General features: G+C 51.8%; 4 protein-coding genes and 1 non-coding gene across 18 annotated transcripts in view; 2 read left to right on the top strand and 3 right to left on the bottom strand.

The window, feature by feature from the left end:
• The first annotated feature begins 7,594 nt into the window (after positions 1 to 7,594).
• On the top strand, positions 7,595 to 7,698 carry LOC131406696 (U6 spliceosomal RNA). Its single transcript, XR_009220322.1, has one exon. It is a non-coding gene; the product is annotated as a U6 spliceosomal RNA (small nuclear RNA).
• Positions 7,699 to 10,932: 3,234 nt separating this feature from the next.
• On the bottom strand, positions 10,933 to 56,063 carry PML (PML nuclear body scaffold). Of its 6 annotated transcripts, none has more exons than XM_058542048.1 (9): positions 55,821 to 56,063; positions 53,584 to 54,050; positions 35,039 to 35,619; positions 33,462 to 33,532; positions 26,462 to 26,611; positions 25,838 to 26,093; positions 24,804 to 24,856; positions 15,163 to 15,313; positions 10,934 to 14,082 (listed from the first exon to the last, which is right to left on the bottom strand). In XM_058542048.1, the coding sequence occupies exons 1-9, from the start codon at positions 55,953 to 55,955 to the stop codon at positions 13,295 to 13,297; spliced, it is 2,652 nt and encodes an 883-aa protein (XP_058398031.1). In that variant the 5' UTR covers positions 55,956 to 56,063; the 3' UTR covers positions 10,934 to 13,294. The 6 variants fall into 6 exon arrangements, with proteins under 6 accessions (XP_058398032.1, XP_058398031.1, XP_058398034.1 ...); XM_058542051.1 differs by having other exon boundaries at positions 13,985 to 14,077; positions 55,821 to 56,062; XM_058542049.1 differs by lacking the exon at positions 26,462 to 26,611 and having other exon boundaries at positions 10,933 to 14,082.
• A 2,112-nt stretch (positions 56,064 to 58,175) lies between these two features.
• On the top strand, positions 58,176 to 67,124 carry STOML1 (stomatin like 1). 8 transcript variants are annotated; one of them, XM_058542039.1, is made up of 7 exons: positions 58,176 to 58,385; positions 59,927 to 60,033; positions 61,117 to 61,266; positions 61,580 to 61,783; positions 64,814 to 65,009; positions 65,489 to 65,698; positions 66,213 to 67,124. In XM_058542039.1, the coding sequence occupies exons 1-7, from the start codon at positions 58,268 to 58,270 to the stop codon at positions 66,404 to 66,406; spliced, it is 1,179 nt and encodes a 392-aa protein (XP_058398022.1). In that variant the 5' UTR covers positions 58,176 to 58,267; the 3' UTR covers positions 66,407 to 67,124. The 8 variants fall into 8 exon arrangements, with proteins under 8 accessions (XP_058398022.1, XP_058398021.1, XP_058398024.1 ...); XM_058542038.1 differs by having other exon boundaries at positions 65,486 to 65,698; XM_058542047.1 differs by lacking the exon at positions 58,176 to 58,385 and adding an exon at positions 60,193 to 60,238 and having other exon boundaries at positions 59,947 to 60,033; positions 65,486 to 65,698.
• A 15,441-nt stretch (positions 67,125 to 82,565) lies between these two features.
• LOXL1 (lysyl oxidase like 1) lies at positions 82,566 to 106,946 on the bottom strand. Its single transcript, XM_058542037.1, has 7 exons — positions 105,503 to 106,946; positions 91,576 to 91,684; positions 88,444 to 88,581; positions 87,783 to 87,939; positions 87,017 to 87,112; positions 85,267 to 85,382; positions 82,566 to 82,903 (listed from the first exon to the last, which is right to left on the bottom strand). The coding sequence occupies exons 1-7, from the start codon at positions 106,644 to 106,646 to the stop codon at positions 82,897 to 82,899; spliced, it is 1,767 nt and encodes a 588-aa protein (XP_058398020.1). The 5' UTR covers positions 106,647 to 106,946; the 3' UTR covers positions 82,566 to 82,896.
• Positions 106,947 to 138,835: 31,889 nt separating this feature from the next.
• Positions 138,836 to 140,169, bottom strand: part of TBC1D21 (TBC1 domain family member 21) — a 12,679-nt gene continuing 11,345 nt past the window's right edge. For both annotated transcript variants that reach the window (XM_058540471.1, XM_058540472.1), the window contains 3 exons: positions 139,934 to 140,050; positions 139,236 to 139,319; positions 138,836 to 138,868 (listed from right to left, as the gene is read on the bottom strand). In XM_058540471.1, the coding sequence (XP_058396454.1) occupies positions 138,836 to 138,868; positions 139,236 to 139,319; positions 139,934 to 140,050 (234 nt within the window). The remainder of the gene's footprint in view (positions 138,869 to 139,235; positions 139,320 to 139,933; positions 140,051 to 140,169) is intronic.

Raw genomic sequence — 140,169 nt, 5'->3', positions numbered from 1 at the left:
AACAGGCACTTTATCAGGTGCGTGGAAGTAGGTGTGGGGAGAAGAAAGATCTAAGGTTCCAAGCAGTCAGTGCGGAGATTCCAGATTTAGAATCTGTAGAATCCAGGCAAAGGCTTTTTGACCCGGCTGGGGTCCCGACCCTAGGCAGACCCAAGGGCCGATAGCTGGAGCTCCGGGCAGCGTTTTGTGGATCGACCACTAACTCCGATCTCGCGGACCCAGGCGGTCGCAAGGTTGGAGCGGGTTGAAACCCAGTAGATGCCCGCACTAGCTCCCGCGGCTGTGTCCGCGCAAGGTCTCCGGCCCAGGCCTGGTCCGCGCGCGCCCCCTGCTGGAACCCTCCTGCCTGGCGCAGAGACCCGGAGCAGTGGCTGCGAGGAACTCCGCGAGGAGGGCGTCGGCTGGAGCCCGCACCAAGGCGGGCGCTGCTCTGGGCAGTGCAGTCCCACGGGGCAGTGTTACGAAGCGGGGGATGCTTAACCGAAGCACCGAAGCTTTCCTTCCCATGCCCACCCAGCCTGCGTCCCAGGAATCTGCACCCTCCTCTCCCCTGCCAACACAGGCACAGCCATCGCTTTGCACCGCATTGTGTTTCCAGCCCCCCGGGGTGCTAGAGGCACCTCTGAATACTCGTTGAACGAATAGTCCCTGGCAGGAACCACTGAGCTCAGTTTTCCCGGGACGAACCTTCCTGTACACCTCCCCACTGTCTCTTCATGTGCTGTATGGGGGCCCTAGAAGGCAGTCCTTTAGTCTCATGATTTTGTCAGGGACCTATAAAATGTCCAAGATCTGAAAAAGAAAATCTTTGGCTCTAAGAGGGGAAAAGAAAACTGCAAAGTTGAAAGTACTGGATGTTTCGTTAAATGTTTGGGACGTGTCACATTGTGCAAATGGTTCAGTTGACTGCACTCAGAGTTATACATGCCCTTGAATTTAATGTGGCACATGGGAAATTTAACGGATGTGGGAGGGCCTCTGAAAGTAAGAAAGTCAGGGTCGGGAAGGGCACCAAATATCCCCAGCATAGCAGCCTGCTCGGGAGACCCTCCACACAGCTGCCCTCCAGCCAGAATCTCCTGAACACTCCCTGCTTCCCGCCTTTCAGCTTCTGCAGTCCTGTTCCCCCACCCCCCACATTCACACGGTGTTCCCACACTCTCCCCAAGAAGCTGCTTTCCTTTTCTGATTTCCAGCAGAAAGCTCACTCCACTGGGGAGCCAGTCCCTGTCTCTACTCCCCCTCCCACCTTCCATCTCTCCTTCTCCTTATATACACTGTACATAGCGGTTAGGAGGAAAGGTTCTAGCATCATTCTCCACCATGTACTAGCTGTGTGACCTTGGCCAAGTTACTTAACCTCTCTGTGCCTCAGGAAAAAAAAGAGTATAAATATGAATACCTATTTTATTGGGTTACTCTGAGGATTAAATGAGTCAATATATGCAAAGCACTGAGTACCTGGCGCTTAGACAGTGCTCAGAAATGACCTATTATGCTTTTCAACAATAGCTGGAATTAGCCATCGTTGTTGCCTTGCAGAGTTGAGTACAGGTGTGCCGAGACGTTCTGCTGCACGTGCCCCTACAAGCTTGTGTCCCACCTCCCTTGCAAGAGGAAGGACCTTGGCCCTGCCCTCAAATGTCTCTCATCACCCCCTCCCCCCACACCATGGCATAGGCAGCAATCAGAATTACTACTATTATTTGTAAAGATTTCTAGTCTCAGATACTTAAACCTAGATTCTGATGTTTGTGGCTGTTACCAGTGCGCCTGTTGGGGAAGAAAAACCTGCAGCTACAGCCTTAGTGGAAGGTTTTTAATTAAAATCACAATCTGTTTAAGTATTCATTGGGCTCTGTGACTTTAATTATTTTCTAGGGAAAAACACAAAACCTACATTTGCATATGGAAAGACTATTGATTTCAGAGGAAAGTAGCAACTTGTGGCAGTTTGCTGGAGGCAACTGGGAGGAATTTCCTGAATGGTTCTATCGAAGCTCGAAGCTTGACATTATTAATAATCTGGGATCCAGTCCACGACCTTCCTCCCAGTGCTTTCATGAAATTAGCTTAACTTGCTGGCAAGGCCTTTTATTGCCATCAAAATTAAGGACAGCTCTTCCAGGTCATCTCATGTAATTATCCCGGTCTGTGCCTGTCTCACTGAAGATGGGGAACTCCTGCCTGGAAGAAGCAACACTGCTGTCTGGGAGGAACAACATGCTTAGCTGTTCTACCCAGCCCAGGCAAGACCAGTTCTCCCCAGAGGGGGGTCCTGGGCAGTCAGCCCCTCCATGGCAGGGTGAAGCAGGGGAATGGAGGGCAGGACTCACTTACGACTCATCTGCAGATAACAAAATTCCCATCTCAAGGTGATTTAAACTATTAAGTGTATCATGTCACAATCAGGAAGCAGGGCTGGTTGATTCAGAAGCTCAGTAACATCCGCAGGCCCAGGTGCTTTCTGTCCCTCTCCTCTGCCACCCTTAAAGGGCTTCAGCCTGAGACGCATGTCCCTTGGTGCCATTGGAGGGCTTCAGCAGCAGCTAAGGTAACATGCTCATCAGTAAGAGACTAGTGGATAGAGAGACTGAATACTCTTTCCACACACCGCAGCCTCTCCTTAGGTCTTACTGACACGTATTGGCTTAAGACTCCCCATCTCTGAGCCAATCACTGGCAAAGGAGATGGAATTGATTGGCTTAGAGCAATCATCTAGCCCTGAAATGGATGTTGGGGAGTCAATCCCAAGACTCACTACAAGCAAGAAATGCTCTTTAAATAGAATTGTCAGGGAACTGCATGATCAGAGCAATCTAATGTCCTGTCGAAATGAACTGAGAGTGACATAATTATAATGAACCTGAGTAGATACCCTTTTATCTGGAGATTAGACCAGTCTATGCCCATAGTCTGCGAGCTGGGTCAGGACTCAGGGTGAGCAGGGACAGGTCTCAGTGTGTGAGCAGGATCAGGGCTCAGTGTGGGACCAGGGTCAGGGCTCAGTGTGTGAGCAGGATGAGGGAGCTCTCTTGGGCAGGCATACAAACTAGAGGATTCTCTGCTTTCATAGAATTCTTGAAAGGATAAAAATCTGTTCTTGGAAATGCCTATGCTGGGATCCAAAGCTATTTTAAGAGTAGTGGAATCTTCAGCCGTTAGTTGGCTATTTAAGAACAGGAGACGTCTATGAACTCAAAGATGTTCCTACATGACTTCACATCCTGAACATGTCACCCCGTCCCATGGCAGAGAAGAGAGGCACCTTACTGTCGAGGTGGCAAACGGAAGGAAGAATTCTACCCTGGTCTTATGAAGAATGCGGAGGCAGCACAAAGCTGCCAGCTTCACACACTCGCTGTGCGATCTTAACCAACCCTTTGCCCTCTCCCCTTCTAAGATGCCACCCCTGCGGAGGCAGGAGGACGGGCTAGATGTGCTCCCTCAGTGCTGCTCTTCTCTGGGACCCTGCTCCTCCGGTGCTTCGGCTTGAGAAGCCAGTTTGCAGGTTGAGTTGGGGCCTGTAGGGGGCATCTGCCGGGTTTCCCGGGATGACGTCTTCGGAAAGTCTGGGGACCATTGGTGCCCCCCTCCTCATGGCCCTGGGCAGTTTCTTTGTTTTCCTCCTACCACACTGCAACCTGCCTCATCTCTGGAGGTCATCAGCACACCTGGGCCCAGGAGGTAACCCTCTTCCCAAATTTGCTGCGCACTGCTGTGCGGGCGGGCGTGTCTCTTCCTCAAGACTCTTCCTCAAGGCCCTTCACATGGTAGGACTGGGGGGGGGGGGGTGATGTCATTAGAGATGAAATGCGATCATGGACTATTTCAGGAGCCTGGTATGTAGGCCCAGGAAGGAAGGCCAAGGCTGCAAGGGCTCCCTGGCTGGTGGGGTCATGCAGGAGGGAGACATGGCTCTTCTACCCCTGTCTGCTCGGGGATCCTCGGTTCTCCATGGCCTGGTGCCATCAGTGGACATGGAGAGAGGCCACAAGGAGCACGTAGTCAGAGACTTCCTCCCCCTCGTGTGGCCCCCAGCAGAGCCCACAAGGGCAGAGTCCGGGGTCTCCTCCTCCTCCTCCATCACCCAAACTCAAAGCTCCTGGGGGGCCCCCCCGGGGCCTTCGCGTCCACAGTCTCCATCAAAGCCCAGAACAGCACATGCTAGGGCACACGGCAGCGTGGAATAAACTGAATTTCCTCTCGGGTATTTTCAGTTTTTCGCTGTCAACAGGCCCTTCATTTGTTTTTGGAAGTGGTTTCCCAGAGGCAGAGCTGAGATGAGATTTCACAAGCGAGGGATGGGTTAAGGAAATGCCTCAGCAGAAACCAGTGGGGGAGAAGGGAAGCAGGAGAGGAGGGGAAGAAGCCAAGCCAAGGTGGGGTTTCGGCAGCCTCAGTCCCATCCCAGGGAGCTCTAGGCACAGCTGCACCTCAGAGCTTGTCCTGGTTTAGGCGGGGAGCGCAGCTTCCATAGGCGCAAGGCAGTCGGACAGCAGACATGGGCTAGGAGCTGCCTCCAGATGGAAACTGCCAGGTACTTCCCTTTCTCTGTGCCTGTGGGCAATCAGCCCCAGTAGCCCAAGGGCAGGCCTCAGAAGAAAGTGGCAGGTGTGAGCTGTCAGAAGTAAAGCACAAAGAAGGGGAGGGACGTGCACACAGGAACGGCTCTGCTGCGTCATTCATTCTACAAATAGTTAACTGAGTGTCCCCGTGTCGCCAGGTGCCGTGCTTGGCATGGGCGCAGCTGTGAACCAGGCAGACGCCGTCTCTGCCCTAAGAGAGCTTACAGGCTCCTGCACCTCCTTGCATGGTCGGGTCTCCTGTGTGGGAACCTTGGGGCTTCTGGAAGGCTCGCGTCCCTAGCACAGGCTGCATCTGCTCCAGCCGGTCGCCTGCAGCCCAGGCTGGCAAGACTCTGTGAAGCCTGCACCAGCCCTAGAGAAAGGACGGACAGGGAGCTGTCCAGAGGCAGGGAGCATCAGAGCTCGGCCCGGAGGTCCTGTATCCCTATCCCTTCACTTTACTGGAGGGAAGACAGGCCAAGAGGGGAGTCACAGAGTAGGTGGGGCTGAGAAGTGCCCCCAGCGTGCAGCTTCTCTGATATGCCCTCCCAGAGCAGTCTGGTCAAGAACAGGCCGAGCTTGGTGGCCATTGCTGACCTGGGTGGTTAGGAGGCCCCTGAGACTCGGGCAGATGTGGCTTCTCCGATGGCAGAGGGCAGCTGTTTCTGGAGTGGCGCAAGTGTCCCCGCTTCAGGTCTCCTGTGTTAGCCCCGGTACCCCTGCTCCAGTGCTCATGGGCACCAGAAGCAGAGCCCTGCCTGTGTCCGGGAGGGACTGAGGCTGTGCCCTCAACTGGAGCAGCTCTACTAACAGCATGCTGACCTCCGCCGGGTCCCACAGGGAGAGCACCTCCAGACAGGCAGCTGGCCAGGCAGAGATCAGGAGGAAGGAGAGCCCTCCTTCGGGAGGGTCTTGGCATGATGTAAAGGTGCCTCCAATCTGCACCCAGGCCAGGCCAGTTCTAATGGCCCTGTCTCAGTGACAACGGGTACCACTCAGTGTAAGGGGGTCCAGAGCAGGAGTTCAGGGATTAGGGGGCTGTACCTGCTTTTCCACAGACTTCTGTGAGACTTTGGAAAAGTCTCTCTCTCTTCTTGGCCTCAGTTTCCCCTCCTGTGCCATGGGGCTAATAGTCCCTCCCCATCCACCGGCATCAGCTGGGACAGTAACTTGGATCTGTCACACTCTTGCTCGTTAGGCCTGTCCCTAACATCCAAAATGAGGAAGATCCCTCCACACAGCACCCTCCCAGGAGGGACAGCCACCGTGCACAGTTCTCTGCAATGTCCTCTTTGAAGTGCCACAAATAGGCTTTCCCAGCGAAGCCAGCATGGATGGGCTGGGAAGGGTGAACGGATGCAGTGCCTGTGAATTCCTCAGCCTCGTCTGCCTGAGCCCTTATCTCCAGACCCAGCTGGAAACTTGATGTATTTATTTGCTTCTCCGAGGACCTCCTCTGTCCAACCCACATCCCTGCTGGTGCTGCAAGAAAGTGACCTTCCTGTAGACACTATGTCTGGTAGCCAGGGGGCTGAGGGGGGGGGGACTGCTGTAAATCCTTCCAGCCTGCAGGGTGACCCTGTCGGGGTAGAGGAGACACTCGAGGAGGCTTGGAGAGATGGGGACAAATGTACCACGAGAAGCAGTTGGGGACAGAGTCACCCAAATCCTAAATGGAGTGGAATCAGGAGAGAGAGGAGAGGGAGAGAGGGAGGGAAGGGAAGAGGAAGGAAGGGGAGGGGAGAGGAGGGGAGGGAAGAAGCCCACAGGCCTTCTGGGAGTCAGCCTTCCCAGGGTTGACTTCTCCTCTAGGGTGTTGGATATATAGTTATTTTTTTTTTTTTATGTGTTTCTATTTTTTTTTTTTTTTGTGAGGGAGATCAGCCCTGAGCTAACATCCATGCTAATCCTCCTCTTTTTGCTGCGGAAGACCGGCTCTCAGCTAACATCTATTGCCAATCCTCCTCCTTTTTTTCTTCCCCAAAGCCCCAGTAGATACTTGTATGTCATAGTTGCACATCCTTCTAGCTGCTGTATGTGGGACGTGGTCTCAGCATGGCCGGAGAAGCGGTGCGTGGGTGCGCGCCCGGGATCTGAACCCAGGCCGCCAGTAGCGGAGTGCAAGCACTTAACCACTAAGCCACCGGGCCGGCCCTAGAGTTATTTTTTATTGAGCATTGCCAATTCACAATGTTTAGTGCTTTATGGATCTTATTTAATCCTCACCATTTTTGCAGTAGCATTACCACCCCCAATTTGTATGTGAGACCACAGAGGCTAAATAGTTTGTCCAAAACCCAAACAGAGCTGGGATTTGAACCAGGTCCCTCCAAAGCCCATGTCCTAACCATCACCCAGCACCCTTGCCCACTCCCAAGCAGACTCAACAAGGGCACCACTGTGGGCCCAGCCTTGCCCACCCTCTGCCTCCTCCTTTGTTGGTCTGATTCACTGTAGAATCAGTCTACCCTGGGGTCAGCCAGGGCTTTATGGCTGTAGAACTCCAGAAGAGAGTCAGCCCACAGCTAATTCTACCCCCAGACCCTCTGCATTCATTCCGTGCAACAAACACAGTTTTCGACAATCAGACAAGCGACACTGGATTTCGCAATATCTCCTATCACACTTGTTTAGCTGGCTAGCTTCGTGGAAAATTTATGTGGTTAGCTAGCCAGGTCTTGTAATCTGCTAGGAGATCAAGTTTGGGGTATTTACAATATTTATAAACTGACTTTCGCATAGTCCAGGCAGCTGGTCTTTGAAGAACTCCTCTGGGCTGAGTTGGAGGAAGTTCCTTGAGCCAATAATGAAGGAATTTTCCTCTCATTTGTCAGCAAATGCATTTTGTAAGGCTGGGTAGAGACTTCCAAACTTTCTGTTTTGTTTTGCCTTTTTGTTTTGAAAGGGAGAGTCAGTTGAAATTCTAGTCCCTTCTCTCAGTAGAGTCCCCACAGGCATCTGCTTTATTCAGGTGCGAAAGGTCTGGAGCTGACCCCTGGATTCAGAGATAAAAATACATGATGGTGCGCTCACTTTGGCAGCACATATACTAAAACTAGAACAATACGGAGATTAGCATGGCCCCTGCGCAAGGATGATACGCAAATTCGTGAAGGGTTCCATATTTTAAAAAATAAATAAACTAAAAATAAATGATGGTGCTGCCCCCGTCCCTCCCCCGCCCCAGGCTCAGCCTGAGTCAGGGACCAAGGCCGCTCCAGGGGACGTGTCCTCAGAGATCTCTGCCCACATTCCCCTCTATCTCCTTGCAGCCTGTTCCCACTGCGCCCCCACCTGTGGACTGAGCCACATGGAGGGGTTAATAGCCCCCACTACACTTCTTACTTGCATTGTAACTGGAGATGGGGCCTTACCCTAATTCATGCATTCTCAACAGGGGCAATATTGCCCCACAGAGGATGAAAACTGGTTTGAGGAAGGGCACTAACAATCTTAGCTATTCCAAGAGTTTCTGACCGTCCAAAGGACCACAGCACCTAAGCAGATAGACAGTCCATCTGTGTAAGGAAGAAGTGAAATGATCTCTATTTGCAGATGGCATGATCTTGTACGCAGAAAATCCTAAGGAATCTACAGTGTAGCTATGGTTTTAAATTTCACTGGGGGGAGTCATGACTAGGAAAAAAATTGCCTAAAAAACCTCCTTCGGGGGGGCAATAATGGGAAAAAAAATAGTTGGAGAAGCACTGCCTTGAAAAAATTAGAATTAGGGTAATTTCAAGTGCTGGGACCAAAAGGATGGGCTGTGAGCCTCCTGGGGCCTGCATTTCGCATCATGTGAGATGGGCAGACTAGGAGGGCCCGGGAAGGAGAGAGCAGCAAACCTGAACCCCGACACATGGCGGGGCACCGGGCAGGGAGGGCCGCAGATGGCACCAGTCTAGATGCGGACTCCCTGCGGGGCAGATCCCAACTCTGCCTCGTACAAGTTTAATGACCTTGAGTGAGGTACTCAACCTTCCTGCCCCACCCCACCCCATGTTCATCTGTAGAAGGAGGATGATGTAACCCCGCGGGTTATTGGGAAGGCTGAACCAGGTTACCTGTGCTGAACGAGAAAACAGCGTCTAGCACATAGTGATCTTTCAGTCGGGTTAGCTGGGAGCATTACTCACCTGGTTGTCCCGGAGGCTGACTCCTGGATTGGGTCATTGTGCCCCCCCCCCCCCCCGCCGGGTTCAGCCAGCTCAGGCGGAACCCCTGCTGGGTGCTTCTACAAGGGGATGCTGGGGAGGGAGCTAGACTGCACTTGGCAGCGCAGGACCTAATAAAGGGGTCCTCCTCAGAAGCTCCTGCCCAATTGTCTGCAGTTTCAAAGACTTTTCTGTTGCTAAAGTGACAAATCCCTGTAGCCTAAAGAGTGATTCTAACTCGGTTCCTAATTAAATTCCTAACTCCATCCCTGACCTAAATCACCAAATGTGACCCTAAATTCGATATAACCCCAAATCCTAACCTCAGGCCTCACCAGCCCGACTCCTAACCCCACTCCATCCTTACCCCAGTTCTAACCTGGGCCCTAACCTTAGCTCTAACCTTCACCCATAACCCTCACTCTAATTCCACTGGTAACCCAGTATTTCCCAAAATTACGTCACTCACTTCCACGGTCACATGTTTCGCTATACCTGTGTTCCTTCTGAGCATGTGGTTACTTAATATTTGTCTTTAAATTAGAGCTTTAAAGAATCCCACTTTAGCGTCATTCTGAGCAACTATATTCCAGAAATCACGGTTCTGATATGCTGGTTGTATTTTTTCTAGTTGATGTTAAAATGAATACAAAACAGTTAACCTTAAAAAAAAATGTTTCTCCGTGCAACATCTACCTAAAGATATCTCCCATACCACCGGAAGTATGCGTGGCACTTTGGAAAAGGCTGAAGCCACCGCGAGCCTAAACCCCACACACCATGGTTCCCCACCCACTTGGAGCAGTAGCCTCAACGCGCGACCCGGTGGGGCTGCGGCGCCCTCTGCTGGTGAATCTGGGAGCCGCTCCCCTTCGCTCTGGGCGGGTCGGCAATGTGCGACTGTTCCTCTGATATGACGTTTGGTGTCACTAGCTGTGGAGTTCTCTTGATTGTGAAGAGTGAAGAAAGATTAGGAACAGCCCCCTTACTCTAGGCGTAGGGGGCCTGGGGGTGAGGTCAGAGGAGGAGACAGGAGCAGGCTGGGGCTGGGCCTGCTGGGAGGTGTGGGGTGAATTGTCAGGGTTGGGACTAGGGGGTCAGAGTGGGTCCAGGGTAGGAATAAGGATGGAAGTGGGGCAGGCCAGGGCTGGATGAGGGGAAGCTGCAGGGCGAGAGAACAGCAGGGCCAGACACCGGGTAGCAGCTGGTGTTGCGCAGGTAGAAGGAAGAGCTAGCATGGGGTTGAAGCAGATTTTTAAGTGAGCTTGCTGGGAGTGTGAGTGAGCCCTTGGGCCTCAGAAGGAGGCACTGGAGCAGGGCAGGGCTGGGGGGGCTGCCACAAGAAGGCTGTTCACTCTTACCACACAGGTCTGTGTGGCTGAATTCTCCCACCGGGGTGTATTGGGGACAGAGAGCCACCTACTGTTCAACCCCTCCACTGTGGACGCCCTTGACCTCCTTCCTCGCTCCCTCAGACCCCAGGACCCTACAGTTGTCTGCTCTGTCCCAGATCTTGTTCTTTATTCCCCAGAAGACAAGCCCATGTACTTTTTTGCTAAGATCCAACTAATATCCATTTATTTTCCTATAACTTATAACGCAATAACACTGCCATCTTGGTTGTCTGTGAAGTAAGATCTCACATTTGTGTGGTTCTTCATATATTAAAAGACTATTTTCAGGGGCTGGCCCAGTGGCTTAGCGGTTAAGTTTACGCACTCCACTGCGGCTGCCCAGGGTTCGCAGGTTCAGAACCCCGGGTGAAGACCTACTCACCGCTTATCAAGCCATGCTGTGACGGCGCCCCACATAAAGTAGAGGAAGGTGTGCATGGATGTTAGCCCAGAGCCAATTTTCCTCAGCAAAAAGAGGAGGATTGGCAATGGATGTTAGCTGGGGGCTAATCTTCCTCACCGCTCTCCCCCACCCCCCAAAAAAAGACTGTTTTCACAAATATGTTCTCATTGGTTCACACAAGATCCTGTGAGGTAAAAATGATCAGAATTATCCCGTTTTACAGAGTTAGAGCCTGAGCATCAGCAAGTTGGACGCTCCAGACCAGAATTACAGGCTACTGGGGATTGAAACTCAGTGTCTTGACCTGTAGCCCAGCAAGCTCGTGGTTAGTTGACATGGATGAACCTAAGACAGAATTCAGAGATGAAGCACAGGTGACCTAGGTGGACTTGCTCTGAGAGACTAAGACTCCAGGACTGGAATTTGGGCACCTGGGACAGGTAGGTGGGGTTAAGGGTGGTGGCACTGATCAAATCACAATACCTGTGCCAGGGGAGCCCTGCAGTACTAACGTGAATTCCATCTGTGATGGCCAAGACAGTGACACATTAACGACACACCACCTCCTTGTTAAGGGTTTTACCACCTGTGGCTCTGGGGACACAGACAGGGGTACAAGATTACCCAGCAAGGGACAGAGTACAGTTCCTGCACACCCTGATCTCTGGCTCCTGACTCCCTCTAGTGGGTAATTCTTGAAGCTGGCGCTTCTTTCCCTCCATGTGGCTCTCCTTTTTGGAAAGGACCCCAGGCAGGCCCACCCTGGGTCTCCCCACTTGGAATGGGGGGGTTCACATCCGTGAGGCCCTCAGCACCGAGCAACGAGGCTCTCTCAGCTCTGCTAAGTCCCAGAAGGTCCCCACAAAGAGCAGCTCTCCCATGCCCAGGAGTGCCCCCTCTTCACCAGGCGGGAAGCTGCTCAGTGTCCCTGGGTGGGCAGAGTAGAGACTGTGATTGGCGCATCAGGCTGTGAAGATTCATGTCTTTATTAAAGGCTGTGGAAGTAGAGGGAGGGCAGAATAGCCCTTTCTTACAAAACCTGTGATCAACTACATCTGAAGACAGCAAACATTGGGGGGCTGGGCTTGGAGCTGGAAATCAGTGGATACTGCTAAGTTCACAGCGAGGCTGGGGTGAAAATGATATGGGGAGTGGCCCAGGGGCTGCCTTGCAGCTGCCAGGATGGTCATCGGTCATCGCAGCCAGGCTGGGGCCCCATCTTTTCTCCTTCCCTCTCCCCATTTGCCTGTTCCCACAGGCGCTTCAGAGCCGGCACCTGCTTTGAATCAGGGTCCTAGGTTAAACGCACTGGAGTTCACTGTTAGAGCCAGCACCCCCACCATGGCAGCAAGTTCCTTTGGGCACCCACTGGATGGGGGCTGAGGTGTGGGCACACACAGTTCAGCCCTGTGGGAGCTGAGGCCTAGAGGCTGGAGGCCTGGGCTGCGTCCCAGTGGCCGGGAGCCACAGAAGAGGGATGGGAGAGGGGGACAGGGGAGGGACAGTGGTTCTGCTAGTCTGACGGGATGGCCCTGTGTTCTGCTGCTGGCCTCTGGTGTGACCACAAGGTTGGGGATCTTAGCTTAGGGCTGGGAGCTTGGGCTCAAGAATGAAAACCTTCTTGTCCACTGCCTCAGAGGCCTGCTGTCCATTCCTAAAACCCCAGAATGGCAGACCTGGATGGGAGCTCTGAGCCTGTCTGGGCCAACCAGCCCATTTTACAGGTGGGGAGGTGGGGCTCAGGAAGGGGCCTCTTCCAGGTCACACTCAGTGCACGCAGTCAGGGCCAGGACTTTCTCTGCAGCTCCACACTGCTTCCCCTTGGAGGAGTAGTCTATCAGACCAACGGTTCTGAAATTTAGTGGGCATCAGAATCATCTGGAGAACCTGCTAAAGCAGCTTGTTGGGCCACGCCCCAGAGATTCTGATTTAGAGGTCTGGAGTGGAGGCTCTCAGGGGATGCCAATGCTGCGGGTCCCTGGACTACACGGAGAGCAGCACTGGGTTAGAGGACACTCCTCAGGAGGGTTGGGGGCGCAGTGCAGAGAGCGAAGGGCCATGCTGAGAGGAGCTGGTGGCTTGGGGAGGTGTTTGGGTGGCCAGGAGGGAGAAGCAAGCATGGAAGGGTCAGAATTTGGAAGCAGGGACAGGCATGGGGCAGCAGCCTCTGTCTCTGCTGATATGAGGCCCTTTGAGGATGAAAATGTTCCAGAGGGGAAGTGGACAGAGTGGCCTCCAGGCAGGCAGGGGCTGGGAGAACCCAAACTCGTGAGGGGCAGTTTGCTTGGAAAGGCACTTTGGGTACCCGTGGGGCCGCTGGTGTTGCCGACAGTGTCTGTGGGAGCTGCCATTAGTCCCCTGGGGCAGTGGCTGGGGGTCAGGGAGGAGCTGCAAGGACACCATGGATGTGGCAGGTCAGGTGGCGGGGGCAACATGGGGCCACTTAGAGAGCCCAGAGGCCATGCTCTCTTCACCCGGGACCTCCTGGTTTCGGCTCCTGGAGGGGAGGGGCCTGCAGTCTGGTGAGCTAGCCCACTGGTGCTCCCAGGGGCCCCACGGGGATCTGGTGGCCCCTAGAGGTGGCTTGGCCCTGAAACCTTCTTTGTGGGATTTTTAGAGAAAGGGAATTTGGTCCCAGAGGAGAACTGATTCTGGACCAAATGACAACTGAGTACTGGGGACCAGGGCCTGGAAATGCTGTGATGGATGGGGCCTGGCTCAGGGACCCCCGCCTTCTCTGCCTCCAGAGACTCCCAGCCAGTCATCCCCTCCTCTCAGCTCTGCTGGGAGGCCCTTTCTGCCACGCTGTGGCCAGTGAGAGGGGCAGAGACGCCTTCTGCCCGTGTCAAGGCCGGCCCATCCGACAGGCCTTCAAAGTAGGTGCTCAGAGCCTGCAGGTTGAGAGGAGGCTGGGCTGGGGGCAGCGAGGTGGTCTGCGGGCTCAGGTAGCGGCTGTACTTCTTCAAGCCCCCCTGCGGGTCACGCTGGTGTGCAGTCAGCAGCTCCATGAAGCTCACGTTGTGGAGGGCCAGGAGGCGGGCCTCGGCCTGGGGCAGGACGGCCGCCCGCACCAGGGGCTGCAGGGACGCGAAGCACTGCAGGTTGCTGAAGGGGTAGATGTGCTGGGCCAGCTCGGGGCCTGGGGAGATCTCGAGGAGGCGGCACAGGTCGCGCATGGTCAGCACGGTGGCCAGGGAGCTGCGTTCGCTCATGTTTCTCACCAGGTAGGTCTTGGCCAGACTCTTGAGTTTGAAGCTGCTGGCCCCGGGCACAAGTTCCCGGATAAGGGGCAGGGTGGCCAGGAAGCCCGAGATGGCCTCCTGGAACTCCCACAGCCTGTTCATGCCCTCCAGGGCCTGGAAGAAGTTGGGGAGGCCAGGCCCCCACAGCTTATAGCAAGCCAGCACGGGGCGGTGCATGGAGCTCAGGAAGCCGAGGAAGCGCTGCAGCCCCACCTCCAGGGAGACGGCCTTGGAGTAGACGCTGAAGAGGGCCTCCGGCTGGATGAGCACGCGGAACTTGCTTTGCTGGTTCACAGCCGCCAGCTGGCTAATCTTCTGGGCTGAGCAGGAGAGAAGGGCAGGGTGAGGCCCCAGGGGCACGGGAGGCATTGGGCAGGAGCAGGGGGTCCTCTAGGGCTGCCGACCCACCATCCAGAGACCCCACCTTGGAGCCTGCTGGCAGGAACCAAGCATTAGCCTCCAAATGCAGCTCTGACCCTGGCTCTGATGGGGACAGGGGTCAGAAGGGGTCAGGCTGCCCTCCAGACACCCCATGCTCATCTGCTGGGAGTCGGGCTCCCACTATCTTGCTCCCTGCCCCAGAGTTCACCAGACCCTTTAGATCCAGGTCTCTCCTGTCTGTCTTCTGTCAGCCTCCACCCACCTACACTCGAGACCCCTCCTTGTTTCTACCTGGCCCTCCACTCCCTGCCTCCGGGCCTCCAAACCCATCAGTCACTTAGCTAAGGCTCCCAGCCCAGGCAGAGCCCTGGGTCAGACAGCACACCTGCCGTCCACTCCATTCAGAGCGTGGTCCAGAGCCTCCCTGTCAGGTCTGCAGACGACTTCCCTGTCCTATGGAAACACCTGCTGCTTCTGTTTGGCCAGCCCCATGTTGAGTCCATGCCACAGGGCAGGGCCCGGGCCTTCCGGCTCAGGGAAGGGCACTGCAGGGCCAGAGCAAGCACCGTGGGGAGTTGAGGGCCTTCCGGGAGAAGGGGTGCTCTCTCTGTGACCTGGGCTCTGTTGGCCTCCCCGTGCAGCCCCTATAGAATGGGCCCTGTACTCAGAAATGTGCGGTCACAGCCTGCGGCCTTGCTTGGACTGCTGGTCTCATGGCAGTGACTTCCCGCCCTGTGTTTCTGTTTAGAAGTGTGTTCACAGGCTTTCTAGGAGAAGCACGGGTCAGAGGTGAACTCATGGAAGCACTTGCCTCCCGCTTTCAGGCACCGGTCAAGGCAGAGGTCCTCATTCAGACACCCGGGCATCCCAGGGGAGACGCAGGGCTCTGCCCACTCTCTGGCTGCAGCATTGGCCAGAGCTCAGGGCTCTCTTGGGCCTTGCAGATGGCCCTGCCTGCACTTATTTTGGGGACTCAGAGACTAAACTAGAAAGGGGCGGGGGTGCACTGGAGAACCCACTTTCATTGTCAATCATGAGGTCAAAGAAAACCAGGGGCCTGTCTTCTGCTCGGGGGTCGGCGAGGCTGTCGTTCAGGACCCTGAGGGAGCTGGGGCCCTCCAGCTGGAGGTCACTGGACTCGCTGCTGCTGTCATCCAGCTCTGGGGAGGACTGCAACACAGAGAAACCAACAGGTCAGGGGTCCGGAGGGCGAGAGGGGGCATATTGGTAATGCATGGTTGTGCCGGTGAGCAGGTGTGTGTGGTTGTGTGTGCAAGAATGTGAGTGTGTGTGGGAACACAAGCATGTTTGTATGGCTGGGGGCATCTGCATGCACATGAGGGAGGGTGTGTTATTGGGAAAGGGAAGGTGTGTCCACAAGAGGATGTGTATGTGTGCGTGAATGGATGTGAATGTGCATGTGCACGTGAGAGGGTCGTGTGTGTAAACCAGTGCACTTGCATTAGTGAATATATGTAGCAGTGAGAGGATGAGATCCCGTGGGCAAGTGTGAGTGTGTGTGAAAGCACGAGTGTGGGAATGAATGCAGATGTCCACTGTGTGTGTGTGTGTATGCATCTGAGGGGTGTGAATTTGTGAACCTGTGTTGACACAAGTGTGTGAACATGTGAGAGTATGTGAGTGGGCGTGTGCATGGGCGAGTAGTGCTGGGTGTGGAGGCTAGGGGTGGAGTCAGTGCTATGGTGGGCAGGGAGGGGTCTGCTCCTCACTCATCTCTCTGAGCAGACTCAGAAGAAACATCACAAACTTGGGACAGGAGGAAGGAGCCTCATCTCCAACCCCAGATGTTTCTCTGGAAGGGCCCAGGAGCCTAGCTTTTCTTGTCCCCAAAGCCAGCTGAGGTTCCAGTGTCCTACACAGAGGGGAGGGGGAGGATTGCTTGGCCTCTAGAATGCCACGTCCAGCTGGACAGAGCCTGGCAGTGAGGGCAGTGGAGGGAGAAGGCTCAGAGCCTGGAGCACCCCCTCTCCTCCCCTGGGCTTAGGAAGCCTGAGGCCCAGGGGTCCTCTAGGCTGGGCACCTGAGGCTCTGTTCTCTCCAGCACCAAAGCAAAAACAGTTTGAAAGGCCTCGGGTGGAGGAAGGGCTCTGGCTCTGAAAGTCTCCCAGGAGGCTGGGGCTTCAGAGGGAGGAGAAGCCTCTCAAAATATACAGTTAATTGCCCATCATCTGCACAGCTGCCAAATCCAGACGTTCAGTCTTTGGTGACCTGCTCAGAACCTCCTGTGAAAGCCACCTGTGGACATTAGCCAGAGACCAGGAGGAAGGGACATGGCCAATGTCACAGGGCCAGCTGGGGGCACTGCTGGGACAGAGTCCAGAGCAGGCCTCCAGTCTTTCCTCCTTATGGACTGGCTGATGGAGCTGGCCTCACCTGGGGCTGACTGAGGCCTCCAGGAACTCTGGCCTCTGGCTGATATCCCTGGCCCGGAACATCACTAACACGTTCTCCTAGGCCCTTCCACGCTCCTGGTGAAACATTTGTATTAACAGAACTTCAGCTAAGAGCAAAGTCATTACTAAAGACAGGTAAAATGTGCTGGATTTTCCTAGGAGTGGCTGATTTTTACCTTATTTGCATTTCATAGCCCTACCTCAGGCTCACTAACTTCCTTCCAGTCGCTGCTAGAAACGGACATTCACTATAAATCTCTCTAGAGCAGGTTTTCCTTAGAGAAGCCTGTGAGTTCTGGGACTTCGTACAGAAGGCCCTAATAAAAGACTTTGTCAAATGCCTTGCATATCCGTATCCGTGATTCGGCCACGCTTCAAAGGCTGATTTTGCATGTCTTGCTCTGAGTCTGTCTCTGTCCTGGCTCCCTTTCCTCCCTGTAAGGAGTCTTCTACCGGTGTCTTCCTCGAAGTCACTAGCTGGTGGACCAGAGACAACATCTTCCTCCATTGTGGGAAAATCCAGGTGTTTCTCCCTCCAGGCTTCTGGTGCCTGCTCCCGCACTTGGGCGGGTGGAAAGTGCTGGGCTCCCCTTGGTATGTTCTCCCCTGGGTCCCAGCCCCCTCTGGCCAACAGCTGAAGAACTGTCCCCTTGGCCGAGTCCTGCCACCCACTGACATGGCACACTGGGCTTTCTTGCTCTTCTTCCTTTCGCTCCGACCAGCACTGCAGAAGCCCTTGCAGTGCCCTGAGCACTCCACCTGTTCCCTTCCTTCTGGCAGTGTCTTCAGGCCAGAGAGCCGCTCTTCGCTTCGGATCTTCTCTGCCAAGAGTGGAGCTCCCTGGAGAGCAGCACAGCTGTATCTTTGGGCTATCTCCCTCATCTTTATACCAGGTCATTCATGATGGCCATCAGAATCTCACTTTTAGAGCCTCCCATTGTCCTGGGGTCCTTCTCTCTTTTATAGTCACGGACACGTCCTTTGTCTTGAACTCACTGGAGACGCTGCTGGCTCCTTTAATAAAAGGACACCCCTTTTGGCTAAGCTTGTTGACGGAGGGAAGGCTGGGTCTTCCAGCCCAACTCCTCTTCCTCTCAGATTCCCCTCGTCCTTGGGGACTTCCATCAAGAATGGCTACTCCATGGGGCTGGTCTCACTGGAGCACTTCCAGTGACCTCTGGCCAGCTGTAAACTCAAGTCCCCCTCCCTGCCTGAAATCCCAGAAACACAGCTGGGAAGTACTGGCACATTTAAAAAAGACTTTTCTAAAGACCCAAGTTTAACATAGGGCAATCTGCCGCCAGCAGAGGCTCTGGCGCAGGATGTCTTTCCAGCCCTGCTCACTAAGGGAAACCCTCGTGATCCACCCCCACACCCCTACTCCTCGCCTTATTACAATCAGGATAATTGAGTGGGTGGGGAGGGAGCATAGAGAGGGACAGTGGTAGAGCCCAGAACCCAAGCCAGGAGAGGGCCTTTCATTGGAAAAGGCTGGGATTTGCTTGGAAGGGAAAAGGAATGCAGCGGAGGGGAACGGAGTGGGGAAGAGATGAGAGCTCACGTGTGAGGACTGGAAAGTGAAAAGTGGGGAGACGCTTTGAGGAACTAGGAAGTGGGAGATGATGAGAGCTACAGTAAAGAGGAAGAGGAATTTAGGAAGTGCTGTTAGGAGTTGGATCCCCTTTAATATTCTTTGAAAGATGCAATACTGGAATTTATTTATTACACTTGGTTAATGGACTGTGTTTCTTTGATTGTAAAACTGTGCTCAGACCAAGCCACATGAGATCAAGGATTTTTCCAGGGCACACATGCAATCTGGTTCACGAGCTGTATTGCACTTATCTTCATCACAGGTCAACTTAGCAGGTCAAGTATTCCAACTCAGCATAGCAGGTCTAACGGCCATACCAAGAGTGACCATGGGAAGCAGCTGGGTTGACATTTCAATCACCTTGCAAAAGTCTAGGAGGTTTATATGGGAAGATCCAGCAGCTCCTCTCCCTGCTAGATCACATCCCAGTATGTACATGTCACCTCCATTCAAAGCTGATACATACACAAATGAGCAGCATTTCTCTGTCACAGATGTGCAATTGAATCCCCTCAATTCAGTGGTACTTTGGCTGTGCATTAACAGCTTTAAAAATCTTGATGTCCAGGCTGAACCCCAGCCCAATTCAATTAAAATCTCTGGGGCTGGGACCCAGGAATCTGTCCTTGGTAAAAGCCCCCAAGTGATTCCAGTGTGCAGCCAGGGCTGAGAACAACTGTCCTAATTACTGATTCATTCCATGTTTGGTCATCAGCAAATCAGACAAGAGCCAAGCTCTTTGATATTGAGCATCCAGTCCCCTGAAGATATCTATCTAGTATCTGACATTAATTCTTATCAAGAGTCCCCAAGCTCCTGAGGAACTTTCTCAGCACCCAAGCTTAAGTAATAGCGGGGATCAGTTTGGCAAGACACACACATTGCTGTTTTTTGCAGACACAAAACCCCAGCTCTTGCGAAGTCTGGAAGACCCCAGAGATACCTCATGTGTGTCTGTGAACTGGACCACCCCGTTAGCTAGCCTGTGGCCCCTACTACCTTCTGCCCACTGCTTCAGCCCCTCTGCAGGCTGCTGCTGCCTCTCAGGGGACACGGCTCCCATCTTCCCAGCTGAGCTCCTGTTCTTTTTCTAATACACTCACCAGCATCATAGCCTCTCCCCTGTATCAGCTGCTCCCCACAGGCCTCCCTTCCACTGCCAGTCACCACTGCCACTTCTGCCAGGGGCTGCCCTCTCGGCTAGGCCCCCTCCTGCTTCCACTTGGTCCTGCTGCTGCTGGGCACGGGGGCCAGTCATCTGTAGCAAGAGTGGGTGAGAACACCCATCTTTTTCTGCCATGGATCCTAACACAAGGCCCACGGCAGAGGCACTGCTGACCCACCCTCGTTTTTAAGCATAGTCCTCACTCCAGGTCTCCACCGTCAGACCTCGGTATTGCCCCTCCACCCAACTATGGCCCCACTGCCTCCTCCAGCAGGGGTGAGGTCTCTTACAGATCACTCTTCCTGCTCAAGCAGTCTCTCCCCGAGCCCTGCCCACCATGCCAGACCTGTGCCAGAGCCCCCAGACATGTCTAGTTAACGGTCTAGCAACTGACACAGCTGCAGCCTGAGTGGGGAAGTGGGGGCCAGGGGGTGCCTGCATGCGATGGTACACTTGGAAAATGTGGTATCTTAGCAAGCCAGTATTCTACAACTTTCACACTGAAAGGTCGGATCAAGTCCACGAAGAGAGCATGGGTATGTGTGAGCCTGGAGGACCCTGTGAATGTCACCCTGCCCCCTCCCTCTAAGTTGCCGCGGGTCCTCGAAGAGAACCAAGGGTTTTGGAAGGGGGCACAGAAGGTGGGTGAGAAATGCACAAGGGGGACCTAATTTGTTTTCTTTTTAATTTTTTTCAAAAAAAAGCTTGGGAATCCTGTAATGGTTAAATTAAAAAATGTGTGTCTGATGAATACCTACATAAAAGTGGTGGTCCTCTGGCTCTCACCTCCAGACCTGGTCTCCAGAGGTGAGCAGCTGCTTCTAATCATTTAATTCTTCATAACCTGAAATGTGCTTCTCCTTCCTCCCTTGATTAACCTCAGACCTCACCTAGTGACTCCTTGCTGGCGGCTGAGGATGACTGACACCCACCCCCTAAGTATTGCTGGTTCCAGTTCCTCCACTTGACTCTCAGGAAGGCTGGCAGGACTACTGGCAATCCAATCCCTTTCTCTATCTTCCCTTCCCAGGCTTCTACCTCCACCCAGTGTCAGTTTTAATTTTATCAAGATTATGGGATGGAAAGAAGTGCTCAGATTTCAGAGGAATTTAGAACATGTAAAGATAAGACTCAAAAATTGACTGACTGTGAGGAATAATAAAAAGGGGGGTTGTCCAGGGCAGCCCTGGGGTCTTGGCTTGTGTAACTGGGCAGACTAGTGCAACTTACTGAGTGGAGGACGAGAGATGAGTTTGAGGTATCCATGGGGCGTCCGAGTGGAGACGTCAGAAGGCCATTGGCTATACTGGTCTGGCAGGCAGGAGTGAGCGCTGGGCACCAGCAGCCCCTGGACAGTAACTGAAGCTATGGGTGTGGCTAGATCACCAGGGAGAGGATATAGACGAAAAAGAGAAGAGCGCCCAGAAGCAAAGTGGGAAGAACAACATTTAAAAGAACAAAGACCTAAAGCAATCTACAGATTCAATGCAATCCCAGTCAGAATCCCAATGACATTTGTCACAAAAATAGAAAAAAGAATACTAAAATTCATATGGGGCAACAAAAGACCCCGAATAGCTAAAGCAATCTTAAGAAAAAAGAACAAAGCTGGAGGCATCACAATACCTGACTTCAAAACATACTACAAAGCAATAGTAATCAAAACAGCATGGTACTGGTACAAAAACAGACACACAGATCAATGGAACAGAATTGAAAGCCCAGAAATAAAACCACACATATACAGACAGCTAATTTTTGACAAAGGAGCTAAGAACATACAATGGAGAAAGGAAAGTCTCTTCAATAAATGGTGTTGGAAAAACTGGACAGCCACACGCAAAAGAATGAAAGTGGACCATCACAAAAATTAACTCAAAATGGATCAAAGACCTGAAGGTGAGACCTGAAACTATAAAACTCATAGAAGAAAATATAGGCAACACAGTATTTGACATTGGTCATAAAGGAATCTTTTTGGATGACATGCCTACCCAGACTAGGGAAACTAAAGAAAAAATAAGCAAGTGGGACTTTATCAGATTAAAGAGCTTCTACAAGACAAACGAAACCAGAATCAAGATGAACAAACAACCCACCAGCTGGGAGAAAATATTTGCAAAACATATATCTGACAAGGGGTTAATCTCCATAAAAGAACTCATACAACTGAACGACAAAAAAACAAACAACCCGATCAAAAAATGGGCAGAGGAAATGAACAGACACTTCTCCAAAGAAGATATACAGATGGCCAATAGGCACATGAAAAGATGTTCAACATCACTAATCATCAGGGAAACGCAAATCAAAACAACACTAAGATATCACCTCACGTCCGTTAGAATGGCTAGAATCACCAAGACAAAAAACAACAAATGTTGGAGAGGATGTGGAGAAACAGGAACCCTCATACACAGCTGGTGGGAACGCAAACTGGTGCAGCCTCTATGCAAAATGGTATGGAGATTCCTCAAAGAATTAAAAACAGAAATACCCTATGATCCAGCTATCCCACTACTGGGAATCTATCCAACGAACCTGAAATCAACAATCCAAAGAGGCTTATGCACCCCTATGTTCATTGCAGCATTATTCACTATAGCCAAGAAGTGGAAGCAACCCAAGTGTCCTTCGACTGATGACTGGATCAAGAAGATATGGTATATATATATACAATGGAATACTACTCAGCCATAAAAAAGGACAAAATCGTCCCATTTGCAACAACATGGATGGGCCTGGAGGGTATTATGTTAAGCGAAATAAGCCAGAAAGAGAAAGACAAACACTGTATGATCTCACTCATATGTGGAAGATAAACCAACACATGGACAGAGAAAACTGTATTGTGGTTACCAGGGGCAATGGGGGTAGGGGGTGGGCACAAGGGATGAACGGAGACATATATATGGTGATGGACAAACAAAAATATACAACCCAAAATTTCACAATGTGATAAACTATTAAGACATCAAAAAAAACAAAAAAACAAAAAAACAAAAAACAGAGACCTGAAAGGAGAGTGAAGAGGAGCAGCCAGAACTACAAGAGAAGCTGGGAAGGAGAAAGCAGAGGACCTGAAAGTAACAGACTGAGAACTCAAGGGACAGGAGGCTGTGGTCAGAGTCTCAGTGGGCCAATTCCCGGTGATGGTGAGGTCCAGGGTGCAGACACGTAGTTGGCAGCTGCAGTGGAATGGGGTGAAGACCCCCAAGAGGTCAAAGAGTGGAGAGGCAAGGGTGGTGGATGCTGAAGTCACCCAGGAAGAAGGCTGGACCTGCGTGGGGACAGGAAACCTAGGAGGCAGGTCCCGGGCTCTTCCCTATGTGGGGTGAGGCAGGAGGATGTCTGAGAGGGGCTGGAGAAAGTGGGGCTCACCTGGAGACCTGGAACCTCAAAGGCAGAGGGATCTTACCAGACGGTGGGACTGAAACAGTCCAGGAGGCACCGAGGGCCTTGACCCCACCTCCCACTTCTGATGCTCATAGGGTGTGAGAGAAAGAGGAGACAGTTTCCCCACAGGAGAACCGAGTTTCAGCGCACGGAGGAAACAAAGCCACCTGCAGGGAAGAGCTAAGTCCAGCAGGTAAGTTGATGGTCATGGAAGAAGGGTTTGCAAGGGTATCTTTCAACAAATATTTATTGAGCAGCCACATCTGCCAGGTCCTGGGATGGACACAGTCCCCGCCCTCATGGGCTCAGATCCTGGCAGAGGCCTAGTGGAAAGGCTTGGGGTGGGGGTATGGGGCAGTGGGAGGTGCAAAGGGTGAGAGAAGCTTCTTTTTCTTGGGCAAAGAGGCCCAAGGATGTGTGAAATGATGGCCTGAATCCCAGTCATGTCCTCTTGGCTGAAGAGGACTTAAGTCTTCCTGCCCAGAGTCCATGTAGCCATTCATTCCTTGGTTTACTCCTTGACCAAGATGTATTGAATGCCTATTGTGTGCAGGACCTTTAGTGTGTGGGCTGGGCCAGGCAGTGGGATGGAGGCTCAGGGAGCAGGTCATGGGTGTTCGGCCACAGGTTACAAGAGGGTGGTGGCCAGCAGCTGTAGAAAAGGGAGGCACTAGGGACTCTCAGAGGCTTGTCTGAGGGGGGCCAGGCTGGTGGGGGACCTTTCTGGAGGGTGGGGTGGTAGGAATGCAATTGGAGGGACTTCCACTGGGACCTGGACTTGGGGATTCTCCATGGGGGCTCTGTCACAATCCCTGGGGGAGACTCCTGCCCCAAGAGTCTGGGGTGCTCTTCCTCCCCCAACACCCCCCCTGAGAGAGGCATCAAGCTGGGGAGCCACAGAGGACAGAGGAAGGGCAAAGAAGTTGTTAAGCCACTGTACATGGGGGAAGCCGCGGAGGCAGCGGCCTCGGGATAGTACTGCGCCTCTCGCCCAGCGGGGTTGCCCGCTTGCCCTTTGGAGGCGAGTGGGACACTCTTGGGGATTGGCACGATGGTTGGGAGGCCCCATGGTGGCAGGGGTAGTGACTTGGACCGTGAGGGGAAGGAAAGTCCTCTTGGGGGTACAATAGACTTCGAGAGGCAAGCCTAACGAGCGGCGAAGGTGGGTACTTCTTGGTGTTCTGCGTGACAGGGAGCTGATCCCACGGTGGACAGCAGCATGCTCCTGGTGACCGGCAGTCTGGTTGGGACATTCAGCATCAGGGACAGCAGCTTGCTCGATGGGAGGGTGGAGAGGCCAAGCCAGGGGGCGGCATGTGCCATGTAGCAGACGGGTGAAACGCCGGCAGGGGTGGGACGCTCCTTGCGCTCTCCGCAGTGGCTGGGCTGGCGAGGAGTGTGGCGCATCGCTCTCCATGGGCTCCACGCGCTTTCCAATACAGAACCTCAGACTAAGGGCTGGAAGGGACCTCGGGGGTCACCCAGTCCAACCTTTCACTCTGTTCAGATCCCCTTTCCCCTGGACAGGTGACAGCTTAGCCTCCATTAGCAAACCTCCGGAGACAGAAGGGTTACAACCCACAAGGCCACTTGTTCCATTGTAGGATGGCTTTAAAGAAGTTCTTTCTTACATGGAGTGAAAACTTGCCTGTTTGGGCCCTGCACGGTGCTGCCCACGCCCACACACCCCTGCACCGGCCCTCACTGGCTGTGATTAACTGGGGAATGGGTTCTCGTCCACCCTCCTCACTGAGGCCTTAAGAGGACAGAAAATGCATAAGGAAGCTCCAGACAAAGGCATGGGCTAGTCCAGAAAAGAGACAGGGCTCTGGAAGGAAGCACTCTATCAGCATTTCAGAGGAGTATACGTGGTTACTGAAGGCTCCTGCCCCAGTATGGAGGGAGGGCTGGGGTGGTCCAGGCCCGCAGCTGGCATTTGGAGACTGTCCTCAGGACAGCTCAGGACTCATTGCCTCGCTGGAAATTCCCCAGGCGCAAGGCGAGTCTGAGAGTCACCTGCTGTGGCTGTGCCCCCTGGGACCTGGCATGGGGAGAGGCAGGAGTCCTGGGCCGAACTTCTGGGCCACTCACCGAGTTTTCGGCATCTGAGTCTTCTGAGCTGCTGATCACCACGATGCGTTCCTCTGAAACAGGGCAGGGGAGACAGCGTTAGGCCCTGCCAGGGATGCCCGGGCAGGGGGGTTCTGGGGTATTCTCCCGTGGGAGTCCTTGCAGGCCAGTGGACTGGGTGGGTGACAGCTGCCCTGCAAGGGGGGATGTGAACATTCACCATGTGTGCCAGCGTGAATCTGTTTCCTCAAAGTGGCTTTCCATCACTGCCTGCCCTGCCCTCCCTGTGAATACTTAATTCAGCTGTTGGCCCTAAATTCAGCATTTGCTCCCTGTAGACATTTGACCCCTTTTGCAATCTTAAAGAAGCACCTTGGTTTCTTCCAATTCTCAGCCCCTTTTGATTACCAATAGTGTTTGTGAGCAAGGAATATCAGTCGGGGCTCAGTATGTGAGCAGCGTCAGGGCTCAGTGTAGGATGTAGAATGAAAACAAAGCTGGACTCTGGATGAAGCAGATCCAGGAAGAATTGTCTTAAACGTTCCAGAATTTTATGGGTTGACCTACACTCATGTCCAAGGACTCCTTGTGTGGCAGTGTCCATAAAAGATATCCAGGACAAATGAGGCACCTTCGGTGGGTGGCCTTTGCAGAAAAATTTGGGAACTGATGGGAGTGGTCTCGATCCAAGTCCTCTCTGAGAGTGTGCCAGGCACCCACCCACAAACATTTCTTGGGGAGACCCACCCTGTGCAGAGGCAGGGTTCCAGGCACTGTAGGGTGTGTTGGGGGAAGGAGCTATGGACTGTGGGCCTCAGCCCTTCATGCTCCCCACAGTGAATCCCGGCAAAGCACATGGTAAGTGGATCCACCTCACCCCCAGGCAAACCGTGTGCTTTCCCTGCCCCATCAGGTGGTAGCTGAGAGCAGGACACACAGGGAAGACTGGTGGCTTTGGGCTCCCTGGGTGGCGTAAGGATGCAGAAGGGGGGCCCTCCCAGTCCCTGGAGGACAGCATGCAGGCCTCAGCCTCTGCTGCCCACCCACCTGCCTACCTGCCTCCGCAGGGTCGCTGGTTGTGTGGTTGCTGTTGGGCAGGAAGACCTCATTTCCTACGATGGGGCTCTTGGGGCTGGGAGGCTTGTCCAGGTGGGGTGGCGAGACTGCCCTGGAGGTGCTGGGCCTGGGCTGCTCGGGGGAGCTCCGGGCCAACCTTGCCTCTCTCTCCTCAGACTCCATCTTGATGACCTTCCTGGGGCACTCGGTCTGGCAGGACTTCCTCTTCTGTGGTGTGGCTGCGCTGGAGACCTCCTGTGCAGTGGGAAGTCACAGGGCTGGGTCAGAAGCCTCCAGAGGCACTGGGGTGGGGGGCAGGGGCCTGTGCCCCCCACCTTTCCTCTGCTCTCTGCCATGCAGATCATGCCTCTCTCCGTACAGGAAGCCCTCCCAGGCTGCCATGCACACAGGCCCTGCCTGCTGACCACTGACCTCTGCTGGCCTCTGATTGCCCTGGGAGTGGCTCATGCTTAGAGGGGAGCTTCCTAACAGGGCAGCCAAGAACGAGGGAGAACATAGAGTAGGTGCTAATTAAGGCCTGGAATCTCACCCCAGCTCCACCTCTTACTGTCTGGTGGGATCTGGGCCCTCGGGAGGGGACGTGGGTCTGGGGAGAGCCTCACCTCTCTGTCGGAGGGGTCTTTGATGGAGTAGGCGTACACTGGCACAGGGTGTGCTCCAGGCACCGCCTGTACCACAGCCACAGGTTGGGTCTCAGCCAGGGCCTCGGCCAGCCCCGGGGCCGGCGCCTGAGCCCTCTGTACCTCCTCTGGCTGCAAGGTCAGGAAACGAGAGTCAGGAATGACCAGGCAGCAGGCCCAGGGCTGGGACCCGAGGCCTGGGGTCAGCCCAACCCAGGGCCTCACCCAGCCACAGGTGCAGGCTGCCTGGTCCAAAGGGACCAGGAGGCCTCCCCACACCCTCCATGACTTCACCTCCTTCTGACCCTGAGGTGCTGGCTTCAATTCCTATGCTTCCTAACAGGGCCAGCAGACGACCTCAGGGTCACACTGCCCGGCAACTCCTCAAGGCTCACTCGACACCAGCCCCAGCTACACACCTCCAGGGACACAGTGCTCACTACTGACGGAAGCAGCTCTTCAAACTGCAAAGTTGTAATGGTGAGGACATCCTTCCACTGGGCTGAAATTGGCCTCCCTGTGACCTTCATTCTGCCCCCAGGGCCTTAACCCCACCTGGATCAGAACAGCGACTACACACTTTGGGCAAATCACTTAACACTTCTTGGGCCTCAGTCCCCTTCTGTAACAGAGGAATAATAATAATATCGCCCTCACAGGGTAATGTGGATGACATGCGTCACTACAAGTAAAATGCTTAGAAGAGCACCTGGCACTTAGTGAGCACCGATGATGATGATGATGATGAAGAATACTGTTTAAGGCTCAGTGCTGAGTGCTTCATGTACCCATCCCAAAATGTAGGGGCAGTTCCTCAAAAAGGGCAGTTCCTCAAAAAGTTAAACAGAATTTCCATATGATCCAACAATTCTACTCCTAGGTATATACTCCAAAGAACTAAATACAGATATTCAAACAGAAACTGGCACGTGAATGTTCACAGGAGCATTATTTACAATAGCCAAAAGGTGGAAACAGCCCAAACGTCTATCAACTGATGAATGGATAAATACAATGTGGTACACCCATAAGGCAGAATATTATTCAGCCATGAAAAGGAATGAAGTTCTGATATATGCAACATGGATGAAACTTGAACACATTATGCTAAGTGAAAAGAAGCCAGCCACAAAAGAATACATATTGTATGATTCCATTTATATGAAATATCCAGAATACTTAAATACATAGAGACAGAAAGCAGACTCGTAGTTGCCAAGGGATGGGGGAGGGGGAAATAGGGAGTGACTGTTTCACAGGTATGAGGTTTCCTTTTGGGGTAATGAAAATATTCTGGAACCAGACAGATGTGATGGTTGTAGAAGATTGTGAGTGTACTAAATGTCACTGAATTGCACACTTTAAAATGGTTAAAATGGTGAATTTTCTTATGTGAATTTTACCACGATAAAAAAAATTATAGTTAAAAAAAAATAGGTACTACACTATGATTATTGCCAATCTACAAAGAGGGAAACTGAGGCACAAAGAGGTGATGTGATTTCCTAAGGTCAAATACCCAGGAAAGGCCTGGACCAGGGTTTGAATCTAGCGTTCTGGAAATGGAAATTCCCTTCCTGCCCCTGCGTGTGATCCCTTTTTAGTCACTGTCTCCTTTACATCCCTCCCCACCAGCTTCCTCTATTGTGAGAAACTGAAGCATTCGCTGGACCGTTTGCTGAAAATGAGTGACGGGTGACCCAGACTCCAGGGCTCAGCTCCAGGGGCCCTGGCCTGCCACTCCTGTCTCCAATCCTGACCCCTGGGCACCTCACTCTGTGTGCCCCCAATGGATGAGCATCAATCAGGAGCCTGTAGTCCATCCATGCAGTGAAGGAAAGGGATTCCCACCTGGCTGGAGGGGGCGCTCCATCTAGGAAAGCTGCATGGGAAGGGCCAGGCACTGGACGGGGAGATGATGAGGTCAGGATATGCTTTCCTCACATGGACAAGCTCTGTCCCTCCTGTGTGGTGGAGGACACGGTCAGGCCCACCCTCACAAGGGAAACACCAGGGATTACCTGGCCAAGCCCGGGCTGGGGTAGGCAGGGAAAGACCGGCATGATGGCCCCTGTGCTGGGTACTGGAACCCCGAGGTTGATGCTCCTTAGCATCAAGTGCTTTGATGTAGGATGTGGGCTCTACACCATTTGCTATAATGGATGACTTCCTTCTCTCCTCCCTCTTCCCTTCCTTCCTGGGTTTTTCTTTCTCAACATCTTTACATCAAGGGAGGAGAGCTGTCTCTCTGGATCAGAGAACGGAGCCTGTCTGGGAGAACGGGTGAGAGTGAATGCTCTCCCAGGCCTCTAGGAAAGCCACACGATCTCCACTCTGCTCTCTACGCCAGTGTTTTTCAAACTACAGTCTGGGACCCACTAGTGGAACACAAAAGCAATCTAGTGGGTCATGACCAGCATTTTTTATATTACATAGTATACAAAATATGAAAGTACTTCCCATGTAATAAGCATAATTTGTTTTGCAAAATTTCTGTTTTAGCTACAGGTACTTGTGGGCATGTGTATACACTATAGGTTAGATGTAAAATATATTTTTACAGTGGATGGTGGTCAAAAAAGTTTAAACCACCTCATACCCATTAGGATGGCTACTATAAAAAAAAAAAGTGTGGGGCCCCGCCCGGTGGCGTAGCGGTTAAGTGTGCACACTCCGCGGCAGCGCGGTGGCCAGGGTTTCGGATCTTAGGCGCACACCGACGCACCACTTGTCAAGCCATGCTGTGGCAGGATCCCATATAAAGTGGAGGAAGACGGGCACAGACGTTAGCCCAGGGCCAGTCTTCCCTCAGCGAAAAGAGGAGGATTGGCGACAGATAGCTCAGGGCTAATCTTCCTCACAAAAAAACAAGTGTGGGTGAGAATGGGGAGAAATTGGAACCCCTGTGCATTGTTGGTGGGAAGGTAGAATGGTGTGGAAAATTGCACTATGGAAAACTATATGGCAGTTACTCAAAAAATTAATAGAATTACCATACATCCAGCAATTCCACTTCTAGGTAAATTTTATGTGTATTTTATCACCATTACAATACAAAAAAAGTTGAAAAGGCCCTGCTCTATCTATCCTCCCATGTCTGGCTGTACAAACTGCTGGGATGTAAAAGACCCTCTTTCACGTGGACCGTGACCTCCCTGAAGGCAGGGCTGGGCTCCTCTGCCTCTGTCCCACCCTCCCTGACAGTCATTCCCTCCCACTCCCCCAGCCAGTGTTAATGAAGCAGGGACACATGAGGGCTCAGTAAACAAAATAAAATCATGATGATTGATTTATAATTGTTGTAAAGCTTTAAAATTTTTTATTTTTTCCATTAAAGTATTGCAACGTCATTACAAAAAGAGCCTATGAGAAAGAGGAGGGAAAATGCCTGAGCCGCCGCTGCGCGGCCCCCGACCCGCGGCCCCCCCCCCCCCGCGCTCCCTGGCTTAAGCCTGTTGGCGAGTTTGCTCATCTCCTCCTAGGCACACGGTTGCAATGAAAGTAAACCCGCATTTTAAGAGGGATGAGTGCTGGCACCAGAGGCCCAGCTCCTGCCTCCTAAGGCAGGGCCCCGGGGCCAAGGGTTGCCTTTCTCCTGGCACACAGATGGAACTGACTTTCTCCTGGGACAGCCAGCCTCACTCGAGCTGCCACACCTGCCCTTTGCACTCACAGTGTGTTACCAGTTCCTTCACCCAGCTCCACCCACCCCCAGCCTATTACCAAAGTGAAAGCAAAGGGCTTTGGACAAAGAGCATTCTTCTGATGTTCCAAGTTCAAACTGTTTAGAAGCTGATAGTGAGAAGCTGTTACCCTGGCCCCTGGCCCCATAAGACATTAACCACAATCCCGCTCAGAATAAGCCTGACGTGTTGTCTTTAGCTTGCAGGAAACCACAAAGTAAGGAAGGAGAAGATGGCTGAACAAAACCAGTCAACACCGGTTGAAGGCAACACTGCAGTCTGACTTGATCTGACACAGACCCCACAGCTCTGTCACAATACATTACCATATTATAGAACACACCCACTGACGCCACGACAGTTTACCACTGCCATGAAAATGGCAGGCTATAACCAAATAAGGAAAGAAAGGAGGTGGCACCCTTGCTCCCCAGAAAAGCCTGCCCATTTCCCAGAATAACTAGGAATATTCCTCCCCTTCCTTACCTAGACCCCTTATAACAGCTGCTTAATCACACCAGGAGCTGAGAAGTTGATTTGTGAACTTTGTTCCCACTTCTCTATTCTTTGGCCACTGAATAAAGCTTGTGCTATTGAACACTCAACGTCGGTCTCCTTTCAAAGTTGTGACCCGGAGCAGAGGAAGAACCCTGAGAGGAAAGGCAAGAGATCCTCCTCCAGTCTCTCCCTGGCTGGGGAGCGAGTTCAATCGGTACCAAAGTCACATCAAGACAAAGATCTGGCAAAATGCCTCAACCACAGGCAAGACAGCAGGGGCCCTCTTGCTATTCATTAACCAGCGACTGGCACCTGGAAGACGGCCGAGATCTGTGACCCACAGCACTTTCCACTCTTACTCATGTGATTTATTTGGGGATATTATTCATTCTAGCATTGCTTGTAGTACCAAAACAACCTAAATATGCACCAACAGGGAACTGGCTAAATAAAGTATGCTCCATCCATTCATTGGACCACTATGCAGATGCAAAAAGGCATCAGGAAGCTTCCTGCCTACTGATAGGGTAAGAATTCTGGAATACATCATTGGTGAAAAAGCCCCAGCACAAAACTATGTATATATGGTATTATGCTACCTTTGTGCAAAAAAAAAAAAAAAAAAAAAGAATAGAAAACTAATGTCTATAATCATATTTGCTTGTAATTACATGAAGAAATTCTGGAAGGATATGTGAGAAATTAATAGAGAACTGGACAGATGGGGGACATTGTAGGAGTGAGACATTTATCACTTTCTGTTTTTATTTCTGACCATGTGATTGTATGACATCCAAAAAATAAAATAAAATGGCCTTTTTTTTTAACTTTTGAAGTTGTGTATATGGGAATGCAGCACCTAAGGCAGTTAGGAGCTGGCTTCTAGTCCTATCCCTAGCTTGCTGTGTGGCCTCGGGTTAAGTCACACCCTCTCTCTGGGCCTTAGCTTCATTCTCTGTAAAAGAGGGGGTTAGACTCCATGCTCTCTCCCAGCTCTGAAACTCTCAGATCCTAAGTCCTGCCTCCTCCAGGAAGCCTCTTCTGCTTGTCTCAGCCTGCAGCAATCTCTCCCTCCCACTGGCCATGCCATGGCAAAGCTAGAAAGGCTTATTGCCCTGACCACCCCCACCAGAAGACCTTCTTTCCATGGAGGACTAGTCAGTTCTGGGCCCAGATCCTTGACAGGCAAGCACACGCAAACCTGGATGACCAGGATGGGGAGGAGACCAGACACCTGGTGCAGGAGGGAACCGAGGAAGCTTATCCTGGTGGAGAGGAGCCATGCACGCAAGAGCCCAAGAGGGCAAGTCAAAGGGATGCCACTGCATTTCCACCTAGGGAAGCACTGTAAGTCAGAGCAGCTCAGAGACGGCAGTGAGTGCCTCAAGAATGAGTGAGCTGCCTGTCCCTGGAGGTGTGTGCATTGAGGGAGATCAGAATTTGCTACCCTAAAATGTGTCTCTTTGGCTTGATTATTTTTAAGAACAAGACTCAGAAAGAGGGGCCGGCCCGGTGGCATAGCAGTTAAGTGAGCGCATTCTGCTTTGGCAGCCTGGGGTTCGCAGGTTTGGATCCCAGGCGCACACTGACACACGCTTGTCAAGCCACGCTGTGAGGGCGTCCCATATAAAGTAGAGGAAGATGGGCACAGATGGTAGCCCAGGGCCAGTCTTCCTCGGCAAAAAGAGGAGGACTGGCACCGGATGTTAGCTCAGGGCTGATCTTCCTCACAATTCAGAAAGAAACTTTGACCTTCCCCCTAACTGCCTAAAGAATTTAAGATAGAAGGCCTGTCCCAAGAAGGAGCTATCACCATAGGTAACTCTAGTATAATATGAACTAGGTGTGGTAGACAGGGTTGAACCTACCAAGGCCCGTTTTATCAGTTCTCTCATTGTTTACAGATGGCCCAGCAAACATTTATTTACCAAACATTTTCTTTTCCATCTCCATGTGAACTGCCTTCCTTCCCTTTGAAGTTCCAAACTACTACCCCCAACATCCTCCTCTGTCTTTAGCTGAAGATGGTATTTAAGGTGGTGGCTTCAGCCATTTTGGCGAGTTACTCAGTTTTCCTGGGTTTCTCCCATCTATACATGTTATTAAATTTGTTTGATTTTCTCCTGTGATTCTGTCTCATATCAATTGAATTCCTAGACCAGCCAGGACTCAGAGGGTACAGGAGTATTTCTTCCGCCCTTACAGCATGAAAGCTGGATAGCCACAGGTCAGGGGTGCTGCAGAGGGAATGCCAACATTAGAAGGGGTATGAGCACCTTCCAACCCTGAACAACTATGGTTCTTGGATATATGCTGACACTGAAATCACACTGATGGAACCCAGGCTGCTGGGATCGAGGCCTGACTCCTGGCCCCATTCTCCACTCCTCTCCAAGAACCATGAGTGGGGGGAGAAGAGGGTAAGGTCCACATGTTGACCCCAGGAAAGGCTCACATCTAGGGTGGGGTGGGGGGGACAGTCATTTGCCACATCTATCAGTGCCACCTACCAGTGACCACCTCCTTCACTTCCTGTCCACCCCGGGGTCTAAAGCCCTGAACCCATCAAAAGCTACTTCGGCATTTAGGAGCTCAGAGCCAGCCAGCCAATCCTTCCCTTACTCCCTCCCACTGAAAGCTCCAGTCCAGCCACTGGCTGTCCCTCTCAGGCGCTCTCCCTCCTCTACTGCCTGGAGACACAGAGACAGCAAGACTCAGTTTCCTTCCTGACACAGGCAACTTTCAACCTGCTGACCCGCTGGACTGTACCGCCTCCCCTTCAGACCTCAAACCCATCTCACCAGGTCAACGTCAGAAGGGTCGCTGCGAGTGCTGGCAGCCTCTGGGCTGGTTCTCTTGGGTACAGCTGCATCTGGAGAACACAGAGAAGGTCACAGGCAGGTCAGGCCCAACCCTGGTGAGAGGCACCCTGGCTTGGGACAGTGACAGAGGGAACATCCCTGTTGCTTTTCTGGGAGACTCATTCTCCAGGGCCTCTCACAGCACTGGGACAGGTTCCTTGAGGGGCTGGCAGTTGGATGGAAAGCTCCTAGACTGCAATGGGCATGAACCCAGCCAGAGGGAGAGAGGGGTGGAATCAGAGAGCACTTGCCTTTGGCTTCAAACCCCAAATGCCCCTCTCTCCATCTCTGGGCCACCACCAAGGCAAGCGTGGACAATCCTAAAGGCATCATTGCTCACTGACTGCTCTGCATCCAGTGAGAGCTCTATGATACTCTTCCTGTTTTTATTAAATCTAAATCTCTCATGCTTCAGAATAAAATAACTCCCTTCTCTGCCATTGCCAAGTTACAACACCCAAGGCAAGCTGTTTAGACTCTGTGGGGTCATTTCCTGTATACCGGGTAACATTCAATATGTAGGTGGCTAAGGCACAACTCCACGGCCATTCTAGAACTATGTATACTTCTATGAGCTCACGTCCATCAGCCCAAGAGCAGGAGTGAGTGAGCCCTCCATCACTGTCACCTGCCCGGGGAACCTTCACATTCTGTAGCCTCTCTCCCCTTTCCCAGTAAAGGCATCCTCATACCAGCTGTTCAGAGCTCAGATTCCAGCCTAGAGATTTCATCCAAGAGCCATTAAAGCCTCCTAGCCCTGCAGGCCCTCTTGTGCACACCCCTCCCCATATCTCTTGAAAGCCCCCTGATGTCTCCAGCTCATACATACAGAGCTGCTACAACTCCTGGATTTGGACTGCAGAGCCAAGCGCTGTTTCATTCTCCAGCTAGTGATGTGCCCCATCTTGTCTCCAGCTGGATTGGACAACTCGAGGTCAGGAACTGGTCTGCTGTCTCCCCACTTCCCAATACCAGGCAGGACCCACAAAGGTTGGCAGCTGGTCCAGATGGCAGGCCATCCTGGAGCCAAATGATCTCCTCCCCTGAGCCACAGCCTGGTTTTAGGTAAGCACTTAACCACTCCAGGGGGTTTTCTCAGCCCCCTTCCGCCCTAACCTCATGTTCCAGCTGACTTCTCTGTTGCTGGACCAGGTGGCTTAAGAGAACTTCCTGAAGTGGCTGGTCCCTCCGGGGCTAAAACGATACCGGCTCTCAGCTTTGTAGTTTCTTAACTCCCCCAGGGTCACAAAATCACAGCTAACCCATAGCGTCTTCTAAATTAATAAAACGTGACCCCTGTGGGGGGCTGCAGCTCCATGTCGGGGCATCCTCTCTGCTTTATCTTGTGCCCTGAAACCTCCGATGTGATCAAATTCAAGAAACTTAAAAACCCCACAGTTTCTTTTCTGTCACATGGAGATGATCTTTTCTGTCCCGCCTACCCCAGGGAGCAGCAAGCAAGTCACAAGCCTTTAAATGGTAAACAAGCCAGCCATGAGGGTGTCTTGGGTGCTTACCTGTCCCCTGGGTGATGCAAGAGATGAGGTCCTGCAGGCGCACCTTGAATTCGTCGAAGCTGTCGGTGCGCACGGCGGCCTGCAGGCTCTGGGGCTCCTCCTGGCGCAGACGGCCGAGCGCCTCGCTCAGGAAGCCGTGCATGTCCAGCACCTCCTGGTCCGAGGCATAGCGCTTCATCCTCTGCACGAGCGCGCCGCCCATGCGGATGCGCTGCAGCACTGCATCCAGGCGGCTCAGCTGGCCCGCTATCTCTTCGTAGTCGCGCCGGTACCGCTCGTTCACCGCCTCCAACAGCTCGCGCTCCTGCTCCCGCACGTGCGCTACTACCTGGCGCACGCGCGTGCGGATCAGCTCCTCGGTTTCGGCGCGCACGCGGCCCAGCTGGCTGACGGCCGAGCTCATCTGCGCCTGCGCCGCATCAAAAGCGCGGTCCTGCTCCTGCAGCGCTTGGGTCATGGCGTCCAGCTCGTCCTGGCGCTGCTTGATCTCCGTGCTGATGTCGCACTTGAGCTTGCTGTGGCCGCTATCCAGCAGCGCGCACGAGCAGCACAGCGGCTTGGAGCAGCCTCGGCAGTAGATGCTGTGGACACACAAGGCCGGCCTGATTTAGGGCTCTCTTGCTTTTTTTCCCTTGAAATTTTTGTTATTAAATTCCTCTTCAAAAATGACAAAACTTTGAATCATGGTATGTTTCTAGTTTCGTGCTTTTCCCCATTCAGTGTTTGTGGTTATGGTAATAGTATCCAAACTACCAATAAAACATTAGAATACATAAAAGTTATTAAAGTAACAAGAGCTAGCCTCTGTGAAACAATGCAAAGATACCTAAAAAGAAAGTTAATCATCTCTTCCCACCAGTTCTGAATTTCCTCTGCCCAACTCCAGCCAAGGTATCCAGGTGAGCATCCTGGGTGCATCCTTCCACACCTCTCTCCACTCAAACCACCTTAACACAAATAGTATCCAGACTGCAGCTGCTTGCAGGATTCTAACAACTTGATACATTTCATCTCATTTAATCCCTGCTAGAGCCTGTTAGGGGAGAATTATTGTTATCCTCATTTGACAGATAAAGAAACAGACATTCAGAAGTTAAATAACTGCCTCAAACATCTACAACAATTTTGGGGAGTTGATTGTTCTTAAAAAAGATGAGATCATGCCATACCGTTACTTTGTAACTTCCTCCTCTAACTTTCTCTAGGTCTGTGAGTATAGATCTAATGTATTCTCTTTAATAGCTCCATTATATTCCAGATGGACCACAAGGGATTCAGTCATTCTCCTGTTAATGGACATTCCAGTGATTCTTGTTTTTCTTTTTGCCAATATGGACAAAGCTTTATTTAGCCTAATGCATGGATGCTTTTGTCTCTATGAAATAGATTACAAATAATAGGATTGCTAGATCAAAGAGTGTGTATATTTTTATTTTAATATTTTTATTTATTCAATATGTTTTAGCTAGCAGACACTTCCATAGCAGTTACTATGTGTCAGACACTATTATAAGCATTTGACAAATATGAACTCATTTAATCCCACTAATAATCCTACGGAGTACGTATTGTTATTATCTCCATTTTAAGGATGGGGAAACTGAACAAGAGGTACAATAACTTGTCCAAGGTCACACAATTAGTACGTGGTAGAGTCCAGATGCAAACTGTAGTAGGCAGAATAATGGCCCCCAGCCATGTACTAATTCCCAGAACCTGCGAATATGGTACCTTACATGGCAAAAGGACTTGGCAGGTATGATTAAACCAAGGATCTTGAGATGGGGAGATTATCCTGGATTATCTGGGTGGACCCAATGAAATCACAACTGTCCTTATAAAAAAAACAGGAAGAGAGTGGGAGAAGGGAGACGTGATGATGGAAGCAGAGGTCAGAGTGATGCTATCCTGTGGGCTTTGAAGATGGAAGCGGGTCATGAACCAAGGACTGATGGAGGCCTCTAGAAGCTGGAAAAGGCAAGAAAAGGGATTCTCCCCAAGAGCCTCCAGAAGGAACACAGCCCTGCTGACACCTTGGTTTTATCTCAGTGAGACCCATTTCAGACTTCTGACCTCCAGAGCTACACAATAATATATGTGTATCGTTTTAAGCCCCTAAATTTGTGGTAATTTGTTGGAGTAGCAATAGGAAACCAATATAAAAACCCAGTTTGGCTCAGACTCCATGCTCTAACCACTGCAATGCTGCCTCTTCAAATATTACAAGGAAAAACATTTAGTTCCTTCCCCAGAAGTATTGCTGTAATTTACTCTCATCAGCAATGATAATAATAAGTCAGCCCACCTGAGGCCAGGAGAAAGGATCTTAGCTGGGGCCACTTTGGCTCAATTATTGAGATCAACTTGTCCTGAAAACTGTCAACAGAGAGGTTATGGCCAACCTGATTCCAAAATCACGGCACCAGGTACTGGTCCTCAGCTTTGCTGGCTCTCAACCTTCCTAAGTCACCCAAGGTGGTAAGGTCCCAGGGCTTGATCCTCCTGATCAAACACAGGAGACTTATTCCAGGCTAGCAGAGGTTTCCTGGAGAGCCCAGCGTGTGGGAAAGGGGAATGGGGGTTGCCACCAGTCAGAGCATTCAGCAACTCCAGCCACGGGAAATCTGATCTAAGAAACAGAGACCCATTACCCAGAGGTAGGGCCAGTGACTGAGGTACGGGGCAGCTGAAGCAGAGAAAAGAGGTGGGCAGATGTGGATCTGACCTCAGCTCTGTGCCCTTGGCAGGTCACTGAACCTCTTGACACCTCAGTTTTCTTATCTGGAAAACAGGGATAATTCCCACCTCATATGGGAGTGCTGTAGGGGATCAAATGAGAGAATTCCTATATAAAAACATTCTTAACAAAGACTATGATAATTATAATTGACTGAAATATTAGTGCTCACCCATGACGCTATTAATGAGAAATGCTAAGCAATTATGAAAAGAACTAATAACTCTACAGAGGGCAATTTGGCAATATCCATCAAAATTACAAATGTATTTACCCTTCGACCCAGCAATCCCCCTTCTAGGTAACTATTCTGCAGCTCTAGCTCCACACTTACAAAATAACATCCATACAATGCAACACAGTCCAAAATAGCAAAGAACAGAAACAACCTAAGTGTTCATCACTAGGCAATGAATTACATAAATGATGATGCACCCATACAATGGAGTACTATGCAGCTGCAAAAAAACTGAGGAAGCTCTTCATATGGCAAAATCTCCACAGCCAAATGGGGACAATAATAGGAGTATTAGAAGGATTTAATAAGTTTAAATATATAAAGTTTAGAACAGTGACTAGCATATAACTAGTGTTTAATATTTGTATTATATTAATGTATTGTATAATAAGTGTTTAATATTTGTATTATAATGATGTATATTTTAAGTAAAAAAAAAATCAAGGTGCGGATGTATAGGATGCTACCTTTTGTGTAAAATGGAGAAAAATAAGAATATATTCATATTTGATTGTGTTTGAATAAAGAACTCTTAGAAGGATGCAGAAATTAATGAAAGTAGTTATGGGATGGGGCGAGACAGAGGTGGAGCGAGACATTTCACTGTATGCCTTTTAGGATGCTTTCATGTTTGAACCTGGTGAATGTATTACCTATTTCTTAAATTAAAGAACAGAATACTAATAAATGTGGGCAACTATACAGGGTGTAGAAATAAAGGGGGGAGAACTAGAACCAGGTGTTGTTTTCCCTGCTTTGGACCCCCGGGAGAGGGGCTGAGTCTGAAACTGGCTTCCCGTCCTCAGAGAGAGTACTCCATGCCTGGGAGGGACACACCGAGGGCAGCCTGGCTAGAGGGAGAGCTAGACTTCTGGGCTGACCAGTCTCTGCTGGGTCCTATTCCTAAACCCCCTCTGCCCCAAATGGGGTCTCCCTAGGGAAACCGGTCACCACCCCCACTCTGGACGGAAGTGGACAAGTGGCAGCAGCTCTCTGTGAGTTTGTTGGACTGAATCAGACCCCCTGGGTCTGAAAGCCGTCAGCCTTCTGATAAGACTGAGGGGCACTCTGAATCAGAGTGACCCATCGAGAGGCTGCCACTCAGGACCAGGAATGACCTCCTTGGCCTAGGATCCCTTCACTCTCACTCAAAGGACACTTATTGAGCACGTACTGTGTTCTTGGCACTTTTGGGGATGCAGAGGTGAGGTGGGAACCTGCCCACAAGGAGCTCCATGACAAGAAGCCAGACTTAACACAGACATAGAGAGTTGTAGCTCCAGAAAGCAAAATCACAGTTATTTGTTCCTAGAATATTCAAAAGAATGAACTAAAATACCACAGAATTAACAAGAAATTGCTCAGCAAAGTGGCTGGATTACACTAGAATTAACCGAAGAAAATAGCTTAATTCTATCTCAGCAAAGCAAATGAAAAGAAAATATGGAAAAATAATTCCATGCTCTTATTCACAACAGCAATTTAAAAAATGCTAAAAAGAAACCAAACAGAAAACAAAACAAAACAAACCTAGACATGATCCTAACGAAAAATATGTAGGACTTACATGGAGAAAACGACAAAAACCCACTGAGAGATAGAGAAAAATCTAAAAAACAGAAAAAGTGTATCAAGGTCCCAATGAGAGAGACTAAATACTATAATATTCTCTTCGAGTTAATGTAAAGGTTTAAAGCAATTTTAATCAAATTACGAATGAGATTTTGAAACTTAACTGATTCTAAATTTCACATGATGAAATAAACAGATCAAATAGCTAAGAAATTTTTGAAAAATCAGTGTAAGGAAGGAGATTTTCTCTGCCAGACAACACATTATAGAACTACCATTACTAAAAGTGTGGTCCGAATCTGAGTCAAGAGAAAGATCAGCAAACAGACCAGATAGTCTTGAAACAGGCTCTGGCATCTCTAAGAATGTAATATTTTATATAATGAGGAATGCATGCCAAACTAATGGACATTAAAGGGGTTTTCAACAATTGGAATCAGGAAAACTGGCTACCGGGGGGGAAAAAATCAAGTCAGAGCTTTGCTTCATACAACACACCAAGATACATTTCCAATGGATCACAGTTAAACGTGGAAAATGGCTCCATGAAGATGCTATAGTTGACTATTTACTCTCATGATAGTAAAGACCTATAACCACTGAAAAAATGGAAGAAAATACAATCAAAAGATGCGACTGCCTAAAAACTCAAAACAATACATTTTTTGGAAAGACATTCACAACCTCCTGTTATAAGAAAAGCTCGCTACAGAACATTGTGTTGTTCATTTCACTTTGGATGGTTAAAGAGAGCAGGAAGGAAAGGAAAAGTCTATATTGCTGGTAGTTACCTCTTTGTCTTTCTCCTTCCCCCCTTTCACCTATTTAGATTTTCCAAAAGTTTCCATAATCAATTCTAAGAAAAGGAGTTTGGACTTTAAACAGGAAGCAATGGGGAACCCTCAAAACACATCCCAGGGCCGGCCCCGTGGCTTAGCGGTTAAGTGGGCGCACTCCGCTACTGGCAGCCCAGGTTCGGATCCCAGGCACGCACGGATGCACCGCTTCTCCGGCCATGCTGAGGCCGTGTCCCACATACAGCAACTAGAAGGATGTGCAGCTATGACATACAACTATCTGCTGGGGCTTTGGGGAAGAAAAGAAAAGGAGGAGGATTAGCAATAGATGTTAGCTCAGATCCGGTCTTCCTCAGCAAAAAGAGGAGGATTAGCATGGATGTCAGCTCAGGACTGATCTTCCTCACAAAAAAAAAAAAAAAAATCCCATCTAGGAATTACAACAAAGTTCTTTCTCTTCTTTCCTGAGGTGTATTGTTTCACTTATCGCTTTATGACTGCTCAGTGAATTGACTACCTTGTTAATATTTTAATAGAAGCCCCAACATGTTTCCTGGGTTCTCAATCTCCCCATCCTAAAGCTGCCTATGTCTAAACTAGGTGAACAGACTTAGGCCTGAATCTGAGCTCTTCCAATTCCCAGCTATGAGGCTTTGAGTAAGTTACTTTCTTTGAGTCTTAATCGCCCATCTATAAAATGGAGATAGGATGCTTCTCTCACAGACTGTTGCAAGGATGAAGATGGGCTGGTGTATGTGAAGTGACCCACACAGTGCCAGGTACACACTGGACATTCTGGAGCTGTGAAAGAAGAGGGGACATTAACTACACATGTACACATGGCAGCTGATAGCCCGGCTGCTGGAGGGGGGAACCTCTCAGCCTCAGGCTGTAAGGAAACATCACCACTGAGCGTGGTCTCTGGATGTCCCCTTCCCAGTATGGACAGGCCACCCCAGTCCAGCCACACCTCCCGCTAGGACCAGAACAGCATGCCACTTATGCTGTTCTAGGAAACAGGGTAGCTCAGAAAGTAGGAAGCAAAAATCCTGTATCAATAGGACCCATGGAGAGCTGGCCTCAGAGCAGGACTCCAGTGCAGGGCCTGGCTCGCCTGACGGCAACTGAAAAACTGCCCTCCATCATCCCCACCCCCACAAGGGCAACTGGGAGCTTTCACTTTGGTAGAGTAACAAGAGGAGCAACCTCCTTTGAAAATTCAAATAATTAGCTAGAGAGCAATTAAAGAGACCCGTCAGTCATTTACACAGTAGTGTGAAAACATTTAATCAGACTGGTTTCTTGCTATCTTCTGGGTGACACAGATGAGAAAACAAGATTTTGGAAGCCAGGAGAAGAGATGGAGAATTGTAGAGCCTGGGATACTTAAAGAGAGTGACAGCATTACTCCTATTGACCTTCCATCCTCCAACTATTCATTGGTTGAGACGGTGGTGGCAGAGATGGGAGAATCTGAGGTCTCACAGAGGAAGATAGTAGAAGTTAAGAGAAGCAGCAAGGAAAGGGGAGAAGAGGATGCCTTGTCTGTTTCATACTATTGTCTTCTGCTGGCCCCACACCCAAGAATGAGGAAGAGAAAGTCTGTGCTTTTCCTGTCCCACTCTTTTCTATGCAGGTCTCTGCTCCCAAGACACAGGGCTGGCACATCCCTGGTGCCCAGTGTTCTGTTGGGCCACACCCCTCACTCAGTGAGTAACAGGTGCGCTGCTGCGTGGAGCCCCTGCCCCTCCTGCCCTCTTTACGGCGGTGAACAGCACCACCATTCAATGACCACTCAAGCCAGAGCCCACGGGGAATTCCAAGTTCCTCCTCCTCCTCTACTGCTTCAACAGTCACCCATCATTAAGTTTTGTTGACTCTACCTTCATTTACTTTAAAAAAAATTACTGAGTAACCAAGTGTCTGCACAGACTAGGATGTGAGGGTGATTAAGGTAGCATCCTAGTTCCCAAACCTCTCACCTCAGTTCCCATCGCTGCTGCCTTTGTTCTTGCCCCAGTTACGGCTTTTTATACCTCCTTTGGCACTACCCCCTAACAGGCCTCCCTGCCTCTGGTCTCTCCTGTTAACCCTTTCCAGTGCCACCAACATGGCATTTCTAAACTGTGATTATCATCATATGCCGAGGTGATTGCAATGATGCCCCGCAGTCGGAATAGCATCAAGTGCAAGACATTTCTAAAGCATCACCTAAGTTATACATTAATGAAGGAGATTCAATTTTTGGAACAAAGTGGATCACTTGGGGAAATCCATTGAGTTTTATAATAATGCACTACAATTATATCACACTGAATATTAGTGAACATTAACACAATATGAATCTACACGCCAGTAAATGTTGCAAGCCAGTAAGACAGTTTATCACATAGATAAGTGCAGTGATTATCAAGCTATTTAAGTCCGATCTAATTTCAGTAAATGAAATGGCAGAAGAGATGGAAACGGCTAAAACAATCAATCAGTTAAAGCCATGAATAAGAAAAACAATATTTGATGATTAAGGTAACAATAAACACTATCTTAGTTAAATAACATATGGAATAAACAGGCAGCTCTTCTATTTAGTCACACCAATCTCCAAATACCTCACCAACTCTAACAGCTTTGTCAGAACAAATCCAAATTGCAAAATATGCCAAAGCAGGAATTTGTTACAAAATTCAACGACTAAAGTTAATCATTCAATGTTAATAGAATCTGGTGACATAGAAAACAGGCAGTAATCCTTATGTGACATAACAATTTTGATATTCTCAAGCACTTTTATAAAAATGTGTATAAAATGATTTTATGTAGCTTTGAACGTACACTGTGGTTCTGATTGTCAAATCTCATTCAATAGTCATTAAATAAACAAGTTCCCCTCAAATTATAGTAATACTGTTAAGATCACTAATCTGAAAAAACCTAAAAATAATAAATTAAAAATTGGTAATACTAATGGTAATAGAGTAAGAAGAGGAAAATAAAAAGGAAGACCAAGAAAGAGGAGGAGTCATGTAAGAAAATTTCATAGAAGTAATCAGAATTTTTAGATTGAAGGAGTATGCCAGGTTCCAGAATAATTTGATACAAAATGCTCAACACCAAGACAGCTTAGTCAAATTAATAAACTTCAAGAATGAAAAATATCTTTAGGCATCAAGACAAAAAAGGCAAATAAATTTGGCCTCACAGTTCTCCCCGTGAACATTCGATGCTGGAAGACAACGCAGCAGGGCCCACAAAATTCTGAGAAAAGCCTGTGACCCAGGTTGATTATAGTCAGCCAAGATAAGAGCAACCAACAGACACTCTCAACATCAAGAGACTCTAGGAATTCAGAACACAGAAGTCCTTCTTGAAAAATACTGCTTATTGACAACATCCATCCAATTAAGAGCCAAATCAAAATAAAGAATTGGTGAGAAGTGGGGCCGTCCCGGTGGTGCAAGCAGTTAAGTGCGAGCTCCGCTGCAGCGGCCCAGGGTTCGCTGGTTCGGATCCCGGGTGCACCGACGCACCACTTGGCAAGCCATGCTGTGGCGGCGTCCCATGTAAAATAGAGGAAGATGGGCATGGATGTTAGCCCAGGGCCAGTCTTCCTCAGCAAAAGGAGGAGGATTGGCAGATGTTAGCTCAGGGTCGATCTTCCTCACCAAAAAAAAAAAAAATAGAATTGGTGAAAAGTGATGTTAAAGGACCTTGCTGTGCATTAGAGCCACTGCGACACAGAACCAAGACCAGAGAGACGGGAGTGGACCATCCTGATCTTTCTTAGCAGAGACTCAGTTACTACTGTCTAAAATGGACAGCATTTCCTTAAAAACAAACTATAAGGACTCCAACCCCTTAATGTCTTAGCAATTTTTTTGCTTTATCTTAGAGAGATCTTTTAGGAAATATTTTAGGATGAAGAAATATGTCTTTGAAGTTTAGCAAGTCCAATTTTACTTGAGTACTTTTTCTTCTGTTAAAGTCAAGGAAAATTAAGTTTAACATTGTGTAAATTGCATGCTTTCTTTTAATAATCTAATTCTAAGGGAAAACACACTCCAGTTCTAAACAAGCAACTTGCAGAATCCTTTTTTGCAACTCAGCCGGTTGTTAGTTGAGGACTGTCTGAAGGTAGAGGCCAGCAGTACCAGGAAAGGTGTGCAGGCTGCAGTCAGGAAACCCTGCATCCTGTTCTGGCCCTGGCTCAGACAAGATCTCCTATTTGGGGGTTAGCTCCCATTAACGCTCTGGCCTCTCGTCTCATTTATACAATGGGAACAGTTCTTTCTTCCTCAATAATCTTACAGACGGGTGTGGGAATTAAGATAAGAGCACAGGAAAAACATCTCAAAAGACAGAAAAGTTCTCTATTGTGTTAACAAGAGGTAGAATCCACCCAGAACAGCCCATTCTCTGACCATATTAGAGGAGAGAAAGCTTCCTACTGGAAAGGGCCTGCCCAGGTCCCAAGGGGATGGGAGCTTCACTTGAGGCTGGCTTCAGACCTGTCCCAGGCACTTTGGTTTCTGCTCCACTGCAGTCCACACACCTGGACTCTGCTTTGCTTTCACTTGCAGTGGCTGCCGGACATTTTTCTAAGATGTATTAAGGACACACTCCTCTTTCTTTTTGTACCACACGGAATTGGATTTTCCCTTTAGGGAGACACACACTCCCTGTTCTCAGCCCATGAGCTTTGGGGGAGCCCGTGTCTGAGGCCTAAATCAATCTGAGTAATCCCCAGCAGCCTCAGCGACCCTCTCACGGAGAGGAGCCTGATCCAATCAGAGACAGGCTCCTGACCCAATCAGATACACGCTCAGGCTTGGCTTAGAATTCCGGGAAGAGATTCTTGCTCTCTCCTGCTGGATCTGAGGATGAGGGTGTGTAATGGAGCTGTTGCAATCATCTGGCAACCGAGAGGGAGAAATCCTTCTGTAACGGAGCTGACTTGGAGGAAAGCCAGGTCACAAGAAATACAGAGAAAGCAGGTTCTGGTCACACAATTTGAATATATAATCGGGTCAGGTCAGAAGCCTACCACACTTATTCACTTATACAAGCCATTCATCCATTTTTGGCTTAAGCCATTAACTAAAAATTTGTTACTAATTTATACGTTTGTTTTAGTTGCAACTCATACAGACAAACCTCTTCGAGGTACAGCTCAAATGTCGACTCTTTCATCAAGGTTTCCCTGATCCTCCCAATTAAACACAACTTTTCCCTCCTTAAAACGGTCACAGCACTTTATCTGAACATGTCTTCTGATACCTATGAGTCCCTGCCGTGGAACACAGGGCTGTGCACACTCACAACTTATCCATAGACAGAAACCCTCCATAGATTCAGACTTCAGAGTCAGGAATCCTTATTCGCCTGGCAACAGCGATCAATGCCGGTATGAAATAAATGCTCAATCAATGGTTGTTCAATGGCTGGATGTACAGACGGTCAGATGTGGTTCCAGGAGTTTAATTCTATGAGTTAGTAATCAAGACAAAAGGGTATTAATTTCAAGTCTTATTGTTAAAACTTCTTCTAAAATGTCTGCAGCCTCTACCCCTGAGCAGCAAAGCCCACTCCTTAAGCTGGAAAACTCAGAGATGGGGATTCAGGAGAATTGAGACAGGGACACCAACCCTAACCCTGATCTTGGCTTGGGTCACTCCAATTCCTTGCTTCTTTCTCCAAAACACAGGACACCAGGGGCAGGGGAAATCCCTTTTACCCACATATTATTCAACCAAATCTACCTTCGAGGTCCCCCCAGGAAAGGAAAAGCAGTTGCTCCTGGCTCTGAAACCAAGTTCCCTGGGTGAGTTCATAGAAAAACTTGAAAACGGGTCATTTGTGCCCTAACTCCCGGCAGCAGCGTTTCTTCTGCCCATGTGGCGCTCCTCACAGCCAGCATTCAATCCCAGTAATATCTCAATCCCCGATAAGACGCAATTTACTGATAACTTTACAGAGGTCACCAGGCAGGGCAGCCAGACACCTAGGCTGCAAACTCTCAGGAGGGCTCACTCGGTTCATGAGGGTAAGGGGGCTCCTTAGAGTCTGCACCCTTGGCATCTGGCTTTCCTCCTGCCAGCCCAGCCGTAAGCGGGCCGATCAGGACCTGTCTTTTCCATTTCCATTTAGCCAGCAGCCCTTCCCTTCCTTGCCACCAGTTCTGCCACTGCATGATGTCTGCCTCTGCCACGACCCCTCCCCTGGGCTGTCCAGAGTGCCTCTCCCTCACCTGTTTCCAATCATTCCAACTTTTGGTCTTGGGAACTCTTTTCTCAGTTCATGATCTCATCACACCTCTCAAACTTGATTAATAGGTCTTTTGTTTTCTCCACTCAACTATAATTCAAGCTCTTTCTGGCTATAAGCTTTGATGGCCGTGGATTAATCCCCTCACCCCATCCAGCCAGGCTTTGAGATCTGACACCCAGACCATGGGTCTCAGCTTCACCTGCAGTCCTAGACCCATATTCCTCCCGGTTGGAAGGCACTCCCCAGCGCTCCCGAGCACACATGATGGGAAGGCAGGCCTCCAGGTCAGGCAGGCCCCGGCAATGTGAGACCCCGGCCTTCTCCCTACCCCTCCATCTCTGCCTTCTTGCAGGCCTCACCCCCACCTGCACCATAGCCTCAGTCTCCCAACGGAGTTCCCTTTTCCCTGGTTCAGATTCTTTGCTTCAGTTTCTGTTGGGTGCATATACCCAACAGTATGGTGGTAAATCTCCTCAAACCCTTTACGGAATGGGGTGAAATATAAATAAGCATGAAGCCAAAGAAACAAATGCTAGTCTCCCTGCTCCCAAACTTGCCGCTTCAAAGCACCACGTTGATGGATGATCTGATCATCCCACTCTCTGCCTTAACACTCATCAGTGGGTTTCCAACAGTGCCCCTCACAGGGTCCATTTACACTGAGTTCTACAGGATATTCACTGGTAAAATAAAAGTAAACTGCATGAAAAAGGAGAAAGCTGAGAACCTTCTATGTCCTGGAAATTGTAGGACAGAGTTCTAACTCCTCCAGGCCCCCCATGTCTGACCCCGGCTCACCCTTCCAGCCCCTGCCCTCATGCACACCTTTTACTTGCAGTTTCTGAAATGCAGCAGACCTGCTAGTGCCTCTGCCTTTGCACCTGCCCTCCCCCCAGGCCACTTCTCCTTCCCTACATGCCAGGCTAAGTGTGACACCCTCTTGGAAGCTGCTTTCCCCAGTCAATGCAGGCTGGGCAAGTGGTCTTTCTGGAGATCACTCGCCTTTGTGACTGCCTTCCTTATTCCTTCTTCTCTTAAACAATCAACTGAGCACACACGGGATTGTCAGCCCTGTGCCAGACGGGGATACTGGCAGGGAAAATGTAACATAGGGGACAGTGTGATGCCACTTCAGCACGGAGTGACGCGGGTGAGCAGGCTGCCGGTGAGCTGGCTTCCTCGAAGCACTTTGCAGCCTTGAGTGTTAATTCCGCATCTGTTGTTGTGGCCACCAGACTGTGACCTCAAGGAAGGGCAGGGCTATGTCTGTTCATATTTATACCCTAGCACCCAGCAGAGGGCCTGCCACACAGTAGGAAGGTGGGCTGAAAGAATGGACTCCACAGGCCTGGTGATCAAATGCCAGTGGCCCCAGGGCAGACACTCCCAGGCTGAGTTCTAAGTTCAAAGCCACCTCTGGTGCTGCTCCCCAGGGTGAGCTCTAAATTAGCTCTATGTCAAAGAATGGAGTGGTTTATTACTGACTTGCGACCTGAAGAAAGTTGTGGGTTATTTACGACACCGAGGTTTTGCACAGAAAAAAGGAGTTTTTCGAGTAAACTGTGAAACAATGTGAACTGAATGTGTATGTATGATTTTTTAGCAACATGGCCAGGTTTCTGAAGCCATCCACCATGCTTAAGGGACCAGAATCCTAGCCTCTTGCTGGCTGGACCAGCCTTGCCCTTTGTACCCGGGGAGAAACCCACCCCTGACCCCCATATTAGAAGTGGGACTACTTGTAAGCTATCACCACCTGGGGATCTGGGGGAAAGGCCCTGTCCTCACTGCGGGCGTGGGAGGTGTAAACTGTGGTTTACACAATTGCTGCCGGCTGATAACAGCTACCAGAATGCTACACTCCGGATGTCAACATTTACACGTCAGCAGACAACACAGAACCAAAGGACCTATAAAGAGAACCAGCAGCCAAAATGGGGACCGAACAAATTCTCGGCCCACACTGAAAAAAGGGTAGTTAGGAAACACAAACCTAAAAATTCTAACTTTGTTTTTCAGAGAGCTTTAAGAACAAACTACATCGAAAAACAACATCAGGCTGACAAGAAAAAGCATCCTGAGAACATTAACCTTTCTTGGAAATTAAAAAAACATGATTGGGGCCAGCCCAGTGGCATAGCGGTTAAGTGCCCGCGCTCCGCTGCGGCGGCCCGGGGTTCTTGGGTTTGGATCCCCGGCGGGCACCGACACACCGCTTGTCAAGCCATGCTGTGGCAGTGTCCCATATAAAGTAGAGGAAGATGGGCATGGATGTTAGCCCAGGGCAAATCTTCCTCAGTGAAAAGAGGAAGATTGGCAACAGATGTTAGCTCAGGGCTGGTCTTCCTTACCAAAAAAAAAAAAAAAAAAAAATGATTGCTAGGAAAAAAAAAACCCACAAAACTCAACATAGGCAGTAAGTAGTAGAAAGGAGTCTCCTAAAGAAAAAGAAAAGTTGGTCAATTAGAAAATCAATTCAAGAAACTCTGAGAATCTGGAAGAAAAAAGGCAAAGTAACAGAATTAATGAAAAAAGATAGATGGATTTGGAATTCTAATCTCCATATAACAATAGTTGTAAAAAGAAAAAATAAGCAAATAAAGGGAAATCAATTCATAAAAAAGCAGAAGACAATTTCTTTGAGTTGAAGAAAGACTTGAATTTTCAGATCAACAACATCATGGAAGATTACCAAAAAAAGAAAAAAGACCTATACTTAGATATAGCTTCATCAATTCTCTCCAAGAATAAAGAAAAACTTACATAAAAATCCTTAGCAAACAAAAACAGATTACCCACAAAGGAAAAATAATTAGACAATAATTGAATTTCTCATCTGCAACACTGGAGGCCAGAAATTTATGAAGCAATGTTTGTATATCCCAAGATGAAAGAATTGTGATTGTGACCTCAGACTCTCACACCTAGCTAAGCTTTCCTTTATGTGTGACAGCAAACCAAAGACATGCAAGTTAAGACATTTAAGGTCTTCAGAAAGTAAACTCTTTCTGAAAAGCAACAACAAGTATTCCAGCCAAGTGGGAAATTAATCACATTAAATAACTCAAGAAAGGAGAAGATATGCTATAGAAAAAATTACGTGAGCAATGAAACCAATTAAAATCCAAGATTATAGATAACAAGTGGGTTATAATGTGATTTTGACACTTAATAGCTGTTAAGAAAGGATGCTTGGAATAGAAAAGGCATAAAAAATTTGGTAATAATCTAGAACCAAAATTTCATGTTATTTCAACTAAATTAGAGTGTGGGTAGGGAAAAAGGAGAGAAGAAAAAGTATGCTAAAGGTTTAATCTTATCTGGAAGACTAGTTATAATCTACTCTTGATGGTGAGATACACACACATACACACATATGTTCTAATATGTTTGTTAAAAATCTAAACAAGAGTAGAAAGAGGAAATATATTGAGATATATGTGTGTGTGTGTGTGTGTGTCTACTCTACAAAGAATACACATTTTTTAAAATCCTAGTAATATGCTGTCCAAGGATTATGGTAGACCCCAAAGAAAACCTCAATATTGTCTCAGATATAGAACTCTTACATATCAACTGATCATAATGTAGAAATTAACATCAAATATAGAAACCAAACATCACAAACCACTTGAAAATTTTAGAAAACACTCCTTCCAAAACTCTTCCGTCAAAGACAAAATTTTCCAAAAGAGAAAAGACTGAAATTATAGATATTTGAGAAATGACTGAGTATGAGAACACTACTTAAAGTTATGGGATGCACCCAAAGTCATATTCAGAGGAGCTTATTAAAAGGATAGCAAATAAATGAATTAAATGTTCAATTCCAGAAGTTAGATGATGAATAATGACAAAAATGTAGAAGATAGAAAATGATGATAAAAACAAAAAGATTAATTAGAAAAAAGGAAAATATTAATATCTGTAAGCAATATAAGGAAAGACCAAAAGCTAGTGCTTTGAAAAGATCACTAAAATAACCACAAAGATACAACATGAGAAATAAGAAAGGCAATAAAATTACCGGTATAGAGATTTTTAAATTATGAAAGATAACTCAGAATGAACTGGAAAATTTTCCAGAAAATCTGACTAATGATCAAAAACAGACCAATACCATGGAAAAAATCTACTATCCAAAAATGGCACCAGTCCCAGATAGTTTTTCAAGAAACTTCTATAAGTCTGAATTGCTTATGTTCTTTAAACTGTTCTAGAGCAGAGAAATTATAATAGTAAGATTTTAACATTTACTAAGTACTTACTATGTTCTAGGCACTATGCTAAGCAATTTATATATATTATCATGTTCAAAAAAGGAAAGCTTACAAATTCATTGAAAGAGATTAGTATAAAATGGATAAGAAAACTTAACAAAGAAATCACATATATTCATAAAAATTGATCACATGTATAAATATAGATAATAGCTTAAATAAAATAGTACTAAATGGAATCTAACTATGAATTAAAATAGTAGTATATCATGACCAAATAGAATTTTTCTTCCCAGGAATTAAAAAATAAAGAAACATATTGATATATCTCATCATACTAAAAGGTGAAAGGACCCCTTCATAGAGTCCAAAACAACACCCATTCCTGAGCTAAAAATAAAACAACATAACAGCAACAACAAAACTCTCAGTAAACTAGAAATGGGAGGCAACTTTCCTAATGTGATTTTAAGTTACCTTAGGAAGTCAATAATAAGCATCATACTAAACAAGAAAAGATAAGAAACTTCCTCATGAAAGAAAGGAACAAGATAGAGTTGCCTTTTCTAACCACTTCTTCACATTATTCAATATTGTTCTGGCCAATGAAACAAAGCTACAAAGAGGTAATGTGTAAAAGCTGGAAAGAAAAAAGGTTCTATTATTTGCAGATATGACTGTTCACCTAGAAAACCCAAAAGAATCAACTGAAAAACTTATAAGAATAAAAGAGCTCAATAAGATGGCTAGATATATTAATATACATAAATTAAGAGCATTAGTGAATGTTAATGATAACCAGTTAGAAATTACAATGGAAAAATATTCCATTCACATTATTAAATATTATAAGTTTAACTCTAATTTAAAAGTTCAAGACATCTGAATAAACCTATAAAACCCAAAAGATATAACCAGAGATATAAATATAACCCAGATTTAATGCGATTTCAATCAAAATCCCAATGAATATGTAAATTGTGAAACTGCATAAATTATAAGAGCAAAAGAAAAGCAAAATTATTTTTGAAGAAGAATGGGAACTTGCCCTATCAAATATAAACCTACAGACTTCCTTACCACAGTAAAGATTAGCGTAGGAATAGTCAGATCATTGGCGGCACAGAACAGAGATTTATAAACACACCCATGACTACATGTGCATTTAGTACATGATAAAAAGGGCATTTCAGATCAAGGCAAGAGTGGATTATTCAATAAAAGTTGTTGAGAGAACTGGTTTTCCATTTGGAGAGAAAAGCAAAGTGAGGATTCCTCCTTATACCATGCATAAAAATAAATTCCACAAGAATTAAAGACAATTATAAAAACAAAACCATGAAATTATTAAACTAGAATATGTGTAAGAAAATATTTTTTACATTGGAATGGGAACAATCTTTCCTAGGATGATCAAAGCCAGATACCATAAAGGAAGAGATTGATGGATTTGACTATATAAAACTAAAAACTTAAACACAATACCTCATATTAAACAAAATGACAAAGGTCAACATGGGAAAAACAGGCTATTATAATTAAAGAGACTAATTCCTCAAAAGGAAAAAAAAAAACAAATAGGCAAAGGACTTAAATAGGCAATTCACAAATGAAGAAACATAATGGCCAATAAACACATGAAAAACCACTGAACCTCAACCTTAACAACATGCAAAGAAAACCAGATTCAAATGATAATATATGCTGTTGAGGAATCTGGGTAAAGTGCATTCTGGTGGTGCAGGTGGTAAATTTCCAAGCAGGAAGCAAGCCACACTCAGGCAGTGATGTAGCTCGAAGTGTGTCCCCAACCACAAGAATACTTGCACTTTGCAAGCAGATCCCCCGGAATGAGTACACACAGAATCTTATACAAGCAATCTATTGGGGTCAGGGGAGATCAAAAGTTCACATAGATATGCTACCTTTTGGCTAAAAGGGGGAAAAATAAGACCTCATAAGACTATATACGCCCATCTGTGTATTTATTCACAAAGAAACTCTGGAAACATTCAAAACTAGTAACAATGGTTAAGTGGATGGGGGGAGGAAGAAGTGGTGGGAATTAGGCAGAAGGGGACAGAGAACTGGAGACTCTGACTTCTCTCTTTATAAATTTTGTTTGCATCTTTTTGAATCATATAAATGTATTATCTATCAAAAAATTGAATTAAAATCTTGTGTTTAATAAAAATAACCAGAGTTGATTTTTTTTTCATACCAACAATCCCAGATAGCACAGTGATAATGGTTTTGACTTTTCAGACAGCAAGTAACTGCCTGCATCTCATCCTAGAATCCAGCTACACGGAGACCCCAAGGCAGCACTTATGAAAAATTCCACCCTAAGACTTTCTAAAGGGCAGTTTGGTAACATGTATCAAAATGTAAAATTTCCATACCCCTTCACCCAGCAACGGCATTTCTAAAAGTTTATCCTAAAGAAATTACTAGATAAGGATGCAAAGATGATTTTGCAGCATTCTTTATTACAGAGGGAAATTGGAAACTTTTACTATCCACTCGCGTGGGATGGCTTAAATTGTGGTCATCACCACAGATGCTGCTGGTCTGAGGAGCACACTTTTGAGTTGCAAGACCCTGAAGCTCCTTGTCCCACGCTCCCAGCTGTGTGACTCTTCGGATCTCTGCTCCCCTCACCCTCTACCTGGCTCTTGCAAGGATGCGCCACCCGACCCCGGGGCCTGCCCTCTCACCTAGTCAGCGTAGGGGTGCGGTGGTTGGGGTTGGAGCAGAAGATGTTGTTGGACTTGCGCGTGCCGTCCAGGAACTCGCGCACCGACTGGCTGCGGAGCTCTGCCAGGCGTCGGGCCTCGTGCTTGAGGAACCACTGGTGCGCCTCGAAGCACTTGGCGCAGAGGAGCTGCTCACACTCGAAGCACCAGAAGTCGGCCGGCTCTTTGCAGCGGGTGCAAACGGCCTGCGCGTCCACGATCTGCCGGTACACCGACAGGCGCCGCTGCAGACTCTCGAAGAAGACGTTATCCAGGGCTCGCGCGTCAGCGCCTGGGGGCTGGGTCGCCTGGCAGATGGGGCACTGCATGCCCGGCGCCTCCAGGCATCCTGAGCACAGCGTGTGCAGACAAGGCAGCAGCTTAGGGCACTTGGCTTCGGCCTTGCAGCCCTGGCAGCGCAGGAACTGGAACTCCTCCTCCGTGGCTTGCTGGGGGAGCAGAGAGGGAGGGGAGGACTTAAGTCCCAGGAGTCCCAGCCAGGAGACACCCGCCGCTATGGCTGGAGGCTGGAGGCTGGAATGGGACTTCATATTCCATTCCAGGCAGTTACTGGATGATGCAAAACCCAGGCTTCTCAGTAACCCAATCCCCCATTTACTCACTCCACAATTTATTGAGCATCTATTTCCCATCATAGTACCAAGCCCTGAGATACAAGGACATATGGGATACATCCCTGCCCTCAAGGAACTCAGTTTAGAAAGGATATACATTAAGTATCAACTTTATACTCATAAGCACTCATATAAAGTGCTTAATACAGTTCGGTGGTACCTTAAAAAGTTAAACAGGACTACCACATGACCCAGCAATTCCACTCCTAGATACATACCCAAAAGAACTAAAAACACGAACCCAAACAGGTGCTTGTACACCCATATTCATAGAAGCATTATTCATAACAGACAGAGGTGGCAACAACCCAAGTGTTCATCAACAAATGAATGGATAAACAAAATGTGGTCTACACATACAACAGAATATTATCTAGTCTTAAAGAGGAAGGAAATTCTGCTACACCATGGATGAACCTTGAAGACATCATGCCAAGTCTTAGACAGTATGGTTAAGTCAATAAGGCAGACACAAAATGACACATCTTGCATGATCCCACTGATATGAAATACCTAGACTAGGCAAATTCACAGAAACAGAAAGTAGATTAGGGGTTACCAGGGGCTGGAGGGAGGGAAGAATATAAGAAGGTATTCCATAAACGGTACAGAGTTTCTGGGGTGATGAAAAAATTCTGGAAATAGACGGCGGTGATGGTTTCAGAACATTGTGAATATACTTAATGCCACTGAATTGTACACAGAGAAATGGTTAAAATGGTAAATTTTATGTTATGGATATTTTACCACAGTAAAAAAATGTAAAAAAAAAAAAAGTGCTTAACACAGGACCGGCACATGAGAGGTGCTCATAAACGCTAACTAGTATTGATAAGTAATATTATTCCTAGTTGTAATTATGCAAATAATACAAATTACTGCACTTACTGTGCTTTCATGAAGGGGAGCAAAAGGGCCTGGCAGAGCATAGAACAAGTGATCTGCGAGTTCCTTTGGGAGCGGGAGGCTGGGGGGTTCTGTCCAGAAGACTAAGGCAAAGCTTCCAGGAGGAGGCCCTAATAAACTCCCTTGGGGATGGGGGTTGGATGGGCAGGGTTTTCCAAGAGAAGAATCCGGAAGACTTCCCAGAGGAGAAACCACAGGAGCTGCGAGGGCTTAGCTGATACACCTCTCTCCTCTGGGCCACAGTTTCACTTTCTGATCTGGGAACTTGGATTTAACTTTGTCCACACCTGGGACATGCCACTGGCTTCAGGCGGGGGCAAGCCGGCTCCTAGCTCCATTCTCCCTCACCTGTGGTCCTTCATCTGAGGCGAGCGCTACCAGGCAAGTCATCAGGGTGCGTGGGGGAGTCCAGTTCTGAGGGCCACTGACCCTCAGCATCTTGCCCCCCTGCTCCTGGAGAATCGCAGCCCAGAAAGGCTCCCCTAACTCATCCCGATCCTCTCTTCTACTCCCCGCTACCCGTACGCCAGCCAAGAGGGTCAGGACCCCTAGAGTCTGGTCTTTCCTCTGTGTCACTCTTTAAGGTACTTGGCCAAGTTCCCCTCTCCCTTCCCACCTCTCCCCCCAACATAGCAAATCAACAAAGCCTAAACCCCACCTCCCAAAACCCAGTAGTACCTCTGTGGGGCAGTGGCTGGGGCTGGGCTGGTGGTCTTCCGAGAGGGACTCCGGGGGAGGCATGGTGGGCGTGTGGGGCAGCGCGGGATCCTGCTGGGACCCCGGAGATCTGGCGGGTGCAGGCTCCTGCTGCATGGACTCCAGCTCAGTTTCGATTCTCGATTTTGATCTTGGAGGGCGGGAAGAGAAGCTGAACGAGACGTGTGCGCCAGAAGGCTGTCTCTCGAGGGTTCGGAAAGAGGAGGTGCCCGCTCAGGGCCCGCCCCCCGAGAGGAAGTGAGACAGAAGCTGGGGGCGGTTCTAGGCGCAAAGAGGCAGGCTGTGGATTCTGAAGACACGCTCAGAGCGGGGAGGAGGAAAAAGGAGGAGCGGAGTAGACGCACAGCAGGCCTGGCGGTCAAAGGATAGTGGCGGGGCTGACCAGGAGGGAGGCAGCCCCCACCCTTGGCTGTGAGCCGTACCTTCAGCTCACACTGGCAAAGCTTTGTGCCAGCCCCCAGATGGGAGCTGGGGGCATGGAGACGAGTCACATGTGGCCCTTGCTTTAGAAGCCCTGATCTTGTGGAAGTAGCAGGCCCCCAAACTGAGATTTTCACACAGTTATTGGGACTGGCTGGAATGGAGATACTTTAGCTGGGACTTGAAGGAATGGTGGGAATTCACAGGGGATTCAGGGATAGGGGGAACACTTAGAGAGAACAGCAAGTGCAAAGGCATGGAGGCTTGAAACAGGAGAGCCTGTTTAGAAACTAGTTTTGGTTATTTTCAGATTTAAGAGGAGACTTACGAGCAATGTCGGCCCAGGAGTGGGCTGGGGCAAGATCATAGCTAAGGAGATGGACCAGTTCTGTGGGTGATAGTCGGTTTGGAACCGAGGAACAACATGATCCATTGTGCATGTTGGGACAGTCACTCTGACAATGTGAGACAGGTGGCCTGGCTTAGGAGAGTGGCTGTGGGATGCAGAGGAGAGGCCTGAGTTAGAGACACTGGGAGGCAGCGCTGAGTGGAGATACGAGGAACAGGATGATGACTTGGGCGAGAGCTGGAAAGGCTGATGAATCTGAGGCAGTGAGGCATGGGGAGGGAAGAGGGAGAACTAGTGAGTGAGTATGAAGAGGGTGAGGAGAAAGCAAGTTAGCTCTTGGCCAGTGGAGAGGCATGCCAGGCCCGCCAGCTGGTGAGGGGAGAAAGAGCAATTCCAGGTGGCCTCATTGGGCCAATGCCCCTGGCTTCAAACTTCAAAGCATCCCAACCACTGTGCTGACCCTTGTGTACCCATTCTGCGCTCAGTTCTAGCTTGGAACAGACTAGAAGGGATGGTGACAGGGCCTTGCTCTTGTAAAGCTTATAGTCTGGGGTGTGTGTGGAGGGGGCATGGGGGGAAATCCAACTTCCCAGGGACTGTGTGAGGACTCATGAACCTGCCCTACCCTCCAGCCTGATCAGTACCCGTAAAGCTTTAGAATCAGGCCATCAAAGTAGGAAAAGCCAAAGATGGTGAGCAGTCATCTGCAGAAGGACCTAGAAGTGGCCTACGGCTGGGGGCCTGAGGGGCTGAGGAGGCAGGACGGGCATGTGGCTGAGACAAGGAAAACTTTATTAATTTCTTGGCTCACTTTGGAAGATAGCCTACCCTAACACCCTGTTGGAAGTTAGTGCTTCTCAGAGTAAATTCACTGTTTGTATTCGGGTTTTCTCAAGCCACAGAGAGGCAAGTTACCTGGATCTGGGTACCTGGATCAAGGGGCGTGCTCTTTCTGGACCCCACCTGCCCTGGGATACCTCTGTGCCACCCTCTCATTCCTTACTCTGACATGCTCCCTGAGGTCTGCACAGAAATTTCTTTCTTTTTGTGCCAAAGTTAGGCCCTCCCACCCCCCTTAACCACAGTGACCTGGTCGACAAATAAGTACTGAGATCCACTTTGTGCCAGGCCTTGTTTGCTGGGCTGTGGGGACACGAAGAGTAATAATTTGCTGACCATGGCCTGGAGAAACCATAATTCTAAACAAGGGCACCCTGCACAAACACCCCGACCCCAGTGTTTGATTGAGAGGCAGTGCTGAGAAGCTGGTAGCATTTGCTTGACTCTGGAGAAGATTCAGTTCCTGAAAAACCCGTTACAAGATCCAACTTCCCCTCCTGCTCTTCTTCTAAGGCCGAGGGGGAGCATGGAGGAAGAGGCGAGAACTCCTTCAGCCTCCCAGGAACGCAGACCATCCTTCCTCCGCGCCCCGCGGCCACAGTTCGGTCCTCCCAGCGCAGGGGGCGCTGTGCGACGGCGGGAGCCGGGCCCGGCCTGCCTGCTCCTCCTGCGCCTGGGCCCCGCCGCTGGCGGCGCAGGGAAAACCGGAAGCGGAGGCCGGCAGGAGTCGGGTAGCGTAGGGCCGGCTGGTCCAGCCGGGCGCCGTGCGAGGGCGGGGGCGTGCCCCCTGTCAAGAGCCATGCTTGGCAGGTCTGGGTACCGGGCGCTGCCGTTGGGGGACTTTGACCGTTTTCAGCAGTCGAGCTTCGGCTTCCTGGGCTCGCAGAAGGGCTGCTTGTCCCCGGAGCCGGGGGCCGGTGAGTGGCCGCCCAGCACGGCGGACCTGGGGGGTACCGGCTGGCATCCCCAGGCCCGAACTCTTTGCCTCTCGAGAGTCAGCTGGTCTGGCGCCCTTGCACTCTAAGAGGAGGGGCCGAGAGGGGGCACGATGTGATGAGGAGCCTGGACTGGGCGCTGGGATGCTGGCGCTGATCCGCCCTTCTTAGGGCTTCCGGCTGCAGCCGCAGAGCTTTCTCATCTTCCAAGAAGCCTCGCCCCATCACATTTCTCCTCGGCCCTTATCAGCCCTTTACGCCTGGGCAGAGGTTTCAAGTTGCCATTTTGCCTAGAAAGAAACCAAGGTCTAGGCATAGGAGGTCACCAGCACACTAAGGGCACTTGGCTGCAGAGAAATGGCAGAATCTTCGCCCCTGGGGGCACCTGTAGACGCCCTGAGCTCCAGTATCTCCCTGTTTCCTGGTGGAGATGCGCAGGGCAAAAAGGCAGGCCCTCAGCTGCCTGTTGTGTCTGCTCTGGCCCTTCTTGCTCCAAAGCCTTGAGTTGTTCCCTTGGCCCACAGGCCAGATCCCACATTCCTCAGCCTGACAACCAAACTCTGGAGGATTTGGTCTCTCCGTGACCCTCTTGTACTGATAGCTGCCCCTATCCAAGAGTTCCTTTCCTGCAGTGGCCACATGGGTCAGAGCCAGGCAGGAAAGGAGACTTAGAGGATTTGGGGTTTCTGGGAGGATGGAGCAGAGGCTCCTGTCTGCTTCCTGTCCAAGGTTGGGAGGGGAAGGATAGCAGAGAATAACCTCATCCCAGATTCTGGGGCTGTCTCAGCTCCACTCCCATCCTGGGCTCTTGGTTCTCAGGGGCCAAGACCTCTGGCTCAGATGAGCCTCATCTTCCTGGTTCCCCCTCCCCTACCTCCTACCTGAAGCTGCTTCAAGTGAAGCTTGCATTTGATGGTCCTTAGGGCACTGAAGTGGGGTGAAGAATTGTGAGCTAGGAAAGAACATCTTAGCCCTCATTTATGGCTCCTATTGATGAGCCATTAATGCTTTATTCCTTTAGGCTAAGGCATTATCTGCAAAAGGACTCCTTGAAAGCACCCTTCTGGAGCTGATGGTAGAGGAGGAATGGGTTACGCCAGCAGCTTTCAGTTCAACCCAGCAAGTGTTTACAGACGCCCAGGTGCTCCTGGCTCTGTGCCACATATGCGAAGGCGATGTAAATCATACAAGAGGATTGACTCCTGCTCAGCCCAGTGAGAGAGCATCACATGGATTGGCTTCTCAGATCTGATGGCTGTTGCCTAACAGAGAACAGGCCTTGTGAGGGTGGGACTTGGGACAGATTAGTTTTGATGTGTTGGAGGAGGGAAGAGTCCTTAACTAGCACTTGCCCAAAGATATGGGAGTATGAGGCAAGGAGGCAGATTGAGAGCCTTGAGAAGAAAGGAGCCACTGAAAGGGGAGGGAGGCAAAAGGTACACTTGACCAAGTTCACTCTGCCTGCAGCTGTGCTGCCAGACCCAGTTGGTGTTCCTTGACTGCCTCTGTTCTCTTGTCCCCAGATGTGCCTCAGAGCTGGCCCTCCTGCCTCTGCCACGGCCTCATCAGTTTCCTGGGGTTCTTGCTGCTACTGATCACCTTCCCCATTTCCGGCTGGTTTGCCCTGAAGGTAAGGCTGACTGGGTCAGCTCCCAGGGTGGTTGGGCCACACTGAGAGCTTTGGCATTGATGGATGAATTCTCTGTCCTCTGCTCCCTTCCCCTAAATATTATATGATAACACTTCTGTGAAATGGGCTGAGCAAGGATTGTTCATTTTCATCTTTCAGATCAGGAAACTGGGCTCAGACTTGTCCAAAGTCATCCTGGGAGCCAGTAAGTGATAGAAACAAGCCTTCCCAAACTCCCAGTCCTGGCGTCAGGACACTGGCTTAGGGTGGCACAGATATCTCTGCCAAATCTTCCTCCTGTTGGGTTAGGCTAAATTAGAAATGAAAAACACTCAACTTGGCCCAGCAGTCAATGAGTAGTAATAGGAATTCAGGCCTCGTTTTCAACGAGGGTTGGTATAGATGGGAAGAGGATGCACTAGAGTTGAGGCTCACACCTGAAAGCTGCAGTGAAGGTGGAAGCCCAGGCAGGCCGTGTCCTTCGTGTGGCCCTAGGCCACAGCCAACTTCTCTAGAAAGCCTTTGGGTTTGGTGTGGTCTGAAAGGGAGTCCTTAGAAGATCCTAAAATCCTAGTCCTAAAACTGCCTCTGAAACAAATACTGTGTGACCTTGGGCAAGTCACTTTGCCTCTCTGGTCCTTCATTTCTCAATTTGGACATATTTTCTTCTTTGAGGACTCCAGGGACCTGAAGTTGGCAAAGCCCTTTGCTTGGAGGTGCTGTTAGAGCAGCCCCACCCTTTCTCCTAACTAATTCAAGGGCAGACAGTTTCCTGGTTTGACTCATGTCTAGCTGCAGACCACGGAAGTGAAAAGTGTCTGTGAGGATCAAGTCAATACAGTGTGGTAGTTGAGAGCATGGCCCCTGGAGTCGTTCAGAACTGCATGCAAGTCTTGCCAGTTTCACTTAGGGGCTGTGTGGTTTTTGAGCAAGTCACCGAACCTCTCAGAGCCTTGGTTGTCTCATCTGAAAACAGAGCTAAGGATACCTGACACTGACCCAGGTGAGGCGGAGAGAGGGAGGAGGGACCAGCCCAGGCTCCCCACTTTCAACCCTTTCCCTTGCCGTTGTCATTGTGGACAGATCGTGCCCACCTATGAGCGGATGATTGTGTTTCGCCTGGGCCGGATCCGCACCCCTCAAGGGCCTGGCATGGTTCTGCTCCTGCCCTTCATTGACTCCTTTCAGAGGGTGGATCTGAGGACGCGAGCCTTCAGTGTCCCTCCCTGCAAGGTGAGGGGCTTCTTGGCTCCCCTGGACAGAGGGAGTGGGGGCTTGTGCAGAGTGTACTGTGGGTGCCAGTACTTGGCCTGTAAGTAGCCATCAGGGGCGGGGGGAAGGGGTGGGGAAGAGACCAGAAAATTGAGGATGGAGGCTGGCAGGACATCCTTGTCCATATATCTAACCCCATGTACCTGGGGACACCATTTTGCCCTTGAAGAGCTAGCTGCCAGGTGGGTGGGTCAAGCTGGGTGGTCTCAGTGAGCTGGACCTCCCTGCAGCCCCAGCCCATTGAGTGTCTCCTCTTTCACGGCTTCCCCCACAGCTGGCCTCTAAGGATGGGGCTGTGTTGTCCGTGGGGGCCGACGTCCAGTTCCGCATCTGGGACCCAGTGCTGTCGGTGATGACTGTGAAGGACCTGAACACGGCCACGCGCATGACAGCCCAGAATGCCATGACCAAGGCCCTGCTCAAGAGGCCTCTGCGGGAGATCCAGATGGAGAGGCTCAAGATCAGCGACCAGCTGCTGGTAGGCAGCTCCTCTCACGGTAGAGCTTGGTGGCTGGCACTTGGGGCTGGCTCCGTCTGCCAGGGCACTTTGCAGAAAGCACCAGATCACTCTGGGCCTCAGTTTACCATATGTCCCAAGAGTGTAACAACCTTTGTAGAGCTAGTGGTCTGGGTGGGACTCTGAGTTGAGGAACAGAAGATGGTCCGGGACCATAGGGATCTTGGGCAAACTTGTCCCTGAGACGTGAAGGGGCTCCGACAGGGGAGTGGCCTGCTTCTGACTGCTGAGATCTTACCCTTCACTGTTCTGTGGGTGTTGCCATGACTACACTGCGCCTCAGGGGCCCTCAGCAGACTCACAGGCAGGCAGGTGGGTGAAAAAAACAGGGGCCCTACTGGCCCAGTCACCTTCTGGAGAACTCTCTGCTCCACGGTGCAGCATGTGCATTTTTGTGGTTTTGTGTTTCCTTGTTCTGAACAAAGCAAAGGAACACAAGGACACTTGAACCTTTTTATGGACTCTTCTTCATGTATGAGCAATTATCTACACTGGAATTCACCTCAGATCCCTTCTGTGACAAGATGGGGTAGAAATGACTACACGGTGGTGGTGTGTCCCCTGTACCCCACGCTCCCCTTGTGCTTTCTCCCATGTCCTGATGGGAGCGTGGGTGAAGTTTTCCCTCATTCCCCTCGGCTCTGCCTTCCCCAGGGGCACTGGGGTTAGGAGGGGAGTGGGGTAATGCCAGTCCTGGAGGTCCCAGTCTTTTCAGGAAGTAAATCAACCAGCTGGGTGACATTCTATTTGGGATAGTGACAATAGCTCTCCTGTGCATAGCAGCTTATAGTTTACAAAGTCCTTTTGTCTGCCCCAGTGTATCTCAGCTGTATATTTTGCTGCAGGAGGGCCAGTATTATTGTTTTGTTTGGAGGGAGGAAACTAAGGCTCAGATGTTATTTGACTTGCCTCTCAAAGCCATGGTCAAGGGCAGAGCTGGCCCAGAGCCAGATCACCTGCCCCCAGCCCCAATCCAGTGCTCAGTCTTGTACAGCTCAGATAACAAGTTGACAATTTTTATCCATGAAACCACAGTCCATTTAATTTACCTTTAGGAAAAGAAAATTATCTCGGCCTTGTTGCATACATTGATTTAGTGCAGCAAAGCTGAAAGAGGTGGTTTGGGGGAGTCGGTCTCGCACGGGGAGGTGGAGTCATATAGGGCCCATTGCCCGACTGAGTTGGCACCAGGTGCAGTGGGGTCGGTGCCTGTGGTTAAAATGAAATCTCAGGAAACTCAGCACACCTCCCGTAAGCCCTGGTTCAGGCAGCGTTTCTCATTCTCACTGCCCTTTTTGTGTCCTTATCATCTGGAGGGTTTGCACACTCCCCACCTCTCACCTGCTGGGCCCTCCTCGTGCTCCAGGCCAGCTGCTTTACCCCTCACTGCCCTGGGCCAGCCTCCCACAGCCCCCACCCATCACACTCTGCAGCAGGCCTTGCCTCTTAGTCCTCTAGGAGAAAAACTCGAGGACAAGAACTCTTTCAGCTTCCTCCAGCATCACCCCTTCAAACTCATCTATATCTGTGCTATTTCTCTTGCCTCATTGGAAGTTCTGTCTGCTTCCTCTGTGTGAGGCTCATCCCTGACCCGGGCAGTGCTCTGGGCCCAGGACTCGGCTCCCTCCCTCCATTCATCTTCTCTTCTCCCCTTTCTGCATAGACACATGCTCTCCCTTTGTCCCTGTCCCCCTCTAGCTCTCACTCCCCTTCCCTTCTCTGCTTCCCCTCCTGTCCGTAGGCTCCTAAGTCAGCTCTGGCCGAGATCACGGTGACCTCCCTCTTGCTAGTGCAGGGGACACTTCTCAGTCCTTCCCTTCCTCACCTGGGGGCAGCCTTTGACTCTGGAGCCCTCCTTCTCTGCTCTCGGATCCCCTGCTTCCCTTGGCTTCCTTATCCCACACGCCTGCTTCTTCCCCTTCCTGGGCACTCCTGCACGTTCTCCTGCCTTTCAGTTCGCGGGTTTTCTGTCAATGGCCTCTTCTTGTCTGTTACCTCCTGGGGAGAGCTCGTCCATCCAGGGCTTTTTGCTGTCTCTGGACACTAATTATTCATAACACTCTGCTCCAGCCCCGACTCTCTCCTGCGCCCTGGACTCATTTATCCGTCTGCCTATTGGACAGTTGGTTGGCTGTCCCCTAGACCCCTCAAGTTTAATGTATCAGAAGAAAGTTATCATCTGTCCCCGACCCACCCCCAAGTCTGTGCCTCCCTCTGTGTGTCCCCTCTGGGTGAATGCCCACACGCATGGTCCGTGCAGGAACCCACACCAGAAACCTGACTCTTCCTCATGAGTCGACAGCGGGCAGGCAGCAATCCTAGTGCTTCTGTCTGTCTAGTGTCTTGCTGTAGCTTAATATAGTTGACAGCATTGTGCCCCTCTCGGTGTATCTCGGCTTTACAGCCACCTCTCTGCCTGACACCAGATTCAGGTCATTTCTGCCTGCAGTTGGTCTCCATGCTTCCACCCTCAGCCCCCTCCAATCCAGTGTCCGCATAGCAGCCAGGAGGATCTTTCCAGTGAGCAAGTCTGCTCTGTCAGCTCCCTGCTAAACTCCTCTCTGGGGCTCCTTGTGCCTCAGAATAAATCCAAGTGAGCAGGTGCAGCCCGCCTCTGACCCCTCAGCTGTCTCCACTCTCCCAACACACACTTGAGGGTCCAGCTAACAGCTACACTTACTTGCAGTTCCCTGAACATTCCAGGTCCTCCTGTCTGAGCTTTTGCGTGGAAGGGTCCTCCTTCCCCTTTGCCCCTTCACCTGGATAACTCCTCCTTCCCCCATCCCTCCCCCTCCCTGGGCCTGCAGGTGGGTCAGGCTCCCTCCTGGTTGTAATGGCCCTCTGCCTGCGTTCCCAGGCCGGAACTTCTCAAGGCGGGGTGTGGTGCCTCAGGCACCGCTGTGTCCATGTGTGACCATTCCAGCCTCCCAAAGAAGGTACTCCGGAAAGGTCTGTTGAACGAATTCCATTTCTTCCCACACTGTCCTCCAGCTGGAGATCAACGATGTGACCAGGGCCTGGGGGCTGGAGGTGGACCGTGTGGAGCTGGCGGTGGAGGCCGTGCTCCAGCCACCCCAGGACAGCCCGGCTGGGCCCAGCCTGGACAGCACCCTCCAGCAGCTGGCCCTCCACTTCCTGGGAGGAGGCATGTCCTCGGTGGCAGGAGGTGCCCTGCCCCCGGGGCCAGGTGAGGAGCCTTGGGGAAGAGGGTGGAGGTGCTCACCAGGGCACTCAGCTTGGGGTCCAGCACAGGCTGAGCTTTGCTACTTGCTCCCTTAACCAAGCCCCTTTGGCAGTGCACACTCTGCCCAGCTGTTCCAGCCGCCCTGATTCTAGAGCTCACCGGAGCTAAGGCAGTGAGAAGAGCCCAGGTGTCTGTGAGTGTCTGTGTGTGTGTGGAGGCCTTTGGGAGCCTCCGGGGGAGGGAGTGACAGCACCCAGAAAAGAGTTTTACGTTCAAGGGTGGAGTAGCTTAGAAGTGGAGTTTTGGGGTTAAAGCTGAAACTCAAGGGTGGTTTCTCAGCAGAAGAGGAAGTTGAACACAGGCCTGAAGGGGCTCTAAGGGGAAACTGCCGCGAAGGTGCGGAGGCCACGGTGATCCTCACCTTGGCAGCACGTTGACTCTTCTCTGTCTCCCTCCCCAACCCCGTTGGCTGCCCCCAGCAGACACCTTGGAGATGGTGAGCGAAGTTGAGCCGCCTGCCCCTCACGTTGGTGCTGGGCCCACCCCGAAGCAGCCTGTGGCTGAGGGGCTGCTGGCAGCCCTGCAGCCCTTCCTGTCTGAGGCCCTGGTCAACCAAGTCAGGGCCTGCTACCAGTTCAATGTCACCCTGCCTGGTGGCACCCAGAGCACCTACTTCCTGGACCTTGCTACAGGTACAACTGCCCTCCCCGCCTTCTCACCCACGTTGCTTGGAGCCCCCGCCCAGGAAGGCCTTTATTAGACTGCCCCCTGCTCTGCCAGCAGTGTAGGGTGAACCCATGGCAGTCAGGGGCACACACGCTGTCTGCAGACTGATTCCCCAGGCCTTTGTCTCCCTGCCCTGTCCTTGTCAGCAGGACAACTGCGGCAGCCGAGCTTCCTACCCCAGGAGCCCTGCCCATGTTGTAGGCCTGCTGGTGCCAGGCTCTGTGCTGAGCCCTTTTGTGCCTTTTCCCGCCTGCTTCTCACCAGGAGCCTGTGATTTAGGGACTGCTGTCATCCCCGTTTCACCAGTTTGGAAACTGAGGCTCTGAGCACTCACACAGCCAACTGGACGTGAACCCAGGGTGTTAGGACCTGAACTCTTAACCACTACTTTCCACTCCTCCCAGTGGGACATGCTAACCCCTTCTTCCCCTGCCACACAGCTGTCCTCCTACTAATGCTCAGTTTTCTTTCCCCCCACAGGGCAAGGGAGGGTGGGACACGGGGTGCCTGACGGCATTCCTGATGTGGTGGTGGAGATGGCCGAGGTGGACCTGCGGGCCTTGTTGTGCAGAGAGCTGCGACCCCTGGGGGCTTACATGAGCGGGCGGCTGAAGGTGAAGGGTGACCTGGCCGTGGCCATGAAGCTGGAGGCTGTCCTCAGGGCCTTGAAGTAGCAGCCTTGGCTGACCATCCATAGCCCAGCCCCGAGCCTGACACCAAGTCAGGAGGATGTCTTGGAAGAGGAGTCATTGGCACTGCACCTCAGAGTATTGAGGCCCTGAGAAGTTTCAGGCCCAGCCAGGAGCCAATAAATGGAGGCTGAGAGACACCGGAGCTGGGAGAGGCTGCGTCAGGCTGCCCTGTCCTCACCCACAGTGTTCCCTGGATAAGCCTTTGCCCATCCCGGGCCCCGGCCGAGCGCCCAGCCCTGAGCTGGGTACACGGCGCGATGACAGGAGCCAGGCCTGTTCCGCTCTGCTGGCTACCTGACTACAGAGGCAGGGCCCACAGAAACAGCCTGATGGCAGCTGGTTTGGTCCCAGTGTGAGGGGGCAAAGCATGTGGCTCAGGCTCCAAGCTCCAGAGGGGGCGTCAGAGAGGCTGGGAGAGGGAGAGGGAAGGCGGCCACCAAGAAGAGCGGGTTCTGGAGATCAGGCTGGGCCTGCCTTCCTGATCGCAGCTGAGGTCCGGCTAGTGGGGGGTGGGAGTGGGAAAGTATGGGGCCTGCTCCTCCCCCGGCCCTGCTCCTGAAGGCGTCTTGACTCATCTGCCAGCTCTGTCTTGCATGCCTGGCGGGCTGGGGCCCAGGGCAGCATGAAGGAGGGCCCTGCTGTTCCTATGCTTCTTACCAGAGGTTTGAAAACCTCAAATAAATGTGGTGTTTACAATGTACTGGAGAGAAGTGGGGGCATAGGGGTGGGTAGGACGGTCCCCGAGGTGATGCCCCTATTGGACCAGGGCCCTGGGGGCTGACACAGGTTCTCACGATGCTCTTGAATCACCCACAGTTCCTTTTCCTGCTGAGGGTCTCAAAGCCCCCGGGACAGGCGTGGGACACCGTTCCTCTTTATAGTCAGGAGAGGTTTGCCAGGAAAGGCGGGGTAGGATGTGTCAGAGCTTGTCCCACAAACATTAACCCAATGAGGGGTGGGGGTGGGGGGGCCTCGTATCACATTCAACAGAGGAGTTGGGACTGCTCTTAGCTTTCCTTCCTGTTACCCGCGGGTCGCTGGTCCTCTAGCAGCAGAAATGAGGAAACAGGCCATGGAGGTCTGGCCTGGGCCCAGCCCCGGGAGCCCAGCTGGCCTTCTGCTCCAGTGCTCCAGCCCAAACCCCAGGCCCCCCAGAGAAGGGGGCCTTGGACTTCTCCAGTCCTGCGAAAGGAATCTCACTTCCTGAAGAGGCTTGTGAAAAAACTCCACAGAAATCTGATCCTCCCCTTTGAGGAACAGCCTCTGGCTTGTCCTCTGGCACCAGGCCTCCCCCGCAGGGCCCTCTCCAACTTCCTTGGCACCAGGCTTTGTCCAGTTTGCCCTTTTGTTCCTGCCAGGGCCTTGTCCCTCCTCTTGTTGGTCCTTCCAGTGCAGACCGCACCACCATCGGGTTCAGGTTTCAGCTCCAGGGCCCCTTCCTGGTGGGCCAGAGCCCCAGCCTGCTGCCCCTGCTCTGCCCCTCTCTCCACTCACCTGGAGGCCACCCAGCCTTCCTCCCGGTCCCCGCCAGCCGCACTCCCCCCGTCCTTGAGGCCTGGTGGGGCACGGTCCTCTGCTCTCGCCTGGGCTCCCTTGGGGCTGTCATCATGCTCATTCCCCACTGTCTGTGTCACTGTTCTTGCACAAGTGCCTGCCTGCCCTGCTGGACCACGAGCTTCATGTCTGAGCGATCCATGTTTGTTCCCTCTGGTGCCACTGCACACAGCGCACCAAGTGTTGATGGGGAAGCCCCAGGTATTTTCCTCGTGAAAGCTTAGGGGAAACTGAAACTCCTCAGGTTTTTCTTTTTGTGGATGTGGGAGGATCAGCATAACATTCCTGGGTGTCTGAGTGGGTGGCGAGCAAGGCTTGCCACCAGCCATTACCACCCCGGTCCTGTCAAGGGGAACTCATGCCTTGGCGGGCCAGCACTCCAGGAGAGGGAGCCCACAGGTTCAGGAGCCCCTAGGCTTCAGAGGGCTGAGCAGACCTGCTGTCCCCAGGGGATGAGAGGGGCACCTAACGGGGTCAGGGTGTGGGGAGGGAGGGAAAGGGTGTCTGATAACCAGAGAAGGCTTCCTGAGGACGTGATGCCCAAGACTTGCAGCTCCGTGGGCGATGAGAGAAGAGATGGGGAAAGACATGGGGCAGAGGAGAAGCCCCTGTGAGGACACGGACAGAAGAGGCAGCCAGGCACCTCGGATTTGGGGAACTGGAACCTAAAGTATAAGGGGGGATAAAAATAGTAACTCACTGGGTGCCAAATGTGTTCCCATACCGGATGAGACACTTCCTATAATAATATTTATTTCCTGACGATAACCTGGGGAGTAATGACAATTAAAATGGTTATATTATGCTATGTTCATATATTAATATATAATGTACTTGATATTATTTTTAAAATAAGTATTTAAATTTTGAACAGCTAATACATTCACCTGGTTCCAAAATTTTTAAAGATTAAAAAGGCATATTATGAAAATCGTCCCTCATCTTCCTGACTCCATCCACATAGTCCCACACCTTCCTCCAAACAGGTATTCCTGATAACTAGTCTCTTGGTTATTCTTCCAGAAGTCTTTTATTTATTTTTTTAATGCATATACAAGAAAATCTAAATATATATCTTCTGGATTTTTTTTTTATACAAACGGTGACATAGCATACACTACATTACACCTTGAGGATCTTTCCATATTAGCACACACAACTTTCCCCACTTGGTTTTGTGGTGACCGAGGATTTCATTGTATGGATGTATCATAATTGATTTAACCTGTCTTGCATTGATGGCCTTTTTTGTTTTGCTCTTTCAAACAATGTTGCAGTAATAACTTTTAACATATGCTATTTCACCTGTGGTTGAGTTTATCTGTGGGATAAAATCCTAGAAGGGAAATTGCTAGGTCAAAGCATTTGTAATTTAATAAATATTGCCAAATGCTCTCTTTGGGGGTTATTCCAATTTATACTCCCATCATTAGTGATTGAGAGTTTTTCCTCATAGCCATGCCAACACAGTGTGTTGTTAAACTTTTGGATTTTTTGACAGTCTAGTAAGTGAAAAATTGCATCTCAGTGTAGTTTTGTTGTTGTTATTGTTCATTTGATTATTGCCTTTTAAGACTTGGATTTCTAGAATATTTTATGGCTTTCTCCACTATATAAGGGCACAGTCCCCCATCCTTACTGCCCCAGATTCTCTGCCTCTCAGCCAGGAGAGAGGCAGAAGAGAGAGAGGAAGGGAGAGAAGAGGGGAGAAGAGGGGAAAGGGATGGGGGGGCGGTGTGGAGGAGGCTGAGGATAAAAGGGACTTGCCCCCCATGGTCCTCCTCTGCTGGGAGCTGCTTTCCCTGGACTGGGACTCCAACTTCCTTTCATTGAATTTCCAGAGCCCGGCACAGTGCCTGCCATATAACAGGCACCAGAAACTGGTTTTTAAAATTAACTCGATGAATAAGATGAAGGAGTATTAGATTTGTTGAGGATGATGGAGGTAGAGAGAGACAGAGGTGGGGGTGGGGGGAGATGGGGATAGGGAGAGAGGAGAGACAGAGAGAGAGAGAGAGACAAAGGGAGAAGGAAAGGGAAAAACAGGGAGAAACAGAGACAGAGAGAGACAGACAGGGAGAGGGAGAGATAGAGACAGAAGATGAGGGAGACTTGAGTGGGAGACTGGAAGTTCAGAACAAGGAGAGACAGAACCACAGGGAGACAGGGACAGAGGGAGGGAGTGGGAGCCAAACCGCGGTGCCTGCCTCAGTGGTGAAAACAAAGCCGTGCGGGTCGTCCTGGAGGGACCAGAGTCACCCCTGAGGAGGAGAAGCCCAGGGAGGCCACCCAGGGGCCTCTGAGGGCGCCTTGGCTCCCTGGTCTGGGTCTCCTGCCTCCGTGAAGGGAGCTTACAGAAGCTCAGTCATGAGCTTGTGGCACCATCTTGTGGCGGTTTGGGGGATAGCTGGTTGTCTCATTCCAGACGTAGCTTTCAAGGGCTGGGGAGGGTCCTAGGGGGCTGGGGAGGATCCTAGGGGGCAGTGGAGCTCCTTTAGTGGAGAGAAAGTGAAGAGTAGAACCAGGAGGCCTGATGCCCAGGCCTGGGAAAGGTTCACCTTGTCTGACCATTCCCATGTACGTTCAAACACACACACACACCCGTGTGTTTCCAGGCCCAGGGTGGGCTTGGCAGTGATGGGGGTAGAGAGGGAAGTGGGGGATAGGAATTGGCCAGGAGAAATTGGGGGGGTTGACTAGTGTGACCAGGAAACTGCAGATTATGGGGTTAAATCTGTAAAATGGGGCTAATTATATCAAAGGTGTTTTTAAGATCTGCCCAGGATGAGGTGCTATTACTTTTGGAGGTTCCTCCTCAAATCAATTACTAAAATGTACAGAATTCCTACATTAAATATAAAACATTATTATAAAATAATATGAAGTGATTTTTGTAAGTTTGCCTTGGAAATTATTTGACTAAGAGTAATTCATTTATGGTGTAATTATCTGTGAGTTCTCAGCACTCCTGGGGCATTTATTTGCATTCTTGAAGTGCTCACAGAATTTAAAAAAATCTAATCTACAAATTATTTCCAAATGTAATGAATTTTTTATGAACACCACATTTAATAATTATAGATGTTGACAGAATTAATGACATAAATTAACAATTGATGACACTTTGTAGACATCTGATTAAACATTTATTAATTTGGGTTATTCTGTAGTTTGCATTTTTGAGCAGGACTTTTCTCAGGTTTCCAACATTTATGTAGGTCCCTGAGAAGCCTGAGGATGCTGGGCAGTGTCCCTTGGGACTACCTTACCTGGAAAATAAGTGGCCCTGATAACAATTACCCAATAGGAGAGCTATAACGAATAAAAACAGGAGAGTATGTGGAAGCACTTAGCACAGTGCCCAGCAAACTCCAAGCATCCAGTGAAAAGTCGTAGATGTTATTAAATACACACACTCATATATTCATTCACTCACTCATTCAGAAAAATTGTGCTGGGCATGCAAGGTCCCAGGCGCTGGGACAGCAGTGAGCAAGCCATCCGAGGCCCCATCCTTGGGGAACTTACATGCGCGTTGGGAGAGCTAGACGTGAACAATAAGCACTGAAAATAAGGCAGTCATACAGTACGTGAGAAGGCCATTAGCGCCTCGGGAGAGGGCCTGGCATGTTCTACAACAGCAAGGAGGCCAGTGTGGCTGGAGTGCAGAGCGGAGGAGGGTGGGAGGAGATGAGACGAGAGGCGAAAATGGGGCCAGTTCCTGTGGGGCCTTGGAGGCCACGTGAGGACTCAGTGCAATGGGGAGCCGCTGGGGAGTTCCAGCAGAGGAGCGTGCGAGACTGAGTACACAAAGGGATATGGCCAGATCACATATAGAAACAGGGCTCTGACCTGCGCCCTGCAGCCACCTGCCTGGAAACCAACCCCTGTGTCCAACAACAGGCCCAGGAGGCCAGCCTGCTATCTCTAGCGACAATCCAGGAAGCTGAGCAATAGCTTCTGGAACAATTGGCCCCAAATGGTCAAGACTCGATTAATTATTGACAGGGTCCCTAATTTTTGTTCCTGCTTCCGACTTAGGACCAACCACAGAAAGCCCAATATGTGCCCTAACCAATCACACAGGACAGCCCGCTTCTGGTCAGCCCACCTCCAGCTTCCCCAGGCCACCAGCCTCCAGTCAGGGCACACCCGCAGCCCTCCCTCCTCCCTCCATAAAGCTTTCCCAGGCCTCTGCCTGCATTTGAGTCTCTGCCAAAATACAAGCGGGGTGGCTGACTCCCTTGCTCTAGCAGGCTCTGAATAAATAGCCTTTGCTTTTCTCATTTGGTTGGTCTTCACTTACTTCCACAAATGACAGAAACTGCCTTACATTTTAAAAGCTGCTCTGTTGAGAACAGGCTGCCTGTAAAAGCAGGGAGACCCATTAAGAGGCCATTGCAATAATCCAGGCAAGAGATGACAATGTCTTGGACCAGGCTGGTCACAGGGCAAGTGATTAGAAGGGGTTGGATTCTGGTTATAAGTATTTTAAATTTTTTATTTTGAAATAACTAGAGATTCACAGGAGGTTGCAAAGAAATGCACAGAGAGGTCCCAGGTACCCCTCCCCCAGCCACTCCCCCCAACATCTCTTATAACCGCAGCACAATATCAAAACCAAGAAATCTACATTGGCACAATCCACCGAGTTTACTCAGATTTCACCGGTTATACGTGTACCCATTTGTGTGTGTGTGTGTGTGTGTGTGTGTGTAGCTCTATGCAATTTTGTCACACATGTAGCCTGGAGTAACTACCACAACAATCAAGATGCTCGACTATACCATCACCATGAGATCCCTCGTGTCACGGCTTTGTAGCCACACCCCGGCCCTCTCATTCCTAACCCCTGACAGCAACTGATCTGTACTCTATTTCTATAATTATGTCATTCACAGTTGTTCTAGAAACGGAACCATGCAGTATGTATCCTTTTGGGGCTGGCTTTTTCACTCAGCGTAACTCCCTGGAAAGTCATTCAAGTTGTCACTCGTATCAACAGTTCATTCCTTTTTATTGCGAGTGGTATTCTCTGGGATGGATGGACCACAGTTTGTTTAACCAGTCACCTTTTGAAGGACATCTGACTAGTTTCCAGGTTTGGGCTGTTACAAATCAAACTGCTATGAATGTTTGTGTACAAGTTCCTCCACGAAAATAAGCCTTCATTCCTCTGGGATAAGTGCAATCGCCAGGCCCCTGGTAAAGCCATTTTCAGTTTTGAAGGGAACCGGTTATATTTTGAAGACAGAGCCCAAGGATCACCTGACAGACTGGACGTGGGTGTGAGAGGAAAGAGAGAAGTCAGGGATGGTTCCAAACGAGCGAATACACTTAGAACAGTGCTGGGCAGAATAGGGCTCAGGAGATGTCAGCTACAGCGACAGCAAACTCAACGCAAACTACAGGGAAAGGATAAAACCCCTGAGACGCCATAAGCCACGGACATGGCGTGAAAGGTGTTAGGGGCCACTCACAGGGCACTGAGTGCCCAGAAACCTCTTTGATTATTCACACGTATTAAAAGTGAAAGAGAAGAGTTCTCCTTCGTCTTAGGATGTAGAAAGCCACAGAAGGTCACGCCCATTCTAACAACAAGAAAAAGCCAGATAATCCACAAAACTATAATTTTTAAAACCCATCGTAGAGCTGAGGTCGTAGTAGGCAACCAAGAGAACTGAACTCCAAAGAGCAACAGGCGCCTGCGAGGAAAGACAGGACAAACGGTTTTGCCTTGGGAGAGCAAGTGGGGGGCGGGGAGGGAGTGTGCCCACCCCCCTCGCCCCCCAGCTCTTTCCCAGGAGGAAGAATGGAGGCAGAGTGGGAGGAGCAGGAGAGGGGAGAGACTCCCCCAGTTCGCGGCACGAACGTGCAAGATGTGATTAGCTGCTGCTGCAGGGCAGGCACACAACCTCACCTGCTTCTGGAGGAGGTTCTCTCAAACACAGCCCTGGGCCGGGGGCAGCAGACTCGGGTCCCGGGGCTGCTGGAGGGGAGGCAGAAACCAAGATCTACTGCATCTGGGGAAAAGATAAAAGTAAACGCCGCTGCTTGCCCCTGTGGGAGGGGCAGGAAAAGCTCTCCTAAGACCCAGCAGAGATACAAGGCGAGGATCGGGATCACTGCCACACTGCCAAGTCCCACCCTCTGAGTCCCAGGTGCACAGGCTCTGTGAGGCTGGGCCAGGAGAACGGAGAAACAGTCACAGCAGTCTACCACTAGGAGGAGAGCAAGAGCCAGCAGAGGAACCCCTCTGTGGTGGAGGCAGGCAGGACCTCTGAGGGCTGAGAGTGGAACAGCGGGAAAAACCCTCCGGAACCCCAGGCTGTCTACAAGAAACCCACTTTAAATATAAAGACCTAGGTATGTTAAAACTAAAAGAATGAAAAAAAGACATGCCATGCAAACACTAATCCAAAGAGAGCTCAAGTGTCTATATTAACATGAGACAAAATAGACTTTGGGACAGAGACTATTTCCAGGAATAAAGAGGAACAATACATAATGATAAAGAGGTCAAGTCCATCAAGAGGAAAAACCACCTCAATGTGTATGCACTGGAGAACAGACCCTCAGGATACACACAATTATAACTGATAGAACTGAAAGGAGAAATAGACAAATCCACTTCTCTCTCGATGCTTCATAGAATGAGCGAGTAGATGGAAAATCAGTCTGGATCTGGATAACGTGAATAACACTGTTAACCAGCTTAACCCAACCAATGTTTATAGGACACTCCACCCAACAACAGCAGAGCACACATTCGTTTCGAGGCACATGCAGCTGCACCAAGATAGACCGTAGTCTGAGCAGTAAAACAAATCTCAACAAATGAAAAATAATTAAAATCATACAAGTATGTTCTCTTATCATAATAAACTATAAATCAATAACCAAAAGATATCTGGAAAATCCCCAGATATTTGTAGATTAAACAACACACTTTTAAATAACAAGAGGCAAAGAAGAAACAATGAGACTAATTAGAAATATTTTAATTAAATGAAAATAAAAACACAACTTATCAAAATTTGTGGGACACAATTTAAAGCAGTGCATAGAGGGAAATTATAGCATTACATGTTTATATTAGAAAATATAGGAGAATATCTTTGTGACCTTGTTGAGGTAGAGATTTCTTAGATAGGACAAACAGTACCATCCAGAAAGGAAAAAACATGATTATACTGGCGTTCACCAAAATTAAAAACTTCTGCTTTTCCAAAGGTACTAGTAAGAAAATGAAAATGCAAACCATGGATTGGGAGAAAATATTTGCAAAACACAAAACTGATAAAAGACTTGTATTCAGAATAGATAAAGAGCTCTTCCAACTCAATAATAAGACAGACAAACCAATTAAAAATGGGCAAAGGATTTGAACAGAAACTTCATCAAAGATGAGATATGAAGGAAAATATGTACATAACAGATGCTTAACATTATTAGTCATTAGGGAGCCGAAAATTAAAACTACAATGAAATACCACTACATACCTACTAGAATGGCTTTAAAAAAAAAAATAGAATACAAAGTGCTGGCAATAGCCACTTTGTGGAGCAATAGCCACTTTGGAAAACAGTTTGGCAGCTTCTTGCACAGGTAAACATGTGCTTATCATATGACTCAGTAATCTCATCCCTAGGTATTTACCCAAGAAAAATGAAAATGTATGTCCACTCAAAGACCTGTCTGTGAATGTTTACAGCAGTTCTCTTCATAATGGCCCCAACCTGGAAACAACCCAAATATTCATCTTCTGGTAAACAGAAAAACAAATTGTGGTCCACACAATGGAATACTACTCAGCAATAAAAAGGAACAAACTATTGATACACACAACAACATGGATGAATTTCAAAAACATTATGTTAAGTGAAAGAAGACAGATACAAAGGGCCACATATTTTATGATTCCATATATATAAGATTCTGGAAAAGGCAAAACCGCAGGGATAGAAAGAGGATTAGTGGTCGTCGGGGGTCGGGGTGTGGGTAGAAAATTGACTACAAAGAGGCCTGAGAGAAATTTAAGGGTGATGGAAATATTTTACATCTCGATTGTGGGGGTTTTCTATGTCCGCACATACTTGTCAAAACTCATCAAACTGCATGCCTAAAACGGGTGAATTTCACATACGCAAATTATTCCTTAATATACCTGAATTATATTTAAAAAGTGAAAGAGACAAACGCTGTGAATTAGAAATGAGGAGGCCTTTGATGTCACATACTCTGGGAATAGAGTCCTGCACCCTCCGGTGGCCTCCAGGGGCAGTGACAATCCGTTTCCTGGCTGAGAAGCTCCCAGACTGCTGGGACCCCAGATGCCAAGCCCCCCCATCTCTCCTCTGGCATGGGTGCACCACCAGCTGGATCAAGTCCCCTGGTCCCAGGATTCGGTTGCTCAGGTCACCACAGACACCGTCCCCCAGTGTTTTGGGGGTATGCATACTGATACAGCAAAGAGGGAATTCCATCAGGACCTGATTATTTAACTAGATGCTACCAAATCCAGCAGGGAGAAAGCAGAGAATGTAACCTATTTAAAAACAAACACACACTTAAAAACTTCTCAGAAAGGAAAAGAAATGACCAATTATCAACCTCACAAGGTATTCCAGCTGACTGCAGTTTCCAGCAAGCAGCCACAATTCAAGATGTAGCCTGTTGTATTTTTGCAAGCTTTGCGCACCTGCCCCGTTTCAGTCTCTCTGCTTCCTGAGATGAGCACTTAGGATCATACACAGTGAATGTTGGGTCCATATTGCCTGGATCCCGATACGGGCTCCAGTTTTGCCCTGGCACAGATCAGGGATGCGGGAAAGCACACCAAACACTGGGTGTGGGATGACTGTGGGTGATGCTGACTGTGTCAGACAACACTGTAACACAGGCTTCCATTTGCTGGCCTCCTATCCAGGCCTTTGCATCCATTGCCAAGAGTAAAATTGGTCTGTGCTTATCATCACGAAGTGGGTGGGGTAGGATGGCTCTCTTTGTCAGATTTGGTGTCAGGATTATGTCAGCTTCATAAAACCAATCCATCATGTCCCCCATACGCTCCGGAAGAGTTTAAATAACGTAGAAATGAGCTGTTCTTCCAGTTTGAAAGAATTCACATTAAAACACTCTCCGTCTGGTGTCTTTTTTAGAGATGTCAACATTTCTTCTGTGGTTATTGGTCTTTCACTCTTTGAGTCAATTTTGGCAATTTATAAATAGATTCCTAAATATTATTATTTAATGTTGAAACACTCCAATTCATAAGCACGGAGTTGTATGTACTATTCTCTTAAATTTCAAGTCATCTCTATGGCTGTGTTAATATTCCCTTTCTAATCTCACGTTTTGTATTATTATTTTTCTTGACTAGACAAGATGATGGTTTGTCTATTTTAATTTGCCACTGCCTTCCCCTGCCCATAAAGAACAATCTGAGTATGAATTACACTACTTCTAGGAGGAATCATGCTTCTCTCCCTCAGCCACTTTTTGAGCTGCTGTTTCCAGGAGTCGTGATTCTGGAGAGCTGCGGAGGAAGGAGATGAAGGTTTGAACAGCGCTCTGGCTACGCTTCAAAGCACAGGCAAATGGCTTTTTGTCTGGTCCCAGATGCCTTTGAGGATCTGGTGGAAGCCACGCCCCGTCTCCAGAAATGTGCCTGCCTTTGAATCCTGGCTCTCCTATTTACCAGCTGAGAGAACTGGGGCAAGTCACATGACGTCTCTATGCGTCAGCTTCCCCATCTGCAAAATAGGCATAATAACGGTGCCTCCCTCGTAGGGTCATTGTGAGGATTAAATGGGCTAACCTTTGTACAGCATTTAGGGCAGAGCTGGCACACGGTGAAGCGTTCAAGAAGTTAGCTACCATCACTCTCATTATTGGTGTTCTTCTGCTGGGCCTTTGTCTCCCCACCACGTCCCAGGAGGTACTTGTGCATCCCCACCCCAGGGGCCAGATATGAAGTGGCTTCTGTGAATCAAGGCACCCTGTGGGGTGGTGGAAGTTCGCTCCAAGAGGCAGAGGGGAGGAGGAGGAGTTAGGGAGGGCGTGGTAGAAGCAGGTAGAGGAAAGAGGTTGGGAGGGCTTCTCCCAGACTGGGGAGGTGGGGGCTGCGGCTCTGCTAGTAGTAGGGACAATATCCTGCTGCTGGCAGTACCCTGAGGATGTGGTGAACCTTGAGGGACACGGCTGCGTGGTGCCCTTATGCCTCAGCTTTGCAGGGAGCGGAGATGACTGCCCTGGGGGGTTCAGTCAATGAGGCTGCGTGCAGTCACTGGAGGAGACTGAAGACCACAGGGCCCCTCTCTGATGTTCTGGGCCTTCTAAGGCCTCTACGGTGGGAGTAAAATGACTTAGGACATTGAATTTCCCACCCGGTAGCCAGGGGCTCAAAGCAGATTAAACTTGATTTTGAAAAATTAAAAAAAAAAAGCAATTTCACATCGCCAGGGCACACAGGAACCAAAATCCATGCCTGCTTCCCCTGCCTTCTACATTTTGAGTTTTGTTCTTAAAGCTTTTTCAGGACCTTCTCGTTCTCACAAAGTTCTGCTGCAATTTCCAGGTGATGTGTGTCATGCGCACCCTTGGGCCCCGGGTTCTGTCTGCTCTCCTGCCCCACGTCCACAGGCTTCAGTGAGCTTCCTGGGGTGTGGGCAGCGCCTCTCATTCTCCCTGGCCAGCTGGTGCCAACCCTGCCCACAGCCCCGCCTGAGGACTCAGTCTGGGGAGTGGTGGGGAGATTTGCAGGGGGGTGTGTGTCACTTTCCAACAAAGGCTGTGGTTGTAGTTGTACCCAGAGGCAGCCACAGTGAGGAGCAGCTGGGAAGGGCCGTCCCTGTGAGGGACCAGCAAGGCTCAGAGGTTGTGGGTGGGCAGGCTTGGCCTCTCTTGTCCTGACCACAAAGGGGAGGAGATGCCTGATGGGAGCTGGGAAGACCCCCCTCCCCTCCCCCGCCAGCTGGAGGGGCAGGTGTTGTCAACCTTGCTCAGTCTGGAATCAGCAAACAGGAACCTCCCTCAGGAGGCTGGCCCGAGGGGTGGGCATCAGGGCTGAGGGGCAGCCTATCAGCCAGCGTGGGTGCTGTGGGATCAGGCAGAGACCTCCAATGCAGAAGCGTAGGGGCTGGGCCCTGGGCTCCCCTTCTCTCCAGGGTCGAACTTTGGAGGCTTTGTTTTCATGAAATCTGTAAATATCCTCACAGGCCCCCCCACCCTTGGCCAAGCAGTCTCTTAAAGTGCTCTGTCAAGGGTCATTCCTACAGATTAAGAAGCCCCTCACCTAAAACTCAGGAAGGGCATTGGGCCAGCTCTGCCACTCACATGGTGGTTATCAGATACTTCCATGACACAAGCCTAAGTAACTTCTCAAAACAGGTGGGATTTTTGCGGAGTGAGGGGAGCTGGGAGAGGTAATGTTGCTGCCTGGGCCCAAAGCGAGGTGCTGCTGCCCTGGGTAGGGGGCAGGCGTGGAGCTATACGCATCGGGGTTGGGGGAGGGGGAGAAGACCAACGCTGTGGCCAGGACAGCATGGGATCTGGGTCTGAGCTGTCCCATAAACTGGCTTTCACCAGACCCAGCCCCTGGCCCTGCCCACCCAGCCACACCCTCCCCTGCCCAGGGCAGCCTAGCATCCTCATTACTACCAGTGAGCCTTTCTGAAGGTTCCAGGTCCAGCCTGGTTTGGTGTCTAACGCCCCTGCTTCGGGCCTCTGTCTGTGGCATCCCCCAAGCCAGATGATGCCCCAGGCCCTCCCCAGGCTGCAGTCTCTCTGCTGGCTGTCCTGCTCTGAGCCCAACAGTCGCCCCTCTGCCCGCCCCCACACAGACTGGGCTTTGCCTGTCACTCTCCTCTCCTTCTCTCTCTCCCTTTCCGCATCCTCTCCTCTCTTCTCTTCCCTTGCCCTCTTCTCTCCCAGACAAGGAACAGCAGTGGAGCCCAAGGAGCCCAGCTCCTCAGGACACAGATGGGGAGACTGAGACTCAGCAGAGGACAGAGTTAGGACCACAGCCAGGTCCCCTGCCACTTGCATCGCCTCTGCTCTCTGTCCTTCCTGCTCTCCAGCCCCACCTACCCCAAATTGTCAGTACAGTCCTCCCTCTCTAGCCATGGGACACTGGTTCCAGGACCCCTGTGGATACCAAAATCCATGGATGCAAGTCCCTTATCTAAAATGGCATAGTATTTGTATATAACCTACGCACACCCTTCCATATACTTTAAATCATCTCTAGATTACTTATAATACCTAATACAATGTAAATGCTATGTAAATAGTTGTTACATTGTATTGTTTGGGGATTAATGTCAAGAAAAAAGTCTGGGTATGTTCAGTACAGACGCAGTCATCGCAGGCCTTTCCATCTGCGGTTGGCAGAATCTGAATGGGGAACAGTGGATACAGAGGGCCGACTGTACTTAACAGATTCTGCTGCCCAGACTGCAGGGGAGGCTGCAGGAAGGCCCATTTCACCTCCAAGTGTTCCTATAGCAGCATCTGAGGGTGGTGAGCCTCTCAGCACTGGGGCTGAGCAAGCCGAGGATGGAGGGTGTCAGGCAGGTGGCCTGGAGGCCCTCTGCAGCCCAGGTGGATTCCTGCACATCAGTGCCCAGACGTGCTGGTGGAGACCCTCTGGGTCTGTGCCCCCCAGAGGGAGGTTCTGCATCAGGAGTGGAGACGATTCGCCCCTCGCCTCCCTCTTCTCCTGGAAGGCCCTGTCTGGTGCTGAGCGCAAAGCTCAGGTTGGGCACACGCACTGCCATAGACCAAGAGGGAGCCTGGTGGGCCCCAAGGCCCTCACCAATCAGGCAAATCCCATACGGTTTTCTTAGAATGTGACTCCCAGGGAATAATGCTTTTTTTTTTGGTTCCGGCAGGGAAGGTGGCCCTGCTCGTCCTCCCCTCCTGCTCCCCCCACCCCCGGCCCCTCCAGAGCCAGGCAGCCCCACCCCTGGAGCACTGCCCATTCCCAGGAGGCCTCCTTGAGCATCTGCTGAAGCCTGTGGCCTCAGACAGGCTCCCATTCTGGGTTTCCTTTCTGACCTGGGAATTGGGGACTGTTGACTCTACCTCATAGGGTCCTCTGACAGTCTGGAATTTGGTGACCTTGTCTGAGCCCTCCCTCGCTCACTCCTGGGGGCACCTAGAAAGGAAGCGGGTGCTGGAATCAGGACAGCATCTCTGAGGCACACACGGGCGAGGGGTACAGCAGAACCATGACTCCTGGATGACAGACTTCTGCCCACACTCCTTCTCAGTTCTCCCAGCCCAGCCTCAGATGGCGAGTGGCAGGGCCGCACCATCTACCCTGGGCCAGGAAAGAAGTGTACCCTAGCAAGACTCGGTGAGGGAAGGCAGGAGGGGCTGCAGCCACACTCCAGCCTACTGCCCGGGCTGGTGAGTGGCACAGGGGCCCCAGTGGGCTGGGGCCAGAACCCTTCTGGAAGCACAGCATGGCTCCAAGAAGCCCTCCCTCTCCACCCCGTCAGGACCAAGTTGCTGCCAGGGACCCTGAGGCATGAATAGCATGACAGCCAAAAGGGGGGGCCTTTCTCCTTGGAGGACTCTGAGTACAAATGGGCTGGGGGGTCCATAGTGATCTGGAGGGGTGGGTCCAACACCCTGCAGCTCAGCCAGCACCTGCCTCTGCAGCAGGAGCTCAGTGGTTCTCCGTGTCAGAGTGTGGGTCAGGAAGGAGCGCATTCCCATTCTACTGATGGGGAAACCAAGGCCCAGAAGTGTAGCACGACTTGCCCAAAGTCACACAGCCGGTCAGCAGGAGAAGGGACCCTGGAACCCAGAGCCCTGGTTCTCTCCCTTTCTCTCTAGTGTTACCCGCTGGGAAGGCAGGGAGCTGAGGGAGGCAGGTAGGCGCAGAGGTATTCTGAGGGCTCCAGGGAGGGGAAGGAAGAGGGGAGCGCCCTCCTTCTGCTTCTTCCTGCCCGGACCCAGTGTCCAGGACCTTGAGGACACCATAGCCAGGGCAAGAGAGAGGGACACGGAGCCAACCGGCCTCCCCCCATCTCCCATTCCCACTGCCATCAGCCTCTGCCAAATATACTCTTGTCCCTTCCCTCCCTGGGGAGACGCCACCTCCCACATGAAGCCTCCACCATTGCCCTGGGGCTGTGTCACTAGGTGTGGCATGCACCGCCCTCCGTTCCCTGTGAGCTCCCTGAAAGCAGGAACTGATTCTCCCGTGAGTGCTCAGTTCCAGCATAGGCCTGGCATTCAGTAGGTGCTCAATATGTGAGTAAGTGGCTGGTGGAGTGAGAGTGGGAGGCCACAGGAGGGGAGGGTGGTGGAGGAGCAGGAGACCAGCAAGGAGGAGTGGGATGGAGCCCCTCCCCCAGGGGATGTGGAACTCTTCCCACTTAGGGGCTCGGCCTCAGGATAAACCTGGGGAGGTTTCCATAGGGGCTTGATGCCCTCTCTGTCAAGGTGTGGTCCTGACAAGGTGGTAGCTGCCTTCTCCACATTCTGCTGGGAAGGATGAAGCCCCAGGACGTCCCCTGAGCCCAACCTGGCTCTGGCCAGCCCAGCCAGCAGGCCACAGGCAGAACCACAGAGTAGAAAAACCTTATTTTATTCAGCTCAGGCCTGGGCAATCTTGCTCTGTGGCATGGCCAAAATATAAAAAATAAAAAACCAACAACCGACAAAATAACGCAGTAGAGAAAAGTTAAGTACAAAATTGGGCCTGGCATCCGGAATCCCTGTGGTTTCGGTCCACGTTTGCTCCCTGAGGCCGGCAGGGAGGGCTGCCCCTGGCGTCCAGCGGTCCCTGCCTGTGAGAGGGGGGCTGGGCCCCTCGGGCGGGCGTGTCCTGGCGGGGGGCCACCTGGGGAGCAGGGCCTGCTTTGGGAAGTGGGGAGGTTGGCCGTCTGTCCACCCTCGGAGATCAGGATCTAAGGGAAGAAAGAGAGCAGCTCAGCAGCAGGCTGCGGGGCAGGGCCTCACGCAACCCCAGCCAGGCCCCCGCTGCCCACCCCAGTCAGGCTTCTCTTCCACAGCCCAGGTCCCAGGGGGCGGGGGGGGGCAGGCACAGCCTCCATTTCCCTCAGGGATCTGGGCTCAGGGGAAAGGGGCCGACCTCTCAGCCCCAGCGCCGGAAGAGGGGTTTCATGGACTCGCCCACCCTCCCAGGGCACGGTCTCAGCGGCCCCTCTCCCCGTGCCCTGAGTCCCAGATTGTTTTCTAGGCCATTAGCAGAGCTGCTACTGTCTGGAAATACTTTCTTGTTTTTTCTAACTCAGTGCTTTTTGAAAAAAGCCTCCTTTTTCCTCTTCAGAAACATGATGGAAACCCACAGGCGTCAGTCCCGAGGCTGTTCTGGGAACACTCCATCCTGCTTCCTGTGCCGGCCCGCTGCCCGCCTGCGGTCAGGGTCGCAGAGACTCTCTAATAAGACCTGACCCACTCCAAGCACTTATGTAAAGGGCTCAGAAAGAAGGACCTTGGCCTTCCCTGCGCCCGCAGGCCTAAGAGGACTGGATGGGAGCTCAGGGCTAATTCTCTGTCTGCCGTGCTGAGGGGCCTAGTTCACTGCCTGGGAAACGGGAGGCTGTCTCAATCCACCTTTCCCAGCAGCAGGCGGGTCTAGAGGAGGATGCAGGGTCCCTGCCTCCCTGGGCACCCCTCCACCCTCTTTTTTTTTTGCATGCCCCTTCCTTCCTCCCTCCCTCCTTCTCCTTCTCTACAACTGCATCCCAGAAAACCTCTATCATTTAGGTGTCCCTTGAATTTTGAATGCCTGAATGAGACAGGCCCTGAGGAGTGAGAAGGTGCTGGAAACCCAGGCCTGCAAAAGAGATAAGTTGCTAGGGATGGGGCAGGAGTCAGCCATTTCAAACATACTCTGTGACCTGGATAATTCTGATCTAATTCTGCTTATGACGAACCTAATCTCTGTATTGAACTAGAGGCTGCTGTTCTCATTTTTAATACACATGGTGCATGGTGGGGGCTGTGAACAACTGTTCACAGCTTAGTGGTAGCAGCTAAGGGTGAAATGGCTGTCTCTAAGTGGGTCCTGACTCTGGTCACAGACTGAGCCCGGACCCTGGTCACACATTGGGCCCCAATCCTGATCACACACTGAGTCTCAACCCTGGTCACACACTGAGCCCTGATCCTGCTCACACATTGAGCCCCGACCCTGCTCACACACTGAGCCCCCACCCTGCCACACACTGAGCCCGGACCCTGCCCACAGAGCCCTGACCCTGCCCACACACTGAGCCCCGACCCTGCTCACACACTGAGCCCCGACCCTGATCACACACTGAACCCAGACCCCGCCACACACTGAGCCCCGACCCTACTCACACACTGAGCCCCCACCCTGCCCACACACTGAGCTCCGACCCTGCTCACAGGCTAAACCTCTCGTACCTGTCAACCATTAATAATACACACTTTTGGGGAAGATGCCCCTCTGAGCCTTGGAATCTCTGGCATTTGTCCCCCAGCTGAAGGACTAAAGCTCTAGGACTACTCTTTTTTTAAATGGAGAAGACTTGCTTTGACCTGATCAAACATTTTAACATATGGAGTGGGGTGGGGTTTCTTAGTGAGTTTGTAAGCTGGGGGTCCCTCTGCAAAGTACTTCACGTGGGGAATCAGGAGAGAGGCTGAGGACAGCCAGCCTGGGGCAGCGACAGCTGAGGACCCTGCCCAGGAACCATGTGCCAAAGGCCTGGGCTTAGGGTTTAACAACCCCTTCGACAACAGGGCCCAGGGACCGATGACAGCTCATTCCAACTGGAATCACTTCTATTTGGGACTGTTTAATCCACTTGATAAGGATAATAATGATCACACAGCTGCCATTCATTGAGCACCACTGTGAAGGGTTCTTGAACACAGGCCTTTAAATCCTTCTCATAAGCCCACGTGGAGTGCCTATTTTATAGTTGAGAAAGGCAGTTCAGAGAAGTGAGGTGAACTGCCCAATGTCACAGAGCGAGGACTGCAGAGCCCATGCCCTTCCACCCACCCATGCTGCTTCCTGCTGGTTTCCACTTGAGAAATCTGCGGGAGCCGCACCCCAGATCAACACCCGCAGCCTGTGCGCCCCCCATGGGCACTCAGCGTGGGATTGGCATGGACAAGGCTCCTCCTGCTGAGCCTGTGGGCTGGGCCCACAGGCAGCTGTGTCTGGCCATCAAGGTGACCCAAAGTGCAGGTATCTTATGTACTTCATGTGGCCCTGCCCGCTCCCCAGGTAGGAAAGGGGCTGGGGCAGGGAGAGTGGTGGGCAAGCACTTACTGGACAATTTTGCAGTTTGTTGCAGACGCATAGCGACCTGTATAGTGGATGTTGCATCTCACCACATTGTTGGTGAAGTCAGACTCCAGAACAATGTACTTTGGGTTCACGTGCACCTGAGGAAGGGGAACGGAGGGAAAGGGAGCTGGTCAGGGGGCTGCGCTTCACCTGGTCACCAGGGAAGGCAGTGGAGAGGCAGGCAGGCAGACACAGAGGAGACAGAGAGAGCGAGACAGGGAGATGGAGAAAGACCATGCCAGACCAAGAGACACAGAGACGGAGACACACTGGAGACACATGGGGAGATGCAGAGAGACAGAGTGAGGAAGGAAGAGACAGCTCATAGTCAAAGAAAACATCACTGGATCACTCTTTTCAGAAGATGGGAAGCTTCCCCAGAGCCAGAGCCCAGGCCAGGTGGGCCCCACCTGGGGCACTCAAGATCACAGAGGTTGAGTCACCGCCCTAGGGAACACAGCAGTGAGTGAGGGACCACGCAGGGGTCCCATGCCTTGTCCCCCTGACTCTGAGGCTTGCACCCTTTTACTACATGTGCCTGTCTAGGTGACCTGTTGAAGGCCTGTCCGGTGCCAGGTGGCATCTCCTGCCCTGGAGCGCAAGTCACCTGACACTCATTGAGACAATGGCCCAAGCGTAACCTGTCTGAAGAAGAGCTGTCAGGACACAAGGAAACCTCTTAAGTGTTGGATTAACTGGGGGGTGTGGGGAGCTTCACTGGGGTAGGCTACACCCAGCCTTATTTCCAGAACATTTAAAAACAGATACAATGATCTCACTCTTAAATCCTCATACAGTCCTTTGGGGCAGGAACTGCATGTTACTTATGTGGCTCAAATCCCCAGTGCCTAGAACTCAGAGGGGCCTTTGTACGTGTTTGGTGGGTGGACGAATGAGGGAAGGAAAACAATACCCTTGACAACCCAGCCCCTGGGTGAGGCCGAGCAGAGGCCCCCCCGAGCCCGCTGAGAGTTGCTCAGGATGGGGCTGCAGCCAGCTGCTTCCGGCTTGCTGTGTTCTGGAGCAGCCTCTCCAGCAGCCCGTCTTCACGCAGGTTAGAGGTGTCTTCACTGCCCTTCCTTTACTGAACTTCGGCCTGGAGCAGTGGGTCCAGGGGAGCTGGCAGAATGAGCCCACCCTCGCTTTGCACCTGCTCAGAGGAGGCCGAGATTTGGCTTCCCCAGGTGAGGTCGTGATGACTGGGCCCCCACGCAGCCTGCATGGACGTCCCACGTTGGGCAGTGTGTCCTTACCATGCTTTTCTACTTGTCAACGCCAAGGGAAGGGGCACTGGAGTGAGCATACATGGAGCAGGGGTTCAGGCCGGAAGGGACTCTTGGGCATGGGAGCCCTCGGCTTTGTAGGGGTCACTGTGAGGAGTTGAGGGTCTCTCTCAGAGAAGGGCAGTGTCCTCTCCCAGAGGGCACAGAGCCTGCCTTGCCCCCAGAGAGGAGGATGGACCACATGGCTCTCCAAGTCCTCCGTCACTTAGAGAAAACAGAGTCATCACCTCCTCTAGCATCACCACACCTGGGCCGAAGGCTCCTTGGTGCCTTTATTGGAAAGAGGCTGTGTCTGCCTGAGGCTAAGAGCTTCCTCCAGAACATCATCAGCTGCTCAGCAGCTGAGGAGGGAGCACACCCAGAGGCTGAAGCATATCTCATATCTCAGAGGAGGGGGAAACTGAGCATGAGCTGTAGGTTGGAGAGGTGCCCCAGAACAGGAAGCCCACCTTGAGGATGTAGTTCCCCGGCTGCACATCGGTTATGTCAATCCATTGGCAGTCGATGTCCGCGTTGTAAGTGTCATAGCAGCCTGGGCTCAGGCCCTGGGAAGAGGGACAGGAGTAGAGAGGTTGGGGTGCTGTGCACTCCTCAGAGCCACCCCATGCCCACCTCAGCAGCCTGGGGCCTCCTTCCTCATGCTTCAGCCTGATCCTGGCCTAGGATAGCTGCTCAGAGTTGGTCTGCCCCTTCTAAGTCCAATGGGTGGGTGGACCAGAAAGACAAGAGAGATGTAACAGTCATATGGGAAGGATGTAATGAAGGAGGCAGGGATGCCTGGGAGACATGGATGGAGGAATGGATAAAGAGACAGGCAGGATAGATGGACATTCTGTGGGATGTTCGGACAGACTGACAGAAGGACAGATCTGGGTAGACAAATAGGCAAACGGAACATCATGCCATCTAGATGTCACTGGAATGTTCCTTTGTTTCCACGAGCAGACAACCCTGGGAACGACACAGGAATGGGCAAGGGTGGGGGGCAGTCCCCGAGGGGTCCTGTGGTGGCCTGAGGACTGGTGAGGATACCCTCACTCTGACTGAGTGGCCGGGATTCTTGGCACTAGCCGGTCCTCAGCTTGGCCCAGCCTCCCCTCTCTCCTGGGCGGGGCTCCGTCCCGCACTCACTCCCGTGGCCCCGCCCTGCCTCTCCCCTGGGCGGGGCTCCATCCCCCATGCCCCAGTGGCCCTGCCCCGACCCTCTGGCCCAACCTGCGTGTGAGAGGTGCACGCGTAACGCTTGAGGTTGCCAAAGTCGCAGGTGCTGTCCTCCAGGCAGAAGCTGGCCTTGTGGCCCTCGGCTACCTTCTTGCCTGTGCCTGCGTCCAGCAGGTCGTAGTGGCTGAACTCGTCCATGCTGTGGTAATGTCTGGGGCAGAGGAGAGGAGGAGGCAGAAGAGGGCTTGGTCACCCCTGGGCTTCCCGTCCCGCACCCCTCCTGAGACAGGCCCATGACCCTGCTGTGACACAGCCTCCTGACCAGTCTGGGCTCTGGGGGGTCCGTGGTCCTGTGTCCCACAGGGCGGCATCTCTGGTGTCCCCACCTAGCCAGGTCATCCTAGGAGAGCAATTCCTCACGACTCATTTCCTCGTGGGCTCTAACTATACTGGCCTCCCTTGGGCAATGCCCTGTATTCTAGACATTTCCATCCCTTATCAAGACTGATCCTTCTATGTCCCATCTTCCAGTCCAGCTTTTGCTACGGCTCCTCTGAGAAACTCTTGGCCCAGAGATGTATCCTTGGCAGACAACACGTCACCGGGGCCCTCCCACCGGCACCTGCCCCTCCCAGAGGCTAATGCGGGAGGGGAGCTCAGGCCCGAAGCCCCTGGCCCAGAGGAGGAAGCGGGCGAGGCCGGGTGGTCCACTCACTGGTGGCAGCTGTGCCACTCCCAGGTGTGCCGCGGCCGGTTGGGGAGGAAGTCCGCTGTGCCCTGGTTCTTCACACGCTGGGGGAAGCGCAGCAGGACCCGCACGTCGTAGTCAGTGGCCTCCGGGGCGTACGCTGTGCTGTGGGGACAGGTGGGGAGACTGGAGTGGGGCTGGGTACCGTGACACCGACACCCAGAAGGCCGACTTGTCCCTAAAGATCCTCACGTCTGACCCCCTGCACTGTGGCAGAGGCTCCGGCCTCTCCCCTGGACTCTCCCCCTCTCTCCTGACCTCCACGCGGGCCTGGCTGTCCCCTCCTTTCTGGCCTCCACCGTGTGGCTGGCAGCTGCCAATGGAGTCTTTCTAAAGAGCATCTGGCCTGACAACGACCCTCTGAGGGTCCCTGATGGCTCTCAGCTGGGGGCAGCCCCTGGGGGTGGGGGCATATCAAAATCTTTGGAGGGCTTTTTAAAAACGGCCCTATCCAGGAGAGTCTGGTAAGTTTTCCCTTCTGCAGACAGAGCCCTAAGTGTTAACCAAAGTACGCCACGTCGCTCTCACGTGTGGGCCTAAGCAACAGGCTCGGGCTCTTCATGGTCAAAGCCTCTTCACTTTCCTGATTTTGTCTGCCCTTCTGCTCCCCCACACACCCTGGGTTCCAGCTTCCAACACTGTTTCCCAAACGGACATAACTCTTTCACTAATCTGTACTTTTGCCTCTGCTGTTCGCTTGATCCAGAACTCACCCAGCCTCCTAGACCCAACTCAGGACCCCTCCTCCAGGAAGTCTGCCTTGATTGCACCACTTAAGAGGACTCCTGACTGCCTGAGAGCTCTAACAGCACTGCCTGCAGCACACCCGGATACGGTCGGTGAGACTCCGCCACCTCTCCCTGACTTCGTGGCTTCAGGATCTGCCCCTTTCTGTTCAGGGAGCATGGGTCTAGTAGAGATTGCCTGCTCACAATTCACTTACTGACCCTCAACTCCCAACTGAGATGGGCCTTGTGAGAGGAGAAGGAAAGAGAAGAATGAGGGGCAGCAGTGAGGGCACACGCACGCGCACACATACACACCACCCAAGGGCTGGCTGAAGTCTCCTTCCCTCTTCAGCTGGCCGACCCAAGGGGCACTTCCCTAGCCCTCTTTAAGGTCTGGGTCTTAAGGCCAGAGGCAGGCGGTGGCCAGTTGGGGGGATTAGCTCTCTCTGAGAGGATGTCTGGACAACAGGCAGTACAGGCTCCTGTCTGCCAGGACGTAAGTCTCTTGGCCTTGTCTAGGGGATGCTTGGAATCCGTCTGTGTCTGGACTGGAACAAAACATCCTCCTTCCCTCTGTTCAGTTAAATCCTGCCCTTCTGTTTGGCTCGGCACACCATGGGAAACCATCAGGGTCTAGGTTCTAGGCCCAGCATGACCACAAACTCGTGGCGAAACTCAGAGCAAGTCCTCCCCTCGTCCGTGTTCTGCCTGCCGTCCGTGAACTGGCACGGGTTTGCGGCCCACACTTTCGATGATCTCCAAGGGCCCTCCCGCTGCAGTTCTGCTGCATTTTCTAGGTCTGTATCTGTGCCCAGCCTCCTCCGATGCCTCAGACCTTGCAGACCTCTCCCTCCTCTGACCTCACACAACTCCAGCCTGCTAACGGCTCATTCTGGCTCTCCTCCCACTCCCTGATGCCTGTTTCTGTCATTGGGGCACGGGGTGAGGGGCAGCTCTCTCCAGCTAGACCTGGAGATCCCTCAGGGCGGATCTCTGGCTGCCTCCTCCCCAGCCCAGCTGGGACACACGGCATGCTCCATGAAGACGGGCTAATAGTTTGGCTTTGACTCAAACTCCTCAAAACTCAGCTCAATGGACTGCCATGGAGGCTGAGAGTTCCTCACCGCCGGAGGAATCACAGAAGGAGCATTATCTTATGCTCTCTTCCCAGGACAACGGAGACGAGACCTGAGTGGACAGGCGACCGAGTGATACTCAACGTGTGGTCCCTGGACCCGGGCCAGTTCGCACACTGTTTGCTGCCAGTTTGTAAAGAGATAAGGAACTTGCTCCAGCATGTAAATCAACTACATCACTAATCACACTGCTTAGTTCAGCTGACACTATTGGTTTTTGAAGCAAGACTCTCTCGATGAAGGATGCGGTGAGTTGAGTTACATTCTAGTGCGAGCTCCTTATCTTGTTACAGATAGAGAGCGGTCTGTGGTCAGCTACTCTGAGCAGCAGTGGACTAGAGGTTCCACAAGTGAGAAAATGCTGAGATTCCAAAGGGCTTCCCAGATACTAAAAAGTGAAAGTAAACAAAGAGCTCCCACGTTAAAAAAAAAAAAAAAAAAGCAAATAATTACAAAAAGTAGGTGATTTCAACATAGAGGGATGTCAACAAAAGAAGTAGGGCAACATAACCTTTAGCAAGTTCTTCTAGCAAGGGAGGTGTCCCCAAAGCATAAGTATTTGAACAGAATATTCGCTGTTCAATTCAGAAGCAGAATCCCCCAGAAATAACGGAGAGTTGGCTGTGCTCACCTTCTGGGTTCCTGTAAACTGGCATCCTCTTCCCCTCTCTCTAGTGCAACCCATAACTGAGGCCTTTTTGTCACACATGCCCACTGCCCCTGCTGTGACCCAGGCAGAGACAGCCTGGGCCAGCCAAAGCGACAGCTGTCCTCTGTGAAGACGGCTCAGCAATCCTGCCCTCTATCTGGAAGGCTAATCCTCTGAGAGGACCTCCCTGGGCCCTTGTGGGAGCACTGGGAACCTGGGCTCCCCACGAGGAACCTTCTCAGGCGGCAGCTCAGATCAGAAAGGTTTTAGTTCCCCTTACTGCTCCTCAGTACCCTGACGGGGCAACACACACCTTCGGGGCCAGGGTGAAGATTAAATGCCACAGTGAAAGTCAAGTTCCTCGTACCGTGATGCATACAGACATGTCAGATAGTCGCTTGTTCCCTTCCCCTCCTGACTCCTGTGGTGCAGGCAAGGCTCACAGATGAAAAGGTCAGGGTCCTGAGAGGCTCAGACACTTGGCCAGGGGCATGCAGCTTGCAGGCAGCTGGCTAGCATGAGCGTGGGTTCCGGACGACTCCCAGGGACCGTCTCAATTCTCCATGCTTCCTCCTCAGCTCCTTACCTGGCCAGACACTTCTCCTCCGCAGCACAGCGCAGGGAGTACAGATGAGCTCTCTGCACATAAGTGGATGCTTGCACGTAGTTGGGGTCTGGGACCAAGTCAGGGAGACCTGGAGTGGGCAGTGGGGGAGAGGGAAGAGAAGAGCATGGCACTGAGGAGGGTCAGGCTGGCCACCGTCAATGCCCAGAGACCTCCCCAACCCCAAACACCCTTTGCCATTCTTCTTCTACACAGGCTGTCACCTCCTCCTGGAAGCCTCCCACCCTGAGCCAGGTGTGTGATTGGAACCATTCTCCCTGGGCACAGGTGTGGGGTCAGGGAGGTCAGGCAGTAGGGGCTCACCTCTGGGGCTCCATGCTGTGGGAGCCGCTGGGACCTAGAAGAGCTGGGACGTGAGCAAGATGTGGGAGACAGGGCACCATTTGGAGAGCCAGAGAAGAGGAAAGGGTATCCCTGGCAGGAGTAGGAGCATGAACAAGGGCCTGGAGGCAAGACTGAGTGAACCAAGTAATTCCCTGACAGAGATGCTCCCCTCCACGTCCTTATTCCCCAGGCCTCTGGGCACCAGCCCCCAGACGCCCTCTTCTCCTCTCACCCCTGCAGCCAGCATTCTTCATGAACCACCAAGAAAGCCCTGGGCTTCTGGCCCAGAGTGGGTCCCAGAAGGCTCATGGGCAGAGCCAGGTGAATGGTGGTTGGCAGAAGTGAGGTGGGTAGGAAGGGACGGGCTAGCAGGAAAACACATCCCCACAGCAGCCTGCTGACCAGGCAGGATTCTCAGCCTGGGCACCCAGCCCGACCTTCTCAGGATTCCTTTCTTCCTGCCATGGTCCCCCGGACCTGACCACGCCCTCCCGTCTGCAGCCTCTGGCCTCCAACCTGAGGGGCCCCTGGCTCCCTCCCCTGCAGGGCCTAGGGTCCAGCGCCCACGGAAGACTGCTCCAGCCCTGTGGTCACGTGTTCCCCAGGATATGCTAGAGCCAGGGGTCTGTCCATCCTGCCTGCCCCCTCTCTGTGCATAAGTTAGCCCCAGTGAGAGTTATTAGGACTAAGGAGAAACCAAATTCAGGTGTCCAGACCCTATCCGCATGAAATAAGGAAGAAATGATCTTGATGTTGAGTGTGGGAATGGTGGGGCACAGGGTGGGGTGGGTGGTGGGCAGGGGAACGCCAGAGCCCTGGGCTCCACCCCAGCTCTGCTACCGACTTAAAGGACAGTGCGCCTGGGGCCTCAATGTCCCCTCCCCTCTCAGGCTTCAGGGATTCTGGTAGAGAAACGATAAAATGAGGCTGTCAACTCCCCTTAGCGTCCTTCAAGCCCTCCGCTGTTGTGGGCACGCATAGCGAGGGGGCTTGAGTCATGCAGACAGGATTCCAGCACCTTCTTCTTGCTGCCAAAAGCTCCTGTCAGCTTTTAGGTCCAGAGGGTAAGGCAGAGAAGGACTCTGGCTTCTCAGCTTTTCACAGAGGCGTCTGCCTGCACACCACCCCTCACACACACATCCCTTGGGCTCCCAGACTGTAGCTCTACTCACCCTGGGGCCCGGGCCTCACCCGGGAGCAGCCAGTGTGATCTCACCTACTGAGAATGAAGAGGAAGCTGGGAGCACAAGGGTGGGTGAGGATGAGGTGGCTCCTGGCTGATGGGGGCCATCTTGGCCAGCCTCAGCCCCATTACTCAAGCCCCCAGGAATGCCTGCAGTCACTTCCCAAGGGATCCTCAGGCCCTCAAAGCAAGGGGCCACCTCGGGGCCAAGCTGGTTCTCACCCTCTGGTCCTCAGAAACCTCTGGGGGAGAAGCGAGGAAGACACGAATGCTCCCCTTCCCCATCATCAAAGTGCCTTTCCCTCAGCAACATGTGGGGGTGGGTCAGCTGGGCTCGAAGCCTCACGGGACCCAGCATTTGGCACCAGACATCCCGCCTCCCCCACCCCTGGCCCGGTTTCAATAAACACTGCACAGATGGCTCCACAAAGCTTTTCTGGCCCGACCCTTCCTCTCTAGGCCATTCCATGAGTTGGCTGTGCAGTCCAGGGAAGTTAGAAGAGCCAGCTGAGAAAAAGGTCAGGGGTATTGAAGGCTGGTGCCACTCCTGGCCTCTGACTGAGCCCTATGGTCACACACTGAGCCCTGACCCTGGACCTATACTGAGCTCTAATCCTGGCCACACACTGAGGTTTGACACCTATCAACAACTCTGAACCTCAGACTCACTGTTGTTTGTCCCCAGATTATGGACTAAAAGCTCTGTACCTAAAAAAAAAAAGTCTTAAAAAGAATTGCTTTCACATCATCAATCCTTTTTGATTATAACTGAGTGGAATGAATTTTCTTTTGTAAGCTCCAGAGCCACGGGGGAGGGGCATCTATAGAGTCTACCTGTGGGGATTCCAGAGGAAGCCTAAGGACAGACACCTCAGAGCTGCTGCTGGTCACACTCTGAGCCCTGACCCTGGCTATAGATGACCATCTTCCTCGCACTGTTGAGGAATCTCAGGTTCAGGCAGGTGCCTCCTGCTCCAGGAAGTCCTCCCTGACTGCCAGTGACATTCCAGACTGCACACACTTCTCCTGTCTCACTACTAGATCTGGGTTGAGCTATAATTAGATTTCATCATATTTACCTATGTCTACTCCCCTCCAGACTATGCGCTCCCTGAGGGCAGGGCCTGGGTCCCACTTACCCCCTCAGCAGGGCAAACCCCCATGCTTCAGTCTGACTGACTGCCCCATTCCGTCAGCCTTTCTCAGGCAACCTTCTTGAATGATTAGTGGCTTAATACTTTACTTTCCAATCATCCATGAGCATGCTCTACACCTTGTACCCTGTAAGACATCAGGACACACATACATGCTGGAGGGAACGGAGGCTCAGAGAAGGCAATGAATTTGACCACAGTCACACAGCAAGTTGCGGCAGCCCCAGGAGGAGCTCCCAGGTCCCAACTCCCTTCCAGGACTCTACTTGTCATTCTTCTCTTTATAAAAATGAACTTTTTTGAAGTATAATCTACATACAGTCAAATGCACAGATTTTAGGTGTACAGTTTAAGTTTTGACAAATGTATACGCGGTGTAACTACTACCACAATCAAGCCATGCATTGTTCCCACCATCCTTGAAAGTTCCCTCCTGCCCCTTCCCAGTAAATCCCCCTTTCCCCCGCCACCACCTCTGGTAACCACTAATCTGTTGTCTAATCACTTTAGATTAGTTGTGTCTTTTCTAGAAGTAAAATGGAATCACTCCAACTATTATCTTATCTTCTTTGTTCTACATCTCTGACCATCCCAGGCGTCCTGTGAATCCCCTAACAGGCTCCCTCTGGCTGTGCTCCACCTCCGTCACATCCTCATTGCCCTGGGGGAAGCTGCCGGAAAAGAGAGCAGCCTTGGGAGTTCAGGCCGGGTGCCCCTACCCACTTCAGATCCCTTGCCCAGGTCCCTGGGCACAGCAGGCCCCCTCCCTCAGCTGGTATGTTTTTCTAGGAAGGAACAATGCCTCCTTCTCCGGCCTGCTCTCCCAGGAGGCATTCCATCAGCAGCCAGGCCTGCAGGCTCCGCTCTTAGCCCCTCCACAGGGGCTCGGGCGTGGGGGTGGGTTGTGTGATACTGGAAGAGGGCTGGGGGAAGGCTTGAGTGGGGGCTTGTGGATGTAAGGGTGGGGCACAACCAGGCCCTCCAGGCAGGGTGGCCAATGTTGGGTGAAGTCTAGTTACAACCAGACCATGTGCTCACCCCCCATCCCAAGAAGTGTGCATCTTAAAGGAAGATCCTGGAGAGAGGGTAAGGCTTACTCAGAAGACAGTGAGAACTATCAGTAATTTTGAGGAGGGGCTGGGATCTCTTACCAGAATATATGGAGTCATCCAGCCCTTGGACCTGGCACTTGGAGTCTTTATAAAGTGGACTTCAATGAGAACTTTCCTGGAGACTCCCGTTTTTATAAATGCAGAGAAGTGAATTGATCATAATTCTCATTTTAGAGCAAACTAACCATTATCACTGGTCTATGCAAGGCCCCTATATTGTAATAAACATTTTTAACCTTCATCCTCATCCTTGACCCTCAGACATATCCTTGAACATCTGTGTCTCTGTGAAAAATCTGCAGTGTGTTGGAGATGGGGTATATATTCTTAAACTACATAAATTATATTGTCTTAGAGGTCTCATTTTGTTTCTTGATTTTCTAGTCAATGTAAACTTCTAAAATCTATCTAGTTCATTGTTTGTCATTGCTAAATACAATTCCACAGTCTGTACCCTCCATGGCTGATCTAGCCAGTCTCCTGGGGATGGACCCTTGGGGACGGGGCCGACCACTCAAAGACTGGGCAGATGCTCTTGCTCAGGCTACCCAGGGAGGTCCTGGTCACAATCAGTGTCCTGCCTTCCGCACCAAAGGCAGACAGGAGCCTGACTTCTTACCCCACTCTGTCACAGATCTTCTGTGTGACCTTGGGCAGGTCTGGCCCCTCTCCAGGCCTCACTGCCTCCACTGATCCAGATCTGATTGTCCTCTGCCCCACTGAGGGCCCGGAGCCCTGGGCCAGCCCCCTGTAGGTGCTCTTCCCCAGAAGGAATGAGCTGACCATGGTGGTTGCGCAGATACGGATTCAGGCTGCACAAAGCCCTGGCCAGGTTTGGGGGGACACTGAGTCACAGGGCAGCAAAGGCCCCTGGGATGGCTGAAGCCAGGCTGCTCAGCAGGGGAGGGGCTGGGTGTGAGTGAATCGGGTCCCAAGGCCATTCTGTAGGCACCTTCTGGTCAGGAAGAAGTCCCTCTTGGAGCCTCCAGGGCAGTGAAGACAGAGTCAAGGGACAAGGGCCAGTGATCTGCATCCCCACTCTGCCCCTAGAGCTTCCTCTGTGGGGGATCCAGGGCCCCTTCTTGGGGGGCCGATGTGCTCAGGACCAGCCCACACTGCCCTCCCTCCTCCAACCCAGGCTGGGCCTGGAGCTGCTGGCTGGCCCACATGCCAGCCCACAGGAAGCTGACCACTGTCTTCCCCCTCCCCGGCAGGACCCAGCTAGGGCCTTCTTGTGGCAAAGACTCCAGCAGGCGAGTTTACCATCTCGTCTCAACTCCCACTATCCAGGTCTCTTCTACCTGCTTAGGCTCAGTTTCCCCAGCTGGGTGACGGGGAGACTGGACTAACTGGCCCTTGAGCACAGGTTGGATGGCTCCATAAACACTTGGAGACTAAAATATTTTCAGGAGCTATGCAGTCCATTCCCCAGCCTCGGGCAAGAGCCCAAGACCTCTCACAACCTCTACAGAGAGGACTTTAGCAGCCAGGAAATTCTCCCACCGTCTGACCTAAATCCTTCCTGCGTTAGGAGAAATCTGTTCCCTCGTGCTCAGCGGTTCCTGGAGGCTGCCCAGTGCACAGGGCCTCCGGTCACATGCCTGTTGCTAGCCCACATCTCACCTGTTTTCCTCCTGGCTTCCCCTTTTCTGTGGTTTCCATAAACCTCGTCCCCTTCAAAATCTTTCCTCCCCAGGCCTCCTGCTCACAAGAAGCAGACGAAGGAAAGTGGAATGCAAAATAGCCCTAATCTCTCGAGCCCGGGGCTGGAGGATAAACAACGTCCAGCAGGAACCGGTCAGCCGGTTGTGAAGTATGTGCAGAGCGGGATATCTTGGCTCATGCAGCCAGACTCCAGAGGAGCCCCAGGTGGGGAAAGCAGAAAGCTCACAGAATAAGGAGCAGCCAGGAGGGCCTCCAGGGCAGGAGCTGGCAGCTCTGGAGCCTACGAAAGTATCATCTCATAATCAGGAGATTAAATTTTCAGCACCAGCCTGGCGGTGCCACACCACACCTGTGTGATGAGGAAACAGTTAAGGGGCTGTAGGATCCACTGTGCCCCACCATGAAGGGCCAATCCCAGCCCAGGCAAAGGAGCTATGGCGGCCATAGAGCCAGGCCCAGAACCTTCAATGGCTCCCCACTGCCTACAGAATCAAGCCTAGACTTCTCAGGGTGGCAGCTACGGCCTTCTGTGATCTGGCCTTAACCCGCCCTTCCACATCTCTTAACCCTAAGGATCCATGGGCCGCTCTCTAGCACACCTGACCTTTTCTGCCCCTAACCTCTAACCCCACGATGCCCCTGTCCTGCAATTCCCTGCCTCCCCCCACCCCACACACACCCCAGCGTTGCCCTCACTGGAGTACACAGTCTTTAGACCCCAAAGCCTACCTTGTTTGTCCTGACCACCCCCTGCCACCACCCTGTGCCCCCCTCCCTCTTCCAGCACACATCTGCTGCCCCCACCTGACTGGGAGAGCCAGTTGGGTGGCAGCAATGGCCTCACTCATCTGTGTGGCAGGACCCGACTCAGAGAAGGGGACCCGTGTGTGTTTGTTCAACTGGGCAAAGTGCCCGGGAAGCAGGCCGAGGCTGTGCTGGGACACTCACCTTTGGGGAGGTTAGCTACCCTCCCATCTGGCCAAGCCTTCTGCCACCTCCTTGCACACCTCGCTCACTCACACCCTTCCCAGCGCGAACACAGCCCCTACCCTCCTGCCCTCCCACCCCGTGGGCCCGGTGCCCCCTGCCTCCATCTCCAGAAGACTTCCTGGATGCTGCCGTCTCCTGGGTTCCCTCCCTGGCCCTCAGACCCTTCACAGTGACCCGAAGTTTTAATTTTTCTTACAAAACCCACTCAGCCCACAGCCTTCCACCTCAGCTAACGGTAAGTCCATCCTTTAAGCTGCACATGCCATAACTGTGTTATGCCTGACCCCTCTTTGTCTTACATCCCACATCCAATCCATCGGAAAGCCCATCGGCTCTATCTCCAAAATATATCCTGAATCTGACTTCCCACCACCTCTGCTGTTACCACCCTGCCCAGCCACCATCATCTCGGCCTGGATCTCTGTACTAGCCTCCTCTTGGTCTCCTGCCTGCCTCCCCACTACCCATTCTCAGGATAGCAGTCAGGGACCCTGTTTCAATGTCACTGTTCAGCTCAAACCCTGCAGTAGCTCCCCAATGCATGGAGAATAAAAGCCAAAGTCTTCACAGTGGCCTACAAGGCCCTCCATGGTCTGGGCCCTGTTACTTCTCTGACCTGTCTCCTGTCATGCCCCACTCCAAAGCCATTCTGCTCTAGCCACACTGGAACACACTTGAAAGCCCTGGGGAATTCCTGCCTCAGGGCCTTTGCACTGGCTGTTTCCTCTGTCTGGAACGCTCTTCCTGCAGACAGCTGCATGGCTCACTCATTTGCTTCCTTCAAGTCTCTGCTCAAATGTCACCTTCATGAGGCCCACCCTGACCACCTTTGCAACCTCCCCCAACACTCCAGATCTCCCTTACTTATCTCTATTTTTTCCCCAGCACTTACCACCTTCTATTACTTATTTACTATGTTTATCTATGAAAATACAAGATTCACGAGGGTGAGGATTTTGTGTCTTTCTTTTCACTAATGAATACCCAGCTGTAATCCAGCGCCCAGCACCCAGGAAGGCACTCAGTGAGTATTTGCCGAATGGCTGAATTTCCTCAGGAGATGATATCTGCTCTCCCCAGCCAGATGAGACCCCCTGGGGGAAGGGGTGAGTGGGACTGTCCTCTGCCTGCCACCCAGCTGCTGGCCCAGGTCTTGGTGCACAGCAGGTTATGGGAGCTGGAGGGACGGGCAAGACGGAAGTGGGCCTGGGCCACTGCCTCCTGCTGCGGGGCTGAGACCCTGGTGAAGACGGGGATGGCTCCGGGGCACCTCTGAACTCTCTGCACCAGCTCAGGGCCTGGCACCTGCATGCCCTCAGTGAGCACGTGCACAAATACTCACACCCCACAAAGGGTCTGGGGGCATCTGCCTGCATGAGCACAGACCCCATTATTAAGTAGAGGCTGGGCCTGATTCCAAAAGTCCTTTCTTTTGAAAAAGGATTCGCTTTGGGGTTAGAAAGCCTGTGGTTCCAGTTGGCCCACAAGTAGGAGGAGGGGTGGGCTGTCTCCGGAAGCTCTGATGGCAAAGGCCTCTCGGGCCTTGCCCTCTCCACCTGAGCCCCTTCTGTTCTGGCATTCTGGCACCAGTGTCACCCCATTTCCAGGTGATACTGAAATGCCTGGTTTCTGGGTGCCCATCAGCAAGGGGGAGAGGGACTCAGGTGCAGCCCTGGCCCTGTAATCCTGAATGCAGACAAAAAGGCCCTCTGGGTCCAGCTGCCTGTGGTGAGAAGGCCGTTGGGTCAGGGCAGGGGAGGGGACAAGACCCAGCCTCTCCTTCCGGCCTCCTAGCCAACTGCTGCTCCGCAGGAATGCCGGGCACAGAATTGGAAGCAGGTGTGGGCTGCCTGGGTAGACCACCCGCCTCCTACCCCCGCCCTTCCTCTCCTGCCATTCCAGCCACTGCCCTGGGGAGTTTTCCATGTGTTCTTGGCTTGGACAGGAGTGGGGTGGACTCGGGCTGGGACTACTGGGGAGGGGTGCCCGCGGGAGATGAGAAGACATGGAGATGGGGCCCCTGGGGTTAGGAGAGAGGGAGGAGGACGACGAAAAGCCAGAACTTGCACACCAAGTGTGGCAGTAGCCTGGTGCCCGGAAGCCCCTAACGACTCCCCACCCTGCTCTGCCACCACCCCAAATGGCTCTGTGTGGCCTGCGAACTCAAGGAAAAAAATCCAAATTTTGGATTTCCAGGGGGTTTAGACCTGAGAGGAACAATGAACCCAGACTCATACCTTTCCCTGAGGGGCAGTCCAGCAGGGTCCAGGCCTGGCCACTGATGAACTCAGAGACCTTGGATGAGTTACTGAACTTCCCTAGCCTCAGTTTCCTTGTCTGTGAAATGGGGGTGACACTACTATCTATCTCACAAGGTTTCTGGGGGGCCTAAATGAGAAAAGGAAGATACAATGCTTGGCACGGTGTCGGGTGCATGTTAAGGGTTCAGTAAATATCAGTTGCTATTATTATTTACAATAGGAGCTGCCTCTTCTTGCAGGGATGGTCCAGTTGAGACCAGGGGAGAGAGGATGTGACTTTACAAACTGGATGATCAGAGAGGAGACAGGAAGTCTGCCTGTGATGAGGCTGCCCAGGACACTACTTGTTTGTTCTGACACTAGTGACCTTCGACTGCCAAATGGGGAAGTAGGAAGAGGACCCAGTTCCCTCTGTCTCCACAGCTGTCTGACCCTTACCACAACTTCCTTGGCCTGAAGACTCCATTTCTTTCCCAAGGAGCAACTCCTTCAGGGAAGGAAGGAGGGATGCTGAGCTGTGATTCTGCCTCCACCAGTCACCAGTTATGTGACCTTGGGTTAATCATTTAACCTCTGAGGGCCTCCGTTTCCTCATCTGTGAAATGGGGATAATAATACCTAGGGTTGCTATGAGGATTAAGTGACTAATTGCAAAGCTCCAAGAAGAGTGTCAGGCACGTGGTAAGCACTATATAAGTGTTGGTTAAATAAATATTCTGGAGTCTGGAGTGAGAATGACAAGGCCTCACGCTAACACCACCCTGGGGAGATACTCTTCGCTTCCAAAGCCTTGCACACTCACTGTCCCCTTGCACCCTGTCACAACCAGTGCCTGGAACATACCAGGCAGTCAAGTACCTATAGAATGACCAAAGGAACGAGCAAATAAATGAGATGTGCAGAGGAAGCAATAATTAGAAAAAAATCAGAAAAAAAATAATATATAGTGGTTACGAACTCAGGACAGGGAGTCATGCAGACTCAAATCCCGGTTTCACTACTAAGAGGCTGTGTGACAATCAGAAAGGAACTTGTCACTTTATCGATGAAATGGGCTCCTGGGGTTGATGAGGGAATTAAGGGAGATGATGTGTAAAGTGCCCAATATATGCTAGCATAATCATCCCCTGTGGGTGCAGCGGCGGGAACTGAGGCCCAGAGAGGGGGAGCTGGTGGAGGAGGCCCAGGCTCTCATCCTGCCCCACCTGGCTCACAGGTGGAGCAAGGGTCCTCCTGGGTCAACTCAGTGCAATACAGAGGTGACAGGCTCGGTTTGAATTCTGGATCAGCCGCATCCAGCTGTGAGACCTCCCTGGTCTCAGTTTTCTCCTCTGAACCAGAGGACTGTAATCTCCACCTCTCCCGGGGCTGTGAAGGTGAATGAAATGGCACATTTAAGCCACTAAGCTCAGCAGGGGCTCTTCGGCAAATGGCCGAGTTGTCAGTATCATCCCCGCCTTGGGGCTCTAACTCTGGACACCTGCTGGGTGGAGGCCTGCCTCTGTCCTTCCCAGCATCTACTCCAAGCCCTGTGGAGGTAGGCAGGCGACCTGGGGTGGGGGCAGGGAGCCAAGGCTGCTCTCAAGGGCTAAGGGGCCCTGTCTGGCCTCTTGGGTGCAGGAGGCTGGATGGATAGGGGAGTACCCTAGAAACACCCCAGGTGTGTAGGAGATGAAACATCTAGGCCCAGGAGGAGCACAGTCCCCATGGGGGCTGTGGAGGCCTGAGAGAGGGAGGAGGAGGAGAGGGAAGGAAGGAGGGGCCTCAGGTTCTGGAGCTGTAGACTAAGGCATTTAGATTTTGTCCTGAAGGCCTTGAGGGCCACAGAACCTTCTTGAGCAGGAAAGTAACATGGTTGGCCCTGCATGGGTTTATCTGCCCCATGTGTAGGATGGACTGGCAAAGGAGAGGCTGAGGGCAGGGGACCAGAGAGGAGGCAGCCACAGCTCCCTCCTGGCCTCTGATTGGCCGTGTGAGGTCAGGGATGCAGGACCCACGCCAGGCAAGGCTAGCGCAGCCATCAGACATGCCCTAGGAGGAGGCAAGGGCAGCCTGCTCCATGTTACTTTCACAGGGTCGCCAGAGCTGGCCAATCAGGCCAGGGGTGTTAGGGGGAGGCCCTGGGAGGAGAGGTGTGGTCTTCTGGGGATGGGAGTCCGCACTAAATCCACAAGCTCAGAGAAGCTAAGGCTACGGGGAGGCAGGAGCAGGGGCGGGGAGCGTGGGAGAGGAGGGCCTGGCTGTGGTGGAGGGAAAGGCACAGAGCAGGGGACACGGGGCCTGGGAAGCAGGATTTCCTGAGAGCCAGGCAAAGTATGTGACCCTCTCTGGGCCTCTGTTTCCTCGTCGTCTCTCCGGTTACACAGTTCAGAGCTGGAGACAATGGTATTGCAGGAGGCCCTGGGCAGCCCCCACTCAGGGTGGGATGGAAGAGGGTGCAGGCACCCAAGGAAGAAACCAGGCTCTGGACAGGCGTTTGGAAACGGCCCAAACACGGAGGGATGTGGGCGGTGCACACATGTGTTTGGTGTTGTTAGAACACATCCACGCCCACACACACGCAGGCTGCCAGCGGCCGGCCTCAGACCCCTGGGTGTGTGGCCAGGAGGAATGAGGTCAGTCTCAGAGAATCCGCCCTGGACTCCCACACCAGGCCTGGGGGTCTGATCTCAAGCACAAGGCCTGGCCCTTCCTGAACTGGGATTTTCCGTGGTCCTGGCCTAGCAGGGTGGGGAGGGGGAACCAGTGGCCGGGAAAGGGACCGCTCCCTCTCTGGCTTGTGAGCCCCAAACTAGCCTACACGGGGCCCCCACTCCCACCCCACACACCATCCCCTCCATGCCTGGGGGAAGAGGCACCTGGAGGGGCTGACGGCCACCCCTTGAAGCAATGCTTGGGCACCTCCTCCTCTGGGAAGTCCTCCCTGAGCCCCTAGTCCCTGACTGGGGCAGCCCCTCCTCTGGGCTTCCCTAACAGTGCCTGCCCAATCACAGTACTGCGGTGCCCCTTCTGCTGTGCCCCTCCAGGGCAGGGCCTGGATTTGAGCACACCAGCACACTCCGCTTGGCACCTCGCATACTCCCTTCAGGGGAGAAATGTCTTTAACCCAAACGAATGTGGGGCTCAGGGGCAAGGCCAGAGGCTCTGCTAAGCACCAAGCACCCCCACTCCAGACATGGCCTTGCCCTGGCCAGTTCCCCTCTGAACCTTAAGAAATGACAGGCCACAGTGGGGCCCTAGAAAACCCACTGGCTTGGAGCACAGACACTGAGTGCCAGGCCTGGCTCTGCCAGCAGTGCTGTGGCATTTGAGGCTTCAGTTTTCTCCTCTGCCCAGAGGCGGGGCGCTTCTGGCCGAGCCCCACTCTGCGGTCTTGCATTCTAAGAAAAGCCACCACTAAAGCTTAGCACCCTGTAGGTAAAATGTCCTCTCCTCCAAGCGGCTCTAGGAGTAGCTGATGCACACTGTAATCCGCCCTGTTGCAGGGATGCTGCAAGGCCCAGTAAGGACCAGATGTGGGCAAGGCCACCGTGGGCAGGAGGATGCCCCCTTCGTCACATCACAGAAGGGCCCTCCATCTAGCTCCTGTAGGTTCTCAAAGTGGGATTCAGCACCCATCTTTAATGTTACTCCTACTACTTGGGTGAGGGAGTGGGTACTACAAGTGGGGACACTCCTCTCCGCTAGCCTTGGGCTCCAGCAGCCCCTAGGGAAAGAGGAGTATCCCTCCCTCCCCCTAGCAGCAGCCTCTCACCCAAGGTCAGTATGGCTTCAGACAAGGCAGCAGGCCCCGTGCTGACAGAGGCAGAGGAGCAAAGGCTGAGGGTGCAGTACCTGAGCCCCTGGGCGGTGAAGGGCTCAGCCCTCACCTGGTGGGCCTGGCACACCCTGGGCGTGGAGCAGAGAATCAGCACTGACTGCAGCCTGAGAGAGGCAAGGCAGGGGTGGAACCCATCTGCACTGGGGACCGAATGGAAAACCGTGAAGGAAGCTGACTTTGGACTTGCAGAGACAGAAGCAGGAAAGGAAATTCTAGGACAGCAGAGGATGGGCCAACAGCCGTCCAGCCCTGGCCAGACCTCTGGTGGGCCCTTGCCACAGTAGCCCACCTGCTAACAGCAGCTGGAGAGTTGCCCACTGTGCCCTCGGGTACACATGCCCCAGCCCCTCCCCCACCCCCCAAAAAGCCAGAGGGAGGCCTGTCCCCAGCTGCCTCCTGGAACTCTCCTCCAGGGCCAGGACCAGGGTGAACTGAGTGAAGACAGTGAGGCACTGGCCAGGTGTGCAAAATTTAAGAGGGCGCCAAAAAACTCAAAAACCAAGATAAGTAATATTTGAGGCAAGATTTGTAAAAATCAAAATTAATGCAAAAAATCTGTGATGAACAAAATTTCAAATAAAGACAGGATCAGTATTGCTGATTTTTCAGTTTGCCTCAGACTCGAATATGGCTTGGCATGGCACCATTACTGAGTCTATTTAAAATTTGGATATTTTGTTCATCATGTTTTTGCATTATTTTTGATCTAAAAAATATATTAAAATATTACTTATTTTGATTACTGAGGTTTTTGGCGCCCCATTAAATTTTGCGCCGGGGCCAGTGCCTCACTCAGCTCTCTAGTCCAGGCCTTGCAGTGTCCGTCTGAGCGAACTCCTGATCATCTAGTCTGGACTCCTGCCTGCGGCAAGAGCCTCCCCTCTAACCTTTTGCTCATTCCGGCCAAGCTCACACATACCCAGTGACTGGGACTTGCCACACCTCCAGAGGCAGCCCCTAAGGCCTTTCGGAGTCTGCTGCTTCCTGCTTCACCCTGTGAGGCTGGCACAGAGGCATCTCCAAGGGTGGAGGACATGCCCTGAGTGGAATGAGGGAGAGGCAGGGAGAAGGGCTCCTTCCTTTTGTCCCCAGATGACCCAAGCCATGTCTACAAGGTGCCTCCTCCTAAGGCCCGGCCAGTCTCTCCACTCCCTGGCCCCCAAGCCAGGGTCCCAGTCCAGGAGTGCCTGGCCAAATCCTGGCACTGATGATGCGTGGACGTGGGGAAGGCTGGGAGGAGGGACGCATTGGGGCTACTGATGGGAGTCCTGACTTAGCAGCTCAGGGGAGGCCTCTGGTAAGGGAGGAGGGGTCTGGGTGCCAGGTGCGGTTCGCTAGTGACCAGGAGGCCGGACAGCGGGCGCCAGGACGGTACTCACCGCGACCGTTCTGGTTGGGCCGGTACACGCTGCCCACACTGACGCGGCCCTGCTGCGCCCCGTTGCGCTCCCCACCCGGCGGGGGCGCGTCCGAGCTGCGCACGGGCAGGTAGGGCGGCTCCAGCACGCGGAAGGGGGGCTGCGGCTCCACGCGCGGCGGGGCGTAGGCCTCGGGCGGCACGTTGGCGTAGGGCGGGTACCAGCCGAGGCGGGGGTCGCCTGCGTAGGCGCCGCCGGGGGCCTGCGCGGCGTCGGGGCCCGGTTCGGGGTAGGCCTGCTCGAAGCCCGCCGTGCCCTCGTTGTACAGGCTGTGCGAGTAGCGGCGGTCCAGGCCGTCGGCGGGCTGCGGCGGCGGGGGCTGCGGCGCGTAGGGCCTCTCCGGGGCCGGGTAGAAGGTCTGCGGGGGGTACTCGGGCTGCTCCTCGCCGCCGCCGTACTCCTCGTAGCGCGCCCGGGGCTGGAAGGGGTAGACGACCCCCGCCGAGGCCACGGCCGCCGCCCCCGCGCCCATGCCGGCGCCCGCGCTGCGGTAGTACACGTAGCCCTGGTCGTAGGTCCGCGATGCGGGGTCGTAGGTCTCGTACTGGCTGACGTAGGGCGCCTGCGGGTAGGGGAACTGCTGCGGGAAGGAGGGCGGCTGGCGGTAGGTGGTGGCGAAGGCCGAGGCCGAGACCGAGGAGGCGGAGCCCCCGTGCCGTTGCTGGGAGACCGAGGTGCGGGCCCGGGCCATGCCCGTGCTGTCCCCGACGGCCACCTCGCGCCAGTTGTCGGGCACCTGGCCGAAGCCGAAGGGGTGCCGCGCTTGGCCGCGCACGGTGTCCGACGCCACGCGCCCGGGCAGGGGCAAGGACGGGGCCTGCCGACGCCGAGGGCCTCCTTGGCTGCGCCGCTGCGAGGTCTGGGGGGCGCCCGCCAGCAGTACCCGGGAGCTACTCTCGGCGTGCTGAGGCCGGGCCGGCACGTACTCTGAGCCTGAGTTGAGCAGGCTGTACACCTGCCCGTTGTTCTCCCACTGGATCAGCTGCCGCCAGCGCCCCGGGTCTGAGCCCTGCCCTGGTTGCGCCTGCTGCCCGTGCACCAGGACGCAGAGGCAGGCGCCCCACACCAGGGCCCCCAGCTGCCCGCCGGCTCGGGCCAGAGCCATGGTGGCCCCTCTGCAGAGGCCCGGTGGACTGAGAGGCTCTCAGGAGTGGACTCCTGTGCGTGCTTCTCTTTCCACGGCCTCGAGGACAGGACGGCTCCTTGCCTGCCCCAGCTCTAGCTTTGTCCATCCTGGCCTTGTCCCGAGCGGGACGGCTCCTCCGATGACAGCATTTCGAGGCCAAGGGGTCAGGGCAGGGCAGGGGCGGTGCCCAGGGCTGCACGAGGCTCTCTGCAGGGCACCGGGCAGGCAGGACTGCCTGGGGGCCTTACATGGCCAGCCCGGCACTGGCTGGCCGCTGGGCTGGCGCTTTCCCACTCTGAATGAATAAGCAACAGGCTTGGAGTGTTGGGAGGTTTCGGGCAGCCTGGTCTGCCTGCTGGGGCCTTCTCCGCGGGGCCCTACGGCCCGCCGGGTTTTAGCTATGTGGCCTGTCCCACAGCCGCTATGCTCCCTCAGTCCCTGGAGCTCCCAGCCAAGCCAAAGACCTGCCTCTCAGAAAGAGAATGAGGCAGGGAGTAGGAGGAGGCCTCTGGGGACTCAGGCCTGGTAAGTGGGGCCCTGACAGGGAGAACAGAGCTGGGGTGTCAGCACTACTCTGGCCAATTTTCTCTGCTTTGGACTCAGCATCACTGGTCTCACCTTACTTATTGGCTTCTTGTTTGGGCTTGAATGAGCCCCTGACACCTGTCCACTCCAGTCTCTCCCCAGGACCCCTGGGCTCTCATTCCCCAAAGGCAGTGCTAAGAGACACCCTTCTTGTTGGTGGGCCTCCTTGGGGAGATGCTGAACCCCAGCTGAACCACCCTCTAATTCTGGACCCTCACTTCCTCTGGCCGGAGTACAAAGGGGCTGGAGCATAAGCTTTTTCCCTCTTGGCACACATCTCAGCCTCACTCTCCCGGTCTGTAGGACGGGGTATGCCCCTGTGCTGAATAGAACTTGTGAAATCATGGGAGAGAGCAACTTCTCTCGCAGCATGTGTGGTTTCTGTCCTGCATCTCTTGAGTCAACATAGCCTGGAAATAACCCAAGTGTGCACATAGATCAAGTGAAACCCAGGGGCTGTCTTTGATATGGGAAAGGGGGTTGTTGTGAGGCATTGGGTGCTGTAAGCATAGAACAGTGGAAAGGGGGATTCGAGAGAACTGGGCCTAGTCCTGTTGCTGTGATTAAGTTGCTGGGTGATCTTGGGCAAGTCCCTTCCCCTCTCTGATCCAGTTGCCACATCTGATCAATGGAGGATTAGACCAGATGGTCCCCAAGAATGTTTTGGGGGGTTCTGTGTTCTCTCCAGGGACAGCAGAGATAGGAAGAGTCCCAGAAGTTTGAACACTTTGACATCCAAGAAATCGCACTCTGAATGCCTCTTCTCGGCTGCCTTCTCCAACCTTGCTCCTAGGAACTGGAGGGCAGAAATTCCCCTCTTGTGCTTATATACCAGGTAGGAAGAACCTACTCTTAACTTGGCCCCTGCAGATTCCCCTTCCACTCTGGAAACTCCTGGAGCCCACCTTGGGAGGAGACAGCCAGAGTGGACATTACTCGGGGACCCTGGACCCCTGCCCCCTCATCCTTGCCAGCCAGCATTTGTTCACCCATCGCACTGTGCTTCAGGATGAGGCTTGGTTCGGGTGACTTGGGGCATCTGTCTACCCTCATAATCCAGCCAGCAGCCGTTCAACAGGCCCCTCAGCTCCCCAGTGTGGGGTTTGGTCTGACTCCAGACAGGACCCCTGCAAGGAGTGGCTGGTTTGGCTTGGGACACCAAGCTAGATGCAGAGCCAGGCTCACTGAGGGCCAGGACCTGGAGGGTTAAGCCTTCCCTCCCTCCTGCCTGCCCCCTGCAGTGCTGGCCTCAGCTGCTTGGAATCTCTGGGGTCCTGTAGGGCCCTCCCGCCAGCCAGATGGGCAGCAGCACCAGGAGAGGAGGAGGAGAAGTGGAAACAGGCCTCAGGGTACCCCCCCCCCCCCGCGGGGAGTGGAAGGGAAGAGGAGGAATGGAGGGAGGACAGAGGGTGGCTGTGAGGTGGGGGAGCCCCACTGGCCTGGAGTAGACAAGGCAGGACCCCTCTTCTCGAGCCAGGTAGGGGGGCCAGGGCTGCCTCAGGGCTTTCCAGCTATGGGGAGATCAGGGCACAGGCCAGTGTGCTCAGCCGGCCTCTGCCTCAAAGCCAGCTCTTGGCATGAAACCCTACCCAATGCTGGCTCCTACTCCTCTTTCTTGTTTCTTAATAAGGTCGAATCAGAGTGAGTCGGAGGAGCCAAGTTTCCTGTTAGGCTCTGTTTGAATAAACTCTGCTCCGAACATAGCTTGGGCCTCTGCATAGGCTCCCCGGGCCAGGGCTGCGGCCCTGCCAGCTGTCTCTGCTGAGACTGGAGACCTGGGGTCCCCAGATGACTGAGCTGGGGTCCTGGCCTGGCCCCCAGCCACTCCCCAGGAAAGCCTATTAAGCTCTCAGAGCTTCAGAGTCTTCATCTGTAACCTGGGGGTAGTACCTTTCTTGTGGTGTATTTGGGAGCATGAAATAAAAAGTACCCAGCACGGTGCCAGGCATGTGGCCACTATTTTCTTTCTTTCCTCTGGACTAGTGAGAGAAGGGAGGGGTTCATCTCCCAAGGATGTTCCCCTCCCCATTTTCTCTATTCCTTTCCTGTTTTTATCTGTCTTCAGCATCCTCCCTTTCCCAGGGTAAACCTTATGCAGGGCTGAGCATGTCTCCCAAGGCCTGTTCTCTTCCCTCCTCTCCACTGCCTCCCTCCCCCTCCCCCTCCTCCTCTCTTCCAGTCTAGGTCTCCTGCAGTGGCTGGCAGGGCCTGGCAGCTCTTTGAGCCCAGGGGGGCTTGCCTGGTTCCACCTCTCTACACGAAGGGCAAGGCCTTGCCTCAGTAGCTGGAGGTGTCCTGGCATCCTTCGATTGAAACCTGCAGAGTGGGGGCCTGAGGGAGACCTGGGCAGGCTGCAGGGGCTGCAGAACTTGGGCTGGGTCTGAGCTGTCTGGAGGTGAGGGGTGTGGCGGGCAGCTCCTCGCTAGGCCCTGTCCCCGTGGGCTGGTTCCCAGTCCCTGGCACTGGGAACCAGTCTCAAGGGATCTCGGAGGCCAGTGATATAGAGCTGAAAGGGCTTGTGCATGACTTTATTAAACACCTACTGTATGCACAGGTCCGGGCTGGGCTGCTCTGTTGCTGGGCCTCCCATGGAGCAGCTGGTGTCCAGTGACCCTGTGGTAGAACTCCAGGCTCTGGAAAATCCATGGGGGAGCAAGGAGGCCTCAGGCCTGACCAGCAGAGGGTTTGGGGAGCACAGAAGGGATGGGAGGGGAGATGCCTCACTGCTTTGCGGAGGAAAGGACCAGGAGGCCGGCTGTGGGTCAGAATGTTTCTGTGGTGGGAGGTGGTGGGAGGAAGGGATGAGGCAGGCTCTGGGTATCCCTGCCCTTTGTCTGCCACACAGGGCAGGGCTGGGTCTCCCCCTCTTCCCCATGATCTCTGGCTGCTGAGCCCAGGCCAGGACACCTGGGTGGGCCACTCAGGAAAGGCGGTGGATGGGATGTGTGCTGAATGGGGAGTGGAAGCCCCAGCCCAGCCAGCATTGGACTGTGCGGGGCCCCAGCCACTGCCTCTGGAAAGTGGGCTGGAGGAAGTGCTGAGTGAGGAGGCCTGGCGAGCTGGCATAGAACGCGCTGACTCCGCAGGGAGAGGACCACCGAATGACCACTGCCAGCTGGGCCCCGCGCCCACCCCTTCCCCGTAGCCACATCTGGCGCAATTGTGGGGGAGGCAGGGGGGCTTCAGTCCCCAGAGCCAAGGCAGCCGTGGAGGGGGCTGGGGCCCTTTGGTTTGGAAGTGTCTCTCTTCGGGGCTGGAACTCAGGAGAAGGCCGGAAGTGGGGGAGGTGAGGTCAGAGCCTTTTCAAGGGACAGATGGTGGGGGAGAGACGGAACCCACCCTTCTCTAGGACCCAGGGGAATTTGGTGGTTCTGACCACCTCCCACTCTGTTTTCCCTCCCAGCTCTCCAGGCCCCTTCCCCCACTGTTCGCTGGGGAATTAGAAATACCAGAGCTGATATAACAGTCTAGGCATCAAGGCAAGGCTCCATGGAGGCCGGAAGCCCCCTCGGCCCCCAAGCCAGCCAGCTTCTCTCCTTCCTGACTCTGTCCCCCTCCCAAGAGGCAGGCGTGGCTCTGGGGCCTGCTGAATGGTAACATTCCCTGTTGGAGGGGGGTAACACCCCCTCCAACCCAGGGCCCAGAGGTAGTGGAGGCAGGGGAGGATCATTATTGCAGAAGGGATCTTATCCCAAGAGCCTTCTTGGTGGAGGGATTTTGCAGAAGCTGTTGGCTGGGGCCAGGGTGGGAGGACCCCTTATCTCAAGGTTGGGGGTTGGACCTCAGCCAGCATGCAGTGGGGAGAAGGAGGTAACGGAGTCCTGGCCCAAAGGAAAGAGCTGGCAAGACCAAGCAGGGTGCCAGTCCTTTGGGCTACAGCCTGGCAAACCCTGGAGAATTAGCAGGGAAACTGAGGCTGGAACCAAATGGTTCTAATAAGGGCCTGGCAAGGCCAAGGGAAGGCTCTTCTTCCTCTCTCCCTGCCTCTCTCCCTCTCTCTCCCTGCCTCTCTTTCCTCTCCCTCCCTCTCCCTCTCCCTCCCTCCCTCTCCCTCTCCCTCCCTCCCTCTCCTTCCCTGCTTGTTTTCCTGCCTCTGTATCTTTAACTTTCATTTGGGTCTCTCTGGGTTTCTCTAGCGTTTTTGTTTCTTTTTTCAATACCCACCCCCCTTCATTCATTCATTCATTCATTCTCTCAGTCTCGCTCCGTTTCTGCTCTTACATATCTCTCTTACTCGCTCCGTCTCTGTCTGCTGGTGTTTCCCCAATTATTCCTCACTCACTTGTTCACTCAGCGTGTTCCCTGGGTGCCTGCTGAATGCCAGGCCCTGTGCTGGCTGCGGGAGTTACAGGGAGAAGCCAGACCTGTCCAGTCCCCAGAAAGCTCCAATCTAGTGAAGGTGACCCAAGTGAGTGGGCAAGAACAGAGCAATGAGTCCTAAGTGGGGCGGGGGGGGGGGGGGGACGTGGCGCTGACTCTCTGACCTTTGAGAGACATTTCTGTTTCCCTCAGTCTTTTTTTTTTATATATAATTTTATTTATTTATTTATTTATTTTCCCCCCAAAGCCCCAGTAGATAGTTGTATGTCATAGTTGCACATCCTTCCAGTTGCTGTATGTGGGACGTGGCCTCAGCATGGCCGGACAAGCGGTGCGTCGGTGCACGCCCGGGATCCAAACCTGGCCGCCAGCATCGGAGCACACGCACTTCACCACTAAGCCATGGGGCCGGCCCTGTTTCCCTCAGTCTTGATGTCTGTCTGTCCATCCGTCCATCCCTATCCATCTCCGACTCTATCCTTGTTTCCCCTTTGTGAGGTGGCTTTCTTTTTGCTTTCTGCAGGGCACATGCAGCGTGCTTATTTCCCTCTGGTGGAGGAGGCAGTGGAGCTGAAGAAGGGCAGGTCTGGGGCAAGGGTGGAGGTGGGCGATGGAAGGAGCAGGGCCCTTGGGGCCAACGGTGACAGCTGTGGGTGCCCAAGGGCTGGGGACAGGGCTGCCCCCCCTAGGATGCAATTCTGCCCCAGGACACTGTGCTTCAGTGAACTTCTGAGGCACTGAGTCTGACACTTGGATTCTATGCAGAGTGTTGATTTGAAGGCAGTGCTGGGTGAGATGAGATGATGGTCATGGGTATGGATTAACCTCTACTCTACGCCACAGGACTGGACAAAGCAAGGCTCTTTACTGATGGCATTTCCTCTATTTTGGTGTATGTGACCCCCATGCCCACCCCCAGGAGTCCTCAAGGAATTGAGTTTTGCCCAGCTGGGGTCTGGAAGAGGAAGGGACCACGGGGTGATGAAAGAGGAGTGGAGACAAGATATTTGCAATCTCTCCCTTAAATTTTTTTGTTTTTCAGGTTACAAAAGAAATATGCCAATTATAGGAAATTTACAATACAGAATAAAAAGAAAAAAATAACTCACGCTCTAATCTAGAGAAAACCACTATTCCAGGCTTCTTTCCCCCCATTTAAAAAAAGTTGAGATCATATTGCATATGTTGTTTTCTAACCTGCTTTGTTTGTGTACTAATATATGATTAACATTTTCCCATGTCAGGGTAACCCCCATAACCTTAAATTTCTCTTTTTAGTCTTCACATTGATCACAGGAGCTCCCGCCTGCCCAGTTAAGGAGGCATCAAGACTTTGTTCCCTCAGATGCCCTGTGTTTGGGGTGGTGAGGGGCTGGCTCAGGCTCAGGCTCAGCCCCTCCCCTATTAAAACCTCATCTCCTTCAGGACTGGACCTGGATCCTGAACCTATAGTCAGATCTTCCATTTCACTCTGGCAGGAGAAGCTCAGATCTATGTTGGGGAATCTTGACCCACTGGTTGAGATGGGAAGGTGGTGTGGTGGGGGTTGCCTTAATCTCTGCCCAGGAGGCCAGCCACTTCCTTCCTGTAGTGTCAGAAGGACCAGTCTTTCTCTGACCATAAAATGTTGGTAGCAAACTCCCTGTGGAGCAAGTGGTGGCTACCAGCCTTATGTCTACAATGTCTACATAACCAAGAGGGACCTCCAGGACCTCTTCTCTGACCCCAGAAATCCCACTTCACAGACTTTTTTGTGTTCCCCTAGGAGGAGAAGCATCTGGCAACTTAAATTTTTAAAAATAACAAAAATTTTTACTATAACATACACACAGAAAAGTATGCAGATCTTAAGCCTACAGCTTGATGAATGATCCCAAAGTAAACATACCTATGGAACTGCAACTATCAAGAAATGGACCGTCGCAGCAGCTGGCAACTTCTAAGGGAAGCTCCTTGAAGTTCTGCCTAGGTCAGCACCTGGCTATGTCTAAAACTATTTTTTTTCCAACAAGATTTTTAATGACTGAGTTATATGGATTAGTCATAATTTAATTAGGAACTCCCCTTTGTTGGTTTCATGTTACTTTCTTTGCTCTTATAAATGATGCTGTAATGAGCACCCCTGAACATAAATCCCCCTGTCTGCCTCTGCTCCGTCGCAGCCTCAGAGTGTCTGGGTTTGGTTCCAGCTGTCATTTGTGAGCTGTGCGACTCACAGTGCCTTTTTCTTTCTGTAAAATGGGAATAATCATAAGGATTTAAAGGAGGTGACATATGGGGTGTATTTAGTACAGAGCCTGGTGTGTACAAGCCCTCAGTAAGCATCAGCCATTATTAGTCCCTTCCATTAATTTATTGGAAATTGGATTTCTGGTAAAAGAGTTTGAATGTTTCCAAGATTTTGGCACAGATTACCCAGCTGCCCCCAGAAAGGTGGTCTCCATTTACCTGCCCAAAGTGCCCTTACCCTTGTCAACATTGGGTACTATCTTCTTAAAAGAGCCTTAAACATTGACTAGTTAAAAACATGTTGACACATCTGTTAGGTGCATATCTTTGATTACCTGTGAGAGGGAGCATTTTGTCTGGCGTTTGTTGACCTCCCACATGGTTTTCCTGCTTCTCCCTTTGTACACAAGAAATCTATTCTAAGACGATAGCCAGAATGATCCTTTTAAGACATAAGTCAAATTTTCACTCTTCTGCTTAAAACCCAGTGGTAGTTCCCCATGTCACCATGTCACTCAGAATAAAAGCCAAAGTTCTCTTAATGGCCTCCAGGGTCCTCACCACTTGGGCCCTCGCTCTCCCTGCTCCAGCCACACTGTGGCTGGTTCCCCGCTCTGCATGGCCAGCTCCGTGACCTCGTTCAAGGCTTTGCTCAAATGTCAGATGTCACCTTCTCATCCCTCACTCCTGATCCCCTTACTTACTCCTCTTTTTCTTTTACCAATAGTACTTATCACCTTCTAAAATACTGTATAATTCGCTTATTGTCTGTCTCTCCCCCACTGGGATGTACCTCCACGAGGGCAGGGACCTGTGTCTTGTTCAGGCTGTGTCCCAAGTACCTAAAACTCTGTCTGGCACGTAAGAGGCACTCAGTAAACATTTTGTTGAGTAAATGAGTGAATGGTGAGTTTCTTGTTCATATTCTTTGACTCCTTTCTATTGTAACGTTCATCTATTTAGTACTGAGTTACGAGACGTAGGATATTCAGCACTTTTTCATATATCACTGTTTGTCACATATTGTACAACTAATCTTTAAAGTTTGTCATTTGCATCAGTATTTTTATACTTTCCTAGTATAGTGAAGTGCTTTTTTTTTTGCTAAGGAAGATTTGCCCTGAGCTAACATCTATGCCAGTCTTCCTCTATTTTGTATGTGGGTCACCGCCACAGCATGGCTGACGAATGATGTAGGTCCGTGCCCTGGATCTGAACCTGGGCTGCTGAAGTGGAATGTGCCAAACTTAACCACTGCACCGTGGGGCCAGCCCCTATTATCCTCTTTTAATATGTTTTTTCTGTCTAATTTTGCATTAGCTAGGATCTTTAGAACCATGTTGAAGAACAAGATAGTAGAAATCTTTGTCTTGTTCCCATATTTAATGGGAATGCTTGCATTTCACTCTTTTGGAGTTGGCTGTGGGTTTGAGAGTTAACTTTTTTTACCAAGTGAAATAAGTATACCTCAATTTCCAGTTCACTGGAGCTTTTTAAAAGAATATCAGGAATGGATGTTGAAATTTACTGAACATCTATTCAGCATGTAAAATGATCTCTTTTTTTGACCTGTTGCTGTGGTTAATCAGTTTACTGCAGTTTTGATATAGCATCATCCATGCGTTCCAGGAATGTTTGCTCATGGGGTATTCTTTTAATATATTGTTGGACTTACTTTGGACTTCCTCTGATTAATTTTTTATTAGGACTTTACATCTATATATACGAGACTAGCATATGACATTCATTCATTCCGTCTTTCTTTGTGCCATGTAGGTTTTAGTATCAAGGTTATTCTGGCTGTACAAAAAGAATTGGGAAGTGTGTGAGTCAGTGTCCTGGCAAGAAAGATACACCCAAGATGGTTTAAATGGAGACACTTTAAGGAAGGAACTACTTATAGAAGTGTGGATAAGGTGAAGGGAACAGACAAGGGAAGGCGAGGCACCAAGAGACTAGCAATAACCAGGAGTCATTCCCATCCCCAGGGCTGCAGGGACGAGGGAAGAACCAGTGTGACTCCAGCCCAGAGAGAGCTGGAGCCCTGGAGAATAGGTCCAGGCAAGAGCTGAGGTTGGGGACACTGCCTCTGCCAGCGAGAAGGCCCTGAAGTGGGGAGGGAGCAGGGAGGATACAGCAATGCTTCTCGCCTCCCATCCTCAGGTCTCCTGCCCATGCCTCCTGCCGCCTGTTGTCAGAACCCAACCAGAAGCTGGAGGACCGGGAAGCCTGGGGGATGAATGCGGTTTGTGCTGGTCAGCCCCCTGGACCACAGGACCAGGCAGGAAAGGATGTGTTTCGGGTGTGGTTTCTGTCTCATGACTGGACCCTGACTGACACCTACAAAACTGTGTATCTAACGGTTTTTAATATTCACATCCAGGTCTCTTATACAACAACTTCCCCACACTGATCTTTTTGTTTACTACAATGTTGCTTATTTTGATTCTTTCCTGCTTGCTAAGAGATGCACTCTTAGTATTTTTTTCCCAAGAAACGTAGAGCCATGCATGGCATGTATCCTAAGTGTGTAGGAAAGTCTTCCTCTGTTGTCTTCATGCATGAATGCACCTAGCAGATTGTTGACATTCTAGGTCACAACTGTGATCTCTCCAAATTCTGTGGAAGAGTGGTTCCCAAAGTGTATTCCGCTGGGCACTCATCTGACCCCACAGTCAATGGAAGAGGGTTTCCATTGTCAAATAAACTTGGAAAACTTGCTTGCTAATATCACTAATTTAACAACATACATAAACACTTTAAAAGCCCTGAAAGGGCCGGCTCTGTGGCTTGGCGGTTAAGTGCGCGCTCCGCTGCTGGCGGCCCGGGTTGGGATCCCGGGCGCGCACCGACGCACCGCTTCTCCGGCCGTGCTGAGGCCGCGTCCCACATACAGCAACTAGAAGAATGTGCAGCTGTGACATACAACTATCTACTGGGGCTTTGGGGGAAAAAAAAATAAATAAAAGCTCTGGAAAGCATCAGTATAGGATTTTGTCTTGTTTTGCTTCATTCAGCATTTTCAATTTTGTTTTATGACAGAAGCTTTTTTCTCCAACATAAGTCCTTCCCAACCTTCCACGGACTCTCTCTTCCAATAATGCATTTTCAGAAGTATTGTAGCCGTTTCTCCCATTTTCCCCTTTGCGTGAGTGCTTGTAGGATTATTTCTTTACCTTTAAAGTTGACAGAATCCTGCGTGGCATTTCTAAGTATTTGTTTCTTTTTATTCATTTGACTTAGATGAAAAATATTTGTTTGTTTCTTTTGATTCGTTTGACTTAGATGAGAAAGAACCCTTTAAATGTACAGGCTTAGGCTCTTCATCAGCCCAGGAATATTGTCATCGTCTTCTTTCGTTCCTGCTTTTGTTTCCTTTGTTTAGTTTCTTCTTTGGGCCTCAGTGTCCATTACAGTATCTCCCTTTGTTTTGATCTTTTGTGTGAGCTTTTCCTCTGCATTCTCAGAGAGCTTCTCATATCTGTCCTCCACGCTTACAGAGTCCATCTTCTGTGGTTTCAATTCTGTTCTTTACCATTCAATTCAATACAATTTCACATTCTGCTGCTGCATTTTTAGTTTATTTATGGCCTTTCTTTCTCTTCCAGGATTTGCTTTTGATTTCCACCTGCCTCTCAGCCGGCCACCTTCTCATTTCATCCTTCCCATCATGTTTTCCATCTCTCCTTTCTTAAGAGTTTACATTTTAATTAAATGATGTGAGTACAAAGCAGGTGTGGTCTGGAAGTTACTTATGTTTCTGTGATAAATCTTTTTCAAAGGAATGATTTGTCTGCCTTTTAAGGGACACATTCTTTTCCTTTCATGATACAGAATCTTTTCAAAGGCTCTGTGTGTTTGTGAGTGTGTGTGTGTGTGTGTATGTGGGTGTGTGTTTGCTGTTGCTCCTCCTTAAAAAATGAGTGTTTCGTAGAATCTTACTGTTTTCTCCAAAACAAGAGGGAGAGAGTGCGTGCTCTCTAGCTCACCATCAACCTGGATGTTTTTCCAATTGTCTTGTCGTGTTTGAGGCTGAAGGCCTGGTTAATGCAGACCCACATTACCAGTTGGCTGTGAACACGAATTGCCTGTGACATATGTCCCCCAACTTGTCACCACTGTTGACTAGTTGATCTGTGGGTCTAGCTGGCTGCAGGGTGTGTGTGTGTGTGTGTGTGTGTGTGTGTGTGTGTGTGTGTGTGTCCTGTTCTTCTTTCTCTACTTAAGTATCATTTCACTTCCAGTGAAATGCTAGTGCCATTACCAGCTCAAGGATCTAGTTGGGGAAAGAGGTGGGAGCTGGCTGGGGGGGCAGGCCCAGTGGGGAACATTGCCTCTGTACCAGGGCCAGCCATATGCCAGGCTGCTCCTCTAGGTGATTGATGTAGCCATGTCCAGACTTGTGCCCACCCTGTCAGGAAAGGAGAAATGTGGTACCAGGGGAAACCGATTCAAGGAGAAGACCACCCCCTCCCCCCAAATTATCTGCTTGGCCTAGCAACCACGTGTACCCCAAGGCCTCTCAGTCGGCTCCTTCCAAAAGCTGTTGACCCTTGGCACTGAGAGGGCTTCCAAACAACGTATTCTCTGCAAGCCCCAGGTCCCAACACCTGCCCTCCAAATTAGGGGGCAGTGGGCAGAAGCTGCCAGGATCTCATCTACTTACTTTGCATGGCCAAGTGTGGCTTTCTCAGAAACTGGAGTTGTGGATCAGCCCTTGGGGTCTCTTTTCCATCTGCATCTTGCACATTCTCCACAGATGCGCAGCGTTCCTGGCAGGAGAATGCGCCTTCCCTGGCTTCCAGGCTGACTCAGGCTTTCCTTTCTTTTCTATTCTTTTGATCAATTCAGCTGGGATCTGGGAGGGAAGAGAGCCCTGTACCAGCATAACAGGATGTTGCGTGGGACTTTTCCTCCTGTTCTGGAATGTGGCTAAGACCCAAAACTGAGTATGAAAGACACTAGTGACCCTGTGTCCCTGTGTTCAGAGAGTTGCCAGTGAGTGGCCAGGAGTTGGTACCACCTCCTTCCGCAGGGCTTGCTTGGGGCTCGACTGGCTCTTCTCTCATCCACCACAGCCTCCTACAGTGAATGTGAGAGGAGCAGGGGTGGGGGAGAGCCATTGCTGTGTGGGGAGCGCAGTGTTTGTGGTAGAGGCTGCTCATTCCTCTCTTCGGGGGCGAAGGGGAGTGGCTTTCCTCCCTGAAGCCACAGAGAATTTCTGTTAAGCCGAAACAAGCGTGTCATCTCCCAGATGGGTGTCTGCTCAACCTGAGGACTCTGAGCTGTACCTCAGAGCTGCCTGGGTAGGGAAAAAGGCAAATAGGAGACAGGTGGTGGGGTGGAGAGGGAGCACTGTGAGGGAGCTGGGCTTAAGTGACATGGTGCCCCGCCCTGAGGGCCTCTAGGGCTCTAGGGCTTCAAAGAATGCACAGGCCCTCTAGAGGGAGTCAGCTTTAGAACAGAATGGATCAGAATAGCCAGAGAAGCAGTGACAATCCACCCAGGAGAGGACGTTCTTGTGAGATTTGCTTCCACATGTGTCTCCTGGCCCCCTAGTCCCAGAGATCCCTAGAAGAGAGGGGGCAAGGGTCTACAGCCAGCTTCCCCTCGCTCTGGGCCGTGCAGCTGGGGGTCACAGCTCTGTCTGAGCAGAGATGGGGATGACTGGAGGATATGAACAGGAACTAGTCTTGGTTACTGAAACAAGACTGTTCTAATAGATGAAAACGTAGGGGAGTTGTGCAACGCAGCCAAGAAGTCGGTAGGAGCCCTGCCACCTAGCGGGAAAGGGGATTTCAGCAGGGTGCAGTGGGGTGACAGGGAAGTTGTTAGAAAACAATGTCGCATTTATGCCCCAACACATTGAGACTCTACAAAAAAATGTGTTACGCTTGAAAAAAATCTTCCTTAAAAGCAAAAGCAAAAAACGAAAAAAAAAAAAACCCAGCTTTGGAACTTTAAAGGGGTAGGGGATGTGCCAAGTGTAGGATGGAAGCATCTGTGAGTGAAGATGGAGAGAGGCCATCGGCAGGGGACCAGGGGTCCAGGAGCAAGTCCTTGTCCTTTTGCTTGCAAGTGACAGAAGCCCAGCTCATACTGGCTTAAGCAGAAGTTTAAGTGAAATCATAGGGATTTATTGGAAGGATCCTGGAGCATCCCACAGAATCTAAGTAAGAGTCCAACAGTTGCGCCAGAGGAGGAGCAGTGACGCAGGTGGGCATGAGTGACATCTGGAACTAGGCATCTGCGAGCCACAGGAGCCTCTCTAAGTCCTTGTTTTTGCTTCCTGCTACAGGTCAGCCTTGTGCTGTCCTCTCACTGTACACTGGTTTTGTCCACAAGACAGAAAATATGGCCACTGACAGCTTCCAAGTGTTGTCAAGTGGAGGTTCTGCTGCCAGAGAGAACTGACTCTCAGTGGCCTCAAGTCTAAAAATACCAGAGGAGGGCCTCACTGGCCGGTCAGGCCGGATGCACACCCTGGACGGCCAGCCTGGCCCAGAGAGGGCAGCTCTGCGGAGGAGCAGGGAAGGACCAACCCAGGAGAAAGTGGATCGGTGCCCGTCAGGCAGCCACAACTGGTGTTCCTGGCGGGAAATGGACAGTCTGACACTGTGACCTTCTGCAAAGACAGGGCTCTGATGACCCCACCATCCCTCCACCTGCCAGGGTGCATGTAAGCTGCAGAGATTCTGACGACACTGTGCACTTCACTCCTCATGAAGCCCAGGGAAACAACCGCAGTAATAATAACAGGGGGCATTTGTTGTGCACTTACTAGGGGCCAGGCTCTGGGTTGTGCTATGTATGAATCTTCATTTAAACTTCACAGCAGCTGAATTATTTCCATCCGTTTCGAGGATGAGGATGCAGAGGCGTGGAGAGGTTAGGAACCAAGGGTCACATGGCTAGTGAGGGGCAGTACTGGCACTCTGCCCAGGTCTCTGGCTCCCAAGTCCACGTTCACCATTGAGCTCTCCTGCCTCCAAGACTGAACATCTGGGCCTTGGTATTTCCAGAGAAAGTAGAAAATTCTTCCTGGCCCAGGGTGTAGTTCCATCGTATGGACTTACGGGTATTACAGCCAGAGCCTGAGGAACTCCCTGGGGCCTGGCTGTGTCACCGTGAGGTCTCCAGAGGGTGGTCATGAGTATCGTAAACAGCTGCTGAGGTCGGTGGAGTGGCCGCATAGCCGGATCCTCCATCCTGGTGGCTTTGAGGGCAGAGGGGACCTGGGCAATAGTCCTCCCTTCTTCCTTTGTCCCCTAGCCCTTTTCTCTCCTCCCCTCTGGTTTTCCCTCTCCCTACACTAGGGGGAGGGGAGTTCCCCAGGCACCCACTGCTACACATGGGCGCTAGGTAGGTTGGATGTGGGCTGCAGGCAACACCATTGTCAGCAGAGGGCGCCAAAGCCTCTTCACACACCTAGAGCCCAGGCCCTCCCAGAAGGGGAGAGCAGAGGGGCAAGCGGGACTGCATGCTCCCTGCCCATTCCTCCTGCCTCAGTCTCTGGTCTGCGCACCTGCACCCTGAGCCCTCGTGTGTGTGTGTTGTGTGTGGTGTGTGTGTGTGTGTGTGTGTGTGTGTGTGTGTGTGTGTGTGTTGGTGTCTGTGTATCTGGTTCTCCCAGGAAGCACATCTGACAGCCCTGCAGTGTCAAAGAGGAAGGTCAGGGTGAGGGCACAGGGACAGATACTGTGTCCATAACAAGCCACTAATTTTACAGATCTCAGTGAAACCATTTTCTGGGCAGACATTATAACTCTAGTTTCTGTCCTACTGTGGGGACAGGCAAAGAATGACTTTGCAGGAAGGGAGGGGAATGAACACTTCTCCAGCCCTCCCTCTGTACCAGGTCTTGGCTCGAAGCTTTACACTTATTATCCTGGTGACCATCCCAACAGTCATGTGAGCCAGGCAGTATTAGTCCCATTATACAGACGAGGATGATGAGGCTCAGGGAGGTTAAGTAACATGCCTGAGGTCACACAGCTAGGCAGTGGTGTAGCTAAGATTTGAACCCTAGTCTCTCTGATTCCAAAGTCCATGCCGGTTTCACACCTTCTAAAGCTGCTCTCTCAAACTTGTGTTTTCCTCACATACAGACCCACCAAATATGGGCTTAAGAGCAGCCCAGTGAAGTTCTAGGAGCAGCAGCTGGCTCACGGCTGGAACGACTGAGCTGAGAAATAAATGATGATGGACAGTTTGTGGCCGGTTTCTAGGAGTCAAGGAATAAGGGACTATATTTAGCTGTTTGCTGTGGGCTGGTTAGCTGATGAGGAGTGAGGGCCCTGATTGAGGGGGAGGAAAGAGAGAGAGAGAGAGATTGAATGAATGAGGTGCCCGGCTTCCTGGCCTGGCTCCTTGCCTTCAGAGTTGGGTCTCTGTGTGTGGAAACATGGCTGGTTAGGGTCTCTTTAGGAAGGGAGGCCTGATGCTATCACTAGGCTGGTGGGACAGAGAACAGGGCTTGCAGAGGAGAATCTTCTAGGCCTGAGAGTGTCTTCTCCACGTACATGACGTTGGTCTATGAACCATACCAGCTTGGGGGTGGTGGGGCTCTGTAGACCAAGACTTGGCACAGCTCAGATCCAAGGAACAGTCACTCTGCACTGCAAATACGACCTGGATGGAGTTAGGGGTTCAGTCTGCCCCTTTGATTTACTTGACCTCAATGTCCCTCCTTGTGGGCCAGGACATCCTCTTCTTCCTCACAAGAGGAAATTGAGGCACATGCTCTGGATGTGCCTTGGGCTTGGTTTTCCCAAGCAATCCACTTCCAGAGGACGGAGAGGTGAGTTCCCGCCTTCCCACCTGGAGGTCTGTGCTTCTGCCCCAGCCTGCCCACGGCAACACTTGAAATGCTTTTTTGACATTTCTCTCCAGGTTCCCTCCACCTTTCTCCCCACTTAGGTCTCCCACCTGCCTGCCCACCCCTCCAGTTTGCCTACCCACATCCTTCAGAGTGGGCAGCACAAAGGGCCACGAGGCACCAGGACTCAGCTTCCAGAAAAGGCAGTGGAGAGGTATAAATAACAACAAAATTTTTTTATATGTAGAAGTAGCACAACAAACTCTCTGACTCTGAGTCTGAGCAGCTTAGGCTGCAGAGAGGCCACTAAGCTGGAGCCCAGGAGACCTGCCTAGCCCAGCCCATCCATGTTGCTGGTGACTGAGAGCCAGCCATTTCCCTGGCTGGGCCTGGGTTTCCTTGACTGACACTCAGTGTCAGAGCTCGCCTGACATTCAGGCCGATGCTTTCACCCCTAGACTGCACTGCCTTGAGGGGAGGCACAAGGACCCCGGGACAGGCCCCAGCATGCCCACTGACTCACCATGCTGCCCACTTGACCGCCCCCCAAATGGATTCTGCTCTGCCCCCTGAGGGAGGCTCACCACTGGGACCTGGAGCAAAAGCTGCAGACCCCCAAACATGTTCGGGTCCAGCACACCTGGGATCATAGATGGTTCGGGGGGAGGTGAGTGAAGAAACTCACCTGAAGGAAAAAAAGGCCTGGTTCATAGCAGTTGCCAATTTCCTGGGTGTAATACTCCCCCCATGACCAACATCAAGCACCAGCATGACACCACTGCATGCAGAATTGGGAAAAGATATGCACTTTTTTTTCTTTCGACCCAATACAAGCTGACTTCAGCACACCACTGGGCAAGGGGGAGGGTGTGAATCCAGGGACCCTAACCTCAAGGATTTGCTGAATTCAGCCGAGGAGAGCCACCAAGCAGACCCCGAAACCTGCACGTCGCTTCCACAGCCTGATTTAAGATGGGAGAATGAAAAACTCAAGGGAGCATCATGAGGGAGTTTCTTTCAGAAACAATCAAATCACTTAGCAATTTAATTGCCTAAATATTTTTTACCTAATTTAAAATCACTCGTCATGTGAGTAATTGGGCAATGCATTATTGAATTACAGAGGGATTTCGTGCTGAAATTGAAGAAGCAAACATTTGCATCTTTGAATCAAGTAGTTGATTGACATCCAAGCAGGTATTCACATGGTGGCTGGGATGGGGGTGCAGGAGACCTTGCTCTCCGGGCCTCTCTTGCAAGCTGCCGCGATGCACCGTGAGCCCTAGCAATGGCTGTAGGAGCAGGTTCCCTGTCAGGGAGGCCGAGGCCCTGTCACCCTCCTGGGTCCTCTCGCCCGCTCCTGCTGCTACTGTCTTTGCTCATCACTCCCCAGTTTTCGCTTTTGTCACTGGGGTCTATTCCTGCCCTTGGCTTTCTCCATCTCTGTCTTTCTCTCTCTTTTTCAAGCTTTCTTTCTCTCTGTTTCTACCTCTGTCTCGATCTGCCTTGCCTCTCATCCTTTCTTCCCTTCCTCTGTGTTTTTGTTTGTCTGTGTTTGCTTTCTATCTCCCTTCTTTCTATCTTTCTCCTCTCTCCTCGTCTCTTCCTTGAGGTCTCTCTCTGTTTCTCTTTGAGTCTCTTTTCTACACACACAAACAGACACACACATTGAGACACACGCACATACACACACAGACACACACACACACGTAGCCCTCGTCTTCCAGTTCCAGTTCCTCCCTGCTCTAGTTTCCGCCTCACCCTAGCCCGCTCTCTGGTCCCTGGCCAGTGTCCGTATCCATCTTGGCACCGTGCTGCCCAGTTGACACCCCGCCCCCAGGCCGACTGTGCCCTGCCTCTCGAGGCAGCCTGGAGCCAGAACCTGTGCTGTAACCCACAACTGTACTTGGGATTTCATTACACCAGGGAGCCACAGGCTGTGGGGGCAAAGGCAGTGGTGGTTCTATGAAGAAAACTAAATCTTTGATTTGTACCATTTGCCAATTTCCATGGTGTAAATGCTCTCACCCTGGCTGATTTCACGCTACCGACATGATGTCACTGAAAGCGGAATTGGGAAGAGATGCACGAGTTGGGTTCATTCGAGCCAGTGCGAGCTGACTTCAGCACGCCACTGGGCAAGGGGAAGGGGCTTCCTGCCTGCCTGCAGGTCTTAGGGGGCTGCTGACAGGGCAAGGCCTCACTGTGCCTGATGGGGCTGCACTCTGGGCCAACACCCACTCTATCCTTGTAGCTGACTTCACAGTAGTGCTCACCTTAGGGTGGGGCAGGAAGCCCAAGGATTGGCCTCCATACTCTCAAAGAAGGCTTCCAAGATGAAAAGCCTGGGCTGAGCTTAAAGCAGAAGTGCAAGAGAGGGTGGAAAGGCATTCTAGACAGAGGGCAGGAGCCGGAGTGTGGCGGGGGCATAGCTGTTGTGGGTGCTGGTGACCACGAGAAGTTCAGTGTTGCCAGAGGATGGAGTTTGAGGCTGGAAAAGGTGAGAGGTGGTGCAAAGGAGGCAGACACAGGTCAGCTTCACTGAGGGCCTTGAAGGCTGAGTGAAGGAACCTGGTCTTTTCTGGTAGGCAACGAGGAAAGTAACATGATCTGTTGCCTTAGTTCAGTTTTCCCAAAAACAGGCCTTTTCTCAAGGATTTGGGTGAAGTCATTTGTTTGAGGGATGGTTGCAGGAAGCAAGGGAGGGAGTGGGGATGGAGAGGGAAGTTGATCAAGTTGTGTTGATAAGCAGGCTACTGCAGTGGGCAATTGAGGCCCAGTCCTGGTGGGGACCCTCTGATGTAGGGAACACATCCCAGAACTGTCCCCTCAAGGGGTGAGGAAGCGGGGTATCTATCCACCAACTCTCATCCCTTGTTGGTGGAGAGTTGCTCCTGGGGTGTTAATGCCACTGGCATTCCAGTCTGACCCACAGAGGGGCCAAGTTCAGTCCAGGGCCAGAGAATGTTCTTATGAAGAGAGGCCAACAAGCTCAGGCATGGGTCCCGGGGTGGGAAGCAGCAGAGATGCCTGTTCCGGTCAGTGTCCTTTGAGAGATGCCTTTGATCAGGCGGCACGGAATTTGCTGGTGACTCTGGGGAGGGCAGTTTCAGTGGGATAAAGGGGCAGAAGCCAGAGAGGACTGACTCATGGGGAGAATGAGAGACAATACAGAGAATATAAACTATTCCAAAAAGTAGGGAAAATGGGAGAACATTGGAAGGTACCTGGGGCTGGGAAAAGGTGAATTGGAGCAGATGGGGGAGCTGCCCAGAGCCAGGGAGAGCAAGCTGGTGGACCTGCAGGAGCAGCAGGATGCCCCTCAACCAGCTGCCAGACCTAGACTGATGGAAGCGTAGTGGGAGCCTCCCCAGAGCACCCCAGTCTGCACAGATTCACACTGAACAGCCAGGACACTGAGCCGACACCTTGCACTTCCATCTTTCTCCTTGGAGTCGTGGATTGGCTCAGCATGACCCAGTTCTGCAAACGTTTATTTGATTGATTGGAAGCAGACAAGGCCTCTGCTCTCCAGGGGAGCAGACCCCATGCTAGGCATCAGAGGGGTGAGAAAATGAGAAAGACCTATCCTCACAGTCTAGGGAAGATGCAGACGTGCCCTGACAGATGCATGCGGCAGGCTGGGGGCATGCGCCAGTGGAGGCACCAGCGAGCACAGTGGAGGCCAGAGAGGAGCGGCTGTTCCGCCTGAACTGGGGCAGCCGAGCCTTGAAAGATGAGGAACCTTTAGTGGTAGAGAAAAGGCATTCCTGGATTTCAAAGTCTTCCCAGCCTGCTTAAGCCTTCCTGGGAGCTGGATATCACACACCCTCAGGACTAGGGGCTCACTGCCTCCAGAGGCAGGCCTTCCATAGCCAGACCCCTCCCACCATCCTTTGATGGAATCAGACTGTCCTTGCTGAGGAGGTGTCAAAAAGAGGATGCTTGGAAGGAGATGAGGCATGTCACACTGGGCCTCCAGCTTAAGGGGAGCAGACTGCTTGCTTAGGTGCAGTTCCTTGGTGTTATAGGCTGAATAATAGCCCCCCAAAAGATATCCACATCCTAACCCCCAGAAGCTGTGAATGTTACCTTATGTGACAAAAGGGACTTTGCAGATGTGATTAAATTAGGGATCTTGAGATGGGGAGATTATGTTGGATTATTGGGTGAGCCCCAAATGTGATCCCAAGGGTCCTTATAAGAGGGAGGCAAGAAGATCAAAGAAGGAAGTAGGAGATATGACAGTGGAAACAGAGGTTGGAGTGATTTGAGGAAGGAGCTACAAGCCAAGGAATGCAGGTGGCCCCCAGAAACTGGAAAAGGCAAGGGAACAGATTCTCCCCTAGAGCCTCCAGAAGGACCCAGCCCTGCCGACACGTTGACTTTAGCCCAGTGAGACTGATTTTGGACTTCTGGCCTCCAGAACTGTAAGAAAATAATTACACGTTGTTTTAAGGCACCAAGTTTGTGGTGGTTTGTTAACAGCAGCCAGAAGAAATTAACACACTTGGGAAGCAGACTCAGAGATGAAGATTTGCATGCAGGGATTTGAGTGGGGAGTGCTCTTATGGAGTGCTCCTCATCTGCGGGGAGTGAAGGAAGCAGAGGTGGGCAGAGGGGGCAGCCGAACTGCTATGGAGTCACAGATGGTTCCATATGGTCCTGCAGAGCTGCCTCAGATTGGGGTGAGAGAGCCTGGCCTGTGTCTACACTGAGCAGTCATTGATGGGGCTGCTCTGGGCATGGGATGGTGCCTTGGCCAAGAGCGGTTCGTGGGGGTTGGGGGTCTGTGAGCCCTCAGCAGGCCACACTCACCCTGGTCCTGAAGGTGGGTTCCAGGGCACAGCTCAGCCTTCCCCACGGCTGTGGAGGGCACACCTCTCTGATCCTTCCTCCTTTGGTCTGCAGGCCTGGTACTTTAACAAATTTCTCACATCCGGGACCTCCTCATCTACTGAGGAGCTCCACGGTGTGTCCACATCTCTCTCAGAGCAAGAAATTGGGGTTTTGGTCCCAGTTTCTATAACTGTCCTAAGTGCTTTACATGCACTGCTGGCTTTGATCCTAGGAAGAGCCCTACCTTTTATCCCCATTTTGTGGATGAACAAACTGATACTCAGAAAGGTGAAATGAATGCCCAGGGCCAGGGCCTGGATGCTCCTAGGTCTGCTTGTGCCCCTTCACTGCTCTGGCACTTGGCTTCCCATCGCTCACCATTTACATACTGGCTATGCCATCTTGAGCAGGTCACTTAACCTCTTTTGGCCTCAATTTTTTGAAAAACAGGACTCTAGTCTCTGTCCTGCCTCCCTCCCAGGGCTATTTTCACTTGGCTCCAAGGAGACAAGATGTAGCAGGCTTTGTAGCTGGGCCTGTGACCCTGCTGCTCTGACTGCCTGGGCCGAATAGTTCACCCCCACCCGTGCCTCTCCCTCATCTTGTCCCCGGTACCACTGGGCCTCCGAGCCAGGGGAAGAGGAGGAAGCAGGAGTGGGAAGGTCTCATCTCTGGCTGCTTGTGGTTTTCAGGTGTGACTTGTCACCTTTGTACAGTTTCCCTCAACATTGGGAATTACACAGGACTGCTGTGCATGGTCATACGGTCTGTATGCTGAGTCTCAGCTGAAGGGGAGGTGGGGGTTGAAATCCAGACCATGCTGGGCACCTTTTGCTTGGCACAAAGCACCATCTGCCAGGGGTCTGCGTCTGCCCAGAGGGGAGAGCCTTTTTAATGCCACAAGAGCCCTGCACAGGTTCACAGTGTGTGGGAATGTGTTGGCTTTGCAGGAGCCCGGGGCTCAGAGCTCAGCCCTCAGACCCTGGAATCCAGCATAGAAGAGGAGTGAGAAGCAAAACCCCACCCAACTCTCAGTAGCAGTTCCAGAAGCCACTGGAATCCCTCCGTGGGAGCTGCCAGGCCCTCCCAGAGACACGCAGAGGGAGCCCAGGGACTCCCGTTGCCCACGTCAAAGCTTTTGACCATTTCTCTGCAGACCTCTGCACAGAGGCCCCCATCCCAGGCTGACCTCCCTGGAGCCGACCCAGAAAGTCCCAAGTCCACATGTGTAATTGCCCCGGGGGAGTTACTTCCTTACTCATCTCGCCCTTCCCAGTCCTTTCTGAATGGGCCCAGATTCCGGCGCCTCAAACCCTGATTTCACTGCATTCCTTCCCCAGCTCAGAAACTTCCATGGATCCGCCTTGTCTAGACTGGCATTTAGCACACAACACACACACACACACACACACACACACACACACACACACACGCACACACACACCCTCCAAGGCCAACAGCTGCTCCTTTCTCTCCCCTAATTTCGCTTTAGCTCCCTGTCATCTCCTGCCCCCAGATCCCACCTCCAGACCTTTGTCCAGACTGTCGCCGTCCTGGACCTCTGCTCTTACCCTCTCCTTTCCACTATCTAACTATCACTGCCCTATGGGCTGCACCCCCTCCCCTCATGCAGGACAGAGGGCCCCTGGCCTCAGATGGGGCTGTGGGCTGGGGCAAGGAGCCCTGGGAGTGCAGATGGTGGCTTGAGTGCCCTGAGGACTGGGTTGAAGGGGAATCCTGATGTACCCTCTGTGGGGCCGGCACCAGACGGCAGCGTCCCATGAGATGGGGGTTCCCGGGCAGGAATTGATGGCCCATCCGGCTGTGAGAGGGTTCTAGGTCCCCAGGAGGCTCCCAGGGCCCCCCTAGCTGGGAGAATGAAAGGTAGAGAACCTGAAGCTCATCGGCCCCCTCAGCCATTGCCGCTGCAGGATTCCCAGGAGACCACGAGCCTGTAAGCCAGACAGTCCACACAAACTCACTGAGATGGGGACCCAGGTAGCAAGTGTAAGTGACTGTCTAACACACACTGTCCCATACGGGAGCCACTCACTAGCCACACATGGCTACTGAGCACTTGAAATGTGGCTCGTCCCATGTAAGATGTGTGAAAGTGTAAAACACGCTGGATTTTGAAGACTTAGTACAAAAAAAAAGAATGTAAAAAATCTCATTAATAATCTTTATATTGATTATGTTGAAACAACAATATTATGGATATATTGGGTTACATAAATCTTTTCATCTGTTTCTTTTTACTTTTTTAGTGTGGCTATTAAAATATTAAAAAATACTCTGTGGCTCACAGTATATTTCTATTGCACTTTGCTGGTCTAGGGTGTAGACAAACATAGGGGAGGTTCTTGGATGGTTGTTCCCACTGTGAAACAGGTAATTTTAGAAATTGGCTAGAGAAAACAGAAGTGGCCTCCAGATCCAGCCCCACACGGAGCCCTGACCGCTGCAGGTGCCGAGCGCTGGCCCCGAGGCCGGTCCCGTGGCAGGGGGGCATGGCTAGTGCTGCTGCTCCCTGTGCTGCGAGCATCTCAGAGCAGAGCATCCTGGGTGTGAGAGCATGTGTTGTGTGTGAATGAAGACCAGCAGGCCCAGGGAGGAGGCCAACAGACAGATCATCTTCAGGAGGCCCTCATTACCATTCCAAGAGATGACTCAGCCAAGGTCCTGCTCTCCTCAGGCCACCCTGGGTAAACATGGGCCATGATCTGGGCCATTAGGATGATTATCGCCACTCACAGTGAATCATGCTGGACCACAGTGTGTATGTGTGGGAGGGAGGGATTCCAAGCCAAGAAACGGGGCGTGGAGGAAGGCATAGTGCTCACTGCTCTGGAATTGTCGAGAGATGCTTCCAGGGGACCCTAGTGGCTCCTCCGTCCCAAGCTAATGGCTGGTTCCCAGCAAGTCTGCAGCCAGAGTGTAAGGCTTAGGACCTCTGTGAGCCATGAACAACAGATTCTTTTTCCTTGACCCTCTTCCAGCCTCCCAAAGCAGCTCCGTTCCAAGGGCTAAGTTTCCTCCTGCAACCCCTCCACCAGCCAGAGCACTGAGTGACTCTCACAACCTGGCAGAGGCTCCTCCCTGGGGCAGCCTGGCCTCCTACAGTCCTGACTTGTGGAGGAGGCACGTCCTATGCAGGACCTAATGTGCAAGTGTACGTTCCACAGGAAGGAGGAGGTGGCTCATTCATGAGGCTGTACTTTGCTGCTGTGGAAAGCCACAGGTCCTGGAGAGGCCTGCTGCCTCTTGGGTTAAAAAATAAATGATTCTGATGCCCCTGACTCCTGCAGTGTCTGCCCGACAGCTACCAGTTCTCTGAGTTGAAGTTTGCTGGGCTAAACACATTATAGATATTGCACTGCAACCTGTAAGGTAGATATTTTTATTCCAAACTTATAGGTGAAAAAACGGAGGCTCAAAGAGGTTAAGTATATTGTCCAGGGTCACACAACTGGTGCCTGGAGTCTGACTCCAGAGCCCGAGGACTAAACCAGTCACTCTGCAGCCTGCTTAGGGTGTGGCCTCCCAGGAGGGAAACAGAGGTGGAGGATAGTGTTGGGCAGATAGCTCTGGTGACCTTCTGTGTAGTGACCAAGATGAGGTGAGGGTGATGGAGAAATGGAGAGGATCTGGGCCTGGGGTAGAAGTGACACCAGGTCACTTTCAAGTTCTCATGAGAAGACATTTGTCAATGTCCCCCAAGCCCCAGTTGCCACATGCTCTCTATTTCCTGACATTCACCCCCTTCTTCCCCGCCCCCCAACAAGGCAGCTTTATTCCGCTGCACATACACAGCTGGTCAGCCACAGGGGTCTCTGTGGATAAGACCCCTGCTGCCCGGGAAGGAGAGAACAAACTCATTCATTCACTTGGTTTGCATGCTTCCTCCCATTTCACAGAGGGGAAACTGAGGCACAGTGGGGGCTATGATTTCTCCAACCATGGGTCACCCCACAGGTCACTTGCAGACCTCAGGCCTGTAAGCCTCACTGAGTGGAACTGGGGTGTGTAGCTGAGTCTTTGCCGAGGAGGGAGAAGTTAGGAGTGGGCTTTCTTTAGGTCTGTGGTTGGGGCCTCACCTCTCCTCTCCCCGTCACAGCAGACCTTGTATCTCTGCTTCACACTCCTTCCCTCCCTCCTCCTGCCTTTGTTCTGACAGGTTCTCTAACACCCACCCCTACTGAGCCTAAGAGTTCTGAGAACCCATCTTCCCCAAGTCTCCCCTCCCCATCTTCACCTTCTCTGTCACTTCTCCATCCCCCTCATCTCTTAGTGGTCACTACAATGACCTTCACCACGCCCACCACTCTACCACTGCCTCTATTACTTGCACCTCCACCGTCATCTTCACTATGGCCACCACCACCTGCCATTGCCATTATTTCTGTCACCCGCGCCACCATCACTACCGTTCTCCTCATGATTTCCACCACCCTCACCTCCTCGCCATCCTTTCCACCATGACTGTCATGAGCATTACCTCTGTCATCTCCACTTCATCCACAGCATCACACCTGATACCGCCTCCGCCATTGCCATCACCACCACTGCCACCACCATTACCTCCGTGGTATTTACCTTCATCACGATGGCTACCATCTCCTCCAAGTCCACTTTCACCTCTGTCATCACCACCATTACCAGGAACTTCACCACCCTCACCTCTGCCATCTTCTCAACTATGTCTTATCCCTTTCTGTCACTTCCACCATCATCTCTCACATTACCTCCACCACCTCCACCATCACTGTCACCACCTCTCTATCCCCCAGAACTCAATTCCTGGCATTAAACCCAGGACTTGGGCAAGAGCCCAGTCAGAGAAGAACATCCTCCTGCCTGACAGACACCCCCTCCCAGATTTCTCAGAGAAGACCATCAGCAAGCCAGGTGTCAGAACAATCCCTCCTCTTGACCCTTCCTTAGGATGCTTCCGACAGGAGACAACTCAGCCCTCCCCATCAGTCATCCTGTACATAAAGCGACAGCTGCTGTCTGGTTGAAGGATGGAGGCCATTAATCCAGGGCTGCCCTTGTTTGCATAATGATTGCATACATTTGCATCTATTTGCTCCCAGCTTCTGAGTGCTACACTATGGGTGTTCAGGTGCTATTTGCATATCACTGCAGGTGAGGGTCCAGGCCTTTGAGACTTGGGCATTTATTAATTCCCTAAAGAGATTCTTTTATGTGCTGGTTCAGAAAAGAACTTGGAATGCTTAATTCTAGAGTCATTTAGCTGAAGGGCTCTAGGGTGAGGAGGTGAGGAGGTCCAGTTAAGAGCTGGTGGGGAGAGGGCAGCTGGAGGCCTTGATGTGGTCCAGCGTAGACCCAATGGTGGGGGGTTGGCTGCAGAGACAATCTCTGGTCCTCAGATCAGTTCAGGATAGCCCCCTGTGCAGCCACTCCTGTCCTCTCTGGGTGTAGTCCATCCGCTGTGTGACCTTGGGCAAATCCCTCCCCTTCCATGTAGAAGGAGGGCATTAAACCACTAATCCTCCTCCATCAGACGCCTGCTCTGAGTGCAGGCAGGGCTTCTCATCCCTGACTGCACATTGGAGTCACCTGGGGAGCTTTTCAAACATACCAACGCCCTGGCCCCACCCCCAGAGATTCCGATTTCATTGGTGGGCCCTGGGCTGGGTTATTTTTAAAAAGCTCCCTGGTGATTCTAATGCACAGCCAAGATGACAAGTTATTGCTTGTGGCTCTGCCCTCCTATCCTGCTGCCTCCGGTGACCCACCTCCCTCATTTCCAGTTGCCGCGTCTGGTCCCCCCCCTACCCCGCCGCTGTAGGCTCCTCTAGCCCCTGGGGTCTGGCAGGACAGTTTGTATGCCGGTGCTTTTGTTTGATGTTGCAGAAATAAATCCTTTCCTGTCCTGGGCCGTGTGGCTGATGGCAGGACAGCGCTTGGCACTGACTGGAAAATCCGCCCCCCTCCGCCTTGGTCTTGCTCCATTCCGTCTCCCTGCCTGGGGCTGGTCCAACGAGGGGTCTGCAGGGGCAGGGGTGGGGAGGGGGGCTACTCCCGTGCAGCCCTCCTCTCCCAGACTCGTGTGTCTAGCCCATTCCAGCCTCCCAGGGTTTGCTGCTGCCGTCTCCACAGCCGGCAGAGGCATGGCCGCCGGTCATGGCTCCTTCCTTTCACCCCTGCACACTGATTGCCTTGTAACCCCAGAGCCCCAGCCCAGCCCCCGTCCTGGGGAAGGAATGTCCAGAGCAGCCTGAACTTTGTTTCAAAACAAGATGTAGTAAACTTGGCTGTAATTTGAGCTTCCCCAAACCTACTGGGGTCGTAACAGACGTAACAGGGGTAGGGCAGGTTAAAGGAAGAGGGACAAAGCCTCCTGCACACCCCTGCCCCCCTGCCCCGTCCCTGTAGTCCAACCCGGAACATCTTGGTCCACCTGGGGGTACTCAGTTGCCAAGGACAGGGGTGGCCTGTGAGATGGGGGTCTGCCCCACAGAGGACCAGACAGGGGACCCAGGTGTGTGCCGTGGGGGAGATGGCAGACCTTGAGTGAGGCTGTGGGCAGGCAAAGAGGTGAACAGGGGGAGCCGCCCCAGAACCAACACTGCGGCATTAACAGTGGGGGCTCTGGGGTTTGCCTGTCAGCATTCAAATTCTGACTTTGCCCTCACTGGTTGTTACCCCAGTGCCTCAGGTTCCTCACCAGTAAAAAGAGGGTGACAACGGCCCCTGTATTCTGAATTAGGGGAGAGAAAGCCTATAAGTGCTTAGCACAGGGCTTGGGACACAAGTGCAGCTGTGATTATTGTGCTAGTTGGGGCCACCGTGCCCTCCTTCCTGACTCCTGGAGCTCCAGCCCGCTCCTCGTGTCACAGTCCCCTCCCACTGGGGTTTCAGGCCCCTATAGGGTCAGTGGGAGGGTGGGATTGGGGAAGCCTTGCTGTCTTGCCCTTTGGGGTGGGGGCTGCAGCTCCAGATTCAGGGGCCTGAGGCTTCTCAGCGGGTTGGTGGAGACAGCAGCAGGAGCAGGAACCCCTCCCCGCCGCCCCTGGCTTCCACATTGAGGAGGCTGCGCAGGCTCCAGCGCTAATGAGCCCCGGACTTGCACACTCTGGCCTGCGTCCACCCAGAGGGAAAAGGGTCAGAGGGCATGGTCAGGCCACCTTCCCTCCCCCAGCAGTTACAGAACCCAGCAACTGGTCCATGAAGGGGTAGAACTAGCAGGACTTGGTGCCAGATTGAAGTGTGTGTGGTGGTGGGCAGTGCAGTAAGGGAAGAGTAGATAGTTCCTTTGGTCTAAATGGATCTGAACATCCCTTTTCCGAAAGGCAGACGAAAGGAGACGTTTCTAATGTCGTCACATCTGAATCAGGTTGAACAACAAAACCACCACCTTGGGATACCCCAAGGTTTCAGGTGAGTGTGTGGAGTGTGTGTGTGCACATGTGTGTGTGTGTTGGGATTGGGATGGGGGAGTGGTCTGGGAAACACATCAGTGAGAAGCATCAGCCTTGAGGATCAGTGCACAAGTACCATTTGTCACTTTGTCATGTTCCACCAACACTGATGGCTCTGTTGATGGTCCCTAACATGAGTGACAACCTTTAGTTGAGGAAGAAACAGCACATTCCCTCATATTTCACTACCTCCTCCAATTTTCTAAAACTTCTCTTTTTTCTTCCTTCACTTTATTCTCATTTTCTTCCTTCCTCCCTTGTCGTCTTGAGAGGCCAGTGTTCCAAACTCATGTCTGGTCACATCATTGGGGTTGGGTCCTCGGCAGTGGAGGCCCCTCCTGCTAGCCATGTCCTTCCTCCTTAGGTAGGAGGGACCCTTCTCCCTCACTGGATAAAGGTCTGTGGCTTCAGCCCAGGACTGGGTTCTGCTGGCCAGCCTGAGTGTGGGTGCAGAGCCCACCTCCTTTCTCCCTCTCTGAGTCTGAAACACAGATTCTGGGGCCCAGAGAACTTGGATCTTTATGCATGCTGCCTCTGTGTAGCTGTCAGTGGGTAGAGAGCCATTATCCTGGCTCCAGGAACAAAGAGTATGTTTGAGGCCATTCAAGGTGGCCAGAGAAGAGGAAATGAATGACCTCCAGGAAAGAGGCTTGAAACAAGAGCCAAAGGAGGAGAGGTGAGGTAAGGTCGTGGAAGGGACCCAGCCAATCCAAGCTTTCATATTGGGCTCAGAACCAAGTATTTGAAAGCTTGGGTAGGGCCTGGGTTCTTCCATTTTCTTTATCTCTATGCTCATGGCCACTATGGCTCATTTCAAAATATTATATTTAGGTCTTGCTCATTGGAAGTATGCTAGGTACTAGTTTTTCCAGAATGAATTTATCACTGTTTTCATCGCCACCACGATTGCCTTTACCACCAACACCATCATCAGTATCAATACAGAGATGGCCATTGCAGACACGTACTTCGTAAGTTTTTGTTGACTGAATGAAAGTCAGCACTACCACCACCATCACAACCAACATCTTCATCTCCACCACTGCCAGAATTGATATCACACCTCTGTCACTAGCGCTGCCGCTGACGTCACCATGACCGCCACCTCCACCATCATCAATGACATCACACCTCTGCCGCCAAGCCTACCATACCATTGACACCAACAACATCGCTGACAACCACCAACTTCACTGACATCCCAGTTGCTTCCACCACCATCATACCACATCACACCTCTGCCACCAACTCTACCAAAACATTGATATCAATATCACTGACAACCACCAACCCCATTGACATCCCCATCATCATCACTAAAACTTACATTGCCACCTCTGCCACCAACCCTACACCACTGCTGACATCACCATCACCACCATCACCACCACCACTGACGTTACTACTATTATCCTCACTGACATCACTACCACAATCATTCACTGATATCACAACTCCTCCCACTCACCATCATCACAGCCACTATCACTGACATCACCACCATCATTATTGATGTCACTGCTACCACTACTAATTGTTATCTTCTCTCCCAGAACCATATCACTTTCCTTCAGAGCACAAAAGGAAATTTGCAATTACACATTCTTTAAGGTGATTATCTGACCCCACTCAACTCAGTGTCACAGAAACAGGGATTGTGTCTCTCTTATATCCGCTGTTGAATTCTCAGTGCCAGGACAGTCGGCAGCTTACAGTAAGGACTCAATAAATGTGTGTTGAATTAACAAATTATTTAGACCAGCACAGTCCCTACACTAAAGGGAACTTAGGCTCTAGGATTTCAGTTCTTCTTATAGTTCTATTTCCAGATTGGACCTTACCAGAAAAAAAAAAATGCTGGGTGATATAAGTGATAAAGTAAGTGAGGAGCAGCCTGTGCTGGCTCCGTGACATACACAGGGGCATGGTGGGAAGATCCTAATCTACAGCCAGCTGGCTGGGAGTGCTTCAGATGAGCTGAGAGAAGTTCGGTTGTTCTAAGATCTTTACTTCCATCACTACGTCACCTGGAATTCATCTGATCCTGGATCGATTCAGTGTTAAGACTTAATCCAGTTCATCTTTAAGACCAAAAAAGGTTTTCAAACATGCTTCCAGTAGGCCAAAGGTTCCTTGGAGGTACCATAGGGAATGATGTGAGGTTTGAGGAGGGGTGTCACAGAGAGGAGGACTCGGGGCTCCCTACCCAATTCAACCACTGGGCTCCTGGGAAGGACTGTGTAACACTGAGGCTCCAATGATTTTAAAGACAGGTTTGAAAACCATTGGTCTAGAAGGTAAGTTCTTGAGTTTTTTAGTTTTGGGATAGATATTTGGCATTTTGTATATGTCCCAACCAAAAATCATTGGCCAACTAATGCCACCAGGCCAAAAGAAGCATTAGGAAATGCACATCTGACGTTTCCACGGACTCCTCTCTTCCCAAGGCCACAGTGAGCTCACTAAGGTGTCTTTTACTCTGGTTCTTCGGTAAAATGAAAACACAGTTTTGTTCTTGGAGAAGTGTATTCCATGCAGGAACCCTTATTTAGATAAACCGTCTTAGGAACATAAACCGAAGGAGAAGCACAGTGTGTGAATTTACCCATGTGCCTTCCTGCCCAGCAAACACTGGCTCTTTCGCCGCGCAGAAAAGACCGTGGTGGGGGGAACAGGGCCCTACTTTTCAGCAACACCCCTCTCCAGCAGAGACACAGCAGCCAAGAGTCTCAGGGCTAGCCAAGGATTGGAGATTGTCACCTGAGGGGAAGGAGACCAGACACTAATCGGGGACATAGTGCCTTTTGAGTGATGGTCACTGAGAGTGACAGGGTGGGAGCAGAAGGGAGGGGCGGTTGGCTGAATAGTGAGAAGGATGGTGGTGCCTCCCCCCCAAAGGCCGGGGTCCACAGCAAAACCAATGGATCCCTCCTGCCATTCATAAGCCCCCTCTGAAAACAATGTAGCCACTGGACAGGGCTGTGTGTGCCTGTGTGCGTGTGTGTGTGCATACAACTGTAGACACTTGCGGAGAAGCTATGGGGGCACCTGGCCAGCCCCAGTGCCTCTTTAGGTTCAGCCCCTTCTGGCCAATCTTCATGTCTGCCCTTAGAGTACCCCTCAGAGCATGGGCAGCAGGGCAGGGGTCTCGGGGCTGTGGCATAGTCTGGGGAGAGCAGGTGGCACGAGCCTCTGCCCCAGAGAGATGCTGAACTGCCCAGCCAGGGAAAAGATGGCATTCTCTACAGACTGAACAAGGCTGCAACAGGTAGTTTGGTTTGAGGAGGCATTCCAGGCCGAGAAATGAAGGTGCAGGTGTGAGGAAGGCTTTGAAACCAGGAGCGGAATCGCCTGCTAGCCAGAGATTTGGGTGTGTCCTTCCACAGACTGCTGGGACGCTCTGGAAAAACAACCTAATGTGTGATTGGTGTGCTGGGAGTAAGGGAGGCAATGGGGGGCGGGTAAAGCCCTGGGGTCAGGCCCTCCTCTCAGGCCCTGAGTCCCAGGGATTGAGCAAGCCTGTTAGGGTCAGTGTTGTCTTCCACAGGAGGAGGGAAGGCTCCCAAAGTCGGTTATACCCTTAACCATTTGCTTCCTGACGTGGAACCACCACAGCCTTGGAAACCCTCAGCCATGGAGGAGTTGCTGACCTGCACAATCTCTTCTCAGTGTGTGCCCTCTCTCTACCTCTCACAATCTCACTTCTCCCCCACCAAGCCTCTCTTCTCACTGGACAATCCTGCCTCTGCCCTCACACGCCCCGCAGGAGACACACTGCCCATCACAAACTATGACTCTCGAAGGCTGTTTCTGTCACAGCTGTATTACCTACACCCTCACCCCAATGCCCCGTTGGACTTGATCCTGACCTCTCGACTGAAGAACCGCCTTCATCCTGTCCATTGAGGGTGTCTGTTTCATGAGTTTCCTCAGAGAAAGAAATCCTGTAATGGCTGAGGAACCTAGGAAAGAGGAAGGTTCTGGCAGATTGAGGTGGACAGACATTAGTCTGTTGCCCTCATTCTTCATTTCATCCAGCCAGCGACATTCTCTGAACCCCTGGGTGCCCAGCCCTGTGCCCAGAGCCACTGGTATAGATACAGGGAATGAGGGGTGAGGGCCGTGTCCTCAGGAAGCATAGTCTGCTCAGGGAGGCAGGCGTTACACATGCAAACAGTGAGAAGACCACGAGAGCCACGGGTAGGTGGCAGAAAAAGTGGCACAAACTCTGTCTCTGAAGCTGAAAATGCCTGCCATGGGCTGGGCTTGGGAGATCAGGGAAGGCTTCTTGGAGGAGGAAGAAGAGGACAAATAATCAGGGCAACTTACATCCTTCTGGATGAGCTCAGCATAAACCAGGCAGGCTGCAGAGATCAGCTCATCGGCATCAAGATCGATGAGGTTATTGCAGGCCTGTGCCAGGAGAAGGCGGAGAAAGCAGGTCTCCATGGGCACGGGCGGCAGCCTGCCACATCAAGGGCAGGCTGCTCATAGCAGTCACAGCAGTCACTGGGGCCACCTGATCTCTCCCCAACCAGCCTGGTGCAGCACCTGAAACTTCACCACTGGAGCTTTATATTTTGGGGAGACGGTAAATATAGTTTGCATAGTGGGCTCTGGGGAGTCCTGGGGCTCCACTGAGTGTCTCAGGGGCTTCCAAGAAGGACTTGCTTTATAATTGGGGGCCACCTAAGATTTTTTTGAACAAAGACTTCAGCTGCTTTTTAGAAATGTTGGAAAACTACAGGTCTTTTGCCAGGAGGACCCTAGAGCCAAAGGGTTAACTGTGAGGCTGTCAAGCCTAATGGTGAAGAACTGTTGAAGGCCTCAGTTTCCTCATATGCTAAATAGGTGCTGGTCTATAAAAGCATCAGCAGTCTTGGGACATGTCCACTCTCATCACTATTCCTGCCCAAGGGCACCAAAGCCCAGCACCCACAAACTAGGAGCCTCAGCCAGGGAGGGTGGAGGGTCTCGGGGGCCTCCAGGAGCTCACGGGGCTGGGCCTGGCCCACGGGCGCCCTCACCAGGAGGATGTCGTCGCCAGTCATGCTCTCCTGCAGCACCCGCTCGCGCACCATCTGCAGCAGGCTGTAGGCCACCAGCACCTGGAAGTTTCTGCACGGCTTCCCTGAGAGCAGTACCTGTCAGCGGCGGGCAAGTCTCAGCCCAGGCCCTGTGGCCTGAGATTGCAGACACTCTCAGGATGGTGAGGTACCCACCAGCTGCATGCCTGGGGTCAGCCACTCCTGGGCCTTGCTGC

The sequence above is a fragment of the Diceros bicornis genome, chromosome 5 (assembly GCF_020826845.1).
Source record: "Diceros bicornis minor isolate mBicDic1 chromosome 5, mDicBic1.mat.cur, whole genome shotgun sequence".
Classification (NCBI taxonomy): Eukaryota; Metazoa; Chordata; class Mammalia; order Perissodactyla; family Rhinocerotidae; genus Diceros; species Diceros bicornis.
This window is presented reverse-complemented; position numbering and strand designations above follow the sequence as displayed.

Bases quoted from the DNA above. Each gene is read 5' to 3' on its own strand.
- PML (XM_058542048.1), bottom strand. From the start codon at position 55,955: ATGCAGCAGGAGCCTGCACCCGCCAGATCTCCGGGGTCCCAGCAGGAT. The intron at 33,533-35,038 runs GTAAGCACCCAA...TGTGTTCTCCAG, and splicing joins TTGCATCACCCAGGGGACAG to ATGCAGCTGTACCCAAGAGA. The intron at 26,612-33,461 runs GTGAGATGGGTT...CTGACCTTGCAG, and splicing joins ACCCTTCTGACGTTGACCTG to CCAGAGGAGGTACAGAGGGC.
- STOML1 (XM_058542038.1), top strand. From the start codon at position 58,268: ATGCTTGGCAGGTCTGGGTACCGGGCGCTGCCGTTGGGGGACTTTGAC. The intron at 58,386-59,926 runs GTGAGTGGCCGC...TCTTGTCCCCAG, and splicing joins GTCCCCGGAGCCGGGGGCCG to ATGTGCCTCAGAGCTGGCCC. The intron at 60,034-61,116 runs GTAAGGCTGACT...CATTGTGGACAG, and splicing joins CCGGCTGGTTTGCCCTGAAG to ATCGTGCCCACCTATGAGCG.
- LOXL1 (XM_058542037.1), bottom strand. From the start codon at position 106,646: ATGGCTCTGGCCCGAGCCGGCGGGCAGCTGGGGGCCCTGGTGTGGGGC. The intron at 91,685-105,502 runs GTGAGTACCGTC...TGCCCACTCCAG, and splicing joins GCCCAACCAGAACGGTCGCG to GTCTCCCTGACTTGGTCCCA. The intron at 87,940-88,443 runs GTGAGTGGACCA...CCTCTGCCCCAG, and splicing joins GAGTGGCACAGCTGCCACCA to ACATTACCACAGCATGGACG.